Source organism: Brassica napus, chromosome C9 (genome assembly GCF_020379485.1).
Source record: "Brassica napus cultivar Da-Ae chromosome C9, Da-Ae, whole genome shotgun sequence".
Lineage (NCBI taxonomy): Eukaryota > Viridiplantae > Streptophyta > Magnoliopsida > Brassicales > Brassicaceae > Brassica > Brassica napus.
This window is the reverse complement of record NC_063452.1, coordinates 7,538,491-7,679,758: the sequence shown is the minus strand read 5'-3', so window position 1 is coordinate 7,679,758 and position 141,268 is coordinate 7,538,491. Positions and strand designations below refer to the sequence as shown.

The 141,268-nt window shown below is 35.1% G+C and overlaps 14 protein-coding genes, 2 long non-coding RNA genes and 1 pseudogene across 18 annotated transcripts in view; 6 read left to right on the top strand and 11 right to left on the bottom strand.

Moving 5' to 3' along the window:
• Window positions 1-9,684: 9,684 nt before the first annotated feature.
• LOC111209915 lies at window positions 9,685-11,696 on the bottom strand. Its single transcript, XR_002661312.2, has 3 exons — window positions 11,604-11,696; window positions 10,845-11,024; window positions 9,685-10,772 (listed from the first exon to the last, which is right to left on the bottom strand). It is a non-coding gene; the product is annotated as an uncharacterized LOC111209915 (long non-coding RNA).
• A 1,621-nt stretch (window positions 11,697-13,317) lies between these two features.
• LOC106410027 (transcription factor bHLH84-like) lies at window positions 13,318-16,342 on the top strand. Of its 2 annotated transcripts, none has more exons than XM_013850541.3 (5): window positions 13,318-14,940; window positions 15,052-15,333; window positions 15,731-15,796; window positions 15,903-15,968; window positions 16,209-16,342. In XM_013850541.3, exons 1-5 carry the CDS (start codon window positions 14,464-14,466, stop codon window positions 16,299-16,301), a joined length of 984 nt encoding a protein of 327 aa, XP_013705995.1. In that variant the 5' UTR covers window positions 13,318-14,463; the 3' UTR covers window positions 16,302-16,342. The 2 variants fall into 2 exon arrangements, with proteins under 2 accessions (XP_013705995.1, XP_013705994.1); XM_013850540.3 differs by having other exon boundaries at window positions 15,674-15,796.
• Window positions 16,343-16,922: 580 nt separating this feature from the next.
• Window positions 16,923-19,811, top strand: LOC106408899. The gene has a single exon (XM_013849586.1). The coding sequence runs from the start codon at window positions 16,923-16,925 to the stop codon at window positions 19,809-19,811; it is 2,889 nt and encodes a 962-aa protein (XP_013705040.1).
• Window positions 19,812-29,933: 10,122 nt separating this feature from the next.
• LOC106410969 (adenylyl-sulfate kinase 1, chloroplastic) lies at window positions 29,934-31,623 on the bottom strand. Its single transcript, XM_013851610.3, has 5 exons — window positions 31,266-31,623; window positions 30,774-31,064; window positions 30,562-30,680; window positions 30,341-30,472; window positions 29,934-30,268 (listed from the first exon to the last, which is right to left on the bottom strand). Exons 1-5 carry the CDS (start codon window positions 31,447-31,449, stop codon window positions 30,173-30,175), a joined length of 822 nt encoding a protein of 273 aa, XP_013707064.1. The 5' UTR covers window positions 31,450-31,623; the 3' UTR covers window positions 29,934-30,172.
• A 3,809-nt stretch (window positions 31,624-35,432) lies between these two features.
• On the bottom strand, window positions 35,433-38,850 carry LOC106410773 (vacuolar-sorting receptor 3). Its single transcript, XM_013851374.3, has 12 exons — window positions 38,364-38,850; window positions 37,598-38,290; window positions 37,424-37,512; window positions 37,265-37,334; window positions 37,116-37,199; window positions 36,891-36,967; window positions 36,748-36,829; window positions 36,475-36,557; window positions 36,325-36,391; window positions 36,114-36,242; window positions 35,920-36,029; window positions 35,433-35,803 (listed from the first exon to the last, which is right to left on the bottom strand). Exons 1-12 carry the CDS (start codon window positions 38,653-38,655, stop codon window positions 35,705-35,707), a joined length of 1,875 nt encoding a protein of 624 aa, XP_013706828.1. The 5' UTR covers window positions 38,656-38,850; the 3' UTR covers window positions 35,433-35,704.
• A 6,991-nt stretch (window positions 38,851-45,841) lies between these two features.
• LOC106410977 (peroxidase 32) lies at window positions 45,842-48,543 on the bottom strand. Its single transcript, XM_013851625.3, has 4 exons — window positions 48,167-48,543; window positions 47,112-47,303; window positions 46,508-46,676; window positions 45,842-46,395 (listed from the first exon to the last, which is right to left on the bottom strand). Exons 1-4 carry the CDS (start codon window positions 48,458-48,460, stop codon window positions 45,926-45,928), a joined length of 1,125 nt encoding a protein of 374 aa, XP_013707079.1. The 5' UTR covers window positions 48,461-48,543; the 3' UTR covers window positions 45,842-45,925.
• An 8,969-nt stretch (window positions 48,544-57,512) lies between these two features.
• Window positions 57,513-61,714, bottom strand: LOC106411494 (probable protein S-acyltransferase 23). Its single transcript, XM_013852264.3, has 13 exons — window positions 61,406-61,714; window positions 61,171-61,311; window positions 60,852-60,964; window positions 60,467-60,546; window positions 59,951-60,114; window positions 59,386-59,524; window positions 59,191-59,290; window positions 58,859-58,916; window positions 58,590-58,664; window positions 58,403-58,501; window positions 58,227-58,305; window positions 57,991-58,139; window positions 57,513-57,890 (listed from the first exon to the last, which is right to left on the bottom strand). The coding sequence occupies exons 1-13, from the start codon at window positions 61,649-61,651 to the stop codon at window positions 57,714-57,716; spliced, it is 1,620 nt and encodes a 539-aa protein (XP_013707718.1). The 5' UTR covers window positions 61,652-61,714; the 3' UTR covers window positions 57,513-57,713.
• Window positions 61,715-62,672: 958 nt separating this feature from the next.
• Window positions 62,673-68,024, bottom strand: LOC106408901. Its single transcript, XM_013849587.3, has 3 exons — window positions 67,500-68,024; window positions 67,198-67,428; window positions 62,673-67,104 (listed from the first exon to the last, which is right to left on the bottom strand). Exons 1-3 carry the CDS (start codon window positions 67,804-67,806, stop codon window positions 66,884-66,886), a joined length of 759 nt encoding a protein of 252 aa, XP_013705041.1. The 5' UTR covers window positions 67,807-68,024; the 3' UTR covers window positions 62,673-66,883.
• Window positions 68,025-69,872: 1,848 nt separating this feature from the next.
• On the bottom strand, window positions 69,873-74,181 carry LOC106410724 (methylmalonate-semialdehyde dehydrogenase [acylating], mitochondrial). The gene is made up of 19 exons (XM_013851302.3): window positions 73,980-74,181; window positions 73,828-73,895; window positions 73,667-73,738; window positions 73,308-73,469; window positions 73,016-73,094; window positions 72,783-72,937; window positions 72,631-72,694; window positions 72,319-72,398; window positions 72,058-72,123; window positions 71,832-71,882; window positions 71,619-71,770; window positions 71,233-71,323; window positions 71,070-71,150; window positions 70,858-70,935; window positions 70,742-70,777; window positions 70,582-70,625; window positions 70,424-70,502; window positions 70,253-70,343; window positions 69,873-70,172 (listed from the first exon to the last, which is right to left on the bottom strand). Exons 1-19 carry the CDS (start codon window positions 74,005-74,007, stop codon window positions 70,066-70,068), a joined length of 1,584 nt encoding a protein of 527 aa, XP_013706756.1. The 5' UTR covers window positions 74,008-74,181; the 3' UTR covers window positions 69,873-70,065.
• An 851-nt stretch (window positions 74,182-75,032) lies between these two features.
• LOC106407534 (callose synthase 5) lies at window positions 75,033-86,050 on the bottom strand. The gene is made up of 40 exons (XM_048767917.1): window positions 85,949-86,050; window positions 85,808-85,840; window positions 85,271-85,469; window positions 85,085-85,185; window positions 84,744-84,865; window positions 84,538-84,634; window positions 84,319-84,429; window positions 84,102-84,230; window positions 83,910-84,002; window positions 83,635-83,726; window positions 83,407-83,533; window positions 83,158-83,295; window positions 83,001-83,077; window positions 82,832-82,910; window positions 82,620-82,745; window positions 82,431-82,545; window positions 81,981-82,315; window positions 81,614-81,666; window positions 81,351-81,493; window positions 81,207-81,256; window positions 81,040-81,126; window positions 80,790-80,912; window positions 80,607-80,701; window positions 80,447-80,531; window positions 80,207-80,367; window positions 79,805-79,928; window positions 79,378-79,472; window positions 79,150-79,267; window positions 78,920-79,071; window positions 78,547-78,656; window positions 78,336-78,461; window positions 78,190-78,258; window positions 77,892-78,081; window positions 77,663-77,774; window positions 77,447-77,566; window positions 77,243-77,358; window positions 77,070-77,153; window positions 76,870-76,982; window positions 76,549-76,778; window positions 75,033-76,455 (listed from the first exon to the last, which is right to left on the bottom strand). The coding sequence occupies exons 3-40, from the start codon at window positions 85,461-85,463 to the stop codon at window positions 75,175-75,177; spliced, it is 5,772 nt and encodes a 1,923-aa protein (XP_048623874.1). The 5' UTR covers window positions 85,464-85,469; window positions 85,808-85,840; window positions 85,949-86,050; the 3' UTR covers window positions 75,033-75,174.
• A 142-nt stretch (window positions 86,051-86,192) lies between these two features.
• LOC106408902 (cation/H(+) antiporter 15) lies at window positions 86,193-90,015 on the bottom strand. Its single transcript, XM_013849588.3, has 2 exons — window positions 89,473-90,015; window positions 86,193-89,382 (listed from the first exon to the last, which is right to left on the bottom strand). The coding sequence occupies exons 1-2, from the start codon at window positions 89,680-89,682 to the stop codon at window positions 87,148-87,150; spliced, it is 2,445 nt and encodes an 814-aa protein (XP_013705042.1). The 5' UTR covers window positions 89,683-90,015; the 3' UTR covers window positions 86,193-87,147.
• Window positions 90,016-90,070: 55 nt separating this feature from the next.
• LOC125592609 lies at window positions 90,071-91,180 on the top strand. The gene is made up of 2 exons (XR_007328474.1): window positions 90,071-91,025; window positions 91,113-91,180. It is a non-coding gene; the product is annotated as an uncharacterized LOC125592609 (long non-coding RNA).
• Window positions 91,181-93,690: 2,510 nt separating this feature from the next.
• On the top strand, window positions 93,691-94,610 carry LOC106409927 (nuclear transcription factor Y subunit B-7). Its single transcript, XM_013850466.3, has one exon. It carries the CDS (start codon window positions 93,706-93,708, stop codon window positions 94,363-94,365), a length of 660 nt encoding a protein of 219 aa, XP_013705920.2. The 5' UTR covers window positions 93,691-93,705; the 3' UTR covers window positions 94,366-94,610.
• A 27-nt stretch (window positions 94,611-94,637) lies between these two features.
• LOC106410651 (NAD-dependent malic enzyme 1, mitochondrial) lies at window positions 94,638-99,865 on the bottom strand. The gene is made up of 19 exons (XM_013851201.3): window positions 99,538-99,865; window positions 99,360-99,456; window positions 99,168-99,286; window positions 98,898-99,065; window positions 98,675-98,803; window positions 98,529-98,589; window positions 97,939-98,042; window positions 97,778-97,861; window positions 97,354-97,460; window positions 96,964-97,075; window positions 96,691-96,804; window positions 96,507-96,572; window positions 96,188-96,260; window positions 96,007-96,093; window positions 95,788-95,842; window positions 95,601-95,672; window positions 95,252-95,314; window positions 95,057-95,171; window positions 94,638-94,891 (listed from the first exon to the last, which is right to left on the bottom strand). Exons 1-19 carry the CDS (start codon window positions 99,691-99,693, stop codon window positions 94,817-94,819), a joined length of 1,857 nt encoding a protein of 618 aa, XP_013706655.1. The 5' UTR covers window positions 99,694-99,865; the 3' UTR covers window positions 94,638-94,816.
• Window positions 99,866-118,262: 18,397 nt separating this feature from the next.
• Window positions 118,263-123,638, top strand: LOC106408904 (annotated as a pseudogene).
• Window positions 123,639-128,438: 4,800 nt separating this feature from the next.
• LOC106408905 (uncharacterized protein At4g02000-like) lies at window positions 128,439-129,845 on the bottom strand. The gene has a single exon (XM_013849589.2). The coding sequence runs from the start codon at window positions 129,843-129,845 to the stop codon at window positions 128,439-128,441; it is 1,407 nt and encodes a 468-aa protein (XP_013705043.2).
• A 2,947-nt stretch (window positions 129,846-132,792) lies between these two features.
• LOC106410321 (protein CHROMATIN REMODELING 5) overlaps window positions 132,793-141,268 on the top strand; it is a 10,828-nt gene continuing 2,352 nt past the window's right edge. The window contains exons 1-25 of one of the 2 annotated variants that reach the window (XM_013850817.3): window positions 132,793-133,042; window positions 133,447-134,136; window positions 134,303-134,370; window positions 134,568-134,987; window positions 135,111-135,335; window positions 135,516-135,599; window positions 135,824-135,883; window positions 136,009-136,112; window positions 136,252-136,303; window positions 136,692-136,755; window positions 137,219-137,312; window positions 137,398-137,485; window positions 137,602-137,736; window positions 138,002-138,193; window positions 138,278-138,345; window positions 138,599-138,692; window positions 138,791-138,915; window positions 138,994-139,057; window positions 139,231-139,437; window positions 139,854-140,096; window positions 140,181-140,291; window positions 140,473-140,559; window positions 140,632-140,811; window positions 140,972-141,052; window positions 141,146-141,268. The exon at window positions 141,146-141,268 is cut by the window's right edge and continues 120 nt beyond it. In XM_013850817.3, the coding sequence (XP_013706271.1) occupies window positions 133,482-134,136; window positions 134,303-134,370; window positions 134,568-134,987; window positions 135,111-135,335; window positions 135,516-135,599; window positions 135,824-135,883; window positions 136,009-136,112; window positions 136,252-136,303; window positions 136,692-136,755; window positions 137,219-137,312; window positions 137,398-137,485; window positions 137,602-137,736; window positions 138,002-138,193; window positions 138,278-138,345; window positions 138,599-138,692; window positions 138,791-138,915; window positions 138,994-139,057; window positions 139,231-139,437; window positions 139,854-140,096; window positions 140,181-140,291; window positions 140,473-140,559; window positions 140,632-140,811; window positions 140,972-141,052; window positions 141,146-141,268 (3,624 nt within the window). In that variant the 5' untranslated portion in view covers window positions 132,793-133,042; window positions 133,447-133,481. Of the gene's footprint in view, window positions 133,043-133,437; window positions 134,137-134,302; window positions 134,371-134,567; window positions 134,988-135,110; window positions 135,336-135,515; window positions 135,600-135,823; window positions 135,884-136,008; window positions 136,113-136,251; window positions 136,304-136,691; window positions 136,756-137,218; window positions 137,313-137,397; window positions 137,486-137,601; window positions 137,737-138,001; window positions 138,194-138,277; window positions 138,346-138,598; window positions 138,693-138,790; window positions 138,916-138,993; window positions 139,058-139,230; window positions 139,438-139,853; window positions 140,097-140,180; window positions 140,292-140,472; window positions 140,560-140,631; window positions 140,812-140,971; window positions 141,053-141,145 lie in introns of both variants that reach the window. The other variant, XM_013850816.3, reaches the window with a different exon arrangement.

Here is a 141,268-nt window from a genome sequence, read left to right as displayed (position 1 = left end):
ATTGTATATATATAAATAAATGATCAAATATATAAAAGAAATTATCGATAATATATTCAAATAAACTCATCATGCGCAAGGCGCATGTCTTATCCTAGTTAGTATAGTATTTTATACGAATAAAAGATTATTTTATTAAAAATAACTATCTTGAATTATAATATCAATATTTGAAATTAAACAAATAATTAACTAAAAACAATTTAAAAAAGATAAAACATGCTTTTTAAATAAAAAATAAAAAATTAAATAATCATGTATGTAAAATTAAAATAAAAATCAACAAAAAACTATAAAAATTTAAATTTAATTTTTTAAAAAGTTTCTTAAAAGTTAGATTGATATTTATTGATAATTATGACTTAATATAATACGATTTTGACAAAAACAAAATCTAATTATGTCCATAACCTTTTTTACGATAAGGACTATATGCTTTTACAAATCCAAAATAATTGAAAATATCAATAAAATATTTAAAATCAGCATCATAGTTTAATATTTTTATAAATCTTAAAATTTCTAAAAATAAATATATAAATAAAAAAACAAAAAACTTACTTGATATATATGCTAATTCTTCAAAAATTAACATCAAAATTACATAAATTATGTCATGAAGTATGTTAAAACATACAAATAGAATATAAATCAAAATAAAATAATTAATTTATATCATAATACTTAACCTAATCAAATAAATAAAAAGGTATATTGAAATTTAGTATTTTTGTTTTTTATAGTGGTATCGGCTATAAAATTATCTAAATTTATAATAGGTTATATTAGTTTCTTAAAAAATAATGGTTGATTGTGATTTTTTTTACGAAGTCAATTCATTAGTTAGTTTACAATAAGTTACAAAGCGCTGTAAAAAATAAGTGATGGTAAGAATAATGTACATATGTAAGACATATATTGTTAAACAGATCATTTATCTATGTGTTTTCAAATCATTTATCTTTGTTTTTCAAACCGCTTTTTATCAATCAAATGAATTAACATAGTTATTTACTCATCAACAATTAAAATTTTAATAAATCTTGACATAATTTTTCTAAATAAAATGATAATCAAAATATTCATTAAAATAATCAAATATGTTTTTATGAAACAACCCTAAATATTTCATAATCTACAAGTTTTTTAAATATGGCCATCTAAAATTAGGCAAAATCCATGGTAAAGTTTTGATAAGTCTTTAGTATAATTTACCGATAAAAATCAAACGACCTATGCTTATGAAAATTTATCAAAGGAATTAACATAACATATATAATTTAAAATGATCTCACATGAGTTCTATTAATGAAAGATATTTGAAAGAAAAATGTTATTGAAATATACAAAAAACATTAAAAAATCAAAAGTTGCTAAGAAAATAAATTAGTTAAAAATTCTGATAATATTTACAAGTAATATTGACATTAGAGTATAGTCTCAGCGACAACAGAAAATAAAAATATTAAAATATCCATTATACATTCGTCAATTGGAAACTATATTTATTAGTTTATGAAATATCATGTCAACTAATAAAACAACATAATCCCGCCATTAATTAATACTATAACTAGATCAAGTAGAAGATATATCTAATTATTTATCTATTTATATATGTTTATTGTAATAAATACAATATTGCTAAACATTAGTTTAAATTTGTATATATTTATTTCCCATTTTTTTATATCTTAAATAATATTTACTATTATTTAAATTTCTTAAAATATTTCTTGTTATTAAAACCTAGATCTAAATACTATCAGACATGCATTTTGATATCTTGTATATTTACATTGTTTTAATTATCATTTCTTGTGCATATTGGTCTTTTGGAATAGCATTGACGCATGATTAGGTTGCATTTCCATGTATTAGTCCTTATCAGGTGCTGGAGAGAGTTTCATGATGAACTCTGTGCCCCAAGGAGTGTTTTGATGCCAAAATAATGAAGATGAGTCGTTGAAGGCTCCTAGTGGCCAGGCGTAGCGGCAAAAGCTGGTCGCTACAGAAGATAGAGCTGAGGCGCCTAAGTATCGTAGCGGGAGTGTGTAGCGGGTTAGAGAGACCGCTAGAATTGAAGCGCCTTCTATAGCGGCCAGCCATAGAGACTTCGTGAGGTCGCTATGCGTTCAGGACTTCAAGCGCCTTCTACAGCGGCCAGCCATAGCGACTTCACGAGGTCGCTATGCGTTCAAGACTTCGTAAAATTTCCCAAGTATCCTAGCGGCTACACGTAGCGGGCACGACAAGTCGCTACGGGCGTAGTGACCTTTTCTGGTCACTACGGAGAAAAACATTTGTTTTTCGGGTCAAACCCAGGCTTGTTGGGTTGACCCGGTTCGAGTTTTATACATCTATAAACACCTTTAAGACCTAATCTGAGGGGAGAATCTCATTTTTCTCTCAAGAACATTGCCTCCTTTGTAAAAAGCTTGAATCTTTATATCATAATCTAAGGAAGTTCTTCATATTGTATCTTGTTTCTCCTTCTCATAAACATGATGAGCCTTGAATCCATCATGGGTTTGAGGTTTCTCATGGAGATTAGAGAGTAGACACTCCTTGGATTCATGGGTTAAGGTAGATTAGGGTGATTAAGTGTAGATTTAGGGTGTTTTATTGTAGATCCTTCTTATTTCTTGCTTGTGATCTTAATGCTATTTTAGAGTTGACCTCTCTAAAATTGAGCTCTAGACATTTCATACCCGAAAGGTGTTTCATGAAATGTCTGAACCAACTCTCATAAGCTTTTAACACTCTTTACCAAAGAGATTTGTTGTTAAAGGTGTTAAAATGGCTAATAGACTTGATTTTAATGATTGCTTAGATAATATTCAACCAAAGAGATTTGAAGATCACATTGAATATCAGCCATATGTGAAGCCACCACCTTTTGATATACGCATACTCACACCAGATCAAAGAGTGGAGTTACACCGGCTTCAGAGAACGAAAGAGTATTGGGGCAAGCCAATAAGACACCTAGCACAAATGGTCCGGATACACCTTATAAAGGAAAGAGCAGAGTTTGAAGGAAGAGATGTTTACCAGTATGAGTTTGATGTTGCTTGTGCCCTTGATGAGGTAATGTATTGGGTTCCACCACCCCAGCTGGAAGGTACAAGCATTTCCACTTTGGAACTTAAACTTGAGGAAATTTGCTTGCCTTGTGGTGAGGATAACGCCCCTGATCCTGATTCTCTTGTGCTCATAAATGAATGTCTTAATCTGATATGTGAAACTAGGAAACTAGATGAACTGAGAGTAGAAAAGCTTGCTAAAGATCACATTGAAGTTTGCTTTGTCAAGAACTATATTTGTGCTTCATTTGATCTTGAGTCCAACTTTTTGCTGCTTGAGAATTCTAGACCTCTTCTTGACCTTGCTGATTTAGGGGATGAACTTGATGTGGATAAGCTCTTGCTTGAGATAGAAAACCCCCATGTTGAAAATAATCATGAGGATGAGAACATTGTGTTTTATTTGATTGATAGAGATAGAGTTAACTACTTTTTTTAAACTTCATTTGAGCCTGTAGTTGACTTTGTGTTTCCATCAATTGCATTTGATTCTCATGGCCATTTGAACTTCAATGAGCATTTCATAATTCATGTTACATCTTTAGTAAAGCTCTTTGATGAAAAATCTGTCTATTTTCTATGGACAGTAGTGTGTTTCTTTGCACACTTGGTTTCTTGTTCTTCTAGGAGAAGGACCAAAGGTGCATTGGCTCAGCCTTTTGATACTTATGATTAGCAAGCACACAAAGTCAAGCTAGAGACTTAAAACAAGCTCACTTGGGAGGAAGTCACATGGTATCCTTTGTATATATTTTATATATCTTTTTCTTGCTTTAGTGTGTTTGAATAAGCTTAGGGACAAGTTTGGGGAAATTCTCAAAAATTTCAAAAGATCATGTCGAAAATTTCAAGGTGACAACAAGTCCTCCCTCCTCATTTCCCTTCTATCATGACAGCCAACTTCAAGTAAGTGCATTTCACCCTTGTAAATACTTAGTTCTTTCATCTTTTATTTCTCCTTTGATCTCTCTTTCAAGTTTACTCTCACACAAGAGACTGTGTGAAGTAAGTTTGGGGGAGAGTCTACTATCTCATATTGTGTTTTGTTTTGTCTACTTGTCATTGAGTCCTATGTATTCCATTGTGCATACCTATCAAAAAAAAAAAATTCGAAAACCACAAAAAAAAAACATTTAGTTGCATCATTTGCATATATAGGATTGAGTCTAAAAGCTTTTAGATTGCATTTGTGCATTGGGAGAAACCTTGTAAAGAGCACATGTCTAGAACTCAATTTGGCATCCTAGCTACACATATCAAGTAGCTTAAGCATCTCTTGAAAAAGCTTGTAAGCTTCGAGCCTTGAAAACTATTCTTGAAACATGTTGCTTGCTTGATGATTGACATTGTTTTTGAAACCAACTCCAAATGAACTAAGGTTTAATGAACTTAATCTCTCTTGCATATGGGCATTTGCATACTTGATCATGGATATTATACACATTTGGGTTATCTTTCTCTCATTGTAGCAATCTTTGTTAACCCAAATGGCACTCCATACCCATTAACCCTCACCATTCTTTGAAGCCAACATTAATTTGCTTGAGTGAGGCCTTTTATTGATAGCATGTCATGTGCAAAATCTTGAGAGTATTAGGAGCGACAATGGGTTGTTCTAATCTTTGGCTAGCATTATGACCTCATGTGAGCTAGCCTCTAGGATGGTTTTTGGGTTTGTAAGCTTGAATTTTTTGATCTTGGGAATGAGAGAGATTGAGCGAAAGAGATGAACCAAAAAGAGTGTTTAAGGTAAGAAACCCCTAGGGACAAAGAAAATTAGAAAGGAAAAGCTCTAAGGTATCAATAGAACCCCCTCCCAAATATAAAAAAAGGGAATCAAAGAAACAATAGTTGAGTGGGAGAAAAGAAAAACAAAAAGAGCTAAGTCTAAAAGTTTAAATTCAAAAAAAAAAAAAAAACAAGTCCCTAGTTAGTTAAATCAAAGGAAAGGAAGAAAAGAAGGGTAGAACTTAAAGCTACTTAAGAAAAGGGAAGAATGATGAGAACAAACATTGTATGCATGAATTGCTCCTTTTCTTAGATAAATTTTGCATAATGATCTTGCTCATATTCTTGAGTGTGAGCCACTATAAATGATGCAATTGAAACCCATTTTTCTTCACACTAGACCACTCTTTCTCACCAAACCAAATTATTGAGATCAAATATCCATTTGCAAGAATTCACCTTGTGTGTGTGTGTGAATGAATGTGAGAGTTGGCTAAGGAACTTGTTGGTTGGATGACAATGAGCCTTGTGTAGAGATAAAAGAGTCTTAATAGGCCTTGAGAAACTAGAGTGCACTAGAGAGTTGCTCATGCTATTTGCTATGTTTCTTTTAGGATGTTAGGTTGAAGGCTAGAAAGTGTCTCTTTCGGTTATGTGTTTCCATTTTCAATTCCCACCTCTTTAATTAATATAGAATGTTTACTTGAGGACAAGTAAAGAACAAGTTTGGGGGAGTTGATATCTTGCATATTTACATTGTTTTAATTATCATTTCTTGTGCATATTGGTCTTTTGGAATAGCATTGACGCATGATTAGGTTGCATTTCCATGCATTAGTCCTTATCAGGTGCTGGAGAGAGTTTCATGATGAACTTTGTGCCCCAAGGAGTGTTTTGATGCCAAAATAATGAAGATGAGTCGTTGAAGGCTCCTAGCGGCCAGGCGTAGCGGCAAAAGCTGGTCGCTACAGAAGATAGAGCTGAGGCGCCTAAGTATCGTAGCGGGAGTGTGTAGCGGGTTAGAGAGACCGCTAGAATTGAAGCGCCTTCTATAGCGGCCAGCCATAGCGACTTCGAGAGGTCGCTATGCGTTCAGGACTTCAAGCGCCTTCTACAGCGGCCAGCCATAGCGACTTTACGATGTCGCTATGCGTTCAAGACTTCGCAAAATTTCCCAAGTATCCTAGCGGCCACACGTAGCGGGCACGACAAGTCGCTATAGGCGTAGTGACCTCTGGTAGCGACCTTTTCTGGTCACTACGGAAAAAAACATTTGTTTTTCGGGTCAAACCCAGGCTTGTCGGGTTGACCCGGTTCGAGTTTTAGACATCTATAAACACCTTTAAGACCTAATCTGAGGGGAGAATCTCATTTTTCTCTCAAGAACATTGCCTCCTTTGTAAAAAGCTTGAATCTTTATATCATAATCTAAGGAAGTTCTTCATATTGTATCTTGTTTCTCCTTCTCATAAACATGATGAGCCTTGAATCCATCATGGGTTTGAGGCTTCTCATGGAGATTAGAGAGTAGACACTCCTTGGATTCATGGGTTAAGGTAGATTAGGGTGATTAAGTGTAGATTTAGGGTGTTTTATTGTAGATCCTTCTTATTTCTTACTTGTTGAGTGATCTTAATGCTATTTTAGAGTTGGCCTCTCTAAAATTGAGCTCTAGACATTTCATATCCGAAAGATGTTTGATGAAATGTCTGAACCAACTCTCCTAAGCTTTTAACACTCTTTACCAAAGAGATTTGTTGTTAAAAGTGTTAAAATGGCTAATAGACTTGATTTTAATGATTGCTTAGATAATATTCAACCAAAGAGATTTGATGCTTGAGTTATCTTAGTGAATGAACATCCATCTAGAGATAGAATTTGTTTAGGATTGTGTCTAAGCCTAAGGTTGATAGATTGATTGAATGTTGCCACCTTTAGATTGAACCTTGATCACTTTATATCAATTATCCTTACCATGGATCCATCCTTAGTATTTGATTGAATTCTTGCACTTATTTCTTGATTGGATTTGAGATCACCTTGTTTATATTTCTAGGATATTAGTTTGTTACAAATCATCTATCTTCTTGTTTGCTTAGATTAGGAAGGTTTGTGTATTCTTGGTGTTATAAGTCTCTAGTTCTCTGTGGATTTGATCCTAAAATGCTACAATGACATACCATTCAATTGTGGTATTGTTGGCACATTAGGCTAATTGGTGTGTGTCTAAACGCGTAATCAAATTTAAAAGAATTAAATATGAGTATTTAAAATACATATATGCACAAAATATACAATAATTTTACTTTCATTGTAAAAATTTGGTAAATACAAAATAAAGTTAGATATTGTGCATATGCATTAATTTTTTATGTCATTCATATAGAAAGATAGATAAAATATTTATAATAGTATACTATTAGTAAATATAAATATAACAATCAATATAGTTTAAAAAGAATAAGATTAACAAACAATATAAACATGTTTGTAAATAAACTTACACATATACATAAACAAAAAGAAGATATCTAAATATTATTTTTTTTTAAAGTATTATTTATAAAATTCTTAATAGGAAAAATTATAAAGCATATTTGAATAAAATTTCATATAAAATGCATATAAACCAATTATACTTCATTATCTGAAAATTAGTATAAAATGATACTAATTATTAATACAAACTCGTGCCTAGTGAGAGTTAAAAATCTAGTATACACATATGATTTATAACTACTTACTAATTATAGTATGCCAAATCATTATTTAAAAAATTTCAAAACTTCCAAAAAATATTTTTTTTTCCAAAGTAAAACAGAAATTCATACAAAATAAGTAAAATAACAAAAACAATATTAAAAGGAATAAACTTAAGATATATTAAAGTTTTGAAATTAACATAAATTAGAAAATACTTTTTTTTATAAATTATAGTTTAAAAGTATAATTTTAAATTTCACATAAAATAAAAGAATCTAACAAAACAAATATCATTTAAAATTAATAAACTTGATATATAATTTTTTAATAAATTAAATAAAAATATATATATTTACAAAAAATAATTGTTTTTAAAATATTTATGATATAAGCCATTGAATGTGTCAACGTACGCTTTTAAACCATTATAATTATTTACAACATTTCAAAACTTCCGAAATTATTTTGCCCAAAATAAAATAGAAATTCATTCAAAATAAGGCAAACTAAAAAAATTATTAAAAAGAAATGAAACTTCATATAGCTACTATTTTAACAATAACATAAGCAAATAATGTTTTTTTTAATACGATTTTTTTTTTGAAAAAGCAAATTTAGTTTTAAAATCCATATCCAATAATCTAATCTAACAAATTAAACAGATATCATTTCACATTAATCAACTTAACATACATATTCTAATTTTAGAACATTGACATAAAAATAGCAATTTTTATTTAAAAAATAATAAGATTTAAAAAAAATATAATGTTAAAAGTCCTTATGATATAAACTAAACTAACAAAAAAACCATTTAAAATTAACCAACTTGATATATACTATTTTTAGACAATTAACATAAAAATAACAAAACATTTTTTTTTAAATACAAAATTTTAATTTGAAAGCTATAAGAATTTAAATAACATATGATTAAAAAGATAAAGCTACATAAATATTTTTCACATAAAAGTTAAAATATTTATAAAATATACAAAATAAAATTTTAGTTTAATATTTAAAATGTTAAGATTTTAAAAATAGTTCCTACAAAATAAAATAAATTAAATATTATGTAGCTCATTAATAAAATTTTGATATTTTAAAATTTAAGAGATTAATAAAAAGTTATGTTCTAAAGTATGTTAAAAATACAAATATCATATTTATCAAAATATATTATTTATATAAAATGTGCTAAAATTATAAACAATAAAATATAAGTTTGTTCTTATTTAAATTAAATAACTATAGTTGGACCTTATCGCGTAGACTGTAAAGAAGCATTGCATATGCGTGGAGAATCCTAGAAGTTTGTCAAAAATGCGGGTGAGCTGAGACGGCTGTTGGTTGGTAAATCAACATGGAACGAGTGTCACTACTCATTCAATCCCGTCTCATCATTTTAAAGATATGGTAACCATGCACTGTCGTTCTCCAGTTTTATTACTTTTTTTTTTTTTTTTTGAAACACAACTTTCACCAGTTTTATTACTTAGAAATAGTGTTTTGGTAAGAATGGGTTTTGGCATTTCCACGCGCACGATCAGCCGTCCATTCATTGACTTAAACCAAATAAAATCTGGTTGGTTTTATTTCTCAGATTATAATTAGTCATCTATTCTATTAAAATAGCAGTGTGACTTATTGATAAAATTATGGTCCAACTATTATTTCTTTTATCATTATCATTATTTAGAATATTATTTATTATGTTTTATGTCATTAGACCTATATTTAAATTACCAATTGAAAAGACCTAAAAAGATGTAAAACAAAAAATATACCAAGGGCGGGTCAGAATCTAGTACATTAATAAAATAATTACTAGGTATACACGTTCAACAAGCGAGTTTCCTCTTCACACCTTTCATTTTCGCCCCTCTCAAAACATTCAAGTTACTTAATAAATTTAGCTAGTTTCGAACTCACATCACGTACCTTTTCAGTCTCTCCTAAATTATACATTAACTAACCATAATTTACTCAAATTTTGTATGAATGAACTTCATTTGAAGTACTAAGTGGCTCTTGGTGGTTCCTTTGAGAGAGGAGATCCCTACATCGAATCTACTTGGAGAGAAGAATATTTCCAAAATAAATAAACTAAAAGAGTGTCCAATCTCATATCGATTAGGGTCCCAATCAGAACATCATTGCAAATAAAAAAAAATCATATAAAGTAGTAGATTATTTAATTATATTATCTTTTAAAATATAAACGAATACTTGTTTTTAGTTCGTGCAAGAAGTTCTTTGTACAAGAAAATATCACTATCAAGTGTGTCTTGTGAAAATATCACTATAAAGTTTACACCCTAGTTCTATTTCTACTTGGGAAAGCGTTACTTTTTATCAGAGAGATGTATGGATTTTCGTTCCCGGAACTAATCGAATTAACCATAAATAATAAAGAGAAAGATACATGAATTACTGCTCTTAAATGAAATAATATTTCTTTAAAATGAAAAGAATTTCTGGAGCATGAATATCCGACCCAGCATCAGCTTTATTCGCATGAAGTTTTGATTTACATCGTCGAATGTATGCAGGCTCTACAATTTTTAGAGATAGTGTTTGCAAAGACTGTTATCCATAAGAAATAAATTTAATGATGTAAGCAATTCTTCCCCAACTTCACTACCTAGCGTATTCCAAAAGCCAAAAATTATGGCAAACAAAATTATATGAGGCGTTCGGAGTTCTCTGTGTATTATAAGGATTCTAATCCACTGATTTGGATTTTTGAGTCGATGCTAAGAACATAATAATATATTTTATTTTCAATTGTTGTTAAATAACTGTGAGTTTATTCTATTTCATCTTTAAAACCTTTATCACATGTTATTTTAGATAAACAAAAACTAAAAAGATGTTCAAGAAAGTACCTTAAAATAACGAAACCACGTCTCGAGATCCTCGTCGGACATGTATTGTAGATCGGAAATCCATGCTTAAGTATTCCAAACTCCATCTTCAGAATATTTTTGCTAATCCCATTGATAGACTTATCGAACCTACAAAAAATGAAGGTTTTTTTTTTTTTTTTTCACCTGGGGTATCCCAGACCCATGGAGAGGCTCAGATTAATCCCCAAGTAGAGGTGCAGCCCACGGATAGACCCTCTCTCCGGGTATTCAAATGGGTCCTAAAGCATAGGCTCATATCCGTGTTAGGTAACCAGGATAATTGTGACTTAGTTTCGCGCAGCAGGTGGATCGAACCTGAAACGTGTTGGCGTCTCTGTCCCGTCCCCTTACCACTCGACCACAAAAAATGAAGTTAGTTGATAGCAATGAATAACCTATGATAGAATGAAAAACTAACCATATAGTATTTGAGATCTTATGAGGAAGGAGTTGAGGTATATGTTCTCGGCCCAGTTGTTGAACCAACTATTCGACAGCCATAATTACTGGCACTTCCCGATCGGCTGAAGGAGAATAATGGTGATTCTATGAGGAAACCGAACTACAGAAAAGTTGGAGGTTCGTCGCACGTCCAGACCTACGAAAGAATATTTTTGCTAATAGTTAAAATAAGAATTCTTATAATATACAATAGTAAAATAATGGTAAAATTTTTTAATTTTTAAAAAAATGTTTTAAAATTTTATTTTTCTAAATATTTTACATTTTCTATTTTTTCTGAAACTTTTTTGGTAAAATATAAAAATCAGAAAACATTTTTCCTATATCACTAAATTATTTACGAACTTAATATTTTTTAATATATTCCATTATTTTAAAAAGCGTTTGTAAAAATATAAATAAAATGAAAAAATATTCAAAGTTTTAAAAAAAAAAAAAATTCAAACAGCAACAAAATAATTAAACATCCAAAAAAATAAAATTAATATTCAAATCATAATTCTAACATGTAAATTTCTAAAACTAACAATTCTACCACAAATCTTTTCTTTTCTTTTTGGAAAAAATTCTACCACAAATTTAACATATAAAATCCTACAACTAACAATTCTAAGTAATTTTTAACATTCCAGTCCCTAAAATCTATGAGTTCTAACAGCCTAACACAAAAACAATCAAACATATATGATATTGGAGAGTATAAGAGATTACTAACATGATTTTAGGGGAGAAGAGAAGTACTCGGTTGAGGATCTTCAAAGGAGAGAGGGAGAATTTAGAGATATTAGAGAGAGATAAAGCCGGAATGAAGAAACAGAATAAACACAAATTTAAATATATAAAAGTCACCGACAGACACAATTCATTGGTAAAGAAATTAATTCGCACTTCAGAAATTTTTTGGCGGTTGATTTTCCTGGGTAAAAAGATTACCGACAGATAACCAAAAATAGTGGATATTCATCGATAACCCATCAATTAAATTTTGATAAATTAATATAATTACGAGTTTGATCACTTTTTGAGGTAAGAATATGCCGAGTTTGTTGGAAATTTAACGTAAATTATCGACAAATAAGGAATATTCTATGCATGTCTCGTAATTGTCAGTCAACATATCGAATACCAAATTCATGGGGGAATCCATCAGTAGTTTCCGATGAATTTCTGACTAATACTTGGGGTTTCAAACCTAACACAAATATACCGACAATCCATTGATAATATATTTATGATTGTAAGAGATTTATAATCTTCAAAATGTTTTAAAAACAAGTATCAAAAACAAGCATGTCATAGCTAATAAACTCAAGGATCATGCTTCCAACACTTACATAATCATAAATCCAACCCAAAAATTTCTTCCGTAATAGTTGTTCAAGCTCCTCTTCTGTGGCGTTTCTGTACGTGAGCAAACATATTTGCAAACATATTTGAATGCTTCTCATATTCAAGAACTGATTAACAGTTGGTGAGCAAACATATTTGCAAATGAGTGTTCTTTTTCTTATAAGGTCTTTGGTTCTTTGATTTTCCACTAAGTCGTCCAATTTTTGTGAAAATTTTAAGACATAAACATAATACATTTCCCTTACACCTCCATCATCATGGTGAGCAGGTGTTCAACTTTTCGTCCTTCCTTTAGATAGAAAGTAGTATTCAGCCAAGTTTGAAGTTTCTTCATTGATGATATGTGCGACAATAAACCATTCTACCTTGCTTAAATTTTTGAATTTTTCTTGACATGGAATATATACCACTCGAAAGGATACATCCATATATACTTCACGGGAACAGCAAGTGCCTCTTTTCTCGAGAGATGAATAGGAAGATGTTCCATCACATCAAAATAATGGAGGAAATATCTTTTCCAGGTTGCAAATGAGCACATATATGTTATACTACAAATTTCGAATATCATATGCTGTTAGTGATCTCGTGCTTAAATCAGAGTAGAAAGCACTTGTCCCCGCATAAGAAAAAACAAATTTGATATATATATGTAAATCATAATCAATTTAAAAAAATTAATTCAATATGTTAATAGAAATGATATATGTAATTGCTTTATCAAAATTTTGTGGTAATAGTCCCGAAAAGCAAATGGAAGGAGCGTTGCATCATGCATGACAACCGTGGCTCTTCATTTGACACAGTTACGCAAGTAAGATGCATACTCGTCCGAAAATTTAACAATATTGTAATCCAATTGAAGAACTCATCATTCGCAACTGCATCCAATAAGTATATATAAACTTATCGTTTACCATGCAAATCAACCTAAAGCTTGGTACAAGAACAAATATCAACCAAATCCAATCTAAACTTCAAACCATCTTTCGTTTTGCCTTGGGCATTAAAAATATTGATCAGCATAATGTCGAAAAAAATCTTCTCAAAATACATGACATCTAAATTATGATGCAAATGATCTTTCAAATATGGCAAATCCCAGAAACTATTTTTTTATGTCAATTGTGAAGTTCTCTAACACCGTCTACTGGATACTGTATATTCTAACTTAAGGATAGTATCCAAGGATTATACTCAAAAATATGGTGTGGATAACACATACATTTGCTCCAATTGTCAAGCTTCACTTGGTAGAATTTTTCTATATATTGCTAAGTTATCTTGGAATATTTGGCAAATAGACGTCAAGATGCATTCCTTCATAGCAACCTGGAAAAGAGGTTTACATGGATTAAAGATCTCAAAAAAGCTATGTGCAGTATAAAGCAATCCTAAAAGGCTTGGTATATATTTTGTCATTACTAGATTTATGATCCAAATCCTACAACTCTAGCAGCACTAGACAGAATCACTTCAAAATATTTTGTGAACTGTATATGCATTTTTACATATGTAACTATATTTTAGGTATAATTTATGTAACATATAATAACGAGTGGAACTATTTAGAGTTTTTTCTTTTTTTGATTGAAGACTTGCTTAAACAATTGCTCAATACAACTATACACTGATTATAGATAAAACATGTGTATAGGTCCATGATTTTGGGATTGATACATCATTTTGATAGTTTCTCCTAACTATTTCTCTTTTCAATGCATTCATTATTATCTTCATCTGTATTTAATTATTATTAGTATCACAGGTACATTTGAATTCGGATGATCTCTTCCGACGGATGAATCTAGTTATATGATCTTCTTAATTCCTTTTCCCAAATTTTATTTTTAACACCATAGCAATACGGAAAACATGCTTAACCAATATAAATATTGGAGGGCGTATTGAGTTACCAATTACAAATATTTTTACTAAAGCTATAAAAATTTAAACAAGGAAAAAAGTTTCTTTAAGCTCAATAATTAGCTGTTCATATCTAAAGGTATCAAGACCTGGTTACAAAAATAGTTTATTCCAAAGGATTATAATGTTTGATTGGTTGACACATATTAATTATATCCATTACTTCTCATGATCCTATATATATAGAGGTCATCAATCTCCTGTCAATCATCCCAACAAACCGCATAACTAATCGGATTTTATTTTTAAGATTAATCGATTATTTTGATAAAGTCGTGTAGTACTTTACTTCTCAAACAATGGAAGCTATGGGAGAATGGAGCACCGGCTTAGGCGGAATGTATACAGACGAAGCTGACTTCATGAATCAGCTCCTTGCCTCTTATGATCAACCTTGTGGCGTTTCGTCCCCAGAGACAACCGCCCCAGCCGCAGCATACCACCCCCAGAACGCTCATTTGACTGGCGGGTTCTGCTTCTCTCAGGAGAGCAGTAGCTACAGCGCGGGGCATAGTGGCTACTACGCGGTGATGCCACCGCGAGAAGAAAACAACAATGGGATGGAGGATGTGACGATCAACACGAACTTGTATCTGGTGGGTGAGGAGATGTGTGAATGTGAAGTGGCGGAATACTCCGCTAAGAGCCTTTTGCCTTTGGAGACTGTCGAAGAGAATCAGGATGATAATAAGAGGTCACTGGAGACGGAGGATGATCAAAAATTGTTCAACGCATGCGAGAGTTCCAAGAAGAGGTCGCGTGCCATAACAACTGACGTAAGTTGCATATATATTTTATTTTTATTTTCTTAACATAGCTAGGTGGTAAAAACGGTGCTTGCATGTATAGATATAGTTATATATTTTCTGTGCTTATAACTAAATCAGAAGAACAAGAGAGCCAGCAAGACACGAAAAACTAAAAAAATCGTGGAGATGAGTGACGCTAATAACAATTGCGGTGGAGAAGTACAGACGGAGAAGGCTGGGGGAAAGAGAAACACCAAAGCACTCAAGATTCAGAAAACTTGTTATTCGGATGACGAAGCAAACGGTGGAGACACTTCCTCCTGCAAAGAAGGTGGCGAAGACTGTAAGGCTCTAAACCTCAATGGCAAGACTAGAGCTAGCCGCGGTGCTGCCACAGACCCTCAAAGCCTCTACGCAAGGGTAAGTTTTACATAAATTATAGACGGCTTCCATTTTTCCAAACGCATTAATGTATACAAAACATTTAAAGAAAAAGCTACTTATAGAAAAAAAAAATAACAAAGTTCCAATTTAGGATAAAAACTACGGTTTTTAATATATATATATATATATGAAAATATAATCACAAATGTAAAATCTTACAATAAAAAAGTTGGTTAGAATACTATATAATATATAGATTTATTTTAGCAAACGCACACTAAACATTAAAACTAACGTTTAAAAAATCAAAAATAACAAAGATAATCGAAATGAGCCTTTCTTATGTTATATAAGATCTGTTTGCATTATATAAAAGAAAATTTCGTACGTAAGGCTGAAAACTAAAACAAAACCCGATCTTATGACGGTGCAGAAAAGAAGAGAGAGGATAAACGAGAGGCTAAAGATTTTACAAAACCTCGTCCCTAATGGAACAAAGGTATTTCATGCAAATGATTTTAATCGAAATTATTACGTAACGACATCAATTTTTTGCTGATTTTATTTCTTCACTAAGACATGAATATGTGTTACGTATGTAACAGGTCGATATTAGCACGATGTTGGAGGAAGCAGTACAATACGTCAAATTTCTCCAGCTCCAAATTAAAGTACGTTTTAGGTTTCAATTATTAGATGAAGTCCACTATATAAACAATTAAACATTAGGCATTAATATATTCGACATATATATAATTCTGTAGACTTTTTGGAAAACCAAAAATGTTAGTTTAGAAAAAATAGTTTTATAATAAGTCGAAACCATATTGTGGTAAAAAACAATTATACTGTAAATAGTTGTTTATTGAAAGGTAGATAATTAATAGTCTTCATAATGAATAATGCTACAGTTGTTGAGCTCTGATGATTTGTGGATGTACGCGCCCATTGCCTACAACGGGATGGACATTGGCCTTGACATGAAACTCAACTCACTCATATGATTTACGAGATTTTCGGACATGTTTTTCTATTTACGAGTTCCACTATAAACTCTCCTACGATGTTAAATACGTGAGAAATGGGGAGTCGCATTTAACGTTTACTACTGTGTGCAAATCGAGATATATATGCCCAACATTTTTTTGTGGTATTTGAAATACTGGTGTCCTATACATCTTTTGATAATGATTTCGTTTTTTTTTTATTTGTTGGTTAATCGTTTCGTTTAAGTAATATATATTTCAATAGTAATATATATATATATATATATATATTAGGTACATAATTAAAAGAATTTTCCTTCAAAATTTAATTATTAATATGCATAAGAAAATATCTCATAAAATTCTCGTAGTTTTTCAAATAAAAACCGACTCTTATCTACTCTATTAAAATCTCCTAAAATGTATCTAACAATTTTTTATTGTTGAACTAATTCATTAGTAACTTAACAAATTAAATCAAATATATATCTAAATTATTACTATCTTGTATTTTTTATTTTCTTTTTGTTTCCCCTATTTCTTATTAAACTATTTAAAATATTTCATTTTTTGAATCTAGACAAAATCTTTTCTTCCTAAACAAAATTCTATGTCAAACAATATTAATCGTATAATGACATGAGGCCAAGAGTCTCAACTCAGATGAATGAGGAGCTGACAAAAGTGGTTTCCGAGATAGAGATCAAAGAAGCAATCTTTAAGATCAACCCAACTAAAGCGCCAGGCCCTGATGGGATGTCGGCTTTATTCTTTCAAAAATTTTGGCACGTAATCAAGGAGCAGTTTGTTAAGGAGGTTCAGTTATTTTTTGAGAAGGGTTCTCTGCCTAGAGAATGGAACTATACACATCTTTGTTTGATTCCAAAGACGTTGGAGCCAAAGACAATTTCTGACCTCAGACCTATTAGCCTCTGCTCTGTGATCTACAAAACAGTGTCAAAAATAATGGTGAAAAGATTGAAGCCATGGATGAAGGAGTTGATATCAAATACACAGTCTGCATTTGTAACTGAGCGGCAGATTTTTGATAACATCACCGTTGCTCATGAGATGATACATTCACTGGACAAGCTGGAGGATAATGCGGTGGATCAGATGGTCGTTAAAACAGACATGTCAAAGGCATATGATCGTGTGGAGTGGAGCTACCTTAGATCAATTTTATGTGCCTTGGGCTTTGATGTGCGCTGGATCAACTGGATTATGAAATGTGTTACTTCGGTAACATATTCGGTTCTCATAAACGATCAGGCGCATGGGATGATTTCTCCGCAAAGGGGTCTTAGGCAAGGGGATTCTTTATCTCCATTACTCTTCGTCCTCTGTACGGAAGGCCTATCTCATCTTCTAAGGAAAGCGGAAAGTGAAAGAAGAATTGAAGGAATTAAATTTGGAGGTTTTGGACCCTCAGTTAATCACATGTTATTTGCCGATGACTGTTTGTTTGCTTGTAAGGCTGATGATGCACAAAGCTCAGAACTACGGAGAGTACTCACAAGATATGAAGGACTGACTGGCCAAGTCATCAACCCTGAGAAGTCATCTATCATCTTTGGCAAAGGTGTTCTGGAGGACAATAAGATTAGGGTCAAGCATCGGTTAGGAATTGAAGCTGAAGGAGGTGGAGGTAAATATTTGGGTCTACCGGAAGTGTTAAAGGGCTCCAAAATCAAAACATTTTCCTATTTGAAGGAATTTATGTCAAAGAAGGTTTCGGGGTGGCATGCCAGAACACTATCACAAGGTGGGAAAGAGGTTCTGCTTAAGGCAGTTGGAACAGCTCTACCAGTGCACGCTATGTCGGTTTATAAAATTCCGAAGATGGTCATCTCCAGCCTACATAGTGTTATGGCGAGCTTCTGGTGGAGTAATGTTGAATATAAAAGGAAAATCCATTGGATGAGTTGGGATAAGCTATGCCTACCAAAAGAAATAGGGGGGATGGGATTTAAGGATTTGGAATGCTTCAATCAAGCGCTGCTAGCTAGACAAGGTTGGAGAATTATTCAATTTGAAGATAGTCTACTGGCCCAAGTTTTAAAAGGGAAATATTTCGAGAATGACTCTTTCATCAAGGCGCAAATGGGGAGTAAACCATCATATGCTTGGAGGAGCCTGATGTATGGGAGAGAATTGCTGAAAAAAGGCTTAAAACACTTGATAGGTGATGGAAGGAGCGTTAAGGTATGGTCTGAACCGTGGATAGAAGATGAAGGAGGTCTTTGTAGAGCTCCTGCGCGAAAACAGATAAGCTTTGATGTTAACCTTGGTGTGTCAGAGTTGATTGACTACCAAAAAAGAAGATGGAACCATGAGAGATTAGGGGAGCTCTTTATTTCTGGAGACGTCAACATTCTGATGCTAAATCAACCTGCAATTTCGGAAAAAGACTCTTGGGTTTGGAGATTCAATAAAAGTGGAGCCTATTCGGTGTGTTCTGGATATGAGGTGGCTTTCTCTAACCTTCATCAGGAACTGATCAAAATTCAAACTGAGCTCCCTTCTATAAATCCTCTGAAGGCTAAGGTTTGGAGTCTCCAGGCGCCATCAAAAATTAAGATATTTATATGGAAGGCACTCTCTGGCTCCTTATCAGTGTTGGATAATCTTAGAAGTAGAGGAATGAAATGTGATTTGGTATGTCAAACATGTGGGAATGAAGGGGAATCTATTAATCACGTGCTTTTCTCTTGCACTTTAGCAAGACAAGTGTGGGCAGTGTCTGAATTCCCGACACCACAAGGAGGTTTCCATGAGGATTCTGTTTACCAGAATATGAGCTACCTTATCACAGCATGGTCAGATTACAGAGAGCAGTGTGAGATTACAAAAATTTTCCCTTGGACGTTGTGGTATCTATGGAAAAATAGAAATTCTTTGCTGTTTGAAGGATTTCTCTTTGATGGACACCAAACGTATCAAAAAGCGTATGAGGAAGCCAATCTATGGCTTCTAGCGCAAAACATGGAGGTGGGTGATACAAATGGAAATGATACCCATCCCGGAGAGCATGGGGATAGGTGGAAACCTCAGGAAGAAGGAGAACTTAAATGCAACATTGGTATGAGGTGGAAAGCAAAGGAAAGGATTGCAGGGGCCGTATGGGTTCTAAGAAATGCGAGCGGAGAAGTCCTGCTTCACAGTCGTCGGTCTTTTGGAGCAGTGGGATCAAAGGATGAGGCATACTTCTTAAGCTTAGCTTGGGCGATTGAAAGTATGTTCTCTCACAAGTGTTGGAAAGTCTACTTTGTTCTTGAAGGGGGAAATTTGGTAAATGCTATCAATAGGCCAAAAGCTTGGCCCTCCTTCATATTTAAAGTGATTGAAATCAAAAGGTTACTTAGGGAGTTTTTGAGCTGGAGAATTGATCGTGAGTCTTATGAAGCAAACAGGGGTGCTAGACTTATAGCTGATAGTGCAGTTCACAGCAGTAGATTCCAGTCTTATGTTGGTAGGGGTTTTCCTAGATGGCTGTCTCATGTTTTTGATAATGCCCGTGTTCCTTAGAGTCTGTTCTATAGACTGCAGGATTATGTGTGTAGCTTTTGTATGTTATCTTACGTTTCAATAAAATCCTTCAGATGGCAAAAAAAAAAAGATAAAATTTTGTGATCAAATAGTTATTAGATCACAAAGTCTATTCATAAAAAAATCTATATCTAATTTGTGGGTCCAAATTATGTAGCTTTAATTTATGTAAATATTTTAAATAAGTCTACACTATTAATAATATATCATATTTTTATTTTATGAATTTTTTTGCACTTTCATATGTATATGTTATTATGTAATAACAAATTGTAGACATAATAATCAAATATAAACAAACTTAATATAATTTCATTACATATAAATATGTTTCAACTAACAAATTTTCAAACAAAGTAGTATCCACAACACTATTGTTACTTAACATGAACAAATAATGTTTTATAATAAGACTTATATAAAATAAAAGATTATGTTTCTTAAACAAATAATATTTCAATTAATGAATCCAGTTTTGCCACATATAAAAATATTTACAAATAAAAATTTGAAAATGAACTATTTGTAAAAATTGTAAACAAAATGATATATACCTAAATATATGTATAATTAAATATATATATATATATATGCGCATTGTGCTGTTCAACTCTACAGTATCTTACTTATTCTCTAATCTTTTTGTGTTTAAGATATTTTCTCTAGAAATCTACAGTAAAGTTATCTTTGACTGACCAAACATTTCAGAAACATTATATTCCTTATTATCCAATCAACTATAATTAAAACAGCATTTAGAAGATGCAAATACTCATAAAATGATCTTTAATCAATACTTTTATACAGAGATTGTGATAAATCATTTTCATTTAAATTATATAAAATAATAAAATAATTTTATATAATTAATTTATTATATTTTATAATATTAAAATTATGTTTATCAAGAATTAAGTTTATACTCTTAAAACTGAAATCTCCAAAAATAATTAAAATTATTAGAATAATATTTAACTTTAAAAAATAATTTAATATATATATATATATAATTAAATATCATACATTATTTTGAATAACAAAGATATACAAATTTATATATATATATATATATATCATCTATTTTATTTTTTTGTGTTAAATTTAATACAATTTCTACAACATACTGCTTTTAAAACATATCGTTATTGTTTTTTCGTAAGTCTCTCTTTAAAACTTAATATCCGTTTCATCCTCTCTCGAAAAGATGTGAAAGTTGCCATAACATCTATCTCAAGTTGTTTTACAGATTCGATTTTCAACATTATTTATCATAAACGTCTTAACTTAACCATTCTTTTTACTAATAGCCAATTAATTAAATTGATCAAATCATAAAACTGAATAATATGATATCCTCTCTGTTTCATAAAATAAATTGTTTTAGAAGAGTTTTTTGTTTCAAAATATAAGTTGCTTTTATATTTTAATGCAATTTTGTATTTTTTAATATTATGTGACCAATTAGATAATGTAGTATTTTTATTTTTGGTTGAATTATATCTAATATATACATATTAAATGATACTTTTTGAAGTGTAACAGTTTTATTAATTGACGTGTTTTTAAGTTAAAATTACTTACATTGTGAAATATAGGGAGTAAAAGGTTTAACAAAGTTAAAAGAAAAAAGAAACCTTCCACAATCTCAAATAATGATCCATCCAAATATTCTCAAATACTCAAGAGGATGAGTAACAAAAAAATCACTTAGTGAGGTTTTTCTAAACACAAAATTTAATAGTGCCTTGGTTATGCCTTGTCCCAATCTCCTTAAAGGTGGATGAATGATATGTTGACGGTCAGTTTCAAAAAAAAATAAGAAAAGATAATGATATGTTGCCGTTTGAATGTAGCTCTTGTTTGGTCTGATAAAACTTTTCACAAGGTTATGAATTAGCTAGTGTTGCTTAGATGATAAAACTAACGAGTGTAATCTCGTCTAAATTGGCTTGATTGACAAGTCTGTAAATTTTCCCTACCCGATGACCGTGTCTTTCTCAAAGATGAACAAATGTAACAACAGAATTCAAGAGAATTCTATAAAATACAACTTTATCAATGAAGGCTTAGGTAAAAACTGAACTAGTACATAGGTTTATATAGTAAAAAAAAAACCTACAATATGTATTCTATATTTTCGGTTATTTAATATTTTGAAAATCGGACCGGACCAGCAGATCGAACCGGTCCGACCGTGATTCGTTGAAGAAGCAGAGTCCGGTTCGGTATAAAACCCGGATTTGAGAAAAACCGGTAAAATCGGCTAAAACCGGTGATCCGGGTCAACTTCAAAATCCGGTTCTAAAAATCAACATATAATTAATAAGTTTTAATTATTATTAAATTTAATGTTTCATAATCAATATTTGACTATCAATATATGATTGGTTTTCTATTTAATTCTATCTTCTTAAGAAAGAATGTAAAACAAAATTGTTTTTTTTTACTCTCATATACTATTGTAATTTTGTTATATTCATAAAATTTGGAATTTTAGTTGTAATAGTAAAGAAATGTAGTAATTTGAATTGTCAATCATTTGGTTTTTTTTTTATCAATTTCAATTTACATATTCACTTTTTACTCTATATATAGCTAAATATATGCTTATTATTTATTTTCTAGCTAATAGAAGAGAACCAAAAACATATGATATCATATATAGAACTATTTTTAGGTGCATATAGTGTGATATATGATTATATATATTTAATTTTTTTTAATAGAAAACCTGGTTCGACCGGTTGAACCGGTCCAACCAGTCAACCAGTAGTTGTACCGGTATCCGGTCCGGTTTTTAAAACATTGATGAAAATCAAAACCGAATTCCGTTAGATCGACTTCCCCACAGGACACGCTTAATCAGGAAATAAAGCCGGATCTTGGTACAATTCAGTGAAACAGTGAGGTTTTGGCCCCGATTTTTTAAAATAAATATTTACTGTCTTTAAAATTTCAGATTGGGAAGATATTATCACACTTCTGCTGAGCCACCATCAAGATCAAGTCCGACTGTTCCTCATGAGATACACATTTCAAACAGCACACACAGGGGCATACCCATGTAGAAGCTATAGGGGTCACTTGACACCACAAATATGTTAAAAACAAAATTTGTAAGCTACGTTCAATAGTTGAAGGCAGTGTATTTGGTTGAAATATGTATCATTCAACCACAGAAGCCGGGTTCAAATCCCGAGAAGACCTTTTTATTTTATTGACCCCTCAAATAATATTTCATGGGTTCGCCGCTGGCCACACACATAATATAGAGAGAATGGAATCGTAGAACGCATGGAGAAACCAATTACCAGCAACACAGCTCATTAAAACCATTGACAAAACAGTAAGGAATAGGCTCTCCACCATTCGAAGGCAAGGTGATCGGAAATACGATGAAGGCTTGAGCATTTGGTTTGGTTCTAGAGGATTAAAAAAAAAAAAGCTTAATAGATTTTTCTTTAAATTTATGTTACCCACAGCATAAACTCAAAAGTAGCATTTGATAATTTTTTATGAATACAATTTAACATTCATTCAAAAAAAAAATCAAATTGAATCCTGTTAAGAAGTGTATATAAAAAGAATCGACGCCAATTCAAAAAAATGAAACAATATGTGACTCATCAACCGAACCGGTGATAAAAAAATTTCATTTGTTGTCTTCTAAATATCAAATGTAAAGTGGGTAACTATTTGAATAACTTTGAACAAGTTATGTTGGAATCAAGATGTAAAGAGACTTCCGAGTCCCTTTGAAGTATAAAATCTTATCATTTTTGTGAGTGATGATACAGATAAATGATCAACATCCTTCCTGATGGAGAGGGGATTACACACCCCTCAGCAAGGGCCATCAAATACTGAGTTCGGCTTAACTCGAATGGACAAATCAAGAATAAATCAGCATTGAAAAGCCCGGCCCGCTATAATTCGGCCCAGCCAAATTAGGTCTGCACGAATTAGGGGTTTCGGAAAGGCCAATATTAGAAGAGAATGGGGAAAGGGAAGAAGGGCATTCAGAAACCAGATAAACAAAAGTTGCAAGAATTAAGGTTTATCATATTTATTTATTCTCGCTAGAACCTCGAACTCTCATCTAATCTTTCATCTGATTGATCAATAAAAGTCTATGGAACAAACCAACCTTTGCGTTCGCATAGCTCCTAGCTTATCGCCGAACACAGATTCTCAACACTTCCCACTATGATCCATTCAAACATGAGATGCTTCGAAGAAGGCATTCATCGCCAAATCTTCGTTTCATGAATAACTAGGAAACGAGTTGCTATATGAAGCTTCAGAGTGTCTGAAAGACAACATTCGTTATTTCCCTTACTTGGGTTTACACAAGAAATCATTATTTTCCGCCGCGAGACTGAGACATGTTTTCAATGACACTAGAGAGAGATGAGCCATCAAATTTTAGAAAACTATATTGGAGCCATAATAATAACAATGTTATAAGATAAGCATTGAAATGATCATCCACTTCTTTACCAACTCAAGCACTATGATCATCTACTCATCAAGCACTATGATCACCCACTCATTTACCAAATTAAGCACCATCTTTGTTATTTTATGTATTGTTGTTCACTATAAATACCATCACTCATCTCACTCTTTTGCACACCATAAACAAGAACAAGAGTTTATAATCAAAAACCATTACATCTTCTTCTTCTTCCTTATAATAAACTCTCTCTCTTATATTAGTGTTATTTGCTTCCTACGGGTATTAAATTCTACTCTTATTTAAATTTCTAGATACTATAAATTATAAGTTATTTCATAACACGTTATCAGCACGATCACTCTGCGATTCGGTAAAATTTATTTGTATCATTTATACCCTGTTATAATGGTCGGTATACCGCCTCTACTATTATTTATATCATGTTATAATGGCCGGAATACCGCCTATATTATTTACTAGTAATTTAATTTATTTATTGGTCGGCCGAGCCGCCTTATATCCTGTTTATTATTTATTGGTCGGCCGAGCCGCCTTATATCCTGTTTATTATTTATTGGTCGGCCGAGCCGCCTTATATCCTGTTTATTATTTATTGGTCGGCCGAGCCGCCTTATATCCTGTTTATTATTTATTGGTCGGCTGAGCCGCCTTATATTCTGTTTATTATTAATTGGTCGGCCGAGCCGCCGTATAATTTATTTGATATTATGCATTGATCGGCTGAGCCGTCGCATGATTTATTGTCATATAACATAAATATTTCATTGTCATAATTTTTCACTTTTATGAAATTTTATAGATTTGATTGACCGTTTAATACGATATTTTCGGACTAATTTTTGGTGCACTCGATTTAACCCCAACGGTCACAAAGAATTTTTTTCAAAAATTTCCCCTTTCTCCAACGGTCATGAACAGTAATTTTCATCTATAAATACAACTCATTTTCACTTCATTTCATCATCCAAAAAATTTCATCTTCTCTCAAAAATTTCAAAATCGCTCTCCTCCGATTTTTCAAGAAAGATGATTCGCGCACTTTTGTTTTTATGTGCCATTTTTATTTGTGTTTCTATTTATGGTTTATTCGATGGAGAATTTACTCCGAGTGAATTTAAGATGATTATCGGTTTAATTTTCTTTACATCGCTTCTCCTTGTAATTGCTTGTATGATTAATGTAAACGGTTTTTAAATTATGAAGTTCATAATAAATGGTTCATTTTAAAATTGCGAAATTCTAAATATATATATATATATATAGTCATTTTAGACGATGATATATATATATATATATCAACGCTTGTCTATATGTAAGAATAATAGTTACTTGATGAATTAAATTTTGCTTATTATACTTTAATATGCTTCATGGTTTAATGGTATTAAGGAAACATACTTTATGATTCATGGTCTAACATCATAAAAGAAATTATTTGTAATCGGTTAGTTTTGTGGTCGATTAGTCTTTGGTCTAATATCATAAAAGAATTTGGATTATATGTTGATATTTACTAATGTAATGGCCATGTTTATATGAGCAAAATTTAAAGTTTTCAGGATTGTGTATTCTCTCGGAAAGATATGTACAAGTTATCAGCCAATTCAGAAACGTGAACAGCTGAAACTTTCATCGCCGATATACTTCTGTTTATAAGATAAGTATTTTTATGCTTTATATACAAGTTTAACAAACTTGATTAGATAAATCAATTTGCATGAAGTTGGCAGTGATATAAATTTGTTCATTAAAATGATTGATAGGTTAAACTTTGTTAAAAAGCATGAGAGTAATAATATAGTCTATATAATAATTACTATGAAAGTTTTATTTATTTTCTGATATAATAAGACACCTTTGTTAATACATATTTATATATATTTGAAATATTTTGATTTTATTACCATTTATATTGAGGATTTTAAGTTTAAAGCTTGACTCTAAAAGATCCATAAGTTTTGGAAGATAATATATATAAAAAAGGTATTATCACCTGAAGTGATTACCTAAAGCTCATTTTGTATTTTGCATTTAAAGATTACAAGACCTGAAGTCGGTAAATAAAGCCAACTATGTTGGATGTTAAGTTTAAAAGTAAAATTTCTTCAAGAAATTGTTTTATGATGCATATATATTGAAAAATATCTATTGATAAATCACGTCTAGTTGATTATGATTCATTCTCCTGAAGAGAATATGACATTTAAAAAACTCATAAATAGTGGTTTTAGACGTGAGCATAAATGAGGTCAAGGTCCAAAGAGTTTCTTTATAGAACTCATACTCTCACTTAAAGTTGAGAAAATAAACATGGTAATAAAGAAAATAAATTATGAATTCATCTGAAGATGAAAGAAAATTTATTGTGTGTACAATACAAAGTAGTAAAAACTTATAGAATGCTTAAAAAGAGGATATATATGATGCTCCAGAAGTATACATAATATTACTGCACATAAAAATTTAATTTAAAGTTCTTAAGAATGCAATTTAAAGTTCTTAAGGTATTGTATTTTTATAAGTATCAAAAGTTAAAAGGATCTACGAAAAATACATAACCCATGTAGGATATGTTGTTGATTAAGAAAATGAGATACATTCGAGATTGATAAACCTGTAGTATTATAATCTCGAGGGGAAGAGTTAAAGAATCTCACTTTTTATGATAAGTCAAACATCCAGAAGATTATGTTTACACTAAAACTAAGATTGATGAATTTTTCTCAAAGTAAATCAGTAAGATTTTGAGACACTTATGTTGAGACAATAAGCAAACGAAATGATATATACATTTCAATCAGAAATAATTCTCAAAGCAGTATAAGTATTTTAGAGAAAATATCTACAGCCTCTTATATATTGTACTACACAAAGATTAGTATAATGAAGATAAATGTATAGTAAACTAGAAGTTTACATTTGGCATGAATCAGTTAGACCATTTTGGTTCATTAATAATGCGAATATATAGGTCATATGCATAGTCATATAAGAACCCAAAGATTCTTCCGAATGATTTGACATATGTTGCTTACCCATAAGATAAAAGGGTAATATGGTTTTCACCAGCCAAAATAAGATATTGGCATAAATAACGAAGATGTTAGTGGACTGATCACCCACTATGCATTTTTATAATATTGGTGAATTCGCTTCTTAAAGTCTTTAACGACTATAGCACATTCACTGAGATAAGTGCTAAACATTTTGAGCAACACTGGTTCGCATCAAGCCAATAAATATTCACTAGTTCTCCCTATCATTGGTATAGGATCAGAAACCAATCATTTTCATCTAAGAATGTTGGATGTTGCTCCGCCACAGAGCTTCAAATAAAGATGTGTTTTCAAATGAGGTTGGAAATATATGTTGGATATAAATCTCTATTGACACATAAGAATCCAGAGCCATCCCCGAAAAATATAAGTAAGGCTATACATGAATTCTAAAAGTGAGTTAGTAACATAAGGGGGAGAAAATAAACAGCTGGAAAAGAAAATAAGTTGAAATGAATTATCATTGATCCTCGGGCTAAACACAATGTGAAATAGAAGTCCAAAAGATAATTCATTTCAAAACTTACTAAAGCAGTTGCCAGACACAACCCATATAAATATAGTGATCAAGTCACATATATCAGCTGTAAATGCTCCAATAAAAATAAATGTTCTACAAGAACAATATCAAACTGCTAGTCACGCCTGCAGTGTGGTAGACAGATTGGTTCCCAAGATAAATCCTCGTAAATGAAAAGGAGCATATATTGATAATGGTCAAAACGAGGCAATATAGTTTTGTATGATCTCCAGAAGAGAAATTAAACATGACTGACGAAAATTCAGGTACCTGAGACAAATGAAGAGATCTCAATAAGTTATGTCATGTATGAAACAAAATGGAACCGATAAGAAAATTGACGTCGATGATATTATACATGCAAAGTAGCAGTTGATATAATAAATGAGAAAGAGGATCATGAAAGAAAGTCTATTGAAAAGTGTACACAAAGAAATGATTGGCCAAATCAGAAAGATGCAATAGACAAAGATATAAACTTCTTGTGAAATAGAGAAGTATTTGGACCAGTAGTCCATACACTAAAAGGTGTAAAACAAGTGAGATGTATATGAACCGTTGCACACAAGGAATGATCAATATGAAATTGATTGTGAAGAGACATAATTTCGTATGGTAGATGCAACTAGTTTCAAGTTCCTTATAGTCTGGTAATAAAGGAAGAACTTGAATAAAACAATCCACTTGAAAAATGTTAATCCCTGAAAGTATAATCCATGAAGGATTGATGATATCAAAATCATGTTCCCGGGAACTCTGTATATTCGATCGAATTGAAACAAACTATTTTATGGGATATATGAAATATTATAAGGTTAACAAATGTATCCATTTGTATTTATCAAGAGATTATAAATCAATAGAATCATGATTTGAATATAATCAAAACTCCTGAAGAGTTATAGAAAAATTATATTTTGGAAGAAAACTCTTGACAATACTATATTGTTTTTATGTATTCTAAACTGGAGATCTAAAACTGAGATGTTATCATAAAGATCCTTAAAGTATTTTATTTAAGACGCTCGTATATGTTTGGTCCTGAAATACCATACGTAAGAGTATTATTTAAGAAAATTATTAATCTTTTTCATTACTGAAAGATGTAATTTCATATGAAAAGAAATAAAATCATAATAGTAACTTCCATAGTTACAAATGAATAATTCGTATGTACGAGACGAATTTCTATACGATTATATGTAAGAAATTTGGTTTGAAATCCAAATAGACCAATAAACTATTGTCTAAGTCAAAAGAGAATTATGGACAATAAGTCTAAAGGCCCTAGATATCATAATAGAAATGAATAGAGTTTATTTTCTTAAGCTTAATTCTCTTAAGAGAGTTGATTGGAATGCATATCCTGAAGATATTGTTTCCAGAAAAAGAAATATGATAGTAAGTGTGGTTGTACTCTTTTTCCTTATCATGTTTTTTTTTATCCCATTGGGTTTTTCCATGACAAGGTTTTAACGAGGCAACAAAAAACATACAAAAGATAGACACTCAAAGAGAATGTTACAATTTGAGAGATGAAAATCTATCATTGTTCTAAAGGTTCTATGACTACTCATTCGAGGGGGAGCTTACGTAGTTGTACTCTTTTTACTTTTACAACGATTTTTCCCATTGGGTTTTCCATGACTAAGTTTTTAACGAGGTACCACGTAATACAAGATGGATAATCAAGGGGGAGTGTTATAAGATAAGCATTGAAATGATCATCCACTTCTTTACCAACTCAAGCACTATGATCATCTACTCATCAAGCACTATGATCACCCACTCATTTACCAAATTAAGCACCATCTTTGTTATTTTATGTATTGTTGTTCACTATAAATACCATCACTCATCTCACTCTTTTGCACACCATAAACAAGAACAAGAGTTTATAATCAAAAACCATTACATCTTCTTCTTCTTCCTTATAATAAACTCTCTCCCTTATATTAGTGTTATTTGCTTCCTACGGGTATTAAATTCTACTCTTATTTAAATTTCTAGATACTATAAATTATAAGTTATTTCATAACAAACAATAAATAAAAGTTGAGTAGGATTAGCTCTTGGCTCATAATATACACTGATCCATAACACATTAATATTTTAAATACAAAACGGACAAGTGATTTATATTTATTTTTGAAACTTGTGATTTCATAAAAACAGCCATGAATTTTGCTTGATTTTGTACTCTTGGCTTGTTAAACAGAAGCTAAAACCGTTGGCATAACAATTGTGTGCGGTTGAAAAGGTAACCCTTAATCTAAAGTATTTTTTATGCATTAAGGTAACCCTTGTGTTCTAAGTACGCAACGACTGTTTCCGCCATTTCGATCGGTGAAGTTCCTGTTCCTTCTTGACCTAGAGAAATCTTCATATCACAAAGAAAAAAAAAGTCAAGACACGAAAAAGCTCAGGATCAATATTATTATTTAACATTTACCTCGCAATTCAATGGTGGCTCATAAGGATCATCAATCCCGGTGAAACCTTTGATCTTTCCTGCACGAGCAAGCTTGTAGAGACCCTTTGGATCCCTAGCCTCACAAACCTCAAGCGATACATCCATGTACACCTATTTAACCAACCAAACACAAATAGCGTGACAAAACTTTCAATAGGATTAGAGACTACAAAACCAAACCCTTGTTTCTCAAAATTTACCTCAACAAAGTCTCCTTCAGGAAGCAAAGACCGACAAGCGTCCCTGTCTATTCTGTAAGGAGAAATTAAACTTGCAATGCAGATGATCCCAGCGTCAGCGAAAAGCTTAGCAACCTCTCCTAAACAAATCAATCAAAGGAGAGATAGATTTCGTTGTTAGTTGTTAGATACACAGAGAGATATTGGTTTAAGGAGATTTGCTAAAAGCTCACCGACTCTACGAATGTTCTCGGCACGATCTTCCGCTTTAAAGCTGAGATCACGGTTTAAACCATGCCTTACGTTATCACCGTCAAGAACATAACAAAGCTTTCCCTTTTGGTACAACTTCTGGTTCAAAGCACAAGCCAAAGTGCTCTTCCCTGAACCACTAAGACCAGTGACCCAAATCACACATCCCTTCTGGTCAAGCAACCTCTGTCTATCAACTTTCTCGACAGGACACTCATGCCACTTTATGTTCGTCGAGTTTCCGACCGTAGACAACGGTCCTTGTTTTTGTCCTAATCCAAAACAATAAAGGTTTGAGAACATCAAATACAGAGAATATAGAACACGTTCTTTTGTCTTAATGCTAATCAAAACTACAGAATCATTGAATGATTGTCCTAATGTAGACAATAGAACATGTTCTTTTGTCTTAATGCAACAGAATGACAAAGCAAGTCAAAACTCGCGACCCATTTTGAGGAATTGAAATTTACCTGTGTGGCCATTAACAGCTTTAAGCTCAGGAATAGATCCGTTTTTGTTATGGCTCATCGTTTGGGATCCTTCCATGGAAACGCAGGCACGAAGAACACCGACAGATCTCGAATTGCTGTCGGAAACTCCTTTGGGCGATGCAATTAAAAGACCCAGCATCGATTTAGCTCCGGCAGCAATCATAATGAATATCGGAAATCAGAAGAGAGATTGATGAATCGAGAAAACAAAAGTTAAAGATCAAATTTTGTGTTGTTTGTTATGCGGGTGTGAAGGAAGGAAGTTTATAATTAAGAAAAGCTTATAAAGAGAAATGATTGGGTAGGTGAACTGGTGAAATGAAAATGTTGTTGGCTCCCCCACGTTTTTCTTCAACCGATCTTTCTATAGTTTGGTTACCGCGACGATGTCGTTTTCGTGTTACTGTTAAGCAAATGTACTTAACATCTATTTGCATCTAGATTCCTAAAAAAACTGAGAAGTGTGGTACATATTAAAGAGAGAGAGAGAGAGAGGGATGCAACAAATATGCTTATTGTTAAAAAAATATATGTTTTTCTTTGACTAATTTCGGTATCGAATTCGAACCTATGATGGAGGGTCCAAACTAATTTTCAAAAAGAGTTTATCCATTGAATAAAACTCTTTTCCGGTATTTAAATAAGGCTTAAAACATAATTGTGGTCATAAGGCGAAGTGCAGCAAGGTTACAACAAATGATATCTTATGTTACCAAGTCAATGAACACTTCTCTAATTTTTGAAATAAGATTTATTTTCTTCTCTAGTTTTTACGTCTATAATGTCTACAAGAGGATCTCCAGAAAGATTCTCTATTATAGAGTTGCAAAACTCTATAACTCTATATTTGAAGTTTCAATGTCTTTTTCTCCAAAAACAAAACTTCAAATTTAACTTCAAAATTATTTTTAATTTACACTATGATCCTTATATTTGTCATAATTGAAATAAATCCATAAATTTTTTATACATAACTTGAACATATATAAAAATATTATAGTAGTATTAATTAATAAAATCTTACACTAAAATATAAAATTATAAATAGAAATACATAATATTAAACTACAAGCAAAATACCTCATTGTTACATAAAAATATTTTCTTAATGCTCCATTTTCAGTTATACAAAATTTGTTTGGACAATATTTTAGAAGTTCCAGAAAAAAATTACTAGATTATTAGTGTTGTTGTAATATTTAAATTTGTGTGATAATTATGTCTTCATGTATCTTTTTCTATAAACAATATTAAGTTTCTTTTGTAATATTCTTGTTGTCTAATTCTACTTTTAAAATATTATTAATCTTATTTTGATTTATTTTTAATTTTATGTGTAAAATTTAAATTTATAAAAATAAATTTGAAATATTTTAAAATATACAAATTTTTTAAAGATTAAAATGATGAATGAGAAAATATTTAAGAATCATAAATATGATATATAATTAATTATAAGAACCAAGATGCAAATAAAAAGATGAAACTTCAAATTTAGAGTTTTTAGTATTGAAACTTCAAATATGAAGTTTCATTTCTTAAAACTCTAAATTTGAAGTTTTGAAGTTTCCTTTTGGAGAATAAAAAATTCTATATTTGTAGTTATAGAGTTTTTTTTGGAGATACTCTAAATAGAAATAGAAGTACATTATGCAAATACACAAGAGAAAAAAAAAGAATAAAGAAGAAGAAATAGTTCTTTTTTTCTCTCTCTTTCTCTCTTAGGAAATGTATTTAATGGTGATCAAGAATAATTTTATTTTGATGAATTTTAGATTATTTATGAAAGTCATAATTTTAATTAAAACATTTAAGAATATTATCTAAAACCACGTATTTTGAAATTTGTCCTATTTTAAACAAAACAATTTCACCAAAATACTTTCAAATCACCACAAATCTCTTAAGCTTTTTTTTATAACATTAGTTTTTAAAATATCATAAACTTACAATTTAACAACACTAGGTCTTAAGAAATAAGTTTTCAAATAACGTTTGTACAATATATGGTTTGTTATTTTAATACAAATCAGTTTAAACTACACATACATCTTTTTGTTGTTTTCTTTATTCTTAGAGTTCAAAACAAACATATTCCATAATTCTCGTCATTTACAACACAATTATTAACATAAGTGTTGCAATTCATTTTTAGAAGTATAATTTAAATTTCTTACAAAATTTATTTAAAATATATATTATTTATGGACTTGTAAAATTACATCTCCTCCTTATTTATATGTTTATGCATTTAAGCATCTATAGAGTTAATGTTCAATTCTCATCATTGATTATTTATTATTCAAGGGGAAGTTTTTGTGTAATATTGGTTTTTTCAAAAACAAAAATTGGTTAACATTAAAAATATTTAAATAAGAAAATTATCATTAGTATTGATATATTTATTTATAGGTTATTATTATATCAAACAATATATATAAATTATAAATTTTGGCATATCGCTGGTGATCGCCTAGTTTAGTCTGAAATTTAGAAAACGACATCACAAAGCGCTCGAGAGTGTGGTGATGATTGGTTCAACTGTGGCTCTAAAAATTTAGCAGTAAAAGTTTAGCTGTAGATAAATTGGTTGTAGATGTAAAATTGTTGCTGTAGATTTTTTTGCAGAGACTTTTGCTTTAGTTAAATTTGTTGTAGTTGTAAATTATTTGCTGTAGATATTTTAAAATAAAATATGTGAAATCTGTGATGTATATATAAAATAATTATTTTTTATCAATTAAATAATTTATATTAATATTTTTTATAAATTCTCAAAGTTTGGGGGTGATTGGTTGGGCTTTATCTACCTACTTTAGCTTTATTTTTTTCTAAATCATTAAACTTTACCAATCATGCTTTAGCTTTACTTTTCAAAGTTAAAGCCTACATCAAATTTCTATTAAGTTTTGTCAATCATGCTTTAGCTTTATTTTTAAAGGTACATCTAAAAAAATAAAACAAACATTTTTCTTATGTATTTTAGTTAAAAAACCTACATCTTTCATTTATAAGCTGTAGAAACTGTAAAATAAAAAAATATCTATAATATCAAATAAATAAGATAATCATAATAAAAAAACTTCTATAAATATTTTACTCTAATTTTGGGTGCTTTTAAATTATTGAAATATTTTAAATAATATAAATATTATTTACATATCACATTTTAAATAAGAGTAAACTTTGATAATTTTAAAAAATATTAATATAAATTATTTAAGTGATAAAAATAATAATTATTTTATATATACATCACATATTTCACATATTTTATTTTAAAATAACTGCAGCCTATAGCTTACAGCTACAACAAATTTAACTACTGCAAAAGTCTCTGCAAAAATAATCAACAGTAACAACTTTACAACTACAACCAATTTATCTACAGCTAAACTTTTACAGTTAAAATTCTACAGCCACAGTCGAACCAATCATCACCTTTATTGTTATTTAAAATGTGATATGTAAATAATATATATTTTATTTAAAATATTTCAATAATTTTTACAACACCCAAAATTGAATTAAATATTTATAGGTGTTTTTTATTATGATTATCTAATTTATTTGATATTATAGATAGTTTTTTTATTTCACAGATTCTACAGCCTATAAAAGAGAGTTTTAAGTTTTTTATCTAAAATACATTAAAAAACATTTGCTTTAGTTTTTTTTTGCTGTAACTTAAAAGAAAAGCTAAAGCATGATTGGTAAAAGTTTATAGAAACTTGATTTAGGTTTTAACTATTAAAAATAAAGTTACAACATGATTGATAAAGTTTAGTGATTTAAAAGTAAATAAAGATAAAGTAAGGAGATAAAGCCCGAACAATTACTCTCTGTATCTCCGTGTAAACATGTACAATAAAAGTGTCTGCTACAATATAATCCACTCATTTTTTCTGGTACGACTGCAGAGGTTTTGTAGATCCTTAATATTGTTGTATAGTTTGACATTTCATAGATTTAAAAGACAAAAAATGCATTTGCCAAAAAATGTGTATAATCTTACATTCGTATGTGTGTTGATACTATGTAATAGTTCCAATTAAATTCATCAAAGCACTAAAAGAGAGACCACCACTTTCACAAAAATCGAATGTTTGCAAGGAGGAGTAATCTTGGAAAACAAAACCAACAAACTGTACTTTAAATTCTATCATCTTTCTTTTCTAAATCTCCAAAGCTAAATCAAGTTTCCCTATTACATGTGTCCCATGGACATAAGTAAAAGACATACGAGTAAAAAAAAGTATAAGCCATTTAAAGTAAAAGACATCAAGTTTCAGCAAACACACTATTTAGTAAAAGAGTTACAGAGATACAGAGGCATCAAGGGCCAAAACGGTTAAAAGAACATGTCGCCTTGAGCCCTTAACGAGGAATAAATAGATGGATCATCATTCCGCTCTCACTCAGGCACGTTCATCATTCACGTGGTTTGGAACCTCGGGTTGGCTGTCCAATGGCATGTACTGTGCCATTATTGCTCTTATCTCTGAGTCCATGTATTGCTGTGAAACAAAGGACACAGGACAATGTTTTAATAGACATCTCAGGCCACAAAAAAATGATTAAATATTGGGCTTTTACCACAAGGGAGAGAAAATGGAGGAGGAGAAAAGCTTACCCTTAATCTATATTTGTAAACGAGGTACGCCCCACCGGCTGCAAGTCCCAATGATAACATTATAAGCCAAACGGCCGCCCACGCTGATCTCACTTGTGATCCTGTCTTGCCTTATTTCAAACAAAAGAAACTTAAGCGAAACTGCTGAAGTGTATGCTTTAAACTCTACGACTTCCAACGGTATGAAAACTCACTGATGCAAGTGTCATGGTCTCTCATGTAGAGAAGGTCCCCGCTGCAAGAGCAATCATAGCTTCCCCAAGTATTCTTGCAGCTACATTCCGGGCACTGACAGGCTTTCTTCTCTTTGCACTCATTGATGTCTGTCGAAAGAAGCATTTTCAATGCTTAACACAAGGACTTAGAAGTATTGTAATACAAGTTTGACCAAAAAAAAAGTCTGACCTTCACACTTCTTAAAACCGTCTCCTTTGAATCCCGGAGGACACTCGCACTTAACACTGTCCTTGTCCTGAAGGCATTATAAGTTATTGAAACATGGGTTTCTTATTATACGGTGCTGAAAATGAAGCAATGTACAGAAGAAACACTAACCACACAAGCAGAGAACGCATGACCATCTCTCTCTTCATGCCAACATCCTCCATTGTTGATCGTGCATCTCCCTGGCCCGCTTGCTGCAATGCAAAAATACCAATTAAGTTTGAAATGTAACATCCAACAGAAGCACATCAGCAAAACAAGAAAAATAACACAAAATCATCCATTTCTGTTAGAGAAAGCTCAAAGGAGACGTTTCTACTATACTAATGGGTTTGCCATACTCAGATAGGTACTGAATAACACAACCGCAAAAATAGCACTCACGTTCACAATGGCTGTATCCATCCCCTTTGAATTGCACACCATCAACTCGAGGACACTCACATACTCTTCCACGGAAGGTATCCTGCAAATTAAGCAGATTATAGTATATAACAGATTAGTACATTATGATTATCAAAATATACCTTGCAAGCAGTTATGTTGGCTGATTTATCTTGCCAGCATCCACCATTGTTATCTAAGCACTCGTTTGACTCCACCTCTGTCATCGAAAGGTATAAACCATGAGGCATCCAAAATAAACTTAACAGTCAAGTCATAGACTAGTTAGGATCAGCTTTGGCTGGTTGGGATCAGGTGAACCCAAGCTTTGTATACTTCAAACCACAAAGGTTCACCAGATAAAGTACCTGTACTAAGGCATATAGCTGGTTCAGTAGTCTCCTCAAAACCAGAACACAGAGCCTTGAGTACTGCACCCTTCTCCAACTTTCCTGCAAGGAAACATTTATTTTAACAATTCTAAAGTACATGTCTTGAAAAACACTGCAAGACAAACCTCGGTACTGTCTGTTGTTGACAACCAATGTAGGCAATATGGTAACATCGCCCCTTGACCCCTTGCCAACCTACATAATATATATATATATATATATATGTCAACATGTTTCTCAAAGAATATAACCGTAAGAAAAAAAACACATGCAACTTATTTTACCTGTGCATCTTGTTCTTCCTTTAGAACTGGATTGTCCGAATCAGCATTAGGGTCTCCCATACACTTGTCAAGTTTTCTACTATCAATTCCTGCAACAGACATATAGAAGATATGACTTAAATTCTCCTTGAAAGAATAAATAAATAAATAAAAGTTCTAATTAGAGACACACACCAAGAGATTTGATAACAGAATCAGCACATTCCTTGTTGTACTTCTTCTCCTTCATGGGGCATCTAATCTGAAAATCAGTAACATAATCCCACCACACCCAGGGCTTCCCGGTCTCATTCGCCACCTTAAAAACACAAAGCTGCCTCAAGTTCTCCACTACAACATCTTTCCCATCATACCCGGAGCTAAAGTCCTGCTCCGGATCAGGAGCACAGTACCTCCCCTTGTTAATACACTGAGACTTACACTGCCTACTCAGCGTAAACGCGTGAGGACAATACCAAGTAATATAATGAGGCCTAAACTGCGTGTAACCTCCCTTCTCAAGAATCTGCGCTGCGCCCTTGAAATCCTTAACAAACTCCATCAGCATGTCGCACTTAACCCCGCACTCGTCGTTGCTATTGGTCCAGAGCTCGTACTCCACGCGCGCGTCGGGGTGAGGGACGGCTTCCCTCCAGTCAAGGTTCAAGTTGACCATGTCCCCTCCGCCGATGGCCTTCTTCAGCTTCTCGCCGAAGCCTTTGGTGACGAGAGCTGAAGGGATGGTGATGTTCTCAATGTACTTAGCCGACGCAGCGTCCTCTTCGGGGGTGTCCATAGTGATCAAAGGCTCATCAACATTGTCCGCCACTAGGACGGCGGAGGCGCCTGCTTTCTGCGCGTTCCAGACCTTCAACGCGAAGAAACAATCTACCCACACATACAAATCAAATCAGAAATGAGTAGGATGATATCTCAATCAATCAATTGGATCAATTGATACCTCCGCGATCGACTAATAAGAAGGTGGGGAGGGCGCCGGGCTGAGACTTGAAGGAGATTGAGAAATCGCTGAACTCTTTGCACGATTTCTGATTCTCCTTTGGATAAACGACGGTGCCGCCCATGCTTCCGCCGTACTGAGGGATCCCGAAGTTGCCGATTGCGCAGTCGTGGGCCCCCTTTATGCTGTCCGGTGACGTCACTGATAAGCTGTTCTTTTCGACGACGAATCGAGATTCGCAAAGGAAGGGTATGGAGAGAAGGAGAAGGAAACAAAGGAACTGCTTCGTCATCGTCTTCGAGATCTCCGCCTCAGCACCACACAAATTGGATTTAAGAGATCAAGGAGTAAGGTTTGAAATCAGTCCTTGTCTGAGCTTCGATTGTGGAAAGGTTTTATGGTGGTTGAAGGGTAAGTAATGCGATTTGCGGGTGTTTCTCGCGAGAAACAACAGATAAAATTATTAAAATATAAATGTTTTTTCTTTTCTTTTTAATTTCGCGCTTCTGGTGCGACTAGAAGACTTTAGGTGACGCGGAGTCAAAACAGATAAACCTTCTTTGGGGGTCAAGGATTGTAACTAGAGCACACCCGAAGAGGAGAAGAAGCGAAGAAAACTACAAATCCACTTAACGAAATAATTGCTTCATTTATAAAAACAGACTTGTACTAAAACTCTTGTTAAACACTATATTGATCATGTACGAAATAATTGTCACTGCGACACGACCTACTATCTAAATTGTTGGTTGTTTTTTTTTTAATTAAAATAAGGTATTCCAAACCTATGGTCCAAAATATTTCCAAGATGAAATTTTTCTTCGGATATTCAAATAGATCATAAGTAATAGGTTCGTATCCGCGTGAACACACGATTACGAATCTAAACTACTTATTAATCCAAAACTCGTCTGCCATTAAACCATCATCATTGGTTGTTTGTCACAGTTTAATAATAAATTTTAGTGATATAATAATTTTTCTTTCTATTTTTTTAATATTCACTAAAATAATATATGAACTTACCTTCTAAAACGTTTTAAAAATTGTTTACATCTTATAACTCTTATTTGTTTTAACTAATTTTTAATCTCTTCATTTGAGCTCTAGATTTCTTTTTATGAGCTATATTGTTTGATGTTACAAATAAAATTCCAAATGTCAGCATAAAATTAGCAAAATTTTAAATGATAATTCCAAATATTTATCCTGAAGCTAAACTCTGAACTCCTACAGTTATACAAGGCAGAGGAACATTTCTGAAAACAAAGAAGCAGGCGGTTATGGTTAAGTTTGGGAGATTTAAATACGGGATATTTCCATGCTGTTTCCAAAGGAAGAACTACAAGAAACAGATTCTCGATCCTCGAAGACAGAGACGGCTTACCTTCTTATGAGGAAGACAAAATAGCCAACATTGTGTCTTCCTTCTACACGGAACTCTTCAAGACCTCAGGCTATTACGGAAATCAAACAGTCTCAAGGGCCATAAAACCCTGCATCACTCAATGAAAAATTAATTGCCATGCCACAAGCAAGAGAAATCAAGGAAGCTACTTTCTCGATAAATGGAGACAAGGCACCAGGACCAGATGGATTTTCAGCCAGCTTCTATCACGCAAATTGGGACATTGTAGGTCCAGCAGTGACTATGGAAATCCAAGGTTTCTTCACATCAGGGACCCTCGCACGTTCAATAAACAAGACCTACGTCAGACTCATCCCAAAGACAGTGGGAGCAAAAACTGTGGAGGAGTACATACCAATTGCTTTATGCAATATCTACTACAAGATTATCTCCAAGCTTATCTCCATCAGATTAAAGACAGTACTTGGAGATATCATTTCTGAAAATCAATCTGCTTTTATCCCCGGAAGGACAATTGTTGACAATGTACTTATCACACACGAGGTACTACATTTTCTCAAAACTTCAAAAGCATAAATAAGATGCACTATGGCAGTAAAAATGAATATGTCAAAAGCCTACGATAGGATTGAATGGCAATTCATCTCAGATGTCTTATACCAACTAGGCTTTCATGCAATTTGGATAAATTGGATCATGCAATGCATAACTACAGTCTCCTACTCCTATCTTATCAATGAGGTAGTGTATGGAAATGTATTACCTCTCAGAGGCATCAGGCAAGGTGACCCTTTATCTCCTTATGTGTTCATCCTCTGCAGCGAAGTTCTGCCAGGGCTGTGTAGAGAGGCAGGGAGAAAGGGACTACTCCAAGGGATACAAGTGGCGCGAGGCTGCCCAAGGATAAACCATCTGCTTTTCGCAGATGATACAATGTTCTTCTGCCTCGCATCTCAAACAAGTTGTGAATCTCTTCTGCTGATACTCCAAAACTATGAAAAAGCTTCGGGACAGATGATCAACAAGAATAAGTCTTCTATAACGTTCTCGAGTAAAACTCCCCCTGCAATCAAAGAGAATGCCAAATCAATTCTGGGAATTTCAAAGGAGGGAGGGCTAGGCAAGTATCTTGGATTACCAGAGCATTTTGGGAAAAGAAAGAAAGATTTGTTTACCTCCATAGTGGACAGGATCCGACAAAGAGCAGTCAGCTGGTCCACAAAGAGACTATCTAAAGCATGCAAGCTCACAATGCTAAAGGCAGTCCTCAGCACAGTACCGACGTACTCCATGTCCTGCTTCCAACTACCTGTAAGCCTATGTAAAAGGATCCAGTCAGTGCTCACTAGGTTTTGGTGGGATGAGGTAGAGGGAGAAAAGAAAATATGTTGGGTTGCGTGGGATCAACTAACGAAGCCTAAAGCACTGGGAGGATTGGGGCTCAGAGATATCCAACGGTTCAATCAAGCTCGACTCGCAAAATTAGCTTGGCGAATCATCACTGTACCAGAGAGCCTTTTTGCACGTATTGTTGTGGGAAAATACTGTAAAGCTAAGAGTTTCCTAGAGGTTGAACCATCACAGAGCTGCTCCCATGGGTGGAGAAGCATTCTCCATGGATGAGATCTCTTAAGAGAGAATTTGAGAAAATCTATAGGAAATGGACAAACGACCAGGCTCTGGAAGGACTCTTCGATCTCAGTGGATAAAATCCTAAAACATATGGGACCTATCAAGGAGGCAGCCCTAGACCTCACAGTGGCAGACCTACTAACTTCTAAGCTAAGATGGAACAAGCAGAGAATCGAGGAACTCTTACCCGATCTATCTACACAGATTCAATGTATCAAACCAAGCTCAACAGGAGCGGAAGACTCATTTATCTGGCATCAGACTTCATCGGGCCTTTACACTACTAAATCTGGGTACTGTGCTGCAAGTATGTCCCTACAACAAACAAATTTAGCAAGATCAGAAGGTGAATTCAGTTGGATCAGAGATGTTTGGGCAGGGAAATTCTCACCAAAGATGAAAACTTTCCTCTGGTCCATTCTCCATAAAGTTATCTCCCTTGGATTGAAACTGAAAAGGAGAGGTTTAACGTCAGCAACGGGATGTGTAAGGTGCCAAGAAACAAAGATTGAAATGCATTGTTTTTTCACCTGCCAATACGCACAGAAAGTATGGGAACTCATGCCCCTTCACAGAGCAGTTCACCTAGCTGCAGACACTAACTTCTCAGATGCGGTAGTCCAATTCAGGAAAGTAATTTGCCTCCCACCCTCAGGTACCACTCTCAACATCCTTCCTTGGATAGTTTGGTCTATCTGGAAGTCAAGGAACACCCTGATCTTCGAAGGTCGACACCAAACTCCTGAGGAAACAGCGCTGAGGGGAATCAAGTTAGCAACAGAATGGTCAACGTCGCAAGCACAAGTCAACAAAGGAAGCAACTTACCTTAAAATCACCACAACCGATCGCGAGAACCACCTCCAGGAGCTGCAGATAGCAATCACGTGACTTGCAAGGCGGATGCGGCGTGGAATAAGGACAAATTGGTGGCGGGACTGGCTTGGATCTTCTCCGGACAAAGACTCGAGTCTCCAATTAAAGGATCGATGATTGAACTCTCGATCGGATCACCACTAATCGCAGAAGCCTCCGCAATCAGATCAGCCCTCTGCATGGCGATCACTTTGGAGATCACCTCTCTCGATGTGTTATCCGATAACTTAACGCTCATACGAGCAATCTCCGGCATCACTCAGGCTAAGGAAATCATCGGGATTGTGAAAGACATCCGATCGATATCTACTGAGCTTGCATTAGTATTTTTTTCGCATTTCTCTCGATCTCAAAACGCTGAGGCTGATGCCCTAGCAAAAGAGACCCTTCGTTTATCGTTTCCACTGTAACAAACGTATTGGGCATGGGTCCTTATGGGCTCATTCTCCACTTTTATTTTAATGAAGTTTATTAGTGACAAAAAAAAAATTCCAAATATTTAAATCCTTAATTTTAAAAACTTTGTTGAAACACATCACCGAACCTTGCCGCAACTTTCTCTCCTTTGTCATGTGCACAAAAGTAATCGCATGGAAGGTAGATACAAAAGAGTGAAACGTGAGAAGATTGAGACATTCCTTTTTCTGTCATCTGTTGTTTTTAGGGTTTATTTTTGAAATAGCTAAAAAAAAAGAGAATTTAGTTTTGTAGAGGGAAGGTAGAGAGATAGAAAAAGAAAAGAGAATAAATGATGTAATTTTAGTTAGTTAGTGAATTATGGTTTTTTTTTATAGTTATATCACCCAATTTCCTTTGTTTTTATATAATAAAATTTCTGAAGTTGAAATGTTGGAATCACAGAGATATCCCCTAGTACATCCGGGACACACAGTACAGACAAGAGTTAATCCTGAGCTTACAAGAATTATAAAAAACCAGCTCATACATAACCAGTTACAAAACTCCTTTGCTTCATCAGAAAATGATACATTCCTAAAAACGTTAATTTCTAGCCACTTCTCGATTTGTATGTGTCGTCTTTGGGCCAATATTTCATACAGTTTTCCTAAATATATATTCCCTCTGTTTAAGTTATAAGTAGTTAGTCTTAGACAAAAAAAATTGTTTCAAAAAAAAATATAAATAGTTTTCATATTTTAATGTAATTTTTTAAATTATTGGATATTGTGTATCTAATTAAATAATAATTATTTTTTAACTGGTTGAATATTTTGATTGAATACTACTTTAAAAAAATTAATTTTTTAATATTAGTGTTCTTAGGTTAAATTGGTTACGTTATGAAACAGGAGTAAGTTTCGACTAATATTTCTGATAAACAATGGACATTGTCACGTGGCGAAAGAGGCAAAAAGAAAAGTATAATAGTTGTCACAGTAAGATCTCGAATTTGATCGTCACATGCATTCTGTGAATGTATTTATTACATTAATCACACTGTTCATATAATATACAATCACGCCATTCATATTAGTAAAATGAACCATTAATCTCCACGACGACGAACGACCCCCCCCCCCCCCCCCCCCACCAAACAAGATATATTCTTCCAATTGTATAATAGAGGTGATATGATTTTTCTTTAGATAACTCCTTATTTATTATACATGCGTTAGGTTGAGAGTCTTTTCTTTCTTCTTATAAATCGTTTATTTTGTTTTCTAGTTTGCATTTAAATACCAAACTTATTCATTTTGGCCAAAATTACAGACTTTTCTCTAATCTAAATAAATAGCTAACTTACTTTGACCAAGCCATTTTAGGTATACATTTAGTCAACATAAATTAGCATTAATTGATCGTTTAATATTCACGAGGAATCAAATAACATCGCTTAAAAATTAGAGTTTCTTCACTTTAAATCTCAAAATCAAAATCGTAACTAGTCCCAAATTTCTTTGCAAATTGAGTCTCCCAAACCTGAAATGGAGTCTCATATAAAAGATTAACCATATGTGAGAAGGAAAAAGATGCATGTCCGTCGTCTGAAGGCTAGAGAAACCCGAACCTCCACCTGTGGTTGAAATTAATCAATGAAATGGAGGGTCACAAAGAGGAGCATGAACTTGTAACTGGTGACGACTGTGAAGCTATTGTTGATGAGTTGGTAGAAGAAATAAAAAAATGATGTTGAAAAAGAAGAAGTTGGCACCGTTCGGATTGAAGAAGAAATTTGTGAACTGTTATTTACACACTTGGGGATATTGCAAGAAATGATGAAGGAGACGATGATGAGAGCAGAGATAATGATGGTTGGAAGGAAAATATGAGGAAGAGGATGCTTAAAGGGAATCTCGTGAGGATGAAGAATCAAGCGATAAAGGTCTGGCATTAGGGAAGACATTTTCTTCTTCTGGTGAGTTCAAACAATCTCTTATGAGGTATTCATTGAAGAAAAGATACAACATCAAGCTATACATTTCAACACAACAGAAGCGTAGAGTTGTTTGCTCGGATACTGAGTATGATCATCCTTGGAGAATGTACTGTTAGTATGAGAAAAGGAAGCATAAGCTGCGATAAGGGCTATGTCAATGAACATGCTTATGTAAGGGCGAATTACTCGGAAATGTTAAAGATTTCATCATATTTTCGCAACTAATTGCTGAAAGATTGAGGTTGAATCCAAAGCTTACAACTAGGGGTAACTTTACCTGATATCCTAAGCCGCACCCGAACCCGATCCGAAAAGCCTAACCGAAATCCGAACCGAAGTAGCAAATATCCGAACGAGTATTGAATTAGGAGATATTGGATCTCCGAACCTGAACGGGTAATATCCGAACCCAAATGGATATCCGAAGATAACCGAACATATGTATAATTAACCTTATATTTCTAGTTTACATCTCTCATTTTATATAAAATATTTATATTGATACTACACATGCTTTAAGTTCATATGATATACATACAATTACGGAGAAAATAATTTGTTACTCACTTAAAATGCATGTCAAACTTTTTATTTCAAGAATTAACAAAAATATTACATCCAAAATTTAAAAACAATATCTAAATTAATGTCTATTTAGTTTCAAAATGTTATGTCCAAATCTATTAACCATTCAATCTATTAAAAATAAAAAATAGTTAAGTGAAAGTTATATTTTTAAATACAAAACAAATTGAGAAATTAATTTTTTTTTTTTCAAAATCTAAATATCCGAACCCGATCCAAAATAACCGAATCCAAACTAAAAAACACCTGAACCCGATCCGAAGTTCAGAAATACCCGAACGGGTTCTACAGCTCTATACCGAAATACCCAAAAATCCGAAATACCCGATCCGAACCCGAACGGGTACCCGAACGCCCAACCCTACATACAACTAAACAAATTGGTGAAAAGATCAAACGGACCTACAACTTGACAGTAACTGAAGACCAATGTGGAAAGGTGAGGACCAAAATTACTTGGGAAAGACGAGAAAGCCATGAAACTTAGGTAAATAATACTATTGTTATGATTCTTCAATTAGTAATGTTTTCTTTTGTTTTAATTGTACTAACAACTGAGACCATATGTTTTAAGAAGCTTAAACAAAATAAGGGAGAACAAAAAGAAAAAAAACATGAAATATCCTTAAATATGATTCGGAGAGCGTTTTATTATTTGTATCAAACGTACATATTAGTTGCCACATATATTGAGCCAACTATCATTACATAGAGCTGACAAAGTCTACGATTTCAACAACATCATGGAGCAAAGAGTTGGAGTTCACCACCCTACAGTTTTGTCTGATCTGTCCTTGAGACCCTGTGAGAGGCGTAATGTTTCCCATTCTATCCATCGCCTTTATAAACGCATTGAAGAACTTTTGTGTACCATCAGCGTATTCTCTCACCAAGGGGATAGTATCAGTGGCATTGGGGCTTGAGAACAGCTCTTGATCGGTCTGGATAAGTCCTTTGTGCTCTTTCAGATTCACATAATATTTGTTGTCGAAAACTGTCGGTGTACGAAGATCGAAATCGACTAGAACGCTCTGGTTACCATTACGAGGGCATAGTCCACGAAGCGTCTGGAGATAAGTAGTGTTGAGGGTAGGGTCGGGTAAACCAGTGTTGGTGAAGTTGTATAGCCTGTCCATAATAAACTGGCATTGGTTTTTACCAAAAGTGTGACCCCCTAAACAAAAATAACATCGTTAGACTAATTACACCGAATGTGCGGTTTTGTTATTATATCTAAAGCATTTTTTTTTTTTTGAGAAAGAGCTTACAACTAAAAGCAAACTTACCGGAGAGAGCAACGAGATCAGACGGAAGGTTAAGCCCCACATTGCTGAAACTGGCTTTAAGTTGTGGAAGCGTGAAGAATGGAGCAGGGAGATTGTTATTAGAAAGATCAAAGAAAGCTTGTAAGCTATCTCGTCTCCCCAAAGGAACCCTCCATGAAGGACCTCCTGCCTAAAATATTTATATTTCAAAATAATTATTTGTTTTGAAAAATAATGTTGAAGATATAAAAGTGTTGATGGTTGAAAAAGAAAACCATATCATGAAAATTCAACAACTAAAGTAACTTAGTAAAAAAGAATAAATTATCTTATCTTTTTATTATTGCAATAATATATTATCTTCTTGATAATATGTGTACTGGTCTTTTTGTGTAGAGGACCACGCGTTTCTAATAATTTCTCAACTAATCGTCAATAAATGTCTAATATTTTAAAAGGAGGAAAACAAAAAATATAAAATGTCATATTGTCAAACAACCTTCACTATTCAAGTTCTTTCTTCAATCATGCGTTGCCATGTTTGATAGTATGTTCAGTGACACCATGAAGGAATTTAAAACAGTCTTTGTCATGAATGAATTAAAGAGGGTTCAATAGAGCATACCAACTCGACTGATTGTTGAGCTGCGATAGTTAGAATATCTGCACATGAAACAGTCCTCGGGCAAGCTGCCTCCACTGCTGCTTTCATTCTGTCAACCACTGGAAATCCTCGAGCCGAGTTTGCATTTGGCGCAGCATCTTTTTCCGTTCGAAACGATGTTGTGTTGTCTAACAAGATCGATGCATCGCAACCCTTTTACGAACCAAAAGACTAAGTGAGATTGAGTTTATTCATTCACTAAAACAATTTGTTCAAGCAAGACCTGATACACACATATGCAGTTTATTTTACAGTTCAACACCAAATTCACAACGTTATTAAGAAACATCACACGTTATAACAACTCGGCTAACAACACACCATCTGACTCGAGGATTGAAAATTTATTGGAAATAATAAAAGATTTTGTGGGTTTTCGGGGTTCATGGTAGATGTGAGATGTCTGAATGTTTTCTAAAATGTTTTTTTTTCTTTATCAATAATTGACTGATATAAATTCATTACGTGTTTGGTACGGGTTCATGTTCTTCATTAATAGTATAATACAAACAATTCATGTTTTGAATCATATTTCTTTCTATAAGAGATTAAAAAGAAAAGTCATCGTTGACGACAAGAGCTAAGATATTCGACAGTAAAAAAAACAAATCTTAGTATGTCAAACTTTTTATCGATATATTTTCTGGATCAAATCCGTTAGGCACGGACTATTATTGTAGATAACGTATCGTCTTAACTAATACCACACATATATATATATACAATTAAACATTCTACACAGTATAAACTATAAGGGAACATACTGCAAGCGACGTGTTATGTTGTCTTTGCCGATGTTTATAACTGACAAAGACGTTTTTTTTTATTTTCTTGAGTGTTTCCAAAACCCGTTAAGTTTGTTGACAACAAAATCTAAGAATCAAAAGACTGCTACAAGAAAGTATTGTAGCAAAACATAGTCATCTTTAAGTAAATTATTATAGTTCTACGATTCTAATGTACACGTAAAAATTATGAGTGAAAGTCCACTACTAAACTGAGAATTATTAGCTTACATTAACGAAGCAGTCGTGGAAGTGAAGACGAAGGAGGCTCGCGGCAATACGAGGATCCGATCTTAGCTCGTTGACAATGATTCCCCGGACGATGGTAAACACGTTACGGCATGTATTGTCGTAGAAAGTAGGAGTTAGTACTTGAGCACTAGAGAAAGATGTATGGAGCATAAGGCATCCCACTGTTATAAGGGTTGTCCAAGTTGACAACGAAGACAGAGAAGAGGAATGCATTTTTTTCTCCGAAGAAAATTCTCTGATTGATTTTACTAGAGAAAGATGAGGAAATTCCATATCACAAAGAATCCTTTTATAGACAAACGGGGTCTAACTTGTAGGCTTTTATATATATATATATTAAATGATTGCTGTGTCCATTTTTATGCCAACAACTATATGAAGAATTACTATACTTTCTCAAATATGTATAAAAATTATCAACTTTTTATGGCGACAACAATATATATATATATATATATATATATATATATGAGATAAAACTGTCAAAATTACCATGTGATTTTAATTCGACTAGAATAATATTACAGAAGACGTCTTGAAATTGCATGATCAAATGTTATTGTGAAAATAAGACCATATTATACAACTTTTTGTGAGAAGTTCCACAACCTCTTGTTTTTGAACACTGAATAACCTGAAAGTCTCTAATCACTGAAAATATCTGGAAAAAAAAATGTAAACATGTTGAAAAATTGAAATGAAAATCAAAGATTAAAAACCAAAAAATTAGAATACTTATACATCCCTGTCGAAAATGCGAAGTCTCACTCCTTGTTGATCGAAAAGATGAAAGCCATATCTATCACCACGTCAGTCTCTAGGGGGTGGGGGAGTTCTGGTTAAACTTAAACCTTTAGGACTACAAAGAACAATTTCATATGCGCCACTTGGCTCTGAAATGTCTTACTGGAATACCAACAATATTTTCATCAAGTAGCCGTGATAAAAAAACTAAAAATAACATATATGTACATGGATGGTACCAAAAAAAAAAAAAATGTACATGGCAGGTTTCCAAATACACGAAGACATAAGTAAAAATAGTTATATATATTTTATTTTTTTGAAGTTATATTTTTTTCAAAGCATTCCATGAAAAACCTGTGTCAACAATTCTATCTCTCCTTGTTTTTCTTTATTAGTCTAGAGATATTCCAAACCTATTAAAAGACTCAAACTATTAAAGGAGGTGGAATATATAAACTTTTTTTGGTATTCAAATGAAAGTTAAAGTATGACATTATATTCACATGGACATAAAGTAAAATGTAATGGGTGAATTCACATCTGGATTACTTAGATTCCTAAATTCGCCTACTACTACACCATCTTGTGATTATCTCCCCGTTTTTTTCCAGTCTTGGATTACATCTTGAAGCGTAGTTCAGCGCGTAACTTTTGAATTTTGTAAACCAAAAACTGTAAGAGTAATTTTGTTCATTCATATAATACACAATTATCTAGCCTTTAGTTACTGCTAATAGTTATCGTAAACATTAAAAAAGCTTATTTTAGAATATTTTGGGAGTTTTGTCCAAATCATTAACTCTTTGTAAAAAAGCCTATTGTACATTTTTTAACTATTTATTATTTCATTTTAATTTAAATAATCATCCTTTTAGTTTTGCTATTGGGCAGATGGGAAAGTCATAATTTATTATATTTTTGGACATAAGTGGCTTTTGTTTGTTGCTAATGTCCGTGTCCAAATGTTACATAGCCAGTGTCTGGACATTTAGTGTTTGGTTCCAAAGATTGTAAATAACTTTTCTTTTAAAACAAATAGGGTAAATGACTAAGAGATATGACAAATAAATAAAATAATCCAAACCATAAAATAATTTTTGGTTTTACAGTGTGATCTTTTTTCGGCTAGTCAATGTTTCATGATGCTTCGCATTTCGCACATATTGTATATTCGGACTGTAAATGACTAAACTGGTCACCAAATTAATTAAGTATTTAAAATATTTCAATGAAGAATTGCAAGTTTCAATTGCTCACTATTTCAAGGAAACTAAAATCAGGAAATAAAATATGTTAACGTGTAGCAAAGAAAACGCTTGTGACATTGACCTTAAGATATTCAATTTTTATTTGATAGAAAAAAAAGATATTCAATTTTCATCGCCCGGACAAACAGGAAATGTACGATTTAAAAAAAAAAAATTAATGAGACCGTTCACCTAATTTGATGACTAATGAAATTCAACGATCGCTTGCAGCTGTCTTTTTGGACTCTAATGCAGACTGATTTATGGTATTAGAAAAATAAAATTGTGTATTACAGTTACAATGTAAAATTACATGTTTGTTCACCAGTTCATGTTTGTGGATGGGGTTCGCTCGCTGCTTGCAAAGAGCAATAAGGCGTCTAGTTGTCGCTGGCCCAAAGCAGTTCGGTTAATAAACTGCAGTTAACCAACTTAGAAATAGAGCGGCTGAGTGCAAAATCGGAGGAAATAGAGAGAGGAAGCGTGAGGTTGGATCAGTGTAACATGCTAATGTCATCTAGTAGATTGCAGATGGGTCAAAATGTATCCATACTTGATGAGGAACTCGTAAAATCCTACTGTTCTCAGTTCAGTTTCAAGTCGAAACCTTCACAAGCCTCCACCAAATCTAACACCAATTGATGACGTACATACAGAAAAGTTAACAAGTGGTCTCAAAGTCAAATTAAGGCGAAGAGTTAAGATTCGCATAGACAAGGAAATCCTCTAGTTTTACCCTTTTAACATTTTCTTTACGTTTACGTTTTTACTATGTCTCTAAGAACATCTCCAAAATAACTCTCCATTTTAGAGTTTGTAAAACTCTATATTTGAAGTTTCAAAGTATTTTTTCTAAAAGTGAAACTTCAAATTTAACTTCAAAATTATTTTTAATTTACACTATGGTCCTTATATTTGTCATAATTAATATAAATCCATAAAAGTTTTATAAGTAACTAGCACATATATAAAAATATTACAGTAATATTAATTAAGAAAATATTATACTAAAATATAGAAATACATAACTAAATATTAAACTACAAGCAAAATACCACATTATTCCATAAAAACATTTCCATAATGCTTCATCTTCAATTACACAAAATTTGGTTGGACAATATTTTAAAAATTCCGAAGAAAATTTACTAGACTATTAGTGTTGTTGCAATATTTAAATTTGTATAATATTATGTCTTCATGTATCTTTTAAAAGAAAAAGTTTTATTAAGTTTCTTTTGTAATATTCTTGTAGTATAATTCTAGTTTCAAATATTATAAATCATATTTAAAAAAAAAATTATTTAATTTTATACGTAAAATTTGAATTTATTAAAATAAATTTAAAATATTTATGATATAAAAGAGTTGTAAAGAATAAAACGATAAATGTGAAAATACTTGAAAATCATAAATGTGATGTGTAATTAATTATAAGGACCAAAATGCAAATAAAAAGATGAAACTTCAAATTTGGAGTTTTGAGTAGTGAAACTTCTTAAAACTCTAAATTTGAAGTTTTGAATTTCCTTTTTGGAGAGCAAAAAACTCTATATTTGAAGTTATAGAGTTTCTTTTAGAAATGCTCTAAAAGGATTCTATATTTTAGAGTTTGCAAAACTCTATATTTGAAGTTTTAAGGTGGTTTTCTCTAAAAGTGAAACCTCAAATTTAACTTCAAATTATTTGTAATTTACATTATGATCCTTATATTTGTCATAATTAATTAAATCCATAAAACTTTTATAAGAAACAAGCACATATATAAAAATATTACAGTAATATTAATTAGTAAAATATTATACTAAAATATAAAACTATAAATAGAAATACATAATTAAATATTAAACACAAGCAAAATACTACATTATTCCATAAAATTATTTCTGTAATGCTCCATCTTTGGTTACATAAAATTTGCTTGGACAATATTTTAGAGGTTCCAAAGAAAATTTACTATACTATTAGTATTGTTGTAATATTTAAATTTGTGTAAAATTATGTCTTTATGAATATTTTTAAAAAGTTTTTTTTATTAAGTTTTTTTTTGTATTCTTGTTCTCTAATTCTAGTTTTAAATATTATAAATCTTATTTAATAAAATTATTTAATTTTATGTGTAAAATTTGAACTTATTAAAATAAATTTGAAATATTTATGATATACAAAAGTTTTAAAGAATAAAACGATAAATGTGAAAATACTTGAGAATCATAAATGTGATGTATAATTAATTATAAGGACCAAAATGCAAATAAAAAGATGAAACTTCAAATATGGAGTTTTGAGTAGTGAAACTCCAAATATGAAGTTTCACTCCTTAAAATTCTAAATTTAAAGTTTTGAAGTTTTTTTTTTAGGGAGCAAAAAATTTTGTATTTGAAAATATAGAATTTCTTTTGGAGATGCTCTAAATGAGAAGTCAATGCCGATCTTCAAAATTTGGAAGCGAAAACTTAATACAAATAAAAACCATTATTTTATATCATAAGAACTAGAAAACCGGCTATTTGCGAGGGAAGATGAAGATGTAAAGATCTGATGAACCAGTTGGAAGTACAACATGATCTAGTACAATGAGTATTCAGAATAGGATGACCGAGATGTAGCTGAGCAGTTAACTAAAAAACTCGATCTAGAGCTGAGTTGAAGCCCATTTAAAGATTAATAGGAGAGTATGCACATGGAGATTCACCTTAGGAAAATGAATTCTCATCAAGATAGTAGTTTTCTAAAGAATTAGTAGCATTTTAGGAGACATTCCATTTTATAGAAATTTAAGAATATGTCTTGGGAGGCTAGGTTTAGCCGATTGCTAATGGGTATAAGTAGGCAAGTTTAATCTATATAGAGTTATCACTCATAGTCGTATTCTTAGCATAAGTGTGGTTACATATCTTGTAAGGTGAATGAAAACACAAATGGCTAAGAGGAGAGGTTCTAAGGTCTTGTATTCGATCTTAGGACGTGTGTGGCTAGAACAACAAGTCAAAGGTGTCTTGATCTTGTTGGGTGTTATGTTTAGTGAAATACTTGTAAGTTCGCTTTAAAAAAATCGTAGTGAATACAAATACTTTTGTACAAATAATCTTTGGTGTACATTGTGTTATAGTTTATGTTGTAGTTCTTGCATTTACAGTGTATCAGAGATTGTATAACATATGAGATCTTGCGGACGGGAGAAGTGGAGAACTACCATGAGAGTGAGAATGAGAGAGTATTTGGTTCGCTGTATTACATTTAATAATCTTTGTCATTAAGAATAGCTAATGAACCATTTCATTATTATTTTTGCACAACTCATTATTTTTGTCTCTTAATAAATTTCTACAATCCATACAAATTTTCTTATAGTTTACTATTTGTGTATTATGTATGGATATAAGGCAAAAGCTTATTGGAGAGAGAAAGGGAGAGAAGGGGCGAGGAGTGTCCCTTGTTGGCTCTTCTCATCTTATTTTTTCCTCCTTTGATGGTTTCGTGTGATTTCGTTTATATTTGAATGGGCTTTAATGCCTCGCAACTGCAGGTTACTTCCAATGGGAACTGCCCCACTACAACATTTGGCTCCATGGAAACAGTTCTACACCTGTTCTTCCACTTTGTCTTTGTGCGACAAGTATGGGCTCTGGCGGCTTTCTCTTCATCTCTAAACTTCACATCCTTCAGCACACTACACCAAGCTCTCACTACAACAAAATACTGTATATTTTTCTTATTGGTTGAACTTCTTTCATTTAATGTTATTTTTATGTAACCAAGATAAATTGTATAAAATTTTGTATTTTCTTAATCTTTGTGAAAAAACCTTAAACACCACTTAAAGTGATATTCTCTATGTTCCTGAAAATAAGATTTTCTAGAATATGCACGCTTATTAAGAATTTAATAAATGTTTATAATTTAATTTATTTTTTACTTTATTATACACTTTCCAATAACTTTCCACCAATGAAATTTAATCAATTCAAATATTCTCAGTTAATGTTCCTCAAAAGTATAAAAAAGTACCTTAACAATATAGAAAATCTATTTTTGTGGAACAAGAAAAAAATCTAAAACATCTTACTTTCAGGAACGGAGGTAGTACAAAGGAAGTATTATATATCAACATTAGAATTGTATTTGGTTGTATTAATTGGAGTTACATGCCCTGAAAAATGTAATGTCCATTTATCTAGTAAATTGACACAATTGCCAAGCCATGACTATTTTGTTAATTCTTTGGTTATATCACAAATTCACCCTAAAAAGAATTTGGTGGACAAAAACATTACATCAAAAGAAAAGTTCAACTGTGACGTAAAAGAGTGGTATGAATGTGATTCAGGTTACAAAATTTTAATCCTATCGAGATTTGCGACAAACAAATCGTTCCAAGTGATTCAGGTTACAAAACTTTAGGGGTTGTATTCGATCTAAAATTTGAGGTGATTTAATTTTTAATGAGGTTTTAGATGATTTTAAGGAATTGCAGAGAATAAAATGATTTTTGTTAAACCACTATAGAATATCACTTAAAACCATGAGATTTAAATTTTGTTTTTTTTAACTAAGAAAATCCACCCAAACACTATAAAATCACTTGAAAACTTTAAAACTCCACAACTTAAAATATTTTCAATAACATTGGATTTCATAGTACTTTATAAAATGTCAAGTTCAATAACACTAGATTTTAAATGAGTTTTTAAAATTCATGTTTCAATAACAGTGGATTTGTCATTTTGACACAAATCATCTAAAACTCTCAATTGTATCCTATGGAGATTTGCATCAAAAAACGTTCAAATACCCAAAACCGGGCCGAAACCTTCAAATACCCGAATGATTCCTATATTTTTACATCCGAAATAACCGAACCGAGAATCAAACGGGTACCCGATATATAAGCATATTAATTATATATACACATAACATAACTAAATATATATTTATAATTTAAAAATCTATTAAAAGTATCAAAAATATTTAAAAATAACTAAATTATTATAAATTATCCAATCCAAAATTATCCGAAAGTATCTAGATAATTTTATCCGAAATATCCAAAATTTGTATCTAAATCATCCTAATTATTTGATATTTTACCCTAGATAACTGATATTTTACCCGAATTACCCGAACTATCCGAACCGGAACCGGAACCATATGAGAACCGATTTTTCCGGGTATTTCCGGTTCCTAGTTTTACTATCTGAACCGAAGTGAACACAAAATTATCCGAACCGAACTGAACCGAAAATAGGTCATGTAGTAAATGGATCCTTTAATCCCTCGGATACCCTAACCACCCGAAATGTCCAGGCCTACATACAGTCATCGTGATTCTTTTCACCAGCCGTCGCCGGATGTGCATCTGCTCTGTACTCGCTCATTCCAGTTAGGTCCAAAACGTGGAAATCTCTTCTACTCTTGAGGGAGTTATAAAGGTGTTGATTCACCAAACGAATTTCTACATTTGTTCCGTTTTTCCTCACCGAAAATAATTCTTCGACCTACCATAAAAAGATGAGGCAGATTTTACTAGTTTCTTGTAACATTCCAGATAGCAGGTATCATGTTTTTTTTTGCATAATCCTTCTTGTTACCAGTTCCATTATCTAATGTCAAATACTAAGAGGGTTAGACCAAAAACTTCCCAAACACAGTAGTTTATTCTCTGATACCAAAAAAACTTTGGTTATCTATGACTATGCACTTCTAACTAAGTCAGGTACGGAATAGCAGAAATTTCCAAGTGTAGCCGGCTATGCCCGCCCATAGTTTGTTGATTAATAAACTAATTATTTGAAGTTGAAAAACTCCAGTACTTTTTTTTTTTTTTTTTTTTTTTTGAAACACGAAAAAAAAAAAAAAAACTCTCCCGTACAGTTTTCAAATATTACAATGACTGAAAAAAACTTACTTCTCCAGGTAACAAGGGTTGCAGTCTTTGACAAGTACCGCCTTGGTCCCAGTCACCTCCTTCAAAATGCCTAGACGATTGTGTCCGGAAGAAAATGATTCCCCCAGATCGCTTTTTTCTCCACAAGATTTACCTATTACAGAGTCATGGTGGTATCAAATATCTAAAGTTGTGTTGTTGTAAGACAGGAAACATAGAAAAACAGTGTACCATATTGCTCGGAACACGATCCAGGCCATCAGCAGGCGGTACAGGAGGAAGTATTGGCCGGCCACCTTCAAAAAAGCATAGGAGATTTTAAAGGATCAACAACATTTCAAATTCACAGTTAAAAAACATCTATTTAAGTGACAGATGACAAACTAAGTACTAAGGTATCATCTAACAGATATAACAAGGCTATATTTTTCACCCATGAGATTGAATTCAATGATCAGCACACAGAGCTTCAAAATGAGAATGTCATGGAAGCTTGGAGCTTTCGCCCACGAGCTTTCTGGAATATCAACATCAACCCTATAGGCTATAGCCCTCTTTGAATCCAAGAGCTTCTAACTCGCCACCATTAGCATTAGGTGACCACCTATAATTGATGAGAGAGACACATATAAGCGTTCAAAGAAAATATGACTTGGTCTCTGCGTGATTTATGAATGTAGTGCAACAAAAGAGAGGAACACCAAAGAGAACGCTAACATAACGTGCCGAGAGATTCATTCGACGATAAGTAATGGTCAGAATTATAACGCAAGAATGTGAATCCACGATCGGTGGGCTCTCGTTATAAAAGATCCTCTATTTGTTTTCTAAGAGAAATTTGCTAGCAATAACCAAAAAGAAAATTATAATTATTTTTCTTGTCATTGGTTAGATTATCATTCAAACTAACATCTGTTTGATTTTGACAAGGTTACAGAATAGAAACCAGAGTTACAACATAATTATACCAGCCTTAGAATCAGCATTCGGCTTCAAAAGACCTCCCACCAGTTGCAAGCATCCAATGGTCATCATTTTTTACAGAGAAACATACCTAAACAGAGGGTACAACCATCTCATTCTCGAAAACATGTCATTAGCTAAGCCGGAAAGCCTCTAGCAACCTAAGATTGCGATCTTCTTTCCTTTGTCACACTTTGAGCAATCAGATTAGCTCCTCTATTTGCTATCCTCCCCCACCATTCAATTTGGGTTAAGCGTTTCATCAACTCCTTACCCTGCCACTTGAATGATGGCGCCTTTATTTATACACTGAAACTGTTTTCCACAGTTTCACCTCTTTGTACTTTCTTCCTCCTACATATCATTTGTCAACTTTTCAACGACCGGTCATAACATTTTGACCGGTTGAAAGATCTCCATATGATGCTTTTTCATACCATGTAGTATGTACTCAGTTTTGTATACTACAAACGCCGAACGCTCAACGACAAACCCGTCCATTTATTATCATAAACTGAAACATAACAAGCATTAATATAACCAACCAATAACATTGGTGTCGAGAACAAGGGGTTTAAGTAGCATTGTGGTGAAACTGAAGAATTATAAGGAGAAGAAAACTCCCATATACAGAGTACAGTGAATCCAGATGTGTACGCCTCCTATAATAATGTGATGTAATTCAGAGAATTGAAGATGGGACCACCTCGTCGTCTCTGGTGTAGCCATTAACCAAGAAATCAGAGCAGTTTCTTCGCCAGCCATGGTTATAAGGGTTGTAGAATCTCCCATCAGCTCCCCGCAAATAACTGAATCTTCTCGTGTTCCACAATTCGTTCGTTGTAATATTCCGAGCTATCTGCATGCACCAGACAACAACAACAACAACAGCTGTTATTACAATCTTTTCCCAGAGAGGAGAGAGTAAACTCTTTACTTTGAGGGTGAGAGTTCCTCACCATATACGCCTGTGAGATTGTCAACGTCATGGTCGCAATGAAAATAAGCAAGTCGAAAAACAGAAACACGGCAGCACCGGGATGTTCAATGAGCACATGTTGAATCAATGAGTCACTGGGGTGTATATGTGGGTTGCTTCTCCATATTCCTATTAACAGAAACAGAAGATGCTTTATAATAGAAACATTAAATCTCATTGGCGGAGTTGCGAGAAAGAGTTGTTTCAGTCCATTACTTTGAACAGCAGTAGAGCCACCAATGAATGATGTTAAACCTCCCATGATCACAAAAACTAAGAAGTCCCGTTTATTCTTCTGCGAGATGATTAATGGTATACGCATTAAGGATGTTTCATTACATTAATTTGCATAACGACTAGTCAGAGAGACGGGTAATGCAGAAAACTCTTACCTTACCAACACAGTTTGAAATCCAAGGGCAGTGATGGTCAAACTGCTCAACGCAGCGCTTACAGGTAGGACAGTGCTTAGATCGTACCGGTCTAATTACCTGAAGAAAAATGTGATAACGATAGTATGAAAATAGAGTAAATGCCGATTTTCCCCCAATATAAAGATTGGCTTCTGAGGAAAATAACCTTGCAAGTGGGGCAGAGTTGGGACCAGTTTCCTTTCCATGAGGGGCTGTTGAAATTAATATCAATCAAAGGATCCTGCAAACATCAAAAAGTTTATGTGAATCAAACCTGTCAGAACAACGTCTTAAGGACTGTAAAATTGATGTATAATTGGTGTTTACTTAAATCAAACATAGTTCAGGCGAAACTAAAAACTTATACAAGAAACAGTTACACTCAAAATGTTCGCATTTCTCGGCATAGAAACAAGACAAGGAAGTTAAACTTACGTTCGCAGTGTGATTGCTGTCAACTTCATTGCTTCTTTTAACGTACCCGGGATCTTTGCTGTACAGAGCAAACACCTCATTAACAATTCCAAGAGCATTACAAACAACACACTCAAAGACGCTACTAAGCATATGTAGGAGTGTAGATAACAATTAACAGCTACAGCCTCACAAGTCTACCTCATTTCTTGCCAGAGTATATCATGAAGAAATATGTTCTTTCATGAAGTAAATATAAATTCTAGCTTCCCAGTAATTTACACCAAACTAAAATATATGCAATATGACATAGGCAGTGGCTTAACAGAGTATAGTTACAAAATTAAGAATACCTGCTACAACGACGGAAAGCTATTAGTGCGCAAACACCACATGAAAGACCGAACCATGCCCACAGTCCAGCCATAGCAGTTATCTTAGGGAGGTTCGAAGCTACATATATAATTGCAAAATTTCAGGTATAATAATGTAATCATAGGAGGAAAAGAAACACATACTCTACCCATTATGTTGCATGAGACATTCACCTGCGACAATGGATGTGAAGAAAAGGACCATTTCAGTCACTATTAAGCCGAAGAGTAGAGGAGCATAGCTTGTCTCTCCCAATTTTCCACAGAAGAGCTTGTTAACGAAACTATTACCACGAGTTTGCATTGCCTTCGACTGAAATTTATCAAAAAAAAATTGGATTCTAAAAAAGCACATCATATCAAATGGAAACTTTTACAAAAAAAACAACAACAGTGGCCGCAAACAACATTTAACACATTCTACCACCAAAGGTATCTCTCATACTCTGAACACTAACATCTACGGTGGCCCTACGATAGAGAGTGAAACATGTTTTACCAAAATGATACTTCACTATATCTGAAAGTCAGAGCCAATTAAGAAAAGGATTGTATAATTACAAATTTACAGAGCTTTCAAAGCATATTTCGAGGGGACATTCTGCAAATAGCCTCCTTAATCTACTAATCTCTAACTAATTAAAAAAGAACATAAAAATAAGAAGGAGATATTGATTAAAGGAGAGAACCAGCAAGTAAATTTATCAAATGGTAGCAAGCAACGCTAAACATTACGTACAAGGAAAAGAGTGAGCTGCCTGTGACCTTTATCAGATGCAAGCTTAAGTGGGGTGGCTCCAGTGTTATCCTCCAATATCAGTTCCTCCTTGGTTCCAGCATGAACTAGCAGAGTACAAGCCTCAACATTTTCCTTAATAACGGCCCAGTGCAAAGGAGTGCAACCTGACCAGCAAAGTGATCAGTGTAAGACTTCTTAGTTTTAAAAACTGAAGTAAAATATACATCACCGTAATCAAAATTGTACAGATTTTGCTAGTCAGAAACAGTCGGGAATGCGATAACAATCCGAAGTTCAGAAAGTCTTGTCCATTTTTGCATTTATTTTTACACATCAAAGGTAGAACGATGTTCACTCATCTAATATAAGTGTAAGCAGAAGAAACACAGGAAGATATTAACCATAGATCACATATCTTTACACCTTGGATTCAACAACAGAAAATATTCAGTAGTAAATCATTCTTATGAAAATCTAGAGAAGACATCTAGATGCATCTTAGAGAAAGTGATTTGCCTGTGTTGTCTTGTCTATTTTGACATGCATCACGAAAGAGAAGTAACCGGACGGTTTCCGTGAATCCATTGTAAGCAGCCCTGAGCGACACCAGCAAAGGAAAGAAAAAAAATACAAGTTCACTTGCTACTCTTCTTAAATTGCCAATGCCAAGTAACAACAGAGTACCACGTGCAACTAAACAATGATGAGAAATACTCAATATATAAAAAAGAAAATGATATGTCAAGCATTCGACATATCATCTTCCATGAATATAAATAACAAACAATGATTAATTATTTCATTCATGTATGTCAAATACCAACAGTTCCTAACAATTCATGCCAATAAAAAGTTTATGCATCTCCAAATCAATTGACCAGTATTAAAAAGCTATTCGTACCAATGTAGTGGGCTCCTCCCTCCATTATCTAGAGCGTTATAGTCAGCTGCATATTCCACAATAAGGTGATTCAAGAAGGCTGTCTGTCCATATTGAGAAGCAACATGCACTGCCTGCACAGAAAAAAAAAAATCAAAGTTCATCTAAGCTAACGATAAACAAGTTTCCACTAAAGAAACCAACTGAGACGTCGGCCTAGTGGTAAATGAATGTCTATTAGACACTCCGCCACTCCGGTTCAATTCTAGTTGGGAGAGACTATTTACAAAAATATTATTCATAAAAAAAAAAAGAGCTAAAAGAAGAAAATGATTTTTACCCTATAACCATTAACATCAGCTGCTTCAATTCGAGCTCCACGCTGCAGCATAAGGTCCGCAACCTCAACGGAGCCCTTAACCGCCGCCCAATGCAATGGCGTCTGCTGTACATTATCCGCCGCATTAACATCGCCGCCGTGCTGCAGATAATCAATCCCCAGAAAGATGATCAGATCTGAGACTGAGAGGGGGAAATGGTCTCTAGACACACAACAGATAAAATAATGTAGTTACCTCGATGATGTATTGAGCGACGTGGAGGGAGTTGTTGAGCGCAGCCCACTGGAGAGCGTAGTAGCCGTTGGGATCGGGGAGAGAGACGGAAGAGCCGTTGTGCTCGACGAAGCGCTTGAGACGGTTGAGATCGCCGTAGGCAGAAGCGGAGAAGACGTCTGTGATGGCTGGAGATTCGGTAGGGTTGTGGGGAGTGTTGTTGGAATCTAAAGGCACCACTTCGATCTCCGACGAGGAGTCCATCATCTCTCCGATGAGGGATCTTGTCAAAGTCTTTAGTCTTTTCGCTTCGTCAACATCTTTTCAGCGAGTGTTGTTGATTTCAAAGAGGTGTTAAACCGAATTCTAATTGAACCGGGGTCTGGTCTTTGATTAGTTGGTTTGGTGAAAAAAATAGTTAATCTATGGAAAAAATAATTAAACTGCACAAAAATTTAAAATTTTTGGAATGACATAATACATATTACATTAATTAAAATATTTTATTAAATGAAAAATATATATCAATAATTAAACTAATTGCTACAAAATTTGAAAATAATAAAAATCTATTTAAAATATTTTACTTTGTTTTACAAATAATTAGCTTATTTTTCAATACGTTTTTAATAATAGAATGATGTACTGTAATATTATAAAATAATTATAGTATATTTTTATTTACAACGTAACTATTTATCATTACAAAAATTATTGCTATTTATTTAAAATTTTAAAATAATATTATCATATAATTTATAATACGAAAATGTTGACTTTGTCAATATTTAACTAACGCTCATTTTTCCACTTAGTAAAAATGTTTTTCATATTTTTGTTCACGCAAGTTTTTAAATTTTTGCGTTTTATCATTCTGCAACATTTTATTGTTGGTAAAATATTTATGTAATCGCATCTAAAATGCAATTATGCCATTCAGCGAGATTACCAATCAGAATCTACATATAGAAACAAATATTTTCTTTTGGCACCCTCATCAAAACTATTTATAAATTTAAGTCAGTCTATTTAATAAATAAAATTAAGTAATGAAGATGAAATAGACATAGAAAAGAAACTCATACTAAAAAGCCTATTTGAAATGTCAGCAGCGTTTCTTATACTTTATAATAATATAGTTATCCAATGTTAAGAAAAAAATCCGGAAAATACTTTCTTAGAAGAAAATTTTGAAGAAAAAAAAAAATTAGTTTCAACTTTATATATAATAAAAAATTTTGAAGACTAAACAATCATTCACAAACACATCAAGTCCGGAAAAAAATTCGAAGTTTATAGATTTATGGTCTAAACATGTTTCTTAACATGTTCATCGTCTAAAACTGATTTCAATACAATTTTCTTTGAAACTGACTCATATCTTTCTAATAAACATCTTCTGTTAAATAATCAATCATTGAATTTGGACTTTCATTTCAAACAACCCAAATTTAGATTCAATATGAACAGAACCAAAAAATTAAACCAAATCAATGTTCAAAATATATAAACAATTATCTATATCTAAAACCAAACAAAACCAAACCAAAAACTAAATAAGTATCCAAAAAATAAAAACAGTTTGCATACCAAAAAAACTATGAATTATATTTAGGTTTGAAATAGTCAAATTACGTAAAAATTTAGGTTTGAAATAGTCAATTACGTGAAAATACTATATATAAACCAAAATACTATTAACAGTTTAATGGTTGAAGATTTAAAAATATAAAATTCAATTGGAAATTTTTCTTCCAATCCAAAAAATAGCTAGGGATCTTTATCACTAAAAACAAACCGAAATGTTTATTTTTTAGGGAATTTGCACTGGATATCAACGAAAGATAAATTTATTAGGAAAGAGGATACGATACTGTAACTTTAAGAGTAATTCCGAAACTGTCCCTATTTCCATAAGAGAAGGGAAATATAGGGGCCTGCCACATGTATGTCGTAATTGGAGATAGAGGTTGTGGCACACGCAAAAGTAATAATGATGCAAAGTATCGGGACAGTTGAATAACCCTTTCTCTTTTGTGCAAAAACCTGAAGAGTTTCCTCTTCCCAAATTATTTATCATCTCTGTCCAAACCCAAATCTCAGTCCTTTGTTCTATCGACGATTTCTTTTCTCTCACATATCCGAAATGGTTGCTTCAAGATTAGTCGAATTTCCAGAAGACATAGTCGATGAAACTGAAGTCGATTTACCTCCGATGATGTTCGTGGAGGGAGAGGAACCCGTTGGAGTAAGGGTTTTGACCTACCAGTCTTCCCGAGCCATCAACACCATCATTAATGCACTCAACGAAGAGGAGATCCAGTACCTGAGAGAGTCTTCATTTGGTAAGCTCGTAGAGATTGCTGAAAAACCCGCGTTCTCCGGTAGATTTTCCTGATTTCTACTATCGCGACAGCTGAAGGTCGAAAAAAAACACGAAGCTTGGTTTCGGTTCGTCGGAAAGCCCATTAGGTTTTCGTTGCGTGAGTTTAGCATCGTAACTGGACTTCATTGCGGTGAAATCCCGAAAAAACCGAAGTTGAAGAAGAAGAAGAACATTAACGATAAACCTTATTGGCTGGAGCTGTTTGGTAGTATGGAAGAGATGCGAGTATCTACTGCGGTGAAGATGCTTCGGAAAAAAAACGGTTACTGATCCAGATATCCGGATGAAATTGGCATGTCTTGCTATTGTTTCGTCCGTGTTGCTTTCGACAAATCTGAAGATGAAAATGATGAAGGAGCATGCTGAGCTTCTGGGAGACCTCGACGAATTTTTGTATTTCCCATGGGGGCGTGTTGCTTTTGATATGCTGATGAGTAGTATAAAAAAGAGGGATGAGATATCCTTATCTCAAAATACTATCGCCCTCAAAGGGTTTGCTCTTGCTCTCCAGCTTGTAATTGTAGAAGCCGTCCCTGCTTTGACAGAAGTTGTTCAAGATGCCCCATCTTCTTCAGAATCCGAAAGTGATGATGATGAAATTGAGTACCCAGTTAGAAAGGCAAAGAAGAAGACATTGAGTCCTGCTCACACAAGGGAAGTAGATAAGAAACCTGAGGTATAGCTCAATTTGGCGTTTCTCTTACATCTATACTTAAATCCAAAATCTAAAACTAAGTATTTATGTTACGTAGGTCGTTGTGAAGAGTATTATTCCCCAAGATCCACAACGCCCAGTCGATGAATCTGTTTTTGTTTGGACAGACGAAGTCTTCGATAAAAAAGTTGAGAACCTTGTAAAGCTCATCTGTGACAACTTTGTGTTCGCGAAGGATATGTTCAAAGGAGGAGTTACAAAAGCAGAGGTTGACAAGATGCGCGAAGAATCAAAAGTTATTGGAAAGAAGAAGAAAACCCGAGCAAAGGAGACACAAAACGTAGAACCAGATGAAGACAAAATTGCGTCCATTGTCCTTGCATTCTCAAACCGGAGCTTAGGAGGCTTGATGGTAATCTCTCAGCTGGACTTGCTTCTATGAAAGAGTTAGCATCGTCGTCTCTCCAGTACAAAGATTATGTGCTTGCCACTGTGTCTGAAATGATGAAGCAAATGAAATCTGATATTCTTGGATCCGTTGGGGATGGAAATGCTCATGTACATGTTGAGGGTCAACATATCACCCCCTCTACTGGTAATGTCTTGATGCCAGGTACATCTAAACAACCTACCATACGTGTTGAGGAATAGAATGCAAAGACAATTGGAAATGTGTTGGAACATCTAAGCCATTGCTCAACCCCCCTGGATCTCCAAAACATGGTCCTGTAAGTGTTCATCCGTCTCTCCTTGCACTTGAAATTATTTGTCTAAAGTATATCACGTACTGTGATGTATGTATTACTCGTTCTCGTGTAACCCAAACTCAAAGTTTTATCCGGTCTCTAATTTCTCCATCCGGTTACTGCGGCAATATATTTATGTCTTTATAGTATCTCTTCTCAACTTGTTTAAAAGAAAATAAGTATTTTCGTTATCGTACCGCTTTGAAGCTGTATTGTTGATGCTTTATCAGAGATCGGACGCTACTTCTCATCCTGAAAACTCTTCCCTACCAAAGTGTCGTCGTGTGGGAAACATCAACCATGAAGGCACTACTGTATCGGTTCATCTAATTCTTGTAAGTGTTGGTTAATATAAATTTTTAGGGTCAGTGGGGACCTATAGGGTGAAAGTTTTTCATCCTAGCATCACTTGTAGACTGTATCAGATTTTTTATATTTATAACCGGTTACAATACATGTTCATTGGAAGTCGACATATAGCAATACTAGTATCATGGAATAAGAGTTCTAATCTTCCCTTGCTAACGCATGTTAATGTGGATTAGATGGCTTGTTGTGTCTCTCATTTATGTTCTCTCTTATATATTTTTCAACTTTGTTATGTACTTATTCCGATATGTCAATCCCTTGTAATACTCATTCTAACATTAGAGTATCCGTTATCTGAATGGGTACGACCGAACTCCACGTGCACGATAAATCTCCTCTCCCTGCTTCTTCACCTGTTTTAGAAGGCAACAACCAAGTGACCTCTGCTTCCCTTCAGGCTTGTCCCGTAAGTAAACTGATTCTTATATTTAATGATTATTGGAAGTCAGCACATATTATGGGTGTTGCTTCTAAGAAAGAGTTTTTTAGCATACTACATTTATATACCCACGTTACATATATGTCCTGGGGAGACTGACGTGAAATGTAATTATAGGTTTCCAAGGAGCCGTTAATGCATCATGTTGCTGACTTGTCTTCGCCTGCACCTGTTGGAGACATCACCCACCAAATGAGTAACGTTTCGGGACACAGCCAGACGCACGACTCCCCTAGATCAGCTGTATGTTCAGTTGACATGTTAATGTTATTCAGCCTTGAATGGCTTACACAATTGGATAGAGTTCCTAACAGGACATCTTATAAATCGTAATCCAGATTCCCTCCTTCTCTTTGGGTCTAACTCAGGAAATAGATGCTCCAAACCGTGGTGAAGACGAAGAGATGGGAGAGAATGAAACTGAACCTGGCTTGGTGAGGGAGGAGGATACGCTTATATGTCGGAAAAGCAAGCGGTTGAGGACAGTCCCCCCGTATCTACTTACTGGTTACCAGTGCGGGAGTGCCATTCTTAATCGTGCCCGAGAGGGACAACTTTGTGGTGACAGGTATTATGAGATGTCGGATATTCGGGAGAAGTATGTTTGCCTCTCCACAATACTTACGAGACCTTGGTAACATCCTCTTTCCAACGTATTTCTTACATTTTATAGAGTTCAATAAATTTGGCGTCGTATGATAATTTGACTGTTCATCGCAATGTTATTAACATGGCGGGTGTGTCAGTTACAGAGAAAGACCTTATTGATATAGCGGAAAGAAATCGTTTGTTACCTGGAAAGGTAAATTAATTTTCATTAAACTTCACTGATTACAAACTCCTTATGACACAAAACCCATGTCATTACTTGCAGGTCGTAGATATTCTTATGAAGCTTGTCCGATCAACCTTCGATAATCAAGTTATTGGTAAAGCGGACATGAGTGCTGCATTCCTTGGCAGTCGTTTTGCAGCATTGTTGTGTAGGAAGCATCCAAACTTCAAGAAGACAAAGACAAAGGCTGCTTTCCTTTTCAGTAATAGTTTGGTTGAGGCTGTAAGGAATAGTTCTACGTCTTTCACACCTGCAACGCGTTTCTACCTTCCATTCAACATCGCAAAAATCTACATGTATTTAACGGTTCAACCGATTAGTTGTTTTATATCGGGTTATATATAAATAAATCTGGTCATAGGACCAAACCTAAAAGTCAGTACCTTGTTCGCTCGGAGACTCCTGCGGTTCTTCGGTTTCAGGTGGTTTTGTGTTTTGGTTTACATCTCTGCCATCATCACCTAAATCATTAGAACGGCTCATGTTCGTACCAAACATTGATCTCGCTTTTTCAATCTCCAACGCCAAACGATAGACAAGAACCAGGTTTTTCTCGCTGAATATCTCACCGTGTCCAGGTCCACTTACGTCAATCTCGTCATCCCCCGCCATATCTTTAAAAAAAAACAAACATTATACACATGAATTGAACATTTAATTTTACACTTATGGTGAATTCCCTCACCTAATATTGCTGCAATGTGCTCTTCCTCGGTTACTCCATCGCTAAAAAATGTAGTTCCATCTATTGTGAAGGGTTCTTTGCAGAGAAACTGATACTTTGCAACATTGGTTGCTCCAAACGTGACACATAATTGGACGTCGTTCGTCCACTCTTGTACACTCATCATCAGTTCAACGTCCTCTCCTGTCAGTACGTTTGTTGGTGCAGACTTAGATCCATACGGCAGCAGAATATTAGGTGGTAGCTGATACGACAAAACCACAGGTGTATGCTCTCCAATCCCAATCTCTTCACGCACTAGAGACATTAAAGATTGTATTTCCTCATTCGTCTTCGCTACAATATACTGTTCCTCGTCACATGGATCACCGTGGAATCTCCAATCCCCGGCTGGTGATTTATTCCAGTGGCTAGGCCTGGGACTTATTATCCGAGATCCGGATTCGATCCGAGATCCGCTCCGGATCCGCTCCGAAAATAGGACATCCGGGGTGCCCGGATCCGAATCCGGATAGTAAAATCTTGGATCCGTGCAAACCGAATTCGGATCCGGATATCGTAATTTTTAGGTCCGGATATCCGGATCCGGATCCGTATTTTTAAAATACATTAAATTTTTAAATTTTATTAATATTTATATTTGATATATTAATATTTATACATGAATTAATCTTATAATATTATATTTTAGTTTTACAATATTATAAACATATATAAATATATTTATAAATATTTAACTTATGTATTATATTAAAAAAAATTAGTATTTTTTTGTTAAAAAATTAATATTTTTTGTTAAAAAATTAATATTTTTTGTTAAAAAATTATTTTTAATTATTTTGACGGATCCGGATCCGGATCCGGATATCCGCAGATAATAGAATATCGAGACGGATATCCGAAACCCGGATATCCGGAAACCACGAATCCAAATCCGGATATTAAATCCACGGATCCGACGGATCCGGATCCGAATCCGGATACCCTAAATTTTCCGGATATCCGGATCCGTCCCAGGGCTACCAGTGGCCACTAATAATAGGTACAAGTTGACCCATCTGCAAAATAAACAGATACTACCGTTTAATGAAATCAATAATAAATTGCATCATAAACCTTATTTATTTCGTTATTAAATATGGTCTACACATCAGTATATATAGTAAACATTAAATACTATTCTCACCACCGGTCTCCTCCGTCAACACGTGAGGTTCTTTATCTCTCAACTCTTTCACAGTTGCAGCAGAGTAATACTTTTTTAGGGTTAGTAAGTGAAGATGTGTGGGTTCTAAGGAGGCGGAGTTACTCTCTATATAAAGGGAAAATTAGGGTATGAAACCGGGGCTACATCCACAGCTCTGTACTTGCGTATCTCGATAAAATCACTTCATTTAATGCTCCTACCCTATCTGAAACAGTACTCAAATTTCTTACCTCCACAAACTGCCAAGAAATATCTATACTCTCCATTATTGTTATATAACCGGTTAGTTCCTCGGTTTTAGACCATGAACAGGTGAAATATGTTTATATAACCGTAAAAATTTCCAATTTAAGTTACTATAGATAACCGACCCTACAGTTGCTTCTCCAACATACCCAACTCGTTTTACTTCTATTAAATACAAAGTTTTTTTTTTTTTTTTTTTGATTAACCTGGAGGAACTTCCACCCCCAGGGGCCAACCCCTCGGGACGAGGCAGACCATTTGGTACTATGGGGAATTAGATACCCTAATTGCCTGGCCAACGGTTCGAACCCGGGTGCGTATTGAGGCCGAAGCTCTCTCAACACCACCAGGCCAACCCCGCTGGTTAACTAAATACAAAGTTACCGTACCTTCCCCTTTCCTTTTCCTAGCATTTAGTTATGTTCGCTTCATTTCCAACCTTTCATTATCTGTTCATTATTGGTATATATCCGGTTATGTGCTCGGTTGTTACAACATTACGTAAAACAAACTTCCTTTTTATACGTAATATATCCATTATTGTTATATATCCGGTTCCGTCAAATGTTTTTCAAAAATACCGGTTATTTGTGGGTATCAATACCGGCCAAGTTCCAAATTTAATTGTATCAAGATAACCGGTAATTTTTGGGGCTCTTTACCGATCACGTTTCCAATATAATAACCTGAATCTTATTTCAAATAATAGATTTGGCGCCTTCGAATCTAAACCATGCGTCGCTCGAGATTGACCGAAGTGACAGTTCCCCCAAAGTAACAAAATATCTTTCACGTGTTTCCTATACATTTTTTAAATTTTTATCTGGTTTTAGTTCCTTAGTACCTGTAAACTTTCCCAGTAGCAGGTGTGAGATGTTACAGTGATGTGAATGACATAAATGTAATCACCAGACGATCAATGACCATGTTCGCCAATTAATAAAAATAAAGCACATTTCTGCAAATACCAACGAGAATTTGTATATTAACCTTAATAGGCCTATTTTTTACGCATGTGACTACGTAAACGGAAGTGATATTCACTGAAATGGATACAATTCATTTATTACTTCGAGAAATCCAAAATAAAAAGAGCGAGGTTGGGTTTTTTATTTATTGCTTTTGCGATGTAGGCATGGCAAGAGATACTGAAGTTGGAATATCCTTCCACTGTTGTGTCACAGTCTTGATCTGAGTGAAAAAGTCTACTCCGGCTTTGCCTGCAACAATTCCACTTGACCTTTTAAGCAAATAGAAACAAAACACATTCTTCTCTTTAAATTGTGACAAACTTTATTACCATAGAAATTCAGGTCCCCTGCGAATGAAGCTTTGTTCCCAGTAAAAGAGAAGAACGGTAACGGAACCGGGATTGGAACGTTGATACCGATCTACGCATAACATAAACAAGAACAATAAAAAAAGAGATCGACCATATCTCAAATGCATACAAAAAGTTAGTTCTTCATACCTGTCCTGCTTCTATTTCCATCTGGAACTTTCTTGCCGCTGCGCCCGATGAAGTGAAAATTGCAGCACCGTTCCCATACCTATTGAAGGCGTAAAAGCAGATTATTCAGAGGAATATATATCAGTATTGTTATAAAGACATGACAAAAAAGGGTTTACTTGTTTCTATTCAGTATGTCTATGGCTTCATCAAAGCTGCTTGCCTGTAAATATCAAACAAAGGCATTATGGCATGTAAATAACACGTATATGAAAAACCAAAACGAATATACTTTCTGATTGTGATCCATTTATGATATATTTTATATTTCAATCTGACCTCCATGCATACAAGAACGGGGCCAAATATTTCTTCCTGCAATGTGCCAAAATGAGAGAGGAAAGTAAGTTTCCAAGTAGAATACAGATTGATTTACTCAAGTATCAGAATAATACCTTGTAACACTCCATGTCTGGGGTAACACCAGATAAAATGGTGGGACCGATGAAATTCCCTTTCTCGTATCCAGGAACCTGTTTATTATGAGCGATGAAGTAAACTTCTCAGACCAGTCGACTGTTTCTTTCAAGATTACACGGATTATTAATTCAGAAATATCAATTTAGAATAAATTTATAAGGTTATTGGTTACTATTCAGTAAATTACCACAATATTTCTTCCGTCAAGCAGCAGTTTAGCGCCATCGTCCACACCAGACTGAATCAAGCGACATATCCGTTCTTTGGCCTAGCCAAATAAAATATTTAGCAACAAGGTATATAACAGAGGAAAAAGCAAAAGACTAAAAGTGATATGAGCTCGAAAATACCTGTTTACTAATCACAGGACCTAGGTCTGCATCTGGTTCTGTTCCACATGAGACTTTAAGGGCTTTAGCTCGCTCGACGAGTTTATCCTCCCTAGTTCGTATTAGACAAGTTGAAGCCAATCTCTCAGTACTATCCAATGAAAATTAACAGGCTTCACACAGCTTCTCTACTTACTTTTAACACTAGGACAAGGCCATAGTAAATCTATACTAATTAAAAGAAGTGATGTCATATAAAATCCTATAGACGGTTTATGCACATAAGGCTGTGGAGCTCCGAAAGCAGAGGAGAGAAAGAGATTAGAGGCAAAAGAAAAACGAATATATGTAATGTTCCACAAAGATTTGGTGCAGTTTGAATATGAAGAAAAGAAAGTAGGTGGTACCATGACTTTGAATTGCCAACAAATACCACTGTACTCAGAGCCATGCATCTCTGTCCAGCGGCACCAAATCCAGCAGCAAGTAGAGCATTTAAAGTAGCATCGACGTGGGCATCAGGCAGGACAACTCCATGATTTTTCGCTCCCATATTTGACTGAAGAGATGTTTTATAAGTATACTGACATCGTTTTGAAATACTAAAGACAAATTGTTACCTGAATGCGTTTTCCTTTCGCTGCTGCTCTTGCATATATATGCATTCCAGCCTTTAACAAAGCAATTCAAATTCGGAATACACAAGTTAAATAATATTTGAGCGCAGAGGAAAAAGCATATCTGCTATAAAAGGAAACTGACTACGTGAAAATTTCGTAGACTTTTATTCATCACAACAACAAAAACCAAATTCGCAGTAACACAAAAAAAAAAAAAAATACTTACAGTGTTTGAGCCAACAAAGGACACAGCCCTGATATCATCATCATCACAGATAGCATTCACAGTATCCTGCCGTGTAAGAAATGCATTATTACAGACGAAAGAGAAACTGAAATCAATAGTGTGGAATTGGAATCTTTGAGAATTATAGTTTTGGTCCTTGTAATTTCAATAAAGAATATTCACCATACTATCTTCCGATGGGAATCTCTCTTTAACATTTCGAAAAGTTTAGCAAAGAACATAAATTTAAGGATAACCTACATTGGTACCGTGAACGATATTGAGAACCCCGTTAGGTAATCCAGCTTCCATTGCCAGCTCCGCAAGCATTACAGAAGCACCTGGAGAAAACAAGTAAAATCAACAATCGGTATGGAAGATAACATCAGGTACAATAGACAATCAATCTTGCAGGTAGTCAACTAGAAAATGTGATATATCTAAAGAGCATTCAGCACATCATATTGATCTTGCTAGTAAGATGTATGTACAGAGGTATCTTGAACTTCAAAAAAACGAAATTAAACATCACAGGAGCGCGCCCTTAAGTTATGTGAATAGTGAGCAGTTTACCAGGATCCTTCTCTGAAGGCTTTAAGACAAAGGTATTGCCACATGTCACCGCAATGGGAAACATCTGCATTAACAAACACACAATAGATAATCAGAAGAGGATCACATAAAAAAACTAAGGAGATACAAAAGGTATTTTTCGAATTTGTTACCCATAAAGGAATCATTGCTGGAAAGTTGAAAGGACAAATGCCAGCACAGACACCTAATGGCTCTCTAAGACTATACGTATCGACTCCATTCGACACATTAGGGACATATTCACCCATCTGTAGAGTTGCCATTCCACAAGCATGCTCCACAACCTCTGCATAAGTAAATAACCATCCGCTCAGGACATGCTCTGCTTATTCAACTATATAATCAAACCTGCGATAAAACTGACCTAGCCCACGGAAGATATCACCATGTGCATCCTTTAAGGTCTTCCCTTGCTCGGTCGTAATGCTCAAAGCAAGTTTATCCTAGAGGAAAGATTTAAAAAAAAAAAATCAGAGAAGAACATGTTTCATGAAGGAAACCAAGTAAGTAGTTACAAAGCCGAATGAAAATTACGTAGACATAGCCTCTAATAAATATTTCAAACCCCCCAAATTTATAAACAAAACAAAATTAGCTGAAATCTTTAATAAATAGCGTATAGTCCCTAAATTTCAGGGCTGGTCCTAAGTAGTTACCATGTTTTTGCGTATAAGCTCTTGAAACTTGAGCATAACACGCTGACGAGTGGTGATGGGTGTGTTTCTCCACGAAGGAAAAGCTTGCTTCGCAGCAGATACTGCGGCCTTAAACTCTTCGTTAGTTGTCAATGGAACTTGAGAAACAACTTCTTGCGTAGCCTATATCACAATCAAAACCTTCACGTCACAAAAACAAACGAGGAGAGTACAGAACTAGCAACAGTACATAGAACCCGGTCCTAGGCAAAGCCAGATGAAATATTCGTTTCTAGTCTCCAAATTTTTTGAAGGTTCCTAAATTTTTTTTTAAAAAGATAAAATTTAATTGAAATCTTTACTAAATTGCTTAAGCTTACAGGGTTTATGACATCGATATGTGATGATGCTTGAGAGTCAACGAAAGATCCTCCAATAAGATTTGGTACTCTCTGAAACATGATAATATGAGATAAAATCGGAAACAGTTAAATCAAATAAGATGCAGAACTGAATGATTACGAAAAAAAAAAAAACTCACGGGAGGCTGAGTAGATGACATAGTTGATAACAAACAACGGAGGAATCGAGGCCTGAGATTGTTGTTCCCTGCGAACACCAAACCACTAGCATCGATCGTATCGGAGTCTTAGAGAGTTTGGAAAAAAAAAAACAAGAGGATTCAGATTATACCTTGGTGGAGAGAAGTTCGGAGAAGCATCGTTCGATTTGATTTGAGTTTTTTTTTTTTTTGTTGTTGTTGATTTTCTTCCCTTTTATGCGTTTGCTGGGGATTTGAGTTGCTGAGTGAATGCTGACTCAAACTGTCGATCCGGAGCCAAGTGATGATCAGATATAATACGATCTTAGCTCATCTCTTTGATTTCTACGTGGTTCGATATGGACCGTTTGATCTGTTAATGATTAAAAACGATTTTTTTCAAAGAGAAAATTAGGAAAACATCGTATTCTAGGGGCCTAATTAAATCAATATACACAACCCAAAAATAATTAGGTGATCGGTGGCCATTATGTAAAATTAGGTAACTGGAGTATCTGAACGGGAAAATAGTCTTCCTACCTCGTCAATTTCAGTCGTGCTATCCGAAAAATGATACGTGCTAAATACGAGTTGAACAATCCTTAACTCAACAAAACGCAACTTTCTTTGGGTCGAGGATCCGAAGTTCTTATCATATGAATCACACGACGAGTTGCATTCGAGTGCCGATGTTGTTAGTTCTCATGCCCTTACTCTTTACTTAGACAACAACCCAACAGAACAACCACATGTGCTTATGGGGATGATGTTATTGGAAATGATGAAGATGTATCACATGATGGATTTGAATTTGTGGATAACCATATCAAAAACTCTTTTGATAACCTTATAAGCTGTGGTTAAGTCGATTCAAAGTGATTGGTGCTAAAATGCGGTCAAGTCGTTGTAAATGAAATTTACGGCTTACAAAAAAATTAGAATAGTTTCTTTTTTCTCAGTTAAGAGTATACACAAAGATGCATATTACATAAATTAACTCAGTTTACTTAGAATATCTCTTAGTCTTATCCATGTCACATATGAGAATGAAGAATGAACAAACCAGAGGAGGTGAGAGATTTCTACTTGTAGTAGTATGTTTCTACCAGAATTTACGTTTCACATATCAGTTCGCTGGTGTAGGTGTAGAATCTTGTACTTGTAGTAGTACGTAATATAATTTGTTTTACATCAACTCTGAAGAATTACTAATAAAAGAAGGTCCACAACAAACAAATTAAGAATCGAGGAAAACAGTAGTAACAGATTTAAGAGGAAGAAGCAATAGAGTCATAAGAAAACCAGAGAATAGTTTTAAAAGAAGAAAACAAGTAGAGGTGAAGTCTCTCACTTCTGTTTTTTACCACCAGCAAGGATACGTTGAATCTGAAGGCCACGGCTAAATGCCTGGTTGAAAAGAAGTCTAGTCTGAAATTCAGAGACGAAGGGGAACCACGCGAGAATCGTGACTGGCATGAAGATGACAACCCCCATTATGTACTCATACCCTCGAGCCAATGCCTTAACCGAACCCCACATTCCTACAGCCTTCATCAGTGTTCTTCCCACCTGCGAGATCTGAAGCAGAGCCCATCCCGTTGGTAGAAACGCTAAGAAGCTCTGCAATATATCTCCAACCGTCAGTTTCAGGAAGTGGAATAGCATTCCAACTATCACCACCGATCCTATGAAGAGAAACAGCTTGAGCAATCTGAACATCAGCTGGAAATCCGCGCTAAACTTCTTTCTCCCCATCGACACTATCTTGAGTACGATCATCACTGCAACGATCACCAGCCATGAGAGTCCGTAGACTATGACGCTTTGCTGTTTTCCGAGTCTACTCTCTTTGGTTAAGTTCAAGTGGTAGACAATTCCGTATTGGTAGATGAAGTAGCGGAGGGAGAGGAAGATCTCCCAGAACTTTCCGAAAAAGCCAGAGTGAAGCAAATGCTCTTGCTCTTCTTCCCACCAGGATTCCCAGCTTTTGACTGCTGGCACTCCAATGCCTCCTCTGCTGCTTATCCATTTGTTCCAATCATCCCAGTCATCTACTATCTTCTGCCACTCGAATCCCGAGGGGTTGAAAAGGAACGGAGAGAACAGCCAGGAAGCAACCAGGAACCAAGTTGATCCCAGAACAAGCACGTACGCTACTGAGTCCTCTGTTGCTTTACCATACAGCCTGTAGCATATCAGAAGAACCATCAACTCCATTCCTTTCACGAAGTGGCTTCTCGAGTACATCCTGTAATTCTCCGCAAACTTCTCGTGCCTCACCACAAAACCACGGCCTGTTGCTCTGTACTTGGCTCCTCCGTGTAGTATGGTTCGTCCGTAGTAATGGACCTTGGTACCAAGCGAGAAGGTAAAGAAGACAGGCGCTAACTGAAGCTGCATTATGATTAGGTCGCACAATGCAGTTCTGAATCCTCTCTCTAGCCCAATCTCCATTATCATTGGAAGTGTCATAAGCATACCCAGTTGCACAACGGACTGTGAGGCCATCGCTGCCTTGAGTGAACTATCTCCTTTAGCCGCTGCATACTTTACTATTGCCTCTTCCACTCCACTCAGTGACAGATAAAGTCTTCCATACAAGAATGCATAAACTGTGAGGACAACAATCTGAAATACAGAGAATGAGAACTCAGTTTATGTTAAGCAAATTAATGAGCCAGAGCTAAAATTCAGTTTTGACTTTAGAAGATGAGAAGTTACCATCGAGCTGATGTAAAAGCCTACGGTTGTGAAGTAGCAGGACATCATACGGAAGAAATCGAAGCGATGCCCAAGTCTGTAGAGATCTCTACTCAATGTTTGCTCCCCGTTACCACAAGCAACCTTTGCTTCAAAGAGGGATATCTGGTTCAGTCCAACATCTCTTCCTTTCCCTACTTGGATGTACTCATGATGAGTGATATTACCACGCCGCAGAGTTGAGTTGAAACCTAGATACACATATGAACAAGTTTTTAGTAAATAATGAAAGAATATAATATAACTGTATTTTCCTTACACAAGTAAGGTTCAGAAACCAACCAGCAAAGATGTCCTCGCTAAGATTTATGCCGCGTGATGCTTTGCTGATGCCACCACGAGTGATGTGGAAGATTCTATCAAAGACATCAGGGTGACCATAGTGAAACCGGACCCTGAAATCAGAAATCAGACATAAGCTTCATATTTTGTATTTATGCTATATTTTGTGTTAGAATGAAACAACGGAGACCAAGACATACTTCAGAGGACTTGCGAGGACTCGCTGACCAATGGTCACAAAGCTTGTCTCTTGGTTCGACATGAACCAGGCTAGAGAAGAAACACTGAAAGTAAACACATATACATGTCAGCTAGAAAATTGAAAGAAGTTTTATACTAGTCTTTATAACATAAAAACATAATAACCAAATACCTGCCAGTAAAAATATGTTCTCTGAAACCAAGAATAGTGGGTGCACGAACACCATGGTCTTCATTGAACTCTTCTAGCAGGTTCCTCATTTTCAGTGCTTCTTCCAGGTAATGGTCCTATTAATTAGATGCTATGGTAGGTAAGTTACATTTTTTCCAACAAAGAACAGTGCATCATGCTTCCGTTAGGCTAAAACAGTTTCACCTGATTCATGTCAATAGCCTGGAGAGCTTCTCCTCTTGTAAAGATGAGTGCATGATTCTGATTTTCGGGTTTTCCTTCTCCTATTTTTGCTGGACCAGGCAATTTTACCCGATATATTTCCTTAGAAAAGTTACAGTTACAGAGTTAGAAATCTGTGAGCTTTTTTATTAATAGGACACAATAATCTGTTAAGATTTCCAATCATAAAAAAATTACCTGATCAAGATTCTCAACAGCCTTGATAAGCACCGAATAGAACACTTTGTGCACTTTTCCCCCTTCACGTTCCTCAACCTCATCAATGTATGCCACACGGAGAGAGGGATTGCTACAGCATAGGATATGATAAATGAGACTCATCAGGGAACCCACCAACGGATGAGAAAGAAGACGAATTTAAAATTTCTGGAATCTATTCAGAAGAAAGGATGGAGGAGAGACTTACTTAACCATTAGATTAAGGATGTCAGTAGCTCTCCGGTCTCCACTTCGCTTCTGATTTCCATAGTTCTGGCAAGTAGCAACGTAAGTAAATTTGAGATCTGCTACTGCCTCTAACTGAGCGTACAATGATCTCTGACTTTTCTTGTCCTCCTCAGTTGGCTCTGAAATGGCTTTGTACCCTTCTAATATTTCTGTAAACCCACAAGACATGTTTTAACAGTCTACTTATTTAAAAATGTATTGATCTCTACTGTTTCAGTATTTTGGATTTCAGCACAAGTTAAGTAACCATGTCTCACCTTTTTCAGTAGCCATGTCAAGAAAAGCCTGAAGCTTCAATGCCCGCCTATAATACATCATGCCTCTAACTGCAAGATACAAACGGCAGTCAGCAATAGATAAAAACCATATAGCAATATAAGTAGGCATGTATGATATAAAGTACCTGTTCTAAACAGAGTCTGCCCCCTTAGAGAAACCCAATGGCGAAGCTGCAATATATTTTCGTCACTCTCCAAAACCGCAGTTTCATCTTTACAACCAAGACGCTCCAAGAAGTTGGTCCACTCATCTGAAATGGTGGACCATATATATCAACTATGAAAGCAATGAGAAGGAATTAGGTCCAACAAGAAGAGCTCATCGATAAGACATACCTGGGAAGATCTTCTGCAAATAGTATACAACTGATATACCATCTTCATTCTCCATTTCCAGGTCGTTCTTAGAGTAGACAGTCTCTTCACTATAGTACGGAGTTAGAACACTGTAAATGCAAAAAGAAAACTCTTATGTTACTAATAAGGTAGACCTCCTCTCTGTTGTAGGAATTCATAATAGTTCCATAGTATCAACTACACTGATTGTATGTTTCACAGTCACTCCAGCCCACCAAAAACAAAACAAAACGTGAAAATATGGATTTCTACAATTTACAGAAATTCAAAATTTTGAGAAAATAGATAGCAGCAATTGGTATCATCCGAGAAGCATCGATTCTATTAAAAAGGTGATAACTGGATCACATACCTAAAGGAAAGCATATTTCTGACACGAGGAGCTCGAGGCATATCCATAAACAGTGAATTTGAGAAGAAGGCAATCCTTCTTCGCGCTTCAAGGTTTATGGGAACATCCATTGCAGATTCTTTTACAGTCAAGAGTAAATGAAGGCGTCTTATCTACAACAATAAAAGAATCATTATGTTGAAAAGTGTTCACGGAGATTAGCCTTATATTATGTGTTTTTGAGCTTTCACCTGTTCATCCCATTGAGCTGTTTCCACTGGAGGAAATAATATAGCAGGTTTTGCGTCAGTACCAGCAAAAAGTTGCCTTCCGGATTCCTTGTTAGTATGCCCAAGTTCAACCAATTCACTGCAGAAAGGTGCCACTCAAGTTACTCTTGTTTGTGTGGATAATATATATTCACATAGACACTAAACAAACTTTCCAGTACTATAACTATAGAGATACAGTCCACTAACCGGTTTTCATTTTGCATCATATCTCGGGTAGTGACTTCCAACATATCTTGCAGCAACAGCACCACTGTGTCTCTTTTGGATGGATCCGCATCTTTCTGCACCATCATCAGTTACATATAGTTATTTAGTTTCTCAGATAACATTAACATTTCACAAGTATTATCACTTCCATCAAGACTTATCCTTAATCTTCGTTTTTTTTTTTACTTTTCCATATCAGTACATCAGTTAGCAATGTATTGAGAAATAAGGAATCTTGAAAAAGGTTCACAACATGATTTCCTACTGAAACTGGCAGCCAGCTTGGCTTATAATCATAAGCAGGCCTATAATAGGGAGCTTGCACTGACTCTAGCATAGAAAGTATCCACTCCCACGAACAATCTAAAATCAATATCATTGATAAAAAAAAATGTGATTCACTTACCAAGATTCCGACAAGCTCGACAAATTTACTGCAAAGAGCAGGCAAAGGAGCCATTCTGAAATTCGAAAGGAAGGAATTCTTTGATATGTTGCTCTCCACCTCTTTGATGATGATACCAATGATCCTGTGGCATTATATTTATATCTTATCTTAGAATCTATCAAATGAATTTGCAAATCAAAGAGGGGACTGAAATCCCAGGTTGAACCGCATATATATGCTAAAGGTGAAACTACTCAATGATCAAAACAGAGGAATGCGGAGGCACATATATATGCAGTCTTAGAGAACATTTACGAATAGAACTAATTAGAGAACGTGATTATCCTCAAAAGTTTTAATGAATACTCTAACTGCTTCATGAATGATAATCAAGAACTTGTTTGATGAATAAAGATATACCTTTTCTCATTCTCCCCAATTACCAAAGTATGCAAGACATGTTTGAAAGATTCGTAGCATTCAATAACAGCACACTTCATGTATTCGTCTGCACATATGCGCTTCCAGAGGTCAGAGTCTTTTGTTCGAAACTGAGCTGCCATATCCAATGCTATGGGTATCTGTTCCAAGAAGATAACTTTAACAATAGTCAAAAAAAAAGAACAGAGGTATCTGGAATAACAGACGAAGACCACAAACCTTGCTTGCAAGCAAAAATGGTGGCCATTGAATTAGTTTCAAACTAGGATCTGAAGTATAAGGAACAAGCAACAGATCCATCTCCCTGAACAAACAGTTGGTTCAAGGACATGGAAAATATGGGGATTCATAAAAGGCGGTTTAGTATCTAAGTTATTACCTGTCACTGATGAGATCTTCCTCTCGGAAGCTGCTAATTATTTCATTCCAGAGTTGGGAAAATTTTGCCGCTTCAGTTCTTCTTGCTGCTGTGACCTGCATATAGATAGAATTTGGTACCTTTATAGAATACTAGTACCATTCTTCAAGAAATCAGTTTATAGAAGAATCAATCTTGTTGAACCTCTGCAAATCTTTTCGATAGGGAAAACCCTCTTCTCCTTGTTTTATCAGAAGGAACAAGATACGTGTTAAATGCACCAGGCAATGATTGGAACCTGGACCTTAGCATTCCAAGCGTTCGTATCTGGACGTAGAATTGAAATGATTTTGTTAGGAAAAGATATTATCACGCAAGACGACCTTGATTTCATCTTAGTAACACAATAAGGGTTAAATAAGTGAGTAGAATGGATCCAGCCAGAAAATATTACCTCTCCCAATCTATCAAAGGCCCCAATGACACCACCACATATAGTGGAGAAGATAGCATACCAAATTTGAGTGTCCATAAAATAAACCTGAAGCAAAATTAAGGAACGTGAGATATCCATGGAATTGCTAAAGAATTCATTTCGATAAGTGGTTAAGAAAAATATACCAAAATCACAGGTAACCACAGGGACACCACTGCTCCATAGTTGTGCTCAGCTGCATGGATAATGGGAACAATTAGCTTACCAAAAGTATTAACAGCAAACAGAAAAACAGATTCACAAGCAAAAAGCTTAAGTCGTAATATTACCATCGGGGAAAAACTCATGCCATTTGTACTTCACATGGCGAATGCTCATAATTGCATTTGTTGGCTTCACCAAAAGTTTCACCTGTAGAAAGTAGCTAAATGCGAATTTGCAGCAGAAAAGCAACAGCCAGAAAATCGTATACCTGGAAATTCCAATAAATATATTAGCTCAAAACAATCTTTGGTCAAATGTTCACATAAATCAGTATATGCGTGAAATTTGTTTGTTTTACAACAGATCTTGTTTGTTTCCATATACTTACTTTATGAGTGAAATTTGACTTTCATGCATCCCCCTTCCAACGTAAATTCTTGGCTGAAGAGAAAAACAAAACATGGAATGATTCAATAAATTGGAAATCAGACCCCGCATAAGATATTTCCCCGAGCATCACACATATTCAGAAACTTAATATCTTTGATATAGCAAGAATAAAAGTCAAACTTTGCTCTTGACTTGCGTATACAAATAACTAACCGGCAATAGGGGAAAATGGATCCTGAGTTGCACAAATAATCTAAACTAACAGAGTTCAGAGCTCTTCTAGCATGCCTAAGGGATTTGCTGACAACAGAATCATAATTTTCATCCAGGATGAAAAGAAAGGAGTTATAAATCCAGCCTCATACCTGTGACCACCACAAAAGCAATCGAATTATATGCCAGTCTGAATTCTCAATCCACCGTCGAAGCATAGGGAAAATGAACATGATAGCCGCCAGCACATTTGGGAGCAAGTAAAGAGCGGCAGCCAAGATATAGAGCGGGGGAACCCCTTTAACTCGTGGAAGGAAGGATAGCCATTGCTTCAGCATCCCAGGAGCAAAAGAAACGGACTGGGCATAGCAAAGCGGCAATACCACACACCAAGCGAGACTTACAACGATCTTGAGAATATTTCTCAAAATTTCAGTAAATTTCCACCTGTGGAAACCCGGGAAGTTTAAGATAACGTCCAAGAGACCTAGCATAGAAGCAAGAAACAATGTAATCGTTACTTCCTGGCAAAGTAACCAAATGACGAAAACAGAAGAACTCCAGGCAGGGAAAGTTTTGTCGCAGCATTGAGGGTGGCGTACTCTGAAGGAAGCGTAGAAAAGCTGCTGTAATGAAGATACTGGAGAGAGAGTATAAAACATCCTTGTTTAAGATTTCCCTCAGCTCCACTCGTTTAAATGCAAGAATGATCATGGCCTGTAATCAAAATAGAAATGTCACTTTTGACTGTCTCATGTTATTAGGAATATAGCTCGTGCAAGATTGCTTACTTGGAGTGCTAACAAATAGAATGTCCAGAGTCGGTCAAAACTGTGATATATGTGCCAAAATGTTCGAGTCTCGGTGAAATTTGATTTGCCTGTGTTTCCCGCTTTTCTTAAAGACCCTTTCTTCCCCTGTAAATGAATTTAAAAGTGGGAAAAAAAAACTGATCAGCTCAATGGAGACAGAGAAACAGCTAAACAAAGCTACAAGGTACTACTTGTGCCATATCACGCGTTGATTTGAAAAAGTCTCCATCATCACGCATTGGCCAGCCCAGAGAGAAACAATCCGGAGACCTATATAACAGTGATGCGCAAATGACACAAGAAAATTAAGATATCCCAACCAAGTAAATATTCTATTTACAGACTTGAGTTTTAATATACCAGAAATATTCATTGAGATCATCATAGTTGGACCAATCTGAGTGAGCAGCCTTGCCATTGGCACTCTTACTTGCTTCCTAAATCACAAAAAGTCAACTATGGTGTATACAAGGTCAAGATTATCAAGATGTCATCGACATATCATTCTAACATGTACCTTTTCAACTACTCGGTAGATTGGTGTAATGACCTTCCGTAGAAATGCCTCATCATCTCCACCGTAAGAAGGCTTAATGTTTTCTCCAGTAACGATGCTGACATTTCCAGCCAAGAGACCATGGAGTTCATAAGCCATCTGAGCATAAACAGGAGATAAATATTGATGAATTATTGTGTTTGACCAGACATATCAGCCAGAACAGATTAGCAAAAAGGTAAATTAAGAAAATCTGAATGTATTACTGACATTGTGGAAAATATAGCATAAGCATTCTGGCATGAAGCGAATATTTGCAGCTTCACCCCAAATGAGTAGATACAAACCCATATACAGTATCTTCCGCTGTTGTATATCTTCAGCACCTTGAGGAAGCCTTCGCATAAAAATAGATGAGTGAATTTTGATTAAGAGTATAAACATCATTCAAAAAAGTGTCACATCCAAGCCATTTGTGAAAAAAATAGTGCCTGGTACCTTAAACTATGTTTACGTCCTAAAAACTTGCACCAGTTCTTGTAGTTCTTAAAGAGCTTTGTCTTGACGGCATCAACGGCTCTATCGTCCAGCTGCATTTATACATTGAATTAATAAAAGTTTCATTGCTAAAAAGTGTTTGACATATGAGTATGTATCTTTTATTGATGGATTTTTTAGACAATGCTGTGGCTTTTTACTCATCACTAGTGTCAGCGGGTCTCAGAGCACATGCCCAACTGCTCTATAGGTGAGGGAGGAAACTATCGAGGTACCTTATTCAGAGGCTCTGGCCTGGGAGTCAACCTTATATGATTATCAGCAAGTAAACAAACCAGATGCTCCCTCTGGTTTCTGACATTGTCTCTCTGTTAAGATCAATGAAATAATAAGAAATATATCTATCTCACAGGTTCAACATGAATTCATTAGATCATCTTGTTACTCTTCTTAGATCAGCAACTTGCCTGGAATCCAAACATAGCTCTTAACCAGTCAAGAAGATCCAGATTTCCGGATTTCTTTTTGTGCTGCTCAAATCCAGATGGCCAGTTCAATCCACGAGTGTTCCCCAAGGCAGCTACAGCGGCTTTGACCTAGTCATCAAGCAGCATTAGAGGTGTAAAAACAGACACTACACTCATTAGATTAAAGCATTGGGAGACTCATTCAAAAAATATACACCTCCTCAAGCTGCATAGCAGACTGCGAGGCTCCAGCAGAATCCAATGGAAGAATGTTGTACGGTGCATAAATTTCGTTCTTTTCTTGAACATCTCTAGCAGCTGCAATAATCTTTTAAGCGACACATATGGAAATAACTCAAACTCCATCCTCAGTAAACTAAATAACTGTTTTATAGCTGTCTTGTTTGCTTTGAAAACGTATATTTTGGACACAAACCTCAGGAGCTACTGCTTCAACTTTTTCGCTCTTGTTTACTGCCATGAGCACTTCAAAGAGCACTCCGGCAGTCTGGTATGCTTTACCAAGCTGAGCTCTGCGAGAGTTGGTTCACAAAATCCGTCAGAATAAGAGCACTACTAAACATCTTCAAAGGTCCGAATTTGATTACATGTAGTTTGGAAAACACGCAACGACCATGTTACCTGTCTGCTTGATCCCCTTGGTCAAGGGCCCTGACATAGTGCTCATAATATTGTTGATAGTAGCTCTCAACTTCCCGTCCATCGGTTTTCTTCACCCTAGAAGCAAGACTCGAAGCATTGTCCTGTATCGTAGAATTCGTTATTAGCTCCACTCATGCTATAAGAAAAGTACAAGACAAAATCTGCTCTGTGATCCCCATTCATGAGTAAAATCTTTGTCAGCAAAAGGGAAAATTTTCCAGCAGTGGTATGTATCGGGAGTGTGAATTCATTTGAAAGCCTCCTTTGAGAAGACTAAGATATGAATCAGCAAGACAGATGGAAAAGTAAGAGAAGATCACCCTTTCTAATCGTTGGAAGAGAAGTGTCTTGAACTGCCTAACACCACGGCCGCTGGAGCTTGGATCCAATCTATGAGCTTTCTCGAAAGCGTAAAATCGACCTTTATACGGACACAGAGAAATTGAAGTTAGCAAACACAAAAATCAAAAAAGACATTTATTAATTCTAAAAGCAAAAAGGCATACAGAGGTAGGCAACGCGAGGTCGCTCATGTTCAATCTCAGCAGCAACACGAAGAATGGGGGCAATGGTGCCAAGGGAGGCTGGAACAACCTCATGGTCAAACACTTCGATGGACATAGTAGTGGCGGCACTACGAGATGGCCGCCTCATCAGCCCCTGAGGGCCAGAGTCATGAGATGTACTGCTCTGAGCCATCTCTCCCTGTAAAGTAAGAGACAATGAATCACAATTGAGTAAAATATCAGATTACGATGGTTCGTTCGTGTAGAATATGATTATACGGAAACACATTCACAATCAAAACGGAGCTCACACGAGGAAAACTGAAATCCAAACGGAAACGGATCGATTCCTAAAAAAAAAAAGTTCGATCTCTGATAACTAAAAGGATCTAACGATCAAATATAGAGCTACGAAATCGAAAAACACAGGCGAGAGAAATCGAACGTCGTCGGTTGAAGATTCGCTTTGATATCAAAGGAAGCTGAATCGACAAGCTAATTTCTGAAACGAAACAATCAACGGAGAAGAGAACTCACGTCGTTGGATGCAGAGCTATTAGATCTCCTTCCCTGTAGAGAGATTGGAGAAACGAAAAACAAAATACAGAATGAGGTTAACGAAGGAAGGACGACGATGATATTATACAAATTTATCGCCGGAGAGGAAATCGATTTTACCTGAAGCAGAGACGAGGAAACACGAATTCTCGCGAAGAAGCATGAATCAGAGAAATCAACACGAGAGAGAGAGAGAGAGAGAGAGAGAGAGAGAGAGAGAGAGAGAGAATCAAAAAGAAAATATCGGGGGAAGGGAGGAAAGTGTTGCTTTACGGTTTTAAGAGGGAGGGAGGGAAACGAGAGGATGTTTTTTCAGTTAGAGAAAAGCCACGTGGCTACAGAAGAGAGGGTGTTTAAAACTTAAAATAGCCATGGTTGTGAGAGAGGGATCAAAATCAGATCAAAGCTCTCTCTCTTTCTCTTTCTTTCTACTGTTTTTTTTGTTGAAAATTAGGGAGCGATTCTTCTGCGTCTCACCACTGGACATCCGTTTCTTTCTCCCTTTATTAACGCTTCCTGGTAATAACCAAATGAAGTACTATTCAGTGCTCCACAAACATTCTTTAATCGAGTAACTTACAAATTATTTATTATTAGTAATAGTTTTATGTTAAGCATATCCAACTATATAAATATTAAATTATATTTTTTATGTATAATAAATCTGTTGGTGTAATAAGATACAAAATTATCTGCAAATGTTGTCGCGCTTATGATAATTATAACCATTGCCTTGCATCGCAAGCTCCATCACCGACCATACATACACTCTCGCTTGCTCGTCCAGGTAGCAGGTTCATGGTCTCCATCTTGCTCATGTACTGGTCTTCCGTATTGATCAAGTTCTGGTCGAACCTCCTTAAGCTTCTTTCCTGGTTCAAGTTGCTCCAAAGCCTCAGTGACAAAAAAAAAGAAGAAGTTGTTCCAAAGCCCTCTCAAGAGTAGATCGTCTCTCTTGGTCCAATAGCTCATGGATCAAACCAATAAAATTTTGAAAATACCCATTAAGTGATCTAGCTAGTTCATGCATTAGTTTCCAGCGCTTATTAGTACTCAACAATTGGAACGAAGGTAATACCCTTGCTGTTATAACTAATAATTATTCTCCTACAATACAAGCCAATTTAAAAAACTTCCATTTTAAGATATCAGAAATGATACAGTTTAGAGGTCTGGATATACAAATTACATGTAAAAATTTAAAATAAATAAAACTAATACCCCATATCAAGGGTTTCAGCCAATATATATTTGCTAAAATACATTGTAAGACAAAAATAAATGAAAATGAACAAGAGCACACAAATTCTCAAAGTCAGCTACCGTGGATTCTGTAAACCATATGTGTCCCTTGGATGTTCATGTGAGTGTACCGGACTATCAGGCAAATCCATGTCATCTTCTAGTGCCGATGACCCACCATACTGCTGAACCACAAGGACCGAGACAGTGGCTGCAAAATCTGAAGAGGCGAGCAAATCTCCAATGGCACCGAGCTCAGGGCACTCACTCCAATCAGTTAAACCGGCGGTGAGAGGAGACAACATTCCTTCTCCTCTTCCAACTATAAACAGATCATGAGAACTATCCATTGATCTCACCGCAGCAACCGTCTCCTCTCCATTGCTAACCACTTTATCGACGTAAAGAATCGTCTCGTGTTCCGCATTCGCTGCTCTGAAGGTATTGATGTACTCATCATCAAGCTGTCGTTGCTTCTTCATGTCCACATTCATATTCCGAGTGGAAGAAGCAGGTTCCGCTACATCTTCATCAGGGATAAAACGCAGCACAGATAAACTAATGCCAGGATGTTCAGCCATCCTCCAAGCATAAGCCAAGGCTTCTCTATCGTCAGGACCACCGAAAAATAGAACGGCAACTTGGAGAGAGATGGTGTTCGAAGTCAATCTCGTGGCGCCGTTGAGTCCTCTGTCCACGAGAATCCCAACGGAGCAAGGCGAGTTTCCGAGTAGGTTTTGGTTAACCAAACGGTAAGCCGGGTTGGTCGCTTCCATCCCTCCATCCACCGTTTGTTGTTTGTGAAACGGTATGATTATAAAGGAAACACGTTTGTCCTCTGCCAAGCTGCAAACGTCCTCGTGCATCGTCGAGTAAGGCGAAATGGCTGTCAAGGGCTGAACAGCGACAAAGGCAGCATGCTGTTCATAATTCTCGAAGGCGTTAATGATGTGATCTGATTGAGCTTGCGTTCTGTTAAGCGCCGGCCGTCCTGATTTTCGAGTGCTGTGGACGATCAGCATCGCGGACGCTCTACCCGTGAGCTCAACAAGATGGAGAACGTATATGCAAATGGGAGATCTCTTTGTAGGATGTGAAGCTTCGAGAAGGTTTATTATAGTTGGAACGTTACGCGGCGTATGGACGCATACCAGCACTCGAAGCTCACTGTCCGGCTTTGTCTGTTGAATCGTCCGTCTCTTGTACGAAACCGAACGCCTCACCGGTTTGTAAAGAACGGTTACAATAGGAGTTATGACTCCAGTCATAACCAAGGCTATAAGCACCATCGTGGCAAAAGTCTCGTCGTCCAAAACCTTTTGGTCTTTGCCAACATTAAGGACGATCATTTCAACAAGACCTTTGGTGTTTAATAGCAAGCCAATAGTTATCCCTTCGCGAACCGGCATCCCGTGGAAAAACGCAACGATGACAGTGCCAATGACTTTTCCAGCACACGCTAGAACGATAACAAGCATCAGAGTTAACCACGTGGCGGGACCTTCGATGGAAGCTATATTAGTCTTGAGACCACTTATTGCAAAGAAGAGAGGCAGGAGAAGTCCAGAGACAAAATCTTCGAGTTTCTCTATGAGGGTGAGACCAAGAGGTCCATTGGGGATCACAAGACCGAATACAAAAGCACCAAAGACAGAATGTGTTCCAATTGAATCGGTAATGAAACCAGAGATCATGACTCCCGTCAAGATGAGACAAATGTAGAACTCACTAAAGTTCTCGCCTTCAGGGGTTTTGCGTATGATCCAAGAAATGCCTGGTCTAACAACAAACACGCAAACGGCGATGAAAGCTGCACTAGAAATCATGACCCAAAGAGAGGCAAATGAACTTTTCTCGCTCTCTGCCAACGCGATGGCTAGGGCCAGGAGAATCCAAGCAAACATGTCGTTGACCAAGGCTGCGGACATGGAGATCCGACCAATCTCGGTGTTGATGAGCTTGAGTTCAGCGAGAATCCTTGCGAGGACGGGGAAGGCGGTGACGGAGAGAGCTACACCGAGGAAGAGTATGTAGGTGCCTTGCCCCAAATGGTCATCAGATCTGTGCATGGAGAAAGAGAAAGCAGCGCCAATGAGGAATGGTAAGACCATACCACCGATAGCGATGGTTAGTGCTCGCCTCCCAGTCTTGCGTACCACCATAATGTCCATCTCAACGCCCACCAGGAACAAAAAGTAGAGTAAACCAACGTTAGCCATTGTTTCAAGTACCATCACACTTCTCTGAGGGAACACGGTGTTGGCGAATTTATCGTAGCGCCCAAGCACCGATGGCCCCAGCACTATTCCCCCCTGTACAATTAAGATCTTTAATATACTACAAAAAAATTAAATCATCTACAAAGTTTGATATTCTAACAAATATGTGGGTTAATTACTCACAAGGATCTCGGAGATGACACGAGGTTGGCGAAATGGTTTGAGTACAAAGACAAAGAAACGAGTGACGAGAACGACCAATGTAAGCTGGAGAACAAAGAGAGGCAGGGAGAAATCGAGAGGGTTGTCGCCTTGCCAAACTCCATTGGTGGTAATCATGCTTGGCGCGTAACATATTATGGAGGTGTCCGTCGTACTATTTTCCTCAGCCATTTTTTTTTCTGCAACTCCTATCAAACCATGAATTGTTTTGAGTGTTTATTCTGTTAAATTATCAGGAAAACATACATACATCCATAGGCATATGTTGGAAAGCAATAAATTGATTCAGTTGGTGGTATTCCGTATCATCCTCTTTCCTCAACGAGTCAAACAACATCATTTCATCTCTATTTTTGGTCTTCTTTCTTTAATTAGATTCACAATTTTTTCAGGTGTTTAGCTAACTGTTTTTAATTTCTCAAATTAAATAATAATTTTATTTGTTTCAATATGTGTGTTCTTTCTTTTCAGATAACCAAAATCGAAAATCTATGCCAAAATTGGAAAAATAAAATGAAAAACGTTATGGTAAACCTGTAAATAAATTAAGAAACATTTACCTTCCAAGACACATTATGAGTTATCAATTACACATAAAGACACATTGGGTCAAGAGAGCACTTTCTTATGCTCATTTGTCTGAATTGCCCTTCAACTAGAGAGAAGGTGTCGGTAACATTTGTCAAAATTCTTTTCAATATTCTCTATAATTAATTCCATTCAACTTTCACCTTTTGGTTTCATATTTCTTAATTCCCTAAACTCAATCTTGCCTCAATCTATCGTCATCTTCATCTCTCATCTTTCGTATCCTTCTAAAGCTTCTTCTTCTTCACAAAATTTGTAGATTTTTTTATAATTCTAAATCACTAATTTCTGTTTGTCGCTTTATCTTTCACTACTTACTGTTTTAAATCTGGAAATCATGGAAACCTCAGATTGAGGCTAAGGAAAATCTATTATGAAATCTCAGATTGGGAAATTCCAGATCTTTACCGAATATATCCAAGGTTTGCTTTTAACTGAACTATGAGAATTTCATATACATATTTTTTTCCCTCTTTCATACTTGTTTCTAATTGATATACAAGAAGATAAGAAATAGATAAAAATTTGATTTTCTTCTTAAGCATACATAGAAGCCTATGTCTCTCCTGCAACATTTGATTCACATGTCGCCCATGCTTTTCATGTCCAACAATTTCCTTGTCCACAAATGGGCTATCCATAAAGCTGTCGTCCATGAATTTCATGTCCACCAAGCTCGTATCCATCCATATCCTCCCCATCGTTCTCTTACCCACCAATCTCATATCTGCATCTCTCTTGTATATCAATTTTTGGATATGACTTAACTATGTGTGTGAGGTAACTATTATCTAAACGGTGGTATATTTTGAGTTAAGTGTGACTTCTCCCTGTTTGTAAGCAAATAAGGGTTTGGAAGATAGTCTCTTGTTGTTGCATCTGTTGCTAATGTTGTTCAGACATGAACTATGGAGTTCACTTCCAAGGTATTACTTTTATTACTCTGTTCTTTCATGTGCTTGATTGGCCTATGTTGTATCCATTAACTATTGAAACCAATGTTACATTTGAAGTTAAGTTGGTAGCTTCCATGTTTGGTATCTAATTGGCACTATACAAAAGTCTGGGACAGTTCACAATATTCAATATGCTGCTCAACTCCACAGATCTGTCTCCCACAATCTTCCTGTCCACGCCTTTGTCGAAGGCATCCACGTACACACATCCCCTGTCCACAACTCGTCTATCTCCAACTTCGCAGTCCACACCTCTCTTATCCACACACACACCTAGACTAGGAAAAACTTCATCAATATATGTTTTGTTGTATCAAGAACTACTTCATCAGTGTTAAATTGTTTTGAGCATGTTGTCCTAAATGATTATTTGTTGTTTTTCTCTTTTAAAGGAACTAATCAGTGTGTCTTTCTTTTCAATGTTATTGTTTTAAATGGTTAGTTGTTTTAGTAGATCATGGTCATTATCTATATGAACCAACATACACTTCCACATACACACCATCCATAACTAGCACCATCCATAACTCATTCTTTCAAATTGCACATACACTTCCACATACGCACCATCCATAACTAACACCGTCCATCACTCATTCTTTCGAATTGCACCGTCACAATACATTCTTTCAAATTGCAGTGTCCACAATATATTGTCCACGATAGTGTGTCCACTTAAATTTATTATATATGAAAGAAAAGTTTGATCATCTTTTTATGAAAATGATGAACTTATAATCCACTAAAACCATCCACAAGACTTCGTCCATGAAATCTAGTCTACGAAACTCTTGTAAGATTAAAAACCTCGTCCACGAAAATTTGTCCATGAAGCCTCGTCCACACGTTCACATATCTTCCATCCACGACTGCACCATCCAACATAAAACCCATTAGCTGTATCCAATATACCTTTACATTTATTACAACTGAACTGTAATATAGTTACAAAGAAAGAAACAAGACTTCTAAAAAGCTAACACTATCTTTACAATAACCAAGGGTAGTTCTGGACAATAAAGGACAGCTGGCGGGATAAAGTGGAAGGAATGTGTGCCAAATTCACATTGTGTCTTCCACCGAGAAACAAACACACAATGTGTCTTCTTGTGTAACTGTCTCATAAATTAAGTGTTTTTGTGTGTGTATGTGTGATTTATGCAACTAGAATGAGTTTCAATTTTATTAATGAGATGATCATTAAAATTGAACTGTTCTCCAAAATTGTATAGCACCAAATAAAGCTGAACCTTGATATAAGAATGAGGTCACCTGACATAATTAGAATAAGAAACCGGGTTTTGAGTCGTGGAGAGACAAATTATGGAGATTAGTGAAAAATATGTGTATAAAAGATCTTCACCATGGTATAAGAAGTATTGTCAAATGTGGTGCAATCATACTTGAATAATTAGAAAACAAATATAATTTTCATTTGTAAAATTGTCTATTTAATATTTTCATTATGTGTAATATCATATGTACCAAACATTAAAAGAATATTCGAGAATTTTATAGCACAAAATAAAGACGACCCCATTGATTTAAGGATGAGGTCACCTGACAACATAAGATTAAAGTTTATTTTCAAAATACTTATGTTTGTTTTCTTTTCTTTCCTTTTCTGATTTGTATTTTATTAAAGATCTAATCAATATCTATAATATTATTTGTGGACAATATTTAATATCATATTTTTACCTAGTTGTGTCACTTAGAAAAAGTAAAATTAGAAGAAGATGATTGAAAAAATTAGGTAAAAATCAATGATAAGAAAAAATTGTTTTAATATACCATATAATGTTAATAAATTAAAAGATTTTAATTTTATATGTGCTACATTTTTATAAATTCCATATTTAATACCAAATATTATTATATATTAATAAATATCAAATTAACCTCAAATATAAATTAAATATTTAATAAATAGTTGTCTTTAGGTTTTTAACAAAAAAAATAAATTATATATGCATGTATCATAATTGGATTAAGTTATACAAAAATACACAATTAAAATGTTTTGTGTTCATAAAAGTTAAATATGAACCTTAAATTATTTATATTATTTGAATTTAACTAGTTTTATGATAATGTAGATTAATACTATAGTTTAGTTATAAATGTGTTTACGTAGTTAACATTACAATTTGATATTCAAGTGAACTATTTCTCGATTTTCACGTGATTAAATTTTCCATAAAATTTACGTTTTCTGTATTCACAGAAACAAATGTCGATTGTTGTTCAAAAAAAAAAAAAGAAACAAATGTCGACAATGTTAACTATTAGGTCAAATTTGATTACATTGTACATGCAAATTTCTTTTTAAACATTTAATATGTTTTAGTTTTCTAAAAATTAATATAAAGCAGTCCACATCACAAGTTCTTCAGAGAAAACTGCATCAGTCACCAAAAACAAAGCACAAGGAGCTTGTTCTAATCATGCGACAAAACAACCTCATCCGATCTCGCTAGGCAATAGATACGTTCTTTTGATCATACAACATGTCTAGGAAGCAGCCTTCTAGAAAAATGATAAAAATAAATGCGGGTCGTAAGGAGTTCCAAATTTGGCAAGATATCCATAAATAGGCAATTTGCCTAGTTTCATGCACTAAGCTTAACCATAAAATCATATCCATCACATGCATGTCATTACATATCACGAAAAACAAGAGATGCCTGAGGAGAGCCCAGAGGAAGATCATGAATTTCCTGAAGGAGCCGAAACAAATCTGGGAAGCTCTTCTTTAAAGAACAACAACATCAACAATAAAGAACAAGATCGGTTTCTTCCAATTGCTAATGTCGGAAGGATCATGAAAAAGGTTCTTCCCGGTAACGGTAAGATCTCGAAAGATGCAAAAGAAACCGTTCAAGAATGTGTATCAGAATTCATCAGCTTTGTTACCGGTGAAGCTTCTGACAAGTGTCAAAGAGAGAAGAGGAAAACCATCAATGGAGATGATATCATTTGGGCCATTACCACTTTAGGTTTCGAAGACTATGTGGCTCCATTAAAGATCTATCTCGGGAAATATCGAGAAACCGAAGGAGAGAAAGTCAACAGCCCAAAACAAAGACATCAACAACAACAACCGCAGCATAATCATCATTTTCAGTTTCAAGAACAAGACCATAACAACATTTCATGTACTAGTTACATCTCTCATCAACATCCTTCTCCATTTTTGCCTTCAGATCATCAACCTTTTCCAAATCTCCCTTTCTCTCCTAAATCATTGCAAAATCAGTTCCCGCAGCAGAATGATAACACTGATTCCATGGGACAGTGGTCAGTGTGAAACTTTATTTTTAATACCTTTTTTTTGTTTTAGATATACATTATATTTTTGGTTTCCAGTACATTTTGATGCTTATATTCTGGCTATACACACACACTTTTGAGATTTTCAGTATGCTTATATTTCGTGTAACAGAATACGTCTTAATATTCTAGTCAGATAAGATAAAATTATCTTAAATTGTATAAGTGCATTGAATAAATATATTTTCTTAGACTGATTATTGCTAAGCTTGTCTATCAAATCTATAAGTGTCTTGTTTACTCTTATAATCGCAGCAACTATGAATTTGATTGGATAAAAAACAGCCCAATTATATTTTTATTTAGTTTTACATATTGATAAGAGACAGTAGCAAATATGAATCTGATTGGGTATGAAGCAACCCAATTATATATATTTTTGCACATAGAAAAGAGAAAGCAGACTTATTCAGTCTTTGGAACCAAACTTAGTCGTCTTTGTAGACCAGAGTCGGGTACTCTGGACTCCACATGTTGTTTTCCACGTAAGCCATCAGCTCCTCCTGAGAAAACACACAAGCTCAGTCATATCAGCATAACTGACATTTCGGTGTAAAATCTTCTCTCGTTTCTTTGTTCTTATATGCCCAACTCAATTCTATTAGATTATTAGACATATAAACCAAACACGTCAGAGAGACCCTTTCTAACTATAGTAAAGCGGGTACCTCGTTAAGCTTTTGGAGCTCTCGAGCGTCCATTTCCCTATATCCACCAACCAAATCTTCCTCAATAGCTTCCTTAATTACGGCAGCCGCTATTCTTTTCGTTATATCTCGTATCCTGCAATTTCAAGTCAATTGTCAATTCTATCAGACCATTCCTTCTTATGCAACACTCAGACCGTTCTTCTCTTGGGTTACCTTGATATTGGAGGGTATATTATCCCCTTTAGCACTTCTTCCTCGCTCATGTATGCTGCTAGGCTGCAATTGTTTAGGTAACAATGTCATGATCCCATATTCACAAAACACGAGCCTTTTTTTTTCATAACCTCCTTAATACGAGTTTTACATCGTATCCAACTACATTGGTCGCTGTTTCGATGGTGAAGGTAAGGTATATAGCCCGTGACATCAGCCAAATATGTTGACTGGCAATATCCAGTATCCAAAATTATTTGAATTTGGTCCGTAGTTATATTTCATGTCACCCAATTCTGCTTTAGATGAAAATGAAAGATAAATGCAGTACGTAAAGAAAAGAGCTTACCACTCAGCTGCAGCCTGAAGCATCCCGTCAGAAACAATGGGAGTACCAGACAGAAGAACGCCAAGTCCAATACTACATACAGAAATTTTACAATATAAGAAACTCATTTGTTTTTTTTTCATGACCGTTACTGCAGCCAGTGAAGAGTGTATGCAATTCTTTCAGACGATGTATAAGCGGAACTAACCCGGGAAATAGGTACATGTTGTTTCCCTGGTTGCAATGTCCTACATGACCATTCCCTGCAACAACAAAAAGTACGTAGTAATATATCAAAACAAAGCCTCTGAGAGTAATTATATATCCAGAACCGTCAATCTAAAACATAAAACTGAAATTATAGAAGCAATCAGGTTTTTTCATCTCATATAAAAATGCGTGTAACAAATGATGTAGACAGACATACCAAGATCCACATTCTTGAATGGGCTTCCACTCGCAAATATTATATTGTCGCCTAATATAGAAAATGCCTCTTGAGCCGTGCATTCAGCTGGAATTTTACGCACATGTTACAAATACATCAATTCCCAAAATCACAATAACCGCAAACCACATTTCAGTGCAAACGAAGGGGGACAAATTACCATTTTTGGTGGGGTTTGACATTGCAAAAATAGCTGGTCTGGTCGAGGTTGAACCTTTCATGGCTTCCAAAACCTTAAGCACATCCACATGTCAGAATCATGAAAGTAAGAGGCAGCAAAGCCTCACTAAGAGTTGTGAGTGCTAGATTTTATTTGCTAGCTCATCTAACTAGCAGTTACCATAGAAATCCGATAATGAAAGACAATGGTTACTGAATAAATTATCGTAATAGAACATAATACTTAGATCACTGATTCTGTAGCATAGAACTAAATCATACTTTTCTGCTATGTTTAGGCTTTTGAGAACTTTGTTTACCTCTTTTGAGAACAACCCTCCAACAGCAGACAAACCCAGAAGCACATCAGGTTTAACTTCTCGAACCTAGTCAGATGAAGACAGAAAACTTTTAGTTCCTTGCTTGTATTAAGCAGTACTTTCTGAAAGGGTTAATTTCTATCAACCACAAAACTCAATGCCAACTTAGATTTAGTATACAGACCACTTCAACAAGACTTGCTCCTTCTTTTAATCCTTGACGCTCCATTTCTTTAGTCTTCCTAGCAAACGGCAGAGCCTCTGGGTCAATATTATCTCGTCCTTCAGTGATAAGGCCCTGATTAAATGCAACAAAAAGAGTTAACAACTTCAGCTCCTCAAGCTACTGCATAAAACACGCGTCAAAAAGAAAACAGGAAGTGATATGGCTAGTAAAACAACTAGAGGGAAATCCATTTAAAACTTCTCATGAGCTCCCTAAGTTCCCATAACATACCTGAGCATCAACCACCCAAAATTGACTTTGTGCACTTTCAAATGCAGTTTCAGTATTTCCCAACATCCGTGCCATTGTCTTCCTTGCAGTATTTAGAACACCAATTCCCGCACTACAGAAATTACAGATTTTTATAACGAAGCTCAGTATTCAGATATAACTAGTCTTAGCTACTTCATGTTTCTTTGCATAAATGCAATCACATCAACTTAGATTACTGCAGTGATGTAACTGGAAGTTTCCATCGATTGGCTTCAAATCATACGAAAAGAGAAAAAAGAATATCGACCAATAAATAAATAAACAATAAGCCCAGCACCAATTTTACCAGTAAAATTCTCGTGTAAAATAACAGGAAAGACAATCAAACAGAAACAGGGAACGGCTTACCTTCCAGCGCCAGCAACAACGATCTTCATCTTTGGAAAATCAAGCATAGGCCGCCCCTGTGCTCTAACGGCTCCAAGAAGACCAGCAATCGCAACCCCTGCTGTCCCCTAAGGCAGATCATGAAGACGTTATAATATGAAAACCCAGATTTATGTATCAGCATTTAGATTTTCAGTTCCCTTCCTATTGTCTCTATAGTGCATCTGGTCATATAGAAAAGGTTAAGAATAACTATTGAACGAGATGAGATGCTGGTTTGATCACATGAAATACAATATTTTAAACATAGGCACGGCTAACTAATTCAAACGTAGTAACCCTTGATAAATGACCAGCAAAATTAACGAACACATTGACGTAATATACAAACATGTAACGGCAAGTCATCTTCACAAGAATCTAACTAAGGCGGAAGGCTCATTACCTGCACATCATCGTTAAACATTCGGTAGCGGCTTCTATACCTCTGCAGTAATTTGAAAGCCCACTTGCTCTGGAAATCCTCAAACTGCGGGTAGACAAATAGTAAAAGGTTTCATAATAAGAAACATTTGATATACCAGACATCTATGAAGGATCATTTACCTGCACAATAACATGTGGCCACCTAGTAAACACTGCCTCCATAAATTCGTCGATTACTTCAATATATTCGTCATTCTCTAGACGATGTTGCTGCAGACCCAAGTCTGTCAATAAAGAAAAAACACAGAAAGAATGATAACATGACAGATAATAAGCTAATCTCAAACGTTTCTCTGTACTACTGGAAACCCCTAAACAATTAAAGACAAATGTAACAAGTCGTACAACCAAGTATTTTGCTTCAAGAATCAAGACTTCAACAAAAAAAAAAACAGAATAATATAATAGACTCCTATACAATACTACAAACCTTTTACATTAAATAATATATATATGTATGTGTCTATGACTCTCTGTATGCATAGACTAATATAAAAAAACATTCTCTACGTCCTTATGCAAATTGATTGATAATCAATATGCTTCCCCCATAGTAAAATCTCAAAACACCAGCAAACAGTTACATTATATGTATGTAAGAAGAAAACCTTTTTTTGTGCACCAAAGGAAACCATTATTAATCTATCATATTCATCTTCAAATAATAAACATTGAAACAGGTAGCTCAGATGTGCAAAAATGAATCTTACACAAGGGGTCCTTGAGTAGCTTTTCATTATTTGTTCCAACATCAATCATGACAGGAAGTACCTAAACAACCATAGTATAGTATCACATTATCACTGAGAAAAATGAGCGGGGGAGGGACTAGCAATAGAGAAGATGCTGAAAGTACCCGTTGGGGATTGATTCCAGCTGCAGCGACATATAAATCAAGCTTCCCAACAGAAATTCCAATTCCATGAATCCCTAGATCTCCAAGACCCAGAATCCGGCTTCCATCGGTAACAACAATCATATCAACCTAAACATTACATCAGATTCTTGGTGCAATAGAGACAGAGGAATATAGTATGGGTTATCTTTATTCAGTCAGCTAACGAAAACAGAATAGAGACCTGTTCAGCAGGCCAGTTGTAAACCATGGACATCATTTCACCACGATCTTCAGAGCTAAAGTACATTCCTCTAGGCCTCCTAAACAAGCCGCTGTAGTTCTGGCATACAAGACCAACCGTAGGCGTGTATACTATTGGCGCATACTCCTCAATATTCGCAATCAAAACCTAGAACACACACATTTAACAAAAGGTAAAATTAGCCTCCCTCAAAGCAAAGTAAAGCAAAGGTAAGCGAATCTTGCATCAAAGAGAGACCAGTTTGTAGACCTTATAGTACATAGTCTCATTCCTGTCATGCAAACGATTGAGAATTCGCCACTTAGCGAGAGCATTGGGGTCAGAAGGTCCATCTCTTGCTTGCTCCTCCAGCCTCTTCAGGTCAGTCACTGTGCAGATCATTTTCAATCAAGGCACAAAGAGACGCTTATATTAATGTTTCTTAAAAGATAATCAACTCACTGAAACGCTGAATCTGCTGCTCAGAGTCCATGACACTAGGTGGAAGAAGTCCCCTGAGATCGAGACGATCTCGCTCCGTCATCGTGAACGCAGTCCCCTAACAGAAAGAGAGAGAGTTTTCGAATTTCGATTACAAAGCAGCTCAATCAGATCCAAAAGGCTTGTATGTATGTGTTACCTTGTTGAACCAAGGGTCGTGAAGGATATCGAGGCTTCGTTTGTGGACGATGGTGGGACGGTGACCTTCCGTCGTGGTGAAAGATCTGGCGGATGAGTAAAGTATTCTCCGGTGGAGCATACGGCTATTCAGCCGGAGTTTGTTCCCTATGCCCATCGCTTCGGCGGGGTGGGTCTCCGGCGACAGATCTGAGTTCAGACTTTGTTTTTTCGACTGAGTGTGGATGTGATGATGAATTGATTAGAGTCCGCCTTTTTCTATAATATTAATTTCAACGAATCTGGATCCTTTTTTTTCTTTTCTCATTTTCTTTCCATTGTTTAGTCAGAATTAAATATTCCTAAAATCTCCTTTATATGGAAAAAAGTTTATTTTTATTCTCTTCTCAAAACTCACATCAACCACAATAATTAAATAAATATCTCATATATTAATATATATTATTTCATGTGAAAAAAAAAACTAATTTACAAGAGTTTGATTTGCATATCCATGCAGAATTTTTTTTTTATTTTAAAGAATATAGCTTTAATATTATAGTAAATATTATATGATTAATATTTTGGTTTTATGTATTGTATAATTTTATAATTTTATTTTTTATGTCTTGTTTGACATTATTAATATATAATGGTTTATATTTTTTACATAATATATTTTGTAACTAATTGTTATTACATACTGATATATTTTTCTAATATTTTGGTACAATAAATTCACATTAAAATAATCAAGCAGAGATTTATTTTGGTACAATAAATATTTATTAGTTATTGTTCTAAAAAACGGTCGTCTAGCCGTCTAGTCGCTAGGCGTAACTCATCCGCTTCGATTTATACCAAATCGATCTAAAAATCGGATATCCGATTTTTGTCCGCCTAGATGACCGCCTACCGCCTAGGCGGCCGCCTAATCTATTTTTTATTATTTTATTATTTTATTTTTTAAAACTATTTTTATCTATTTATTTGATTTAAATTTTGATAAATATAATTTATATTCATAATTTTGATGAAATTACACTATATTAAGTTTATATATTCTATTTGTGTGTTTATACAATCCTAAACATAAAAATATATTAACGTTATAAACAATTAAATGTTTTATAACATATTAAATAATCTAAAATTTCTGCCCCGTATAATTTTTGATTAGTCCCCGATTTTTTCTCTATGCGCTAGGCCTAACCCGACCGCCCGACTAGCGCCTAGCGCATTCCCGAACAGGGGTTATACTATAGTGATTCCATCGAGGCTCCGGCGTATTCTCCAGCTCCTACACGGCCAATCGCTCTGTATCTCTATCATATGTAGCTTCAGTGGACTTTTTTTACCTCTCATCGTTTTAACAGCCACAGTCTTGTTTAATTGTAACTAGGTGATAATCCGCGCCCTGCGCGGAGTAAATAGATTTCAAAATATTATCACTTTTAATTTGTAGACATAATAAAAGTTAAAGTTATAGCAAGAAATACTATATGTTATAAAGTAAGGGTTAGACGAAATTTAGTATGTCAATCTAAATTAAGCTGCGAAATTTTTGTTTAAAAATTGTATATTTGTTTGCATAAAATAAATTATAAATATAAAATAAAACAAAACATAATCAATAGACAAATAAAATATAAAAGAAACAATGTCTTGAATGGTTTCAAATCGGAAATAGAGTTAAAGCCATCCATTTGATTGCTTGAGAGAATGTTTTGATATGAGCAAAGTCGAGAAGAAAGGTGTGGCGAGTTTTCTGAATTATAGAAGCCGTATATTTATACTAAAAAGGAATCGCCATGTGGTCATATGGATTCAAAATAATGGCTGTAACTAAATCGAATATTACACATAACTTGCGTTCCAATTTTAGTCGAGAATTAATTTAATATTATAAATAGTTAATGCAAACTTCCTTTTATCAATCGCAATTGAACAAATTCAAGAAAGTTCACGATTATTAATTGATTACAATAATTTGAACCTTAATCTACGTTCCTTATATACAAAAGTCAAGTCCTCGCAAATCACGTATTATTACCATCAATTTACCAAATTTGTAATTTAAAAATATATCAAAGTTATTAGAAGTTTCCTTTTTCCCAATCATCAATCAATTTCGTCCTTGCAAATCACGTTTGAATCATGGGCAATTTGCTCTGCCTTTATTTGCATTATGCAAGCTGGCGTTAAAATCTTAATTACGATAGATCACCTAAGGCAAGTTTTTATAATTGTATACCAGAAAATTGTATTGTACCTTAGTTTCTACAATCGCAAGGCGGGGATCATCTAACAATTTAATGAAACGGGGCAAGTATATACCATATGCATGGTTCTTCTGTTTCACTATTTTAAGAAAACAAAGTTTTCCTCTTGATATATTTTTAAGAGAACAAATATTTTTTCGCATTTTTAAGAAAATCAATCACTTGAGTACGTATTGATCATCAAATACTTTTTATGATTTTTCAGAAAACAAACTTTGATTGATAATCGCACATTAACTTTTTCGCATCTATATTCATTTTGAATAAAAAATTAGTCCACTACGTATGTCAGTAATGTTTTTGTATTGAAACAGATTAATGAAAAAACTTCAGTCAAGGTAATTAACATAATTTTAAAATCTTTGATGTAATACGTAGAACTTCGGTTAAGGTAACTAACACAAGAAATAAATGATAAGGTTTGATGTAATACGTATCAACGTATATATGTGACAAATGTAGACAAAACTAAGGTAATTATAATGTTTTGATTAATGGCATGATGTGTAATTACTCTAGTTAACAATGGGGTTTTAAATAGAATAGGTGAGGGAGCTTGTGGAATTGCCACGTAAGAAATGGCACACTTGTAATAAACACATGAACTAAATGTTATTTATTTTTAATGATCCTCAAATAATAAAAAAAGGATTTACAGTACTAAGCTTATCCAAGACCTGGGCACATGTGTTTTGGTAGAGAGAATGTTAGTCATTTATGCAATATATCAAAATAAATTGACAAAAATACATTACCTAAAACAAATAGTTGACGACAGAAAATATATAACTCACAGTAAGTTTTCAAGAAGATGACGGAGGAGAATGTCTAGTTTGCTCTTCATTTAAACATGAAAAAACTCTAAAAGTATATAGAGTTTTGTTTCGAATCCATTACTTATAGAAATTAAATGATTAATGTCAAACCACTACAATGCATAAATATTTAGTAAATCATTAAAATACGATATATATATATATTTTTTAGAGAAATTACTTGGGATAACCGTTTTTAGTTTATTGTCACAAAAAAAAACTCTAAATAAGAAAATAATTAAAAGAAGTTTCAACTAAAACTAAATATATTTATATCACTAGGTTTAACTAATCTAGATTTAAGGTTTTAGAGTTAACGAATGAAGTTTTGGGAGTGAGATTTAGGTATTTTAAAATAAAACTTAAAAAATAAAAGTTTTAAAATCATTTTTCGAATTTCAAAAAGAAAATTTGAGAATATAAAAAACCATTATTTAAAAAAAGTTTTAATTTGAAAACATATAATTTGAAACTATAAAACAAATATAAAAAAATATTTTTATTTTTATTTATTAATTATTTATATGTTTATATCTATAGTGCAAAGAATATACGAGTCTTTTACTTCTTTAATGAAATACTAGAACTTGATCCGCGCTCACATGCGGATGTTTGATTTAACTTATGTTTAACGTAAACTCATAAACCGTTGATTTTATAAAAAAAAATCTCATGTATAGTTTTTATTTTATTTTTTGTGATTTTTATAGAGTAGAATATATTATTTTATAATATAGATGTTTGATAATAAATTTTTTAATTTGTACATAATATTATATTAATTTTTTTATAATTTGATGCAATTTGATGTAATATAGGAAAATGTTATCTCCCTTTGATACATGCGATTTAGTTAATATTCGTATAATATTAATAATTGTCAATATATGAACATCAATTTGGTTAGATGGGTTTTGAAATTGTAATTAATTAATTTAAATTAATTTAAATGTAGTGGCAAAATCTGTAAATAAAAAAATACAAAAAGAAAGTACTTAATTTATTATAAATGCAGTGGCTAAATATGTAAATAAAATGAAATATTAAAAATATTGTTATACATGTTTCCAAAGAATTCTCATTTATACTGCTATCCACGTTTTCAAACAGAATCAAAAAGTATTTTAGTTCTAATAATATAGAAGTTTTGGTCATTTTTTTAAGTTCTTTTGGGGGAGAATTGCCAAGTGTGACTCAAAACTTGGAGTCAAACCCAAAACAATACCCCAACTTGGGTCAAAGGCAAAAGTAACCTAAAAGGCTATTGAAATTACAACTATCCCCTTGTGACCAAACAAGAAAACGGAATTTTTTTTACGTTTCTACCCCTCGCAAGTCGTCTGTTTAGACGACTAGTATTGGTGGTCCCAGAGCAGACAGTCCGTCTCCACTGATACTAGCTTACGAGGGCAGCAGAGGCCGCAGATCAATGAAAGCTGCTATCTTGAGTCAGGTTTTTACTTCAATCCAAAAGACTGCGCAGACGACTTATTATAAGTCGTCTGATTATCGGACGACTTATAATAAGTCGTCTGGAAAGTCTTCCCAGCTGGACGACTTATCGGACGACTTAATTAAGTCGTCTGGAAAGTCTTCCATCTGGACGACTTATTAGACGACTTATTATAAGTCGTCTGGAAGGTCTTCCAGCTGGACGACTTAGTAGACGACTTATAATTAAGTCGTCTATTTAGTATTTTTTTTCAAATATCTAACTCGATTCTTCTATTTACTGCAGACCCGCGTGATCAACTTTGTTGAGAAGGACATTAGTGAAATGTGGCCAAAATGGGACTCTGAGGTTGAGGACCTGCCCGCGGAGAACATCATTAAAGTCATGTATGAGCGGAGACCGTGGAAGTGGACCATGGATTGCTGGGAAGTCACTGGTACTAAGGTCAATACAAAACCTAAGGTTGTGACTCCATCGAAGAAGGCCAAAGAGATGGTTGTGTTGGAGGAGGAGGAGGAGGAGGAGGAAGACAATCCAAGACCTCGGAAGAAAGCTCGTAAAGAGGCTCCTAAAGTGGCTAGTGAAGAGGCTAGAGAAGAGGCTAGAGGGGTGACCAGAGAGGAGTTGGAAATTATGTTCAAGGGCGTAGCTGACTGCATGAAAAAAGGGTTTAATAAGTGCATGAGGGAGTTTAGGAAGTTGTCCGATAGATTGGAAGCTGTGGAGAAGAAGGTTGGTGTCACCAATCAGGCTACCCCTCCACCTCTAACCAATCAGGCTACCCCTCAAGATAAACAGCCTACCTCTCTTGCCAAAGAAACCGGGGGTAGAAACAAACAGGCTACCCCTCATGCCAATGAAACCGTGGTTAGTAACCAGCCTCCTCCTCATCAAACCAAACAGCAGCCTCCTCCTCCTCAAAAGAAACAGCAGCAGCCTCCTCCTCCTCAAAAGAAACAGCCTCCTCCTCAAAAGAAACAGCCTCCTTAAATCAAAGAGGTTAGTATCAAATCCAGGGTTAACTAGTTGTCCAGACGACTGTAAAAGTTGTCTGGACGACTAGTTGACCCTGGACGACTTAAACGTAAGTTGTCTGGACGACTAGTTGACCACGGAAGACTTAATTTTAAGTCGTAAAGGGTCAACTAGTCGTCCAGACAACTTTTATTTAAGTCGTCCAGAGTTAACTTGTGTGCAACTTTTGTTGCAGAGATGGTTGCCGGAGGATACAGCAACCGAGGCAAACTCGGTAAATAAGATCTTGCCGGAGGATAAAGCTTCCACCGAGCCAAGCGATCCAGTTTCAGAACCGAGCCTGGTTGTATTGGACAAGCGTGCAAAGAGTAAACGAGCGAAGAAACCTGCTCTCACTCTGAGATCTCCTTATACGGCAGAGAAAAAAAAAGATAAAGTGGCAGCCTATAATCCATTTCCTCCAGTAAACAAAGATAAGTTGAAGGAACTCGCTGATTGGTTGAAAACTGATCCGTAAGTGATTGCTTTACCCATAATAGCTTGATTTAGTCGTCCAAAACTGATTGCTTTTTTGTTTGCAGTCATTATTTAACTAAGACCGAGGACAAACCACGTACATCACCAACAAGGTGGTACCACTTCCTCCGGACAGCCAGAGGATGGCTGGAAGACTGCGTAAGTCTTCTGCACACGATTTAAGTCGTCCAAGTAGACTACTTTCCAGACGACTTAAAGATAAATCGTCTGGAAAGTCGTCTACTTGGACGACCACGTAGACGACTTATATTTAAGTCGTCTGTTAACTTCTAACTTGTTATATTTAATATGCAGCATATAGATGCTTGGATTAATGTGCTAAGGCAGAGGTATCAGGAGAACCCACAAGCTTTCAGGAGCGAGCGAATGTGCTTCCTGGATCACAACTTTTCCCAGTCTTGGAGAGAGCAGTATCAGCTCTTCAAAACATCGGAACCTGATCACAAAGGTTTAGGAAGAGTTCTACCTGGTGGGGCGTCGAATTTTTATGACGGATCAATACCTTCATTTTGCCAATCAAACAAGAAGTGGGGGGAGGACATTGATGATATCTATGCGCCAGTGAACTTGGACGACAAGCATTGGGTTGCTATTTGGATATCAATCCCTAAGAGGCACATAGTCGTCTGGGACAGCATACCTTCATCTAGTGTACCAGACGCATGGGATGCGATAATGGAGCCTTTTCTCCAGATGGTCCCTTATCTGCTTGTTGAGTGCGCAGCCACCGACGAAATACGGGTCAAATACGGGTTGGAGCCATACACATATGAGAGACCGCTGAAAGGTGTACCCACGGCCAACAATGGTGATTGTGGCGTGTACGCTGTAAAGTACATTGAATGTCATGCTCTTGGCGTCTCCTTTGAACCTAAAGACTTTGCTAGGTGCAACGCGAAGAAAATGAGGGATAATATGGCGGTGGATATATGGAAGGAGCTTGTTGATCAGCATCTGAAAGAAAATGTGGATGGTGATAAGTTCATGGGCATGTATGATTAGCATTTGAACATGATTTTTTAACAAGCGAAGTATTTGTATTTCAGCTTGTCTTTGTATAGATTTGTAAATATATAAGTTGTCTGGAAGAAATAAGTCGTCTGGAAGGTTTTCCAACTGGACGACTTACAAATAAGTCGTCTAGAAGGTTTGGACGACTTATTATAAGTCGTCTGGAAGGTTTTCCAACTGGACGACTTACAAATAAGTTGTCTAGAAGGTTTGGACGACTTATTATAAGTCGTCTGGAAGGTTTTCCAACTAGACGACTTACAAATAAGTCGTCTAGAAGGTTTGGACGACTTATTATAAGTCGTCTGGAAGGTTTTCCAACTGGACGACTTACAAATAAGTCGTCTAGAAGGTTTGGACGACTTGAAGGGATAGTAGAAGGTAGTCTAAAAATAAAATACACTTGAAGGGATAGTAGAAGGTCGTCTAAAAATAAAATACACTGGACGACTTAGTAGAAGGTCGTCTAAAAATAAAATACACTGGACGACTTAGTAGAAGGTCGTCTAAAAATAAAATACACTGGACGACTAAAAATTTAGTCGTCTGGACGGGTAATCAAGACTGGACGACTTAAATTTAGGTCATCTGGACAACTAGTCAACTGGTTGTGTACATTGTGGTTTCGTATGGCCAGTTTCCTTGCAGTTTGAGCATCTCCGTGCCCTGTGTTTCTTCCTGGGTTTGTGTCCTCTCATCCTAGATAGCTCCAACCAAGATTGCCATCTTGATTTCTTCGGTCTCCCCCGACCACGCTTTAGTTCTGGAGGAAAGCATTCTCGTTCCTCAATATGTTGTGACACGATAGGATATATATTCTCTGAGTATCCTGCATACAGATAATTCTTTGAGTACAGTGGACATACAAGTGTGGAGATATGCAAACCAGCATGTATTCCAGCAGCTATAGCATGAGAGCAAGGTATTTTCTCCACTCCATATACACCACAATCACACTTTGCATGTTCCAAATCAACCACACAGTCCATTTTGCCACCTTTGACAAAGAAATGCCATCCATCAATTGGTTCGACCGTCATCGTACCCGCTATCTCTTCTCGAACAGCAAGCAAGTATTCAACACCCCCGCTATGTTCAGTTGTGAGACTCAAAGCATCTTGTCTCCTTTTCCAATACCATTTTCCTAACTTCTGCCTTATGAACTCCAGCAGGAACGTAATCGGAAATCCTCTTGCTCGCTTCAGTGCGGAATTAATAGATTCAGCAATGTTGCTTGTTTTTATGTTGAACATGTTCCCCTTACAATAAAACCTTGACCATAGCCTGACGTCGGCTTTCTCCAAATACGTTGCAAGTTCCGGGTTTGCACTCCGTATCTCAGCCATGTACCGGTCAAAATCGTAAACCGTGTGAGCATAAGCAGCCCCTTTCACCAAGTACATGAGATGTTTCCCTTTAAACTTTTTGACAATGTTATCTTGAAGGTGATAATAACATATTCCTCGGGTTGCCCAAGGAAACACCTTATCACACGCACTTTTAATGGCCTTGTGCCGGTCGGAGACTATCACCAGAGGCTTGTCATGAGATATACAACTAGCCAATTTTGTGAAAAACCATTCCCAAGAAGGTATATCTTCCTCATCCACGATCCCAAAAGCCAATGGGAATATCTGAAAATTGCCATCTTGTGCGGCTGCAACTAACATAGTTCCTCCATACTTTCCACTTAGGTGAGTTCCATCCACCACAATGACCCTTCTCTGATACTTAAAACCTTTGATAGAAGCTCCAAAAGAGAGAAATAGATACTTAAATCTTTTCATAGAATCAAGTTCTATCGCCGTGATAGAATCAGGATTTGCAATGGAGATTTGCTCGATATATGATGCCAGACGCGAATACCCTTCTTCTGCTGATCCTCTCACCAATCTTTGTGCATATAACAGTGCTCTGTATGAAGTGGTGTAATCAAGCGCCATGCCAAACATGTTCCTCATTGCATCAGTGATATGCTGCGGAGTTATCCCATCAATGATTCCAACACGATCAATGAAAAAACTACCTACATACTTCGGAGTACAGTATCTCCGCTGAGCGATTCGGTCTCCCGCTGAGCATAAATGTTTTTCCACATACTTTGTTACCCAAAACGTGTTTGTCCCATGTTTGACACTCGCTCTGACCTTCCATCCACAATAGCTAACCGGACATGTTGCCACAACGAGAGTTTTCGTTGATTTGTATAATCTGAAAGAAAACTTACCCCTCACTGCTGCCAACCGCAGCTCTGAAAGCAGTGCACCCTTGCTAACAAAACTCTGGTTGACATAGATACTGGTACCATTCGATTTTCCTCCTTCAATAGCATTTGTCTTAGCATATGTCTTTTGGATTTCTTCAAAACAAATATTATCATCATCTTCCTCGTCCTCATCTGGAACCTTTCCATAAAGACTGTAATCCCCACCATTCTGATCCGTTTCACCAACAATAGAATTATCAGCATCCTCCTCCCCATTTTCCTCCTCCCCATCTTGATTTTCATCTTCAACAAACTCATTATCACCAACATCTTCAAAACATTCATCAGCTTCATCATCATCACCAACATCTTCTTCCCATTCACCAGCTTCATCATTATCACCAACATTTTTTTCCCATTCACCAGCTTCATCAATATCCCTTTTCTCTGAAACCGTTTCGACCTTGCTGCGGCTTGATACACAAAGACATACTCTATGGGTTTTGAGTATCTCCAGCAAGTTTCGAACTTGTCTATCACTTGTAACATTAATGGGAAGACTGCCTGGAGCCATCATCATTTCTGCTGGTAATGAGTAGCTAATCTCCACACTCACTGTTCTCATGTCCAGGTTATAATCTTCTTGAGCCATTGCAACAAGTTCAGCATGTGTTGAATCTTCATTCAATAAAAACAATTTTGCTCCTTTGAGATCATCAACCACAAAATCCCAACGGAAATCTCTCAACAACCATTCTCCATACACTGCATGTAACTAAAAAATCATCTGCAAATATTCAAAATAAAACACATTAGTAAACATAGAGAAAATGAAGAAGTTCAATAAACATTGCCGCAGACGACTTAGCATTAAGTCGTCCAGAAGACTTAAAGGTAAGTCGTCTAAAGAGGTCACTTTTGCAATTGAAAATTAAAAGGGACGACTTAATTCTAAGTCGTCCGGCTTTGTTTGTTAAAAAAAAAACTTCAGACGACTTATATATAAGTCGTCTACGAGAAACGGGCTAGTTTTGCATTTGACCGAATCGTGTCAGATCTTTGACTATTTCTGGACGACTTATAATTCAGTCGTCTCTGGGAAAGTTAAAATTTCAATATTTTATGAAAACTTGACGACTTACGTGTAAGTCGTCCTAGGTTAGTTTTGTAATTGAAAAATAAAACTTGAAATTTAACTTTCTCCAGACGACTTAGATGAAAGTCGTCCAGCTAAACGACTTAATTTAAGGTCGTCCGGGATAAGCAAGGTTTGACCAGAAAATTGGGAAAAATTCTGGACGACTTTGCTTTCCCCGGACGACTTTAAATTAAGTCTTCTGGAGGGACGACTTTATATTAAGTCGTCTGGTTAAAGTTAAATTATGAAGTTTTATTTTTCAATTACAAAACTAACCTAGGACGACTTACACGTAAGTCGTCAAGTTTTCATAAAATATTGAAATTTTAACTTTCCCAGAGACGACTGAATTATAAGTCGTCCAGAAATAGTCAAAGATCTGACACGATTCGGTCAAATGCAAAACTAGCCCGTTTCTCGTAGACGACGTATATATAAGTCGTCTGGAATGTTTTTTTTTAACAAACAAAGCTGGACGACTTAATTTAAGTCGTCCGTTTGACCAGAAGACTCATCAGTAAGTCTTCTACATACAGATGACTTACTAGTAAGTCTTCTACGCGAACAGATCTTGAAAAAAAATTCAAATTCGTACCTTAAACTAGGTGAGATGACTTCGTTTGCACACATGGTCTTCTCCAACCACCCAGAACCTCAAACGAAAGCAACCGTAAGTCAAAACGAAAGAAATATGGCTCTGTCAACCATAGCCCATATTTTGAATCAAAAGCTTGAGTTTTTTGGATGAATATAGAGAGAAAGTGAAAGAAATGTTGTTTTTAGTTCATAACAATTGAAACAGAGAGAGTGTAAAGAGATTTACGTGCATTAAAGGGCATTAAAAGCTCCAAACAGTTCGTACAAGGTTGTTGCCACTATTCATTGCAGTGGCAATATTGTAAATACTTGAAGAAGATGAGGTTGAGACTGTAAAGAAGCCATTTTTGAAAAAAAAAAAAAAAAAATGTTAATGGCATTTTCGTAGATAAACTGCATGTGTGGGGTTAAAATCTCAAAAAAAAAAGAGTCAAAAGAAAATGTTAGTTTTCTGTTTGACTCCAAGTTTTGAGTCATTTTTGCAAAAAGCCCTTCTTTTGGTAACAAAAAACTTGAAAAAAAACTATTTGAAATAATCATTTAAAAAAAATATAGTTATAATAATTCTAAAACTAGACCTTTATCCATCTCTGTATATTTTCCGATTAATTGGTACTCCATCGGTCAAATGTATGAACATTCCATGATGAGAATGAATCTTTACGTAGGACAAAGGTTATGTGGGTAGTCGGTGGAAATACCAAAGCAGAGCCTCCTATTGTAAAAGTACAAAAGTCTATAGGGGAAAATTATTTAAAAATACACAAACTAATTTTCATTTGCTAATAAAATACACGAACTATTTTTGGATCCCCGTTTAATACATAATTTAATTTTCGTTGTCTATTAAATACACAAATTTTTGAAATTTGCAGATTTTACACATCGTTTTATACTGCGTTAACTATATTTAACGGAAGTGAAGACGGCGTCAAGGTTTAATTAAACATATATTTAAAGTGTGAAACAAATTCCTTAAAAATGCACCAACTAATTTTCATTTGTTAATAAAATATACAAACTATTTTGGATCCCCGTTTAATGCACGAACTAATTTTTGTTTTCTATTAAATACACAAACTTTTGAAATTCACATATTTTACACATCGATTTAGACGACGTCGACTATATTTAACAGAAGATTGACGTTAGTTTTAATTAAACATATGGTCAAACTGTGAAAAACACGCTCGCCCTTGGCCAATTGAAACTAATTGGAGTTAGTTTCTATTCAAGTTTGGCACCCTAATCTGTTCTAGCCTATTTTATTCTCCAAAATATGTTCATTTTATTCTTCACTTTGATTTTCCTCTATATCGCTTTGAAGTAGAATTGATTTCCATGTCGTGGAAAAGATGAAGAAAACTACATAATTTTAAACGAGTTTCTGATTCTGAAATTAGTTTAGTATTATGCATTTCTAATTCTTATTCTTCAATTTGATAGTAGTGATAATGATTCAAGGTTAATTTACCCTATGATAAATAAGTTTAGTGTTATAAATTGGGTTCTACATAAATTCTTTCTACTATAATCAATAAATTTGAAATTTCATCAAAACAAATTTACACTATAGAACCGTTAATGGAGAAGAAAGCTGACAATATAAACTATCAAAAGGATTTTTAACGAATTTTTCATGAATTTTTCTTTCACAGTTTAACCACATATTTAATTAAACACTAAGATCGTCTTCACTTTTGTTAAACCTAGTTAACGTCGTCTAAATAGATATGTAAATTATGCAAATTTCAAAAATTTATGTATTTAATAGAAAACAAAACTTAGTTCGTGTATTAAACGGGAATCCAAAAAAGTTAGTGTATTTTATTAACAAATAAAAATTAGTTTGTTTATTTTTAAGAAATTTTTTTTTCATAATTTAAACACGTGTTTAATTAAACACTAATGTCATCGTCACTTCCGTTAAATATAGTTAACGCCATCTAAAACGATGTGTAAAATCTGCAAATTTCAAAAGTTTGTGTATTTAATAGGCAACGAAAATTAGTTCATGTATTAAATGGGGATCCAAAATAGTTCGTGTATTTTATTAACAAATGAAAATTAGTCTGTGTATTTTTAAGAAATTTTCCCATTTTTCAAGCGCCTCGACGTACAAGCTCGCATGAGAAACAAATACAAGCTTATTATGCTGACGTGCATTAATTGATAGAATAATTTGGTGAGAAAGAAACTTCAACCTCCATAGAAACCTGTGTTCTAAAAATCGGATGCCTAACCGCCTAATCGCTAATCGTAACTCATCTGCTTTGATTTATACCAAAGCAGTCTAAAAATTGGATATTCGATTTTTGTCCGCCTAGACCGTCTAACCGTCTAGGCGGCCGCTTATCTATTTTTTATTATTATTTTATTTTTAATAATATTTTTTTAATAATTTTTTATTTTTTAATAATATTTTTATCTATTTATTTGATTTAAATTTTGATAAATATAATTTATATTCATAATTTTGATGAAATTGCACTATATTAAGTTTATATATCCTATTTGTATGTTTATACAGTCATAAACATAAAAATATATTAATGTTATACACAATTAAAGATTAACATGTTTTATAACATATTAAACAATCTAAAAATTCTGTCCCGCATAATTTTCGATTAGTCTCTGATTTTCTCTCTAGGCGCTAGGTCCAACCCGATCGTCCGACTAGCGTCTAGCGCGTTCCCGAACAGGGATAGAAACAGTTATCGTCCACCAATTGTTCTCCTTGGATTAATTGATAGAATAATTAAGATCACATCCTCAGTTATCAGAATATATATACATTGATATTTCATTATTTCTAAACTGATACAAATGTGGCTTGGATCCAAAACTCCCACCTACTAATTTGAACAACTTGAAGAATATTTCCTCTTCATCAATGGCCGTTGGTCATTTTTCACATACACAAATCGATTTAGCTGAGATCTCTTTACTGTGCGTTAAAATTAATTGGGTCAAGGCCAAAAATTACTGGTGATTTAGGGGAAAAAGACATTGAAACAAAAATTATATTACTCCATGCGGAAAAACATTAAAGATATATTAATTTATTAATATTTTTTTGCTGAAATTTAATTTATTAATATAATTAGAGCAATAACATCGTGGTAGTTTTCACCTGTTGTTTGTTAAAAGAAACAAACATAATGCTTTAATCATTGTTATTCAAAAAGTATTATCTTTTATAATTATAGTTGTAGCAACAACATTGTGATAGTTTCCCGCCTCTGGTAGCATCACATTGTCCTCCAGCAAAGTGGTGATCTGTGCAGTAGTTGTAACATATCCTATTTCCATAAGATCTCGAACACGGCACAATACATTGATAATTAGCTTTCTTGATTTCTGAAAAATAAAAACCAAATTAATATATAAGAGTTTCGGTTTTTTAAATAATATATAACTATGCAATAGCTATTACCAATTATATCTTATAAAACTATAAAAATAGTTATTACCAATTATATCTTATAAAAAGAAAATGTTTTAACCAATCACTTCAAATAATCAAAGATACCTGAACAATATCAACCTACCTGGCTTGGCCAAAATACAGTAGCTAGAGAATGAAATCATCAGTACTAATACAAAGAAAATAGTTACTGATGCTTTTGTAGTATCCATTATATTTTGAATATGTATTGATTTCGAGGAAAGTAGTATTGTTGTATTTATATAGATCCTTACAAAAGCTCTATTTATATGAATTTCTCAAGTAAACATTTAACTCTCAATACAATCACTTTAATTATTTACCAATAATAAATAAAATTAATGAATTTTGACTAAACCGTATAATCTACCATGAATTTAAAATTTGACTAAAATAACATTTATGGTATAAAACTGAATAAATGATAAATTCGATGAGATTCACACACAGCTATTATGCATTTCATTTGAATGAAGAATGAACTTTGGAAAACATGCTTCAGTTATCGAAATAAATGCAAAATATGTTGAAATTATGTTACTTGTTTTGTTGTTTTGTAAAAAACGGCACAATTAACTTTTACCCAAGAAAATATCGCGGATATGAGTTTTTATGTCTAGGATTTTAAAATATTTACATAACTGGAAACAAAACACAAAAGAACTATATTTTCAAAAAAAAAAACTTATAGTTTAAATATAAGCGGTTAAGTATATTTAAAACAAAGAAGCTATAGATTTATTTAATGTTATGTAACAAAATATTCTAAAAGCTTAAACATAGAAACTCATACCCACAATATTTTCTGAGTAAAATTTAATTATGCCTTTTTACTACACATGTAACCTAATTTTAACAAATTTTGCATTTATTTCGATAACTAAATCATCTTTTTCAAATTTCATTCTTCGTTCGATGCAATGCAATGCATGATATGTTGTGTGTAAATCTGGTCGAATTTATAATTTATTCAGTTTTATACCACAAATGTTATTTTTGGTCAAATCTTATACTCATGGTAGATAATACGTTTTAGTCAAAACTCATTAATGGTATTTATTATTGGTAAAAAAAATAAAGAGATTATATTGAAATTTATCGAAAAATAAATGCAAAATATGTTGAAATTAGGTTACATGTTTTGTAAAAACAGCAAAATTAAATTTTATCCAAAAAATTATTGTGGGTCTAAGTTCTATGTCTAAGCTTATAGAATACTTTGTTACGAACTGGAAATAAAGCTAGATAAATATTTCTCTAATTTAAATATACTTAACTGCTTATATTTAAACTATCCAGCTTTTTGTATTTGAAAAATAATGTTTTATAAAAAAAAATTGTACTTAAAATATTATTGTTTTACACTTAACTAAGGCATCTACATTTTACAAAATAAACCAAATATCTAGGTAAAATAATTAAATTATGTTTTAACATACGTGAAAAAGGAAAGTGGTGTTAATACAATAAAATTAAAAATTCTAAAATAAAATAGTTATTATATATTAATCTGTGAAATATAAACACAATATTTTAAATACATAAATATGTTTCTGGTGGAATGTCAACGGTTATAATTCTCTGAAAATAAGTCCTTAGCAATAAACTGACTAATAACCAATGGGTTGGGAAAGTGACGCTTGATGGATAACCCTAATACGGTCTGCCAATTCGATTCTATTGGCCACCCGAATTGCAGTTCGATTCCCTTCGCCACCCGAACTGCAGTTCGATTCTCTTGGCCACCCGGACTGCTTTAAATGGTAAGAATATGTGGGTGTTGCGGGTCTTGTAGGATTAGTCGGTTGACTTCGGTCACTTGATTCCCAAAATTATAAAAAAAAACTGACTATTTCTAAAAATAATATAAAATATTAATAATTATGTAACAAGAAAATAAAAGATTTTCAATTAAATTTCAGGTAGAAAATATAGATAAATAAGTATTGCAATAAAAAATTATAGTACAATTATTAAAAAACGAATTAATAAAGAAAATCAATAAGAATACAAGAAAAACACAATTTTAGTAGTTAGAAACCGTTAAAATCACAAAATATTGAAATAGCTTGAAGCCTTTTAATCTCTCAAATGAGGATAAAATGACAGAATGACGAAAACAATCAGTCTCGTCTGACCAGACACTAAGAGCATGTTTAATGGGCGGGGGTGGCGGGGGAGGGTTCTTATGGTAGGGTTATTAGCGGAATATAAAAACTCGTCTCTTAACTTTTAACTAAAAAAGCATAGCAAAGACAAGACGAAGACTGACAAAAGGTCAAACTAGAACTCACGTTCTCCTTCACATCCGCACTAAAACCAAAGAGAGCCAAAATACATAACCAAAGTAAGCCTGGACGTTCGGTTTTCGGTTCGGTTCCTGTTTGGTTCTTTCGATTTTCGATTTTTCGGTTCTATAAATATAGAAACTGTTCGGTTATCTATGAAATTCGGTTTGGGTCCGGTTAGATTCTTTCGGTTTTCAGGTCGGTTCGGGTAACAGTTATAAGAACCGACCAATATCCAATAAAATTTTGGTTCCAATTTGGTAATGGTTTGGTTTTGATTTTTCGGTTAATTTTGGATAATTCGAGATTTCGGGGTAAAAACATATTTTTGGGGTTTTTAGATTAAAAAATCGGGTAATTCTGATAAATTTTAATATTTTGGATAAAAAATATTCGAGTTATTCGGTTTTTAGAATAATTTTGATAATTTAAATACTTTCGATAAAAAAATATTTGTGTATTTCGATTTTTTAAGGTAACTCGGTGTATAAGTAATATGTTTAGAATATTTTGTATTTTTAATACTAAATATAATTAATATTTTTAGGTATATAAATTGTATTTCAGATATTCGGATACCTATTCGGTTTTCCGGTTTGGTTCTGGTTGGGTTTTAGTTTTTTCGCTTATAAGAATATAGAAATCATTCTGTTATTTTTGAACTTCGGTTCGGTTTCGGACTTGATTTTTTCGGTTCCAGTTCGGTTTTCAGTTCTCGGTTTTTTGGCCCAGACCTAAACCAAGACAACACAACTATTTGTAGAAGCGTTGAACCAAACACAACATCATCACAAAAGCTAGGAGCAGACTGAGGAAACATGGAAAGTCACTAGTTATGTCTTTTTGCCTTTAGTTATTATAGGAAACATGTAAGTATTAATAATTTTTTGCTAAAGTTGTTTTCAGTTTAATATATATATATATTTTTTATAAAAATATATATATATCTACTAGTTGGTTTCATGCGGCATACGCAGAAATAAATCTTTCAAAATAATTAAATATAAATATAAATCTCATTTTATCCATTTAAAAACGTAAATAATTATTTATTATTTATTTTTTGTTTATTTAACAATATTTAGTTTAATTTTAGGATTAGTCACATTAAGTAAAACTAAATTAAAAAAACATTTATTTGTATATTTATGTATTTAAAACTATAGTTCCAACTTCCAAATATTATTTTTTGTTTAAATTTTATTACATCAATAAATTTTATTTATTTTATATAGCTCAATAAAAAAAAATAATCATCATGCAACAATTATTGTATAACATTTAAATCAAAATAAGTTCAATAGATTAATAATTTGATTAATCATCCATATACTTTTGGATCCTCCTTGTATGACTTAAATATTTAAGTTTTTCATAAAGTTTTTGTCAAAACTGTCATAGTTTGTTTGTTAAAATGCTTTTATAATGAACTTTGATAAAAATATAAACCAATTATACGAAATTACTTACTTTCTTATCATAAGTTCATTTTAATAAGGCTTTCATATTTACATTTATCTTATTTTTACAATTTTAATAGTAGTTATATATATAATTTATGTTTATAATATCTAGCAAGATTTTGTAGCTATCTTATTTAAGAATCTTACCAAAAGTCAAAGTCTATATTATTAAAATTTGTACATATTATAATAAGGAAAAAACCATGTCACCATTTTGATCGAACCATGTCATCATTTTTTTTTCAAAATGAATATAGTGATTATATATAAACAAAACTTTAAAAATTACTTTTCAAATACAGAGAACCAAAACGGTAGTACTAAATCAGCATATAACATAGCTTAAGAAGGAGAATTTCGACCACCACATGTATTTTTGTGTGTCTTTTGGAATATGGTGATTTTTTACATGATCGAAATTCGTCCAAGCGGGAGGTGAAAGCCGACCATTTTGATTTGTTATAATATTTTGTTACATTATTAATGGAATATTATGGTGTAATGTTACTAATTCATAGAGATTGAATAATAATGATTGATCTGCAATTGAACCAGAATTATTCAGTGTCCCGGAAATATAATAAACCGGTTTGTTTTCTTAATTGTTGACCAGACCGGTATAACATTAAACCTTGGAGAAGAAGAATCTTGTCCTCTGAATCGGCGAGAAGGGCCCAGAGTACGGCACTTCCTCCGACTTCAAAGACCATCTCGTCAGTACTCTCCTTCGCTCTTAAACTCTAATTTTCTATCGCACGTCCTTTTGCTGCATCTCGCTTGCTAGACATCTTCTGTATATGCAGGAGACTTGTTTTGGTGTTATTCGTAGAGAAATCGAGCGTTCTGGGGACCAAGTTTCACCTGTAACTAAGCTTCACGTTTTCCTTTGTCTAATTTTGTCTCTTCATTAGTTTCTGTAATATATCCACATCTTCATTACCAATGTGGTTAGCATTTATGTTCAGATGTATTGATGTGTATATTATTTCATTTCTAGACTTCTTGACCCGTGTTTGTGATTTTCATCTTAAACAGTTTCTACTGCAATGTGCTGAACAATTGCCTCATAAGATTCCCTTGTATGGGACTCTGGTAAGTCTTCTTGCTTTTTCTGAGTGTGTTGCTTGTAGAGATTTTGATCGAGTCTTATTATGATTTGTGTGAATTGATGCATATCAAATAAGAATTAGCTCAGAAGCAATGTCCCAAGGATTGCTTAGAAAAGTCACTTCATCGACCAAGAAACATGGAATATATACCTTAAGGTGGATCATTTTGTGCTTAACATTTCATAGATGACATATAGTATAAATATACCTAATCACAGAAAAGAACACACATTAGTTATGTTTCCTACTTCTAAGTAATGAAGAAAATGCTATATAATTGTTCGCTCTGTATGAGTATGCATGAAGACATATTTTGGAAATTTTGTTTTGTGATCAGCATTTGGATCTATACTGAACTGAGTATCCAGTTCTCTGTTATATATTAGTTCAATATAATGTCTTACATATACTTCTAAAAATTTGCACATGTGTAAGATTGGCTTGTTGAACTTGGAAAATGAAGACTTTGTCCAGAAGATAGTTGAAAGTTTCCAAGATAATTTCCAGGTGAATAATCTGCTCATCAATGCCCAAGAAGAATTATGTTTCATAGCTAAATTGTTAAATACGATTTTCTACTTACTTTCGTTTATACTGTTAACTGCTTTTACTGGGTTGAACATGACAGGTCGCTTTAGATTCTGGAAACTGCAACAGTATCCGTATACTGCTACGCTTTATGACTTCCCTGGTAATATTTACTAATCTTGTTACATAGTCGTTTTCATTATTCTGATATGTAAGTTCATTTTCTGTAATACGCTAAAAGCACCAGAACATTTAAAATTGGGAAGCATACGGGAATATGCGGTATTTTTCTCAAAGCTGTAAATGTTTCTCTATTTTGTTAACATGATTTTCTTTTTTCTTTTGGGGTTCTTAAGCTGTGCAGTAAAGTTATTCAACCTGCTTCGTTGATTGTCGTGTTCCAAACATTGTTATCATCTGCTGCGACCACTGTGGATGAAGAGAAAGGAAATCCATCATGGCAGGCACAAGCTGTCTTTTACGTTATATGCATCTTGTCAAGTCTTCCATGGGGAGGAGCAGAACTCGCTGAGGTACTGCTATGTGATTAAAGGCATTCCAGAAAATATACTATTAACTAGTAGAAAAGTATGAAATTTGCCTTGAAGGCTGTTATAATTCAAGATCATGCGCTTCTGGTTATGTAATGATGTGGCATTTTGTATCATATGTAATCAACTTTGGTAGTCTAATTCTAGGTTTATCATGGCTGGCCTATTTGGCAGTAATGATCACTTAGCTGTTTTCTTTACGAAATGTTATAAGCTATTAATTCAACTTGTGACCGTTCTTAAATTTCCTCTTCCTTGCAGCAAGTTCCCGATGAGATTGAAAGAGTGTTAGTCGGCATACCAGCTTACTTGAGCATCCGAAAGCATTCTTCATCCTCTGGTTTAAACATTTTTTACAATGGCGAATCAGAAAACAGTCTTGCAGAGAAGGTTTGATTTAGTCTTGAATTTTTTAAGTTTTTGTATTTGATTTATGTTAGCTACCCCTCTCAGTTTGTCTTGGTAGATGTCATGGCCTATGCATAAATAAGATGCGGTTTCTTAAATCTATGTGACGTTTATCTGCCTATCCATACTTGTTCGTGATCGTTATTTGTTGAATTTTGTATTATGTAGTAAGTTTTGGTTTGTCTTTGTTGTTTGTGGTTTCCTTAGGATTTCGTGGAGGATCTATGGGATCGAACACAGTCTCTGGCTTCCAATGGATGGAAACTTGATAGTGGTATGCATTTTTCTTTAATGCTTTAATTTCTCTTTGTACCACTAAGACTGCAAGCCAATACAATTTAACACTTTTTTATGTTGTAGTTCCTAGGCCTCATCTTGTTGATTACAGATTTCCACGTGGCCACCGGGGCTTTTCACATTCCCCGGAGAGGGAATGGTTTACCATTTTTTTTTTTGAGTATCTTATGGCAGAGACACTATTTTCTCAGGTGAAGTTATGTTCTTGTTTTAATTCGGAATTAGTTCTTTATTAAAATGTTTCCAACGTATATAAAGCACAATTGGATCACCTTTTTTTCATATACTGCTGCTACCACACCCACCGTTCAAGACTCTTTATTATACACTAGTGATTATGGATCTTTGTAAGGTAGCAACAAAGGATTACTCTGATCATTTGATGGTTTTTAGATCACTGGTGTCACTTCTTTGTTTTAGGCTCTCTACCTGATTCCAAATATTCAAATACTTTAGGCTCTTCCGGGTGCCTTTCCTGCTGTTGTTGCTGGAGCTGTTCGTGCACTCTTTGAGAAAATTTCCGACTTAGACATGGAATCTAGGACACGCCTTATCCTCTGGTTTTCACACCACTTGTAAGTATATTATTTTCAGTGTAGAATTTACATATATAAAGATGTTGATGAACCATGTTGTTATCGATGAACCATGTTTAACAGATCCAACTTCCAGTTCATCTGGCCATGGGAAGAGTGGGCTTATGTGTTGGACCTTCCCAAATGGGCCCCTAAGCGTGTATTTGTTCAGGACGTTCTTCAAAGGGAAGTACGCTTGTCTCACTGGGATAAAATTAAGCAGGTAAACTGATCACCTGCCGAACATGATTATTTATGATATAAAATTTTCTGTTACATTAGAAAATCTGAGGCTATTAGGAACTGGCAAACTTCATCATCACATAATCTCTCTCTCTTAGATTTTACAAGAAATCTCAGGCTATTTGGAATTATGTTTCATTGTATCACATGGTTTTAGTTCTGTTCCATTAAAGAAGTTATTTTGTGTGTCATATAGAGCATAATGCCAGTGGTCTAGAAGAATTGCTTCCTGCAAAGGTTGGTCCGGCTTATATGTATTCTTTGGAAGAGGGTAAAGAGAAAACAGAAGAACATGAATTGTCAGCTGAATATTAACGTAGCTCAGAAACAGAGGGTTATGGCAGCCCAATGCCATAAGACGAAGCCCATTCAAATGGTGAATAGAGACAAAGAAGCAGTAGCTATCTCTACAACAAACCGTATTCAAAGAGGCAGCTCAAAGAGTACGGAGAGGCAGACAAAGAGTGAAACTTGTAATCTTATTGCTCAAAGGTTTTAGGTTACAAAACTAATGTATTTAAAGACTGTAAAGAAGGATCTAGACACAGGCCAGCCAGCTGTCTTCTTAGGAACCATCAACGGTCAAGAGAGCATATCGGTTGTGCAGCTGCAATCTCTGCCTCTCCGTACTCTTTGAGCTGCCTCTTTGAATACGGTTTGTTGCAGAGATAGCTACTGCTTCTTTGTCTCTATTCACCATTTGAATGGACTTCGTAGTGGGCTTCGTCTTATGGCATTGGGCTGCCATAACCCTCTGTTTCTGAGCTACGTTAATACTGAACTCAACAGGAAGGTCAAGGAAAAACAATCTGCACGTGCATGATGTCGTGGATTGAGGAAACAATATATCCAGTTCATGGATTCGAAGTTACTCTTACCGTAGTTGCACAGACCTTACTCGACATCGGATCAAAAAGTTTCACTCATTTGGTCACTTTCCTGGAGCGTTATGGCCAAGTGTTTGTCAAACTTTGCACTGATAATGATAAACAGGTCATGCTGTTATCTCAAGTGAGTACATACTGGAAAAACAATGTGCAAATGACTGCGGTGGGAATTGATAGGATGATGGGTTATAGGCTCGTATCTAATCAGGCAATTGTTAGATGGGTCTTCTCCCCAGAAAATGTTGATCAGTTTCATGGGAGGTAAATTGCATTCCCACTCATTTAGCTTTGCAGAGAATATTCTGTTTTTTTGTTTGTTTTTTCTCTGCTTGAATTTTGTTTCTATCTCTCTGTAGATTCTGGGGAATGCACTGAACAAGACATATAATCGCATCTCTGATTTGAGGAAAGAAATATCAAGCATTAAGAAAAATGTTTTGGTTGCTGAGAAAGCTTCAGCAAATGCAAGAGTAGAGTTGGAGGCTGCTGAGAGCAAACTTCTCCTAGTGGAGGGTGAGCCCGTACTTGGTGACAATCCATTAAAGATGAAGCGTTTGAGAACAACGGTGGAGAAGACAGGGGAGTCCCTAGAGACGAAAGAGACTCTTCTTAACAGAGCTCTCTCTGAAACCGAGGTATTCTATTAAGTTTTGTTTCCTGTGGATGGATGATGTTATACTCTGTGGTTCCCTTTTTTTTTAATCCTTATTGGCTCTTGGTTGTTCATAGGTTCTACTGCTCCAGATGTTTCAGAGTTTCTCTGCAGTCCTCAAGGAGCGGCTCCCAGAACCAACAAAAGCAAGATCATTGCAGGATCTGAACTCTACAGGTGCGGAAGATGAAAACTCATCTGCGATGGAGGTTGACAGTGAGAATGGGAACCCAAAGAAAGGGTCTGAGAATGGTGAGAGACAACAGTGGTGCTTATCAACACTTGGCTATCTCACGGCGTTTACAAGACAATATGCAAAGGAGGTAAAGTAACTTAATAGGGTGTTTTGTTGTTGCAAGAGCTTAAGATTTTTTAATAAAATGAGGAATCTTTACTTTTGTGTAGATATGGCCTCACATGGAGAAGTTGGAGTCGGAGGTGTTCTCTGGAGATGATGTTCATCCTCTCTTTCTTCAAGCCATATTCTCTGCACTTCAAGTTCCCTTTACAATAAATTCTTATCGTTTCATCCGAGAACAAAGAAGAGAGTTAGCTCATCTTTTCTGTATCTTTTAGCTTTTTTCCTGCTGATCCAAAAAGACACCACACATTCGCTTCTTCCCTGATCTTTGCAATGCAATCTTCTCTTCCATCAAATGCTTTCCCTTCAAAGAAAAACTTGTTTCTATTTTTCTTTCCATAGTGAACCACAAAACCCAAGGAATAAATAAACGTCTGACCTCAAGAGGAACCTTAATATTCTTGCCCACCTGAAACAAGTAATGGATGTTGACGTAAATTGGATCCTCATCAAAACCATTCTGAGGTAAAGGAAAGTGGGATAGAGCCCATATTTGCCTATCAACGTGACAAGAGAAAAAAATATGGTTGACCATTTCAGGTTCCATACCACAGTATTGGCAATGCAAATCTGCCTTTATTCCTCTTCCTAATAAGGTCTCAGCTACCGGGATTGCATTACTCAAAGTTAACCATTAAAATTTTTTGATCTTAGGTTCCGTATGAGTAAGACAGGCTTGTTCCCTTAGACAGTTCACTGATGGTTGACAATTAGCAGCCTGTAATGCATCTTCAGATTTGACTGGGATGCAAGCCAATAACCTGATTTCATTGTAAAAGATCCACTCTTGTTTTTTTTTATAACACTGAGAAACAAAGTAACGAGGACAAGTATGATGTTCACAAAGGAAACACCGAAAATAAAACGACAAAGCTGAAACAAAGGATGCCAGTAGGCATCCAAGAAAGATGTGTAAGAAAATGATAATGTAAGAGGAAACACATGAGCGTGTAGGGTGAAAGGTCGACCCTTCCTCTAGTTGGAAGAAGCTTCCAGGGCCAGCAGATGGTGAAGCCAAGCAGGTTCATGCTGTGCCATGTATGATTGATAGCGCCGATCTCGTGTTACACTCACGGCGATAGTTGCAGCTGCCTCATTACGTTCTTGCAAGGCGTGGTTAAGGCTCCATCCATTAATCCCATTGAGAAGTAGGTTTATAGATTGCACCACCCCAGTGAACTCAAGGTGGTGAAATGGCTCAGAAAGGACATTATGGAGTTGTTCAGATGAAGCTTCGAAGATAACGTTGACATGGTGAGTGTTATGCATGCATTCCACCGCCCAGTGCATTGCCCATAGATCTGCTTCCGCTTTGGATCGCATGAAGGAGTATGAACGTCTGCTATGCATAATGGTTTGACCATCTTCTCCACGAAGAATCCACGAAGCTCCACTCGGGTGATGAGGGTCTACCCATGATGAACCCACGTTACACTTCAAACATCCAGACGGTGGCTTAATCCACCCAATAGGTTCTTCTGTTTTTACCACATCATCTACTATCTCCGTGTTTGACTTGAGGATCATGGTCTTCTGCCATGAGGAAGCTTCCTCAAAGGCCCTAAATGCAATGGTGTAGGCCGTTACCGTTTTGTTTTCAAAGGCCAGTGCATTCCTCGCCTTCCATAATTCCCATACAAGCCAAGGGAAAACACTTCGCGTATTGGAATCCCCCTCATTTGAATTGTATACCTTCAAGAGATGTAAGAAGTTTAGGAATACAGAGTTCCTTGAAAAACCAGTTTGAGGTAATGGAATGTTGGCAAGGTCCCAAACTTCTTTTGCCTTTTCACAAACGAAAAGCGTATGGCAAATGCTTTCAGATTCTCTTGAACAGTTAGAGCAAGTGGTATCAATCTGAATACCCCGAGTGGTAAGACGCTCCTTAACTGCCAAAGCTCCCGATAGAGCTCTCCAAATAAAGTGTTTAATCTTTGGAGGCGCTTTGATTTTCCAGAGATTCTTCCACAACTATTTTTCGATCGGTGGCAAGACGCGAGCTTGGGGATGATTGAAGTCAGTCAGGGCTTCTAAGAGCTTATATCCACTCCGAGTATTGTACCTTCCGTCTTTACTGAAACCTCATCGGACTGAATCTTCCTGATTCACATAAGGTTTTATCAACAGGATCCTTTGGACATCCTCAGGCGTGAAGGTTTGTCTTAGCAAGGGTTGATTCCAAACGCTAGTCCCCTCGATAAGAAGATCAGATACCTTAAGGGCCAAGTTAACAACACTGTTTGCTTTGTACATTGGCGGTCGAGGAATAGTATCAATAATCCACTTTTCAACCCACACGTTGGAGCTGATACCATTTCCAGTATGTCTAAAAAGACCTTGTTGTAGGAGCTCTCTGCCATGCATGATGCTTCTCCACACAAAGGAAGGACGCGAGCCCAAACCACATTCCAGGAAGTTGCCTCTTCTGAAGTATTTACCTTTGAGTACTTTGGCCACCAATGAGTCTGGATTGTTCCAGATTCTCCATGCTTGTTTCCCTAGTAGAGCTTGATTAAACTTGCCAATATCATGGAAGCCAAGACCTCCTTGCTCCTTAGGTTTACATAGTTTTTGCCATGCTACCCATGGAATCTTTCTTTTCTTATCTCCACTGCTCCACCAGTACTCCACAATAGCGCTAGTGATCCTCGCACACAGATCTTTGGGTAACCTGAACACTGACATAGCATAAACTGGAAGTGCTAAGGCCACTGATTTTAACAGTACTTCTTTTGCACCTTGCGATAGGGTTTTAGAGTACCAGCCTTGGAGTCTGCCTTCCAGCTTCTCTTTAATGAAACTTAAAAGGTCCCATTTTGAGCCTTTGAAACACTCAGGCAACCCCAAGTAAGTCCCTTCACCCCCTTCCTTGTCGATGCCCAAAGCTAGCTTGACATCAGCCTTAGTTTGATCCCCGATGCCTTTTCCAAAGATAATTGACGACTTGGCCTTGTTGATTAACTGTCCAGATGCATCTCCATATAGTTTCAAACATCTGGTTATTTCCTCGCTTTCTATGACATCCGCGTCACATAGCAATAAGCTATCATCGGCGAACAGCAAGTGATGGACTGGAGGACTAGATGTAGCTAGCTTGATCCCATGTAATTTCCCCTTTGCTTCAGACGCATTCAGAACATGAACCAACGCTTCAGCGCAGAGGATAAATAAGAAATGGGAAAGAGGATCTCCTTGTCTTATCCCTCTTTCAGGCTTGATGAATCCATGTGATCGAGCATTTAGTAACACCGAGAAAGAGACAGTGCTTATGCAAGCCATTGTCCAACTTACCCATTTTCTATCAAAGCCCATTCTCTCCAACAAAACCTCCAGGAAGTTCCATTCTACTCGATCGTAGGCTTTCGACATGTCTGTTTTCACAGCCATACTCTGGCTACCAATCTTTTCGTTCGTACCCAGACCGTGCACTAGCTCATGTGCGATGATCACATTGTCTGTGATAAGTCGGCCTCCCACAAAGGCTCCTTGTGTCTCTGAGATTATCTCTGGGAGTATCAGCTTGAGTCTATTACACATAATCCTCGAGATAATTTTGTACTGGACAGTACAAAGACTTATGGGCCTCATGTCCTTCATCTCTGTGGGATCAGTAACCTTAGCTAGCAAGCATAGCTGTGTATGATTCCAACCAGCCGGGATGATAGACGTTCGAAAGAAACCTTGCACATCCTGGATCAGTTTAGGACCAACCACGTGCCAGTACTTTTGGTAAAAGAAGCCCGTGAGACCATCTTCCCCTGGTGAACTGCTGGCTTTTATTCCAAACGTCGCCTTCTTAATTTCCTCTGGTGACACTTCTCTCGTCAGACTAACGTTCATCTCGGTGGTCACCCTGGCGTTGAAACCTTCAAATAAAGTTTCCAGATCAACCGGGTTTGAGCTAGTGAAGAGGTCACGAAAGTACTCAACCGCTATGTTCCCTTTAGACCCCTCTGTGAAATGCTCATTACCAAATATGTCCTTCAACATCATGATTTTATTCCTTATCTTTTTTCCTTTCACGACATTGTGAAAGTACGTGGTGTTTCTGTCCCCCTCTCTCAGCCATTCTTCTCGACTCCTCTGTCTCCAGAAAATCTCCTCTTCGTAGAATGCTTTAGAAAGTTCTTGTTTTAGCCTCCTAAAGGCACCAAAGATTGGGAACCATTTCGATGATTCTTTTTCAAGCTCAGTCTGCAGACATTCAATCTTTGTTTTAGAGTTCCAGTCACTAGCTTTTTTAAGCTTAGCTAGTTCCGTTCTGCATTGAGCAATGCGGTCTAGAACGCTTAGATCCGACGAGTCATTCTCTGCCTCCCAACCACGAATGATGGCTTCTTCCACACCTCTTTTACCAAACATCCGCTTATCAAAGTAAAACCGTCCTCTTTGTAGACTCTCTGGTTCCAGTGCAAACTCAATTCGCAACGGTCGGTGGTCAGAGGGCCACATACTCATGTACTCAGTTGATGATTGGGGGAAGAGACGAAACCATGCATCATTACCAAAACTTCTATCCAAACGACACTGTATCCAGACGTTGTCTCTCTTACCGGCCCAAGAGAGGCTGTTGCCTTTGAATCTCATCTCTCTGATCTTACATGCTTCAGCCATGTTTCTAAAGTCCCAGAACGTGGACTCCTCTCTAGTTGGACCACCAAGTTTCTCACTGTGATGCATCAACTCATTAAAGTCACCAACCAACACCCATGCCTCATCTCTATGCATTCCAATGTTAGTTAACTGCTCCCACACCACTCTACGCCTTTCTCTCACTGGGTCTCCGTAGACGCATGATAGAAAAAATACCATAGAACCAATTGTGATTTTGAGGTCAATAATTCTTTTATCACTGTGAAGAATCTCGACCCCATAACTGCTTTTCCACATTAAAGCTAAGCCCCCACTGCGACCAATGGGCTCAACCGTATGTAGTTTATCATAACCCAAACTTGCTTTTAGAACATCCATATAAGTAAACCTTTGCTTCGTCTCCATCAAGAACAAAAAATCCGGGAAAAACTGACGACGAAAATCCCGGATACGTTGAACTGTCTCAGAGCTTCCAGCTCCTCGACAGTTCCAGCTCAGTATGCTCATTGGGATGGCAGCGGCTTCAAACTGGAAGCCACCGAAATTTTGTTTGTGTTTGGTTTCTTAGATCCCTCTGCTCCAACGTAGTCTGAGCTCTGACCCTTATTGTCCTCTGGCTTACGTTTCCCCGATCCCTCCATGGGCTGAACTGCTCCTTGTGAAACAGCAATAACACCAGCGCCGTACCTGTTTGTTCTCACTCTTCTCACCCAGGCTGGTGGTCTTTTCCGATCAATCCTTTTAGATCTCCAAGTTCCGGTATATCCAGATGAAGTAGTGTTACCCAATCTGAAAACCGTTGAACCGTTAATCTGAAAGTTGGATGAAGCACTCTGTTCCCCAGAGGTAGCAGCTCTGTCCTCTTTATCTTTTAGCAAAGCAGGGGCCGAGACAGCATGAAGAGTACTGGTATTATTGCTCTCGCTGTTGCTATCATCACCATGGCTATAGCCAAACACCAGCCCTTTATCTTTGTTGAGGTTGTGGGATATTCTGATAGGCACACTTGTGTCATCATCTTTCGCATTTTCGATGGAATGTTGGACACGTAAGATTCTAGCTCTCCTCTCAGTCTCGTCCGCATGGGAGACATACATCATGGCCGCTTGCCTATCTTCTTTAGATAGTTCTGGAAACATCGTAGGAAAACCCGGAGGCGATTCCAGAGGCGCAGCTAGCAGCGCTGGTATCTGAGTATTTCTAATAGCTTCCCCTTCTTTAGATGTTCCACCTCTGTTCGCCTGTGCCCTTTTAAGGAAAGGACAGTGAGCTTTTTCATGTGTCAAGCGAAGACATGAGAAACATCTTTTATGAATCTTCTCATATTCGTACTTAATGACCACTACCTCCTCCGGTATTATGAGATTCTTAGCCTCCAAGGCTGGGTTCTCCACATTGAAGCATACCTTGGCACGCACGTAATCAGTCGTTTGCGAAACCTTTGGGTCATAGGCCAACTCCACCACCCTGCCAATCTTCTTAGCGAGGGCATACATCGTATCAGATGTATAATAGTTCACCGGTATATTCCTTATCCTGATCCAGACGTCCAAAGATGTAAGGAACGAGGCTGGCGGATTTGGGGTCCATCTCTCCAAGAGCATTGTCCAGTGGTTGTAAGACCAAGGCCGATCTTTTAAGACAGTTAAGAGATCCTCTTCCCGCTGGAAGATAAACTGGAATCTGTCACGAGAAAGGGCAATCCCTCGTACCCTACCATGCACTCTCCAAGCCGTGGGCATATAGTTGATCATCTTGGCCATTGGTTGGCAATCCGGATTCAAAAGCCTCCCCATCAAACTGGTAGCGTTGGCATCAAAAACCCGGAATTTCGGATCGTCTGGTAATGTTACCGGATCATCATCTTCGATGGACAAGGATCGTATGGCGTTGTGAAGTTTGTCGGCCATTGTTTGCACTGAAATCTTGCACCGGCCGTGGGGAAGTACTTTCGGTAAAAGATCTATTGCAGAGCCAGCGAATTTGCACTTAATGTTGCAATATTCCGTTATTATTTTGATAGATATCATTACCGTGATTGGCTTGGAAATCAAGTTTCAAGAGAAAGAGGAAAGTATGAACGTAGGAAAGGAAGGATGATTTTAAATGAAAAGGAAAGCTACGTAAATAATTTCCTTAAAAGACATCGTCAAACGAATCAATCAAAGGGATTCTTTTTATTTTAAGGAAGAGAATTAATGAGGAATAATAATGATTGGGAGAGAGGGTAGACTTTCCAAAATGGAATGAAGACAAAGACCGTAGCACTGGTGCCGGAAGGGGGGTCCACTCACGATGAGGGAGAGAGTTTTAAAAGGAAATAGCGATTTCCGGTGGAGAGCAGAAAACTATAATGATTGATTATCCACTCTTGTTATGCATCCAACACTAATATTCCTCTTGCTTAGTTAAAGATTTGATTTTCATTATAGCCTTTGCATCCTCCTCAAAGAAAAGTTCAGGGATTAGCGGCACATTCTAGACACTATTTTCATGGTCCAGGAGGTCACTAACCATAAGGTCAAGATTGATTAAGGGTGTTTCATCCATGGTCTGTATCTACCTCCAAAGTCACACCACAGGTCATTCCAAACTCTCAAACACCGTCCACCGCCAATCTCCTTTCTAGTCCTTTTGACCAGCAAATCTATACATAGATTGGCAAACTACTTTATTAAGGGTAAGATTGGTTTCTCCGCTACCACCCGCAAATGCAGCTTTTGCGGTTGATAGCGGTTGTTGGCGTTTTGCAACAACTATTCAAACCGCTCTAAACCGATTCAAAGTGTTCTAAACTTCATGAATTCAAAAGCTAGTTTCAGCTAGCGTTTGCGGTTGCGGGAGGACAATTTTATACAAATACAAAAATAAAAATATTCAATAAAAAAATTAAATTGGAATTAGAAAAATACTAATATATATATTTTATATTTTATTTTATTTAATATTATAAAATTTAAAAATAAAAATATTTTCTCAAATTTTTAAAAATTTAAAGCTATAACTTTCTAAATATAAATTTTATATTTATTATAATATTATAATTTTTTATATTTTTATAATTATATAAAATGTAAATATTGTTAATTTATTATTTAACCGTTGCTGTATTCGGTAGATAACCAGTCATAAGTATCCCGCAAACGCACCAATTTCTAACCGCAGAACCGGTTGTACAAATATTTTAAAACCGTTAGAAACCGTAACCACCCGCATCCGTAAACTCTCGCAACCGCAACCGCCGCGTTTGAACCAGTCAGACCCTAAATTGATATAAAGCTAAAATTTTGATCTAACAAAGGATGTAATACATATACACTAGAACCTCTATAAAATTAATACTCGATAAATTGATAATCACTATAAATTAAAAATTATGCTGGTTCAATTTGGGCCGGTTCAAAATTTGACATAAATCAATAAAATAATAATATAATAATATTTTAGAAAATTGTATGTAAATATATGGTTCCATTAAAATTAGAGAAATACCCTAGGATAGCACTAAATTTTTTTTTTGTCACAAATATAGACTTTAAGGATCAAAATGACCAAAATGTTTCATTAAAGAGATAAATATACATTTATACCCCTAGGGTTAACTAATCCAAACCTTAGGGTTTAGAGTTAAGGGGTGAAGATTTGGGATCGAGGTTTAAAATTTTATAAAATAAAAAATAAATATTAAAAATTTGAAAATAAAATTTTTAAAAATAGTTTCAAAAAGTATTTTCGAATTACAAAAAGAAAATTTGAAAAAATAAAAAAAAAATCATAAAATTTTTTTTTATAAAAAAGTTCGAATTTGAAAACATATAATCTAAAACTATATATATATATATATATATATATATATATATATATTTTGTATTTTTTATATATCTAGGGTATTAGAGTCCTTTTACCTATTAAATGAAACATTTTGGTCATTTTCTTCCTTGTGGTCTATTTTTATGACCAAAACTAGAAAATTGTCTATTTAAGAGAATTGCCCTTAAAATTATATACTAAATAATAACCTATTATTATATTGTTTGTTTTATATTCACAATGAAATTATCTTTATATTTTCTTAACATTTAATATATTTTTGAGGAGGTTTAGTAATATTATATCTAAAACCAGATTTAAGTTCCATGCAATATATATTTATACATCAAATAATATAATATAATTAATATAAATGTCAGATTTCAAAAAAAAATAGCAATTAATGTCTTATTTTAGAATAGTTATATCATAAAATTATAAATCTAAATAATGAACTTTTGTAAATTAATATCTCTATAAATTAATAAAATTTCAAAGTTCCAACATTATTAATTTATAGAGGTTCTAATGTAGATCTATCATCGAGTTGTTCCATTAGCCCATAAATTTAACTAAGAGAATTTTATCAAAAATAATTTGATTCGGCTTAGTTCAGTTCGGATATCAAGTAGTTTAATGATTAGAAGTTATACGGACACTTTAATTTTTTTTGGCTTAAAATTGTCAATTAAAATTGTTCAAATTCAGAAAATTTTGATTTAGTCGAGTTAGTTAAGTTCTTTGGTGTGAATTAGTTTGATTAAATTTAGAGAAATAAGGTTTAAATTAAAAAAAAAAAATCAATTTGGTTATCCAATACTGGAAATGATTTGAAAATATTACTGATCAATCTATAATTTGAACAACCAAACTAAAAAAAAAAAGAAAACCAAAAAACTGGTTCGGTTCAGTGTGACAACTCGGGTTTATAAGCTGCAGAAGTTGAAGTAACCCTAAAATAATATATCATTGCCAACCCGTGGAAAAAATAGTCCAAAGTCCAAAAATAAAAGCACTAAAGAATAATTAGACGAAGGGTTATCTACACAAATACAACAAAAGAAAACCATTAAGCATCCGGTAACCCCAATCTCTATATCTCTAACCAGACACAAGCAAGCGTACACACGCCTTCTCTCACTTGAAAATCCCTTCTCTTCCCCATCCGAAACTCGGTAACCGGTCATCGTCTTTCTCCCCCCAATCAACGGGACGACCTCCGAATTGCGATCTACCATCACCAGACCAGCGTCGGATTAAAGCTCCGTCGCCTCTTTTCCCCGATTAGATTACCCCGGTGAGATTCCTTCACCGGACTTGTTTGATTTCCCCAAATCGACGCCGCCTCGTTGTTTCCTAACCATCTCTCCTCTTTTATACCTTTGTTTGGCTCCTTCCTTGCAGTTTTCCGATTTCTAGGGTTCCTTGTTCCTTTTCATCGATTCAAATTGAGTTTGTGAGGGTTTATTGGAGTGTAGACGTGTTTTGATCCCTTTGATTTGAACCTCCTGATATTGATGTTTGCCCAATTGAACAAGATCTGCTTTGAATTCAGAAAGCCATTTCATCGATAATACGTTGAAGCTTTACTTTGGATGCTTTCTTAGTGTCTCTGCTTTGCTGGCAATGATTAAGTGTTTGGTACCATTTATGCAGCTTAATAATTCGATCTTTTTTTGTTGTTGGCTGTAGGAGATTCAGAGCTGTTTCGGAATTGGTTGCTTTCATGTGAGAAAATGGCTTTCTTTAGGAACTACTCTAACGATACTGTATCGCCTAGTGCTCTCGATGACAATCAGGACGCTGCTACTTTCCAGAGTTCTTCACCTTTACATCAAGATATGGATGCTACTTATACCGAAAGAGGCTTTGACATGAACATGGACATTCAGTATCAATGCGAAGCAGAGCCGGGATCTAGTATTGGGCAGCAAAACCAGACGGGGGCAGCTGTTCCTTCGGGAAGGAGGACGGGTGTATCTGGGAAGTGGGGTTCCACCTTTTGGAAAGACTGTCAGCCAATGGGACAGAGAGACGGCTCTGGTTCTGCCAAACATTCACTTTCTGGTTACAAACATTCTGAAGATTATCTATCGAACGGTGAAAAATTAGATTCTGAAAATGAAAATGACGAGGATATTGCAATGAACAAGCAGCAAAGTGGTCAAGCTGATATTCCAGCTGAGGAAATGCTCTCTGATGAATATTACGAACAAGATGAAGATAGTCAAAGTGACCATGTCCAGTACAAAGCGTTTGGCGATCCTATAAATTCTAGATCACTGCCCAAGACGGGATCTTCTATCCATAGCAAGTCAAGGACCTCGAGAGCAATTCAAAAAAATATTCACTACGGTGATGCTGATATAGACTATGAAGAGGAGGAAGATGGTAAACTCTTTGTAAATTTTTTTTGTTCCTTTATAGATTCACTGCATTGTTTAATTTGTAACGTTACTAGAAATTTGTGTCCATGTTTTTCACTTTTCCCGTGAACACTTCTCATGCCGTATACTTAGTTTGAGCTTCAGTGACAGTGTGATCTTATTTTCATCAGAGGATGACCCTGAAGACGCTGACTTTGAGCCCTACGATGCTGCTTCTGGTGGTGATGCAAGCAAGAAGGTTTAATTTCTTACAGTTCTTGTTTTGGGTTACAGTTTTTTTTTTCAGAATGAAGTAGATACTTTCTGAGCCATTTCTTAACTACGTTTACTATTTGAAAGGAGAACACTTCATTATAGTAAAATGTTGCGTTCTAGCGTTTAACTTGTTATAGTTTTGATGAGATTTCTTCCAACTAAGTCATTGTTTGCTTTTAGCATGACCAAGATTGGGACGTTTCTGATGAAGATCCTGACAGTGATGATGATTTCGATCTTCCCGATTCCGAGGATGACTACGACACAAAAAAGCCTAAGGCTAGACAACAAGGTAAAGGTTTCCGGAAGTTGAGCTCTGGACTCGATAGGAAATCAGCCCAGGCTTCTAGTCGTCAAAAGAGGAAACCATCATATCAAGAGGACTTCTCAGAGGATGATTCTGACAATGAAATTGACGAGGGTTTTAGAAGCATGCCCAGAAGAGGGACAATTCTAGGGAAAAACAATGGAAGGTCTACAAATAATATAGGACAGAGTAGTGAAGTTCGGAGCTCCACCAGATCAGTTCGAAAAGTGTCTTATGTGGAGAGCGAGGACAGTGAAGAAATAGATGATGGGAGAAATCGAAAAACTCAGAAGGTATGAAATGTTGTTTCATTTCAAGGTTATATACTTGACTAGAGCCCTTTTGAAGCGTAGCCCGGATTTTGAAGGACTCATATTCTCTATTTTTCCTTTTTGTTTTTGACATATGTTTGTTAGGATGACATTGAAGAGGAGGATTGTGATGCTATTGAAAAAGTGCTTTGGCATCAGCCAAAGGGCATGAGTGGAGATGCTCACACGAACAAAAAATTAACAGTTCCCGTGCTACTAAGCCAACTTTTTGATACTCAACCAGATTGGAATGAAACGGAATTCCTAATAAAATGGAAAGGTCAATCTCATTTGCATTGTCAGTGGAAGTCATTGAGCGATCTCCAGAATGTATGTCCGAATGACACCTTTTTAATTTTTATTTTTGATCAATGTATTATACCCACGATATTTCCTGCCACTTTTACAGCTATGAATATCCGCTATGTGAACTGCTTTGAAAATTGTATTGTGATGATGTTGATTTCTTTTCTAAACCATTGTTTCGTTGTGTATGATGTGTTCCCGCAGCTTAGTGGCTTCAAGAAGGTACTTAACTACACAAAGAAAGTGACTGAGGAGATTAGGTACAGGACAGCACTCTCACGAGAGGAGGTAATGTTTGAATGACGGCAACATTTTCTGAGTTATTGTATCCCATGTCATGGTTCTATTTCTTATTTTTCCTGTTAAAACATGTGTACCATGTAAGATGATAACTTTTTGTTTATATCTAGGCACCATCGTACCACAGAATGTATTGGAATGTGTCAGATATATATGTCAGTAACGTTGTGATGGTATCTAATATATGAAATTCTTATTTTTCAACCTTTTAGATTGAGGTCAGTGATGTGAGCAAAGAAATGGATGTGGACATCATTAAGCAGAATTGTCAGGTTAGTTTTATTCAGTACGTTTTGCAGTCTCATTTTACATCTCCTCCCCCTTTGTTTGCATCTATCCTTTTTTGCATTTGTGTTGAGTATTCCTCATGTGAGCTAATTTTGTTTCTGTTATTTAGGTAGAAAGAATAATTGCAGATCGAATTAGCAAAGATGATTTAGGTGACGTGGTGCCAGAGTATCTTGTAAAGTGGCAAGGGCTTTCTTATGCTGAAGCTACTTGGTATATTTTTCATCTAAACTTTCCACAACCTTTTACATGGATTGTGTTTTGTTTCATATATTAAGAGCTTTTTTATGAACTTGTAATTCTGTATCCTTCTATCCCCTCAACTATCAATTCTCTTTTGGTGTTTGTATAGGGAGAAGGATGTCGATATAGCATTTGCACAGGCTGCTATCGATGAGTACAAGGTAAGAGTTTCTTTTAGGTTCAGAATCTGCTTTAACTCTGCCATTTTTATTTATGCACTTCTTTGTCCAACTATGTTTCTTTTCTCCTTCGTTGTAGTAGTAATAAGACGGACATATTCAAATTCTGTAGTTACGAGGTTATAGCTGTTAGTTATTGGACATATGCAGTTTACATCTTCTCTTGTTTTATAGCACCAGAAAATTTTACATGGAAAAACTCATGCTTATAAAATATTAACCTTTCTAGTCAGTCTAAAGAAATCTTAGCGTTCTGCTTAATGAAGTTTTCTGTTATACTTGTCTATCCCTAGTCTACTATACATATCAGATCCATAAAAGAATGTAGGTTGCTCTAATGCTTGAGAATTCATTTCTATCTATGATTTAGGCTCGTGAAGTTTCAATTGCAGTGCAAGGAAAAATGGTGGAACAGCAGCGTACAAAAGGGAAAGGTCTGTTACGTAAAAATTATTCTTTTTTTTCTTTTCTATTTCCCATATTATGGAGAGCATAGAAGAGAAGTTTTTTATATTGGAGAAACTGCCTTTTTACCTTGTAAACTGGTTCTTGCTTGTTTGGTTTGTTCATTTGTTGCCTTTGGAATTTGAACAGAATACTCATGTAATTTTGATTAAAAACTGACCAGCGTCTGTCTTTGCTAATTCATAAAAGATGACTTTTTCATGATGCTTTCTTCTGCGGTCCACACGATTGTGTTTCTATTTTCTTCTAAGCAGCTCATGAATGTGAGAAATACCGCGTAATAGAAAAATTGCGAAAACTTTGGTATGTTTATGTTGATTGTGGTAGTTTTCTGTGGTTGCAAAGTTATGTTTACTCTCTTGTATCTGGGATTATAGGGAAGGTAAATATAATTTTTATCTAATACTTTGTAATGGTTACTGTTCTGTTCAGCAAGTCTCCGGAAGCTTGAGGAGCAGCCTGAGTGGCTAAGCGGAGGTACGCTACGGGACTATCAGCTGCAGGGTTTGAATTTTCTTGTCAACAGGTGCGTCTCTTATCTCATTTCATATTTACTGTTCATGCTTTACTTGTCTGCTTGGTCTAATGCTTCGCTTCCTTTCATTTTCCAGCTGGCTTAATGACACTAATGTCATTTTGGCTGACGAAATGGGTCTTGGTAAGACTGTTCAGTCCGTTTCAATGCTTGGGTTTTTGCAGGTTAGAATTCTTTTCAAGTGAGCACTCGCGTTTGTTCATTAGTTGAGAATCTTGTTCTCAGCATCCCGCTCTTCATGAGTTAACATTTCTCTATTTATCAATTTTTTTTTTGGCAGAATACCCAACAAATACCAGGTCCTTTTCTTGTCGTTGTGCCTTTGTCAACATTAGCTAATTGGGCTAAAGAATTCAGAAAGTGGCTTCCTGACATGAATATAATAGTATATGTTGGCACCCGGGCAAGTCGAGAGGTGAGAAACTAATGAAATGAATAAATATCTGTTAAAAAGGGTGTTATGAGTCGTTTGGTGTTTGCATTGTCTATCTAATTCTTTTATTCTCGGACCTAATCAACATTTTTTAATCCAAATTCGACATGTGCTTTGTCTTTTGTTTTCATTTGATTTGATTTTCTATCTCCCCCAGTTGAAGTAAAACAATAACTTCTTACAACATCTTAACTCCTCTCTCCCTCTTTGTTATTGAATTTTGATTTGTGTAATCTATTGGCTTCAGGTTTGTCAGCAATACGAATTTTACAATGAAAAGAATGTTGGCCGGCCCATAAAATTCAATGCTCTGTTGACCACCTATGAGGTGGTTCTTAAGGATAAAGCTGTTCTCTCCAAGATTAAGTGGATTTACTTGATGGTGGATGAAGCACATAGACTGAAAAATAGTGAGGCACAGCTGTACACGGCCCTTTTGGTATGTTGCTTATCCAACAACTTTATCTATTTTAAAGATTCCGGTTTTTGGTTGTTGAGAATGGTTAGTGCATCTTATCTGCAGGAATTTAGCACGAAGAATAAATTGCTTATTACTGGTACTCCACTACAGAATAGTGTCGAAGAGCTATGGTATGCTTTCTCTCCTTCTTTGTTTGCAATCTTTGGCAGTGTTGATTTGTTTATTTTATGTGGTTAATCCACTCTTTTTTGATGCAAGCTATGATCTTGAGAATTATGATGATGCGTTTCTATTGTCACTAACAATCTTATATTGGATTTTCTTAATGTTCTGACACAATGATTCACTGCCAACACAGTTTCTTCTACTTTTATACCATTGTGCTCGGCTCTTTTGATAAATGACTTATTTCTGTTTTTGCAGGGCTCTGCTCCACTTCCTTGATCCTGCCAAGTTTAAGAATAAGGATGAGTTTGTTCAAAACTACAAGAATCTTAGCTCATTTAATGAATCTGAGGTAAGCTTGGCCCATTGCATAATCGCATGCTGTCTTAATGAAATATAGTTTAGCTATTATTCAGTCGTCCACCAGCTTATACTTCCTTTCGAATTTAGCTCGCCAATCTCCATTTAGAATTGAGACCTCATATTCTACGAAGAGTGATCAAGGATGTTGAAAAGTCTCTGCCTCCAAAAATTGAGCGTATACTAAGAGTGGAGATGTCCCCTCTTCAGAAACAGTAAGCGTAACTCCAGCCAAGTTATGTTGACTCGGTACCTTTATTGATGCGTATCATGATTCCGTTGTTCTGTTTTAGGTACTACAAGTGGATACTGGAGCGCAACTTCCATGATTTAAATAAAGGGGTGCGCGGTAATCAGGTACGCGACTTTATGATGCACCCAGGCTCACATGTTCATAGTTATGAAATAGTTATTCTCTTTTAATTCCCACTGTAAATGAGGTGGATCACTTAAATGTGCACCCCAGCATTTTGTTTTAGTTTGCAGGTATTATAAATGTCAGCTAACGAGCTCTTATTTACCATCAACAGGTTTCACTTTTAAACATCGTGGTGGAGTTGAAGAAGTGCTGCAATCATCCTTTCTTATTTGAAAGTGCAGACCATGGATATGGTGGTGACATTAATGATAACACTAAACTGGATAAGATTATCCTAAGCAGCGGAAAGCTGGTTATCCTAGATAAGCTGCTGGTTAGACTGCGTGAGACTAAGCATCGCGTGCTTATTTTTTCGCAGGTGCGGGTTTAGTGGCCTTTCTTCTTCCTAGTGGTTTACATTCTATTTGCATGAATGTTGTGACTTATCATATCCAATATTCTTCTGCTGTTCCTTTGTTTGTGTGTTTTAGATTAAGTAGTGTGTGCTTGTTGTCCCGCAGGTGCAGTTAATGACATTTATTCTTTACAGTAGTCCGTAGATTTGCTTTTATTGAAAAGAAAACTGTGACAAATGATAATTCCATTACTCTCTTGCTATTTCTTGTAGTTATATCTAATTTTTTTTTTATTGAAATGTATGTTACGTCTCACAAATATTTTTAGAGAACTTTGCCCTTGTCGACAGTTAAATTTTTTTTATTAAAAGGCTGGAATTATTTCATCTTGGATGTTTGGAACTTTATGAATTAATCATGATGCTTGTTTGCTTCACAGATGGTAAGAATGTTAGATATCCTGGCAGAATACCTCTCTCTTAGAGGTTTCCAGTTCCAGAGACTGGATGGTAGTACCAAGGCAGAACTTCGTCAGCAAGCAATGGATCATTTTAATGCTCCTGCTAGTGACGACTTCTGTTTTCTTCTTTCGACCCGAGCTGGTGGTCTGGGAATCAATCTTGCTACTGCTGATACGGTCGTTATATTTGACTCTGACTGGAATCCACAGAACGATCTGCAGGTATCTTCCTTTGGGTTTTAGTTACTCGTTATCACTGTAGGCTTTTAGGCTTTTATAATGGATTCCCAATGTTATTAATATCAGGCGATGAGTCGAGCGCACAGAATTGGGCAACAAGAAGTTGTGAACATTTATAGATTTGTCACGAGTAAAAGTGTTGAGGAAGAGATCCTAGAGCGCGCCAAAAGAAAAATGGTACATTCTTTAGCAGCAGCAATGAAATTCTTAGTCTTTAATTCTCTTCATTTGCGTTGTCACTTATTCATGTTATAAGATCCATGTTTGAAAATGAATTACTTAGGGATGAGATAGCGCTTCTAAAACAAGATTTATATTTCATATCTAGCCCTAACTATTTTGGTCCGCGCTTCTTTAGGTTCTTGATCATTTGGTTATTCAAAAACTAAATGCGGAGGGTAGGTTGGAGAAGCGGGAAACTAAAAAGGGAGCTAACTTTGACAAGGTAAGGAAATCTTTTGAATTTCTGCCAGATTTTCTTTCGATGTTTAACTTGTAACCATTGCTTATATTCTAGAACGAGCTTTCTGCAATATTAAGATTTGGAGCGGAAGAACTTTTTAAAGAGGATAAAAATGATGAAGAAAGCAAAAAGCGGCTGTTAAGTATGGATATTGACGAAATCCTAGAGAGGGCAGAGCAAGTAGAGGAAAAGGATGCTGGCGAATCAGAGCATGAACTGTTGGGTGTTTTCAAGGCAAGTTCATATGTTTATTTTTCCCTCTTTTATTTGTTCGCCAGGATAGCAAATTAGCCCAAGTCTGCTTTGCAGGCTTCTTGGCATAATTTTTTTAATCTATTTTTCATTGCTTATGTTTGTAAAATATCTTCCTCTGCTAATTTTTCTGTGCATTCAGGTTGCTAACTTTTGTAACGCTGAAGATGATGGGTCCTTTTGGAGTCGTTGGATAAAACCTGAATCTGTGGTCACAGCTGACGTAAAATTTCTCTCTTCAATAATAATACGACCTCCTTCCTATGTCATTTTTTTGTCTAATTATAAATCGCCGTTTGTGTTATCGTTTGTACAGGAAGCTCTTGCACCACGGGCTGCTAGGAATACGAAGAGTTATGTGGATCATGATAGGAGCCAACCTGACAGGACCAGTAAAAGAAAAAAGAAAGGATCTGAACCTCCAGATAGAAGTCAAAAG

Excerpts from the sequence above, each read along its gene's own strand:
- LOC106410969 (XM_013851610.3), bottom strand. The coding sequence starts at position 31,449 with ATGATTGCTGCCGGAGCTAAATCGATGCTGGGTCTTTTAATTGCATCG. Across the intron at positions 30,681-30,773 it reads CGAGAACATTCGTAGAGTCG|GAGAGGTTGCTAAGCTTTTC; the intron begins GTGAGCTTTTAG and ends TGATTTGTTTAG. Across the intron at positions 30,269-30,340 it reads AGCCACCATTGAATTGCGAG|ATTTCTCTAGGTCAAGAAGG; the intron begins GTAAATGTTAAA and ends TGTGATATGAAG.
- LOC106408902 (XM_013849588.3), bottom strand. The coding sequence starts at position 89,682 with ATGGCTGAGGAAAATAGTACGACGGACACCTCCATAATATGTTACGCG. Across the intron at positions 89,383-89,472 it reads GTGTCATCTCCGAGATCCTT|GGGGGAATAGTGCTGGGGCC; the intron begins GTGAGTAATTAA and ends TTAATTGTACAG.
- LOC106410651 (XM_013851201.3), bottom strand. The coding sequence starts at position 99,693 with ATGGGCATAGGGAACAAACTCCGGCTGAATAGCCGTATGCTCCACCGG. Across the intron at positions 98,590-98,674 it reads CTGGAATCAATCCCCAACGG|GTACTTCCTGTCATGATTGA; the intron begins GTACTTTCAGCA and ends ATGGTTGTTTAG. Across the intron at positions 97,076-97,353 it reads GTTGTTGCTGGCGCTGGAAG|TGCGGGAATTGGTGTTCTAA; the intron begins GTAAGCCGTTCC and ends TAATTTCTGTAG.
- LOC106410027 (XM_013850540.3), top strand. The coding sequence starts at position 14,464 with ATGGAAGCTATGGGAGAATGGAGCACCGGCTTAGGCGGAATGTATACA. Across the intron at positions 15,334-15,673 it reads CTCAAAGCCTCTACGCAAGG|AAAATTTCGTACGTAAGGCT; the intron begins GTAAGTTTTACA and ends ATTATATAAAAG. Across the intron at positions 15,797-15,902 it reads TCGTCCCTAATGGAACAAAG|GTCGATATTAGCACGATGTT; the intron begins GTATTTCATGCA and ends CGTATGTAACAG.
- LOC106410977 (XM_013851625.3), bottom strand. The coding sequence starts at position 48,460 with ATGGAATTTCCTCATCTTTCTCTAGTAAAATCAATCAGAGAATTTTCT. Across the intron at positions 47,304-48,166 it reads TCCACGACTGCTTCGTTAAT|GGTTGCGATGCATCGATCTT; the intron begins GTAAGCTAATAA and ends GGTTCGTAAAAG. Across the intron at positions 46,677-47,111 it reads CTCAACAATCAGTCGAGTTG|GCAGGAGGTCCTTCATGGAG; the intron begins GTATGCTCTATT and ends TAAATATTTTAG.
- LOC106407534 (XM_048767917.1), bottom strand. The coding sequence starts at position 85,463 with ATGGCTCAGAGCAGTACATCTCATGACTCTGGCCCTCAGGGGCTGATG. Across the intron at positions 84,003-84,101 it reads GAGCTATGTTTGGATTCCAG|AGAGACAATGTCAGAAACCA; the intron begins GCAAGTTGCTGA and ends TGATCTTAACAG. Across the intron at positions 83,727-83,909 it reads GGCCAGAGCCTCTGAATAAG|CTGGACGATAGAGCCGTTGA; the intron begins GTACCTCGATAG and ends GTATAAATGCAG.
- LOC106410724 (XM_013851302.3), bottom strand. The coding sequence starts at position 74,007 with ATGCTTCTCCGAACTTCTCTCCACCAAG. Across the intron at positions 73,896-73,979 it reads CCGAACTTCTCTCCACCAAG|GGAACAACAATCTCAGGCCT; the intron begins GTATAATCTGAA and ends TGGTGTTCGCAG. Across the intron at positions 72,695-72,782 it reads CAGCAATGATTCCTTTATGG|ATGTTTCCCATTGCGGTGAC; the intron begins GTAACAAATTCG and ends TTGTTAATGCAG.
- LOC106408905 (XM_013849589.2), bottom strand. The coding sequence starts at position 129,845 with ATGGCCGACAAACTTCACAACGCCATACGATCCTTGTCCATCGAAGAT.
- LOC106408901 (XM_013849587.3), bottom strand. The coding sequence starts at position 67,806 with ATGTCTCTAGTGCGTGAAGAGATTGGGATTGGAGAGCATACACCTGTG. Across the intron at positions 67,429-67,499 it reads GCACATTGCAGCAATATTAG|ATATGGCGGGGGATGACGAG; the intron begins GTGAGGGAATTC and ends TTTTTTTTAAAG. Across the intron at positions 67,105-67,197 it reads GGAGTCTCCGAGCGAACAAG|ATTTTTGCGATGTTGAATGG; the intron begins GTACTGACTTTT and ends AAATACATGTAG.
- LOC106410773 (XM_013851374.3), bottom strand. The coding sequence starts at position 38,655 with ATGACGAAGCAGTTCCTTTGTTTCCTTCTCCTTCTCTCCATACCCTTC. Across the intron at positions 36,558-36,747 it reads TGGATACAGCCATTGTGAAC|CAAGCGGGCCAGGGAGATGC; the intron begins GTGAGTGCTATT and ends TTTGCATTGCAG. Across the intron at positions 36,030-36,113 it reads AGACCATGACACTTGCATCA|GCAAGACAGGATCACAAGTG; the intron begins GTGAGTTTTCAT and ends GTTTGAAATAAG.
- LOC106411494 (XM_013852264.3), bottom strand. The coding sequence starts at position 61,651 with ATGATGGACTCCTCGTCGGAGATCGAAGTGGTGCCTTTAGATTCCAAC. Across the intron at positions 58,917-59,190 it reads GCTTTCCGTCGTTGTAGCAG|CAAAGATCCCGGGTACGTTA; the intron begins GTATTCTTAATT and ends TGCTCTGTACAG. Across the intron at positions 58,140-58,226 it reads TGGCTCTACTGCTGTTCAAA|GAATATGGAGAAGCAACCCA; the intron begins GTAATGGACTGA and ends TTCTGTTAATAG.
- LOC106409927 (XM_013850466.3), top strand. The coding sequence starts at position 93,706 with ATGCATGTCATTACATATCACGAAAAACAAGAGATGCCTGAGGAGAGC.
- LOC106408899 (XM_013849586.1), top strand. The coding sequence starts at position 16,923 with ATGAGGCCAAGAGTCTCAACTCAGATGAATGAGGAGCTGACAAAAGTG.